At 40.4% G+C, this 144,179-nt stretch overlaps 1 protein-coding gene, 1 long non-coding RNA gene and 1 pseudogene across 12 annotated transcripts; 2 read left to right on the top strand and 1 right to left on the bottom strand.

The window, feature by feature from the left end:
• Positions 1 to 38,124: 38,124 nt before the first annotated feature.
• On the bottom strand, positions 38,125 to 120,640 carry LOC105499583 (defective in cullin neddylation 1 domain containing 4). Of its 11 annotated transcripts, XR_011621172.1 has the most exons (12): positions 111,426 to 111,599; positions 91,438 to 91,508; positions 91,239 to 91,278; positions 80,751 to 80,865; positions 77,653 to 77,744; positions 68,650 to 68,720; positions 63,402 to 63,493; positions 55,860 to 55,968; positions 43,748 to 43,852; positions 41,545 to 41,647; positions 40,857 to 41,405; positions 38,125 to 40,064 (listed from the first exon to the last, which is right to left on the bottom strand). XR_011621172.1 is itself a non-coding variant. In XM_011772214.2 (11 exons), exons 1-11 carry the CDS (start codon positions 120,594 to 120,596, stop codon positions 41,350 to 41,352), a joined length of 894 nt encoding a protein of 297 aa, XP_011770516.1. In that variant the 5' UTR covers positions 120,597 to 120,640; the 3' UTR covers positions 38,125 to 41,349. The 11 variants fall into 11 exon arrangements, 9 of the variants coding, with proteins under 9 accessions (XP_011770516.1, XP_011770523.1, XP_011770518.1 ...); XM_011772214.2 differs by lacking the exon at positions 111,426 to 111,599 and adding an exon at positions 120,557 to 120,640 and having other exon boundaries at positions 38,125 to 41,405; XM_011772221.3 differs by lacking the exon at positions 111,426 to 111,599 and adding an exon at positions 113,263 to 113,383 and having other exon boundaries at positions 38,125 to 41,405.
• On the top strand, positions 54,322 to 60,968 carry LOC139362374 (uncharacterized). Its single transcript, XR_011621174.1, has 3 exons — positions 54,322 to 54,421; positions 57,158 to 57,290; positions 60,834 to 60,968. It is a non-coding gene; the product is annotated as an uncharacterized lncRNA (long non-coding RNA).
• Positions 89,387 to 89,871, top strand: LOC112423224 (deoxyuridine 5'-triphosphate nucleotidohydrolase, mitochondrial-like; annotated as a pseudogene).
• Positions 120,641 to 144,179: the final 23,539 nt, after the last annotated feature.

Here is a 144,179-nt window from a genome sequence, read left to right as displayed (position 1 = left end):
TCATCTCACTGGGGCTTGTCGGACAGTCGGTGCAGGACATTGGATGCAGACCACCAAGCATAAGCCAAAGCAGGGCGAGGCATCACCTCACCTGGGAAGTGGAAGGGGTCAGGGAATTTCCTTTCCTAGTCAAGGGAAGCTGTGACAGATGGCACCTGGAAAATCAGATCACTCCCACCCTAATACCGCATTTTCCAACCGTCTTGGCAAACGGCATACCAGGAGATTATATCCTGCTCCCGGCTGAGAGGGTCCCACACCCACGGAGCCTCCCTCATTGCTAGCACAGCAGTCTGAGATCGAACTGCAAGGTGGCAGTGAGGCTGGGGGAGGGGCACCTGCCATTGCTGAGGTTTGAGTAGGTAAACAAAGCAGCTGGGAAGCCCCAACTGGGAGGAGCCCATGGCAACTCAAGGAGGCCTGCCTGCCTCTGTAGACTCTACCTCTGGGGGTAGTGCAGAGCCAAACAAAAGGCAGCAGAAACCTCTGCAGACTTAAATATCCCTGTCTGACAGCTTTGAAGAGAGTAGTGGTTCTCCCAATACAGAGTTTGAGATCTGAGAACAGACAGACTGCCTCCTCAGGTGCACCCCTGACTCCTGAGTAGCTTAAATGGGAGGCATCCCCCAGTGGGGCAGACTGACAACCTACATGGCCAGGTATCCCTCTGAGATGAAGCTTCCAGAGGAACGATCAGGCAGCAACATTTGCTGCGCAGCAATATTCGCTCTTCTATAGCCTCTGCTGCTGATATCCAGGGAAACAGCATCTGGAGTGGACCTCCAGCAAACTCCAAGAGACCTGCAGCTGAGAGTCCTTACTGCTGGAAGGAAAACTAACAAACAGAAAGGACATTCACACCAAAACCCCATCTGTACATCACCATCATCAAAGACCAAAGGTGGATAAAACCACAAAGATGGGGAAAAAACAGAGCAGAAAAGCTGAAAATTCTAAAAATATCCCTCCAAAGGAACGCAGCTCCTCACCAGCAATGGAACAAAGCTGGACAGAGAATGACTTTGATGAATTGAGAGAAGAAGGCTTCAGATGATCAAACTTCTCTGAGCTAAAGGAGGAAGTTCGAACCCATCACAAAGAAGCTAAAAACCTTGAAAAAAGATTAGATGAATGGCTAACTAGAATAATCAGTGTAGAGAAGTCCTTAAATGACCTGATGGAGCTGAAAACCATGGCACAAGAACTACGTGACAAATGCACAAGCTTCAGTAGCCGATTCGATCAACTGGAAGAAAAGGTATCAGTGATTGAAGATCAAATGAATGAAAAGAAGAGAGGAGAGAAGTTTAGAGAAAAAAGAGTAAAAAGAAATGAACAACGCCTCCAAGAAATATGGGACTATGTGAAAAGACCAAATCTACATCTGATTGGTGTACTCGAAAGTGACGGGGAGAATGGAACCAAGTTGGAAAACACTCTGCAGGATATTATCCAGGAGAACTTTCCCAACCTTGCAAGGCAGGACAACATTCAAATTCAGGAAATACAGACAATGCCACAAAGATACTCCTCGAGAAGAGCAACTCCAAGACACATAATAGTCAGATTCCCCAAAGTTGAAATGAAGGAAAAAATGTTAAGGGCAGCCAGAGAGAAAGATCGGGTCACCCACAAAGGGGAGCCCACCAGACTAACAGTGGATCTCTTGGCAGAAACTCTACAAGCCAGAAGACAGTGGGAGCCAATATTCAACATTCTTAAAGGAAAGAATTTTCAACCCAGAATTTCATATCCAGGTAAACTAAGCTTCATAAGTGAAGGAGAAATAAAATCCTTTACAGACAAGCAAATGCTGAGAGATTTTGTCACCACCAGGCCTGCCCTACAAGAGCTCTGGAAGGAAGCACTAAACATAGAAAGGAACAACCGGTAGCAGCCACTGCAAAAACATGCCAAATTGTAAAGACCATCGATGCTAGGAAGAAACTGCATCAACTAACGAGCAAAGTAACCATCTAACATCATAATGACAGGATAAAGTTCACACATAACAATATTAACCTTAAATGTAAATGGGCTAAGTGCTCCAGTTGAAAGACACAGACTGGCAAATTGGATAGAGTCAAGACCCATCAGTGTGCTGTATTCACAAGACCCATCTCACATGCAGAGAAACACATAGGCTCAAAATAAAGAGATGGAGGAAGATCCACCAAGCAAATGGAAAATAAAAAAGGGCTGGGGTTGCAATACTAGTCTCTGATAAAACAGACTTTAAACCAAGAAAGATAGAAAGAGACAAAGAAGGCCATTACTTAAGGGTAAAGGGATCAATTCAACAAGAAGAGCTAACTATCCTAAATACATACGCACCCAATGCAGAAGCACCCAGATTCATAAACCAAGTCCTTAGAGACTTACAAAGAGACTTAGACTCCCACACAATAATAATGGGAGACTTTAACATCCCACTGTCAACATTAGACAGATCAACGAGAAAGAAAGTTAAAAAGGATATCCAGGAATTGAACTCAGCTCTGTACCAAGCACCTAATAGACATCTACAGAACTATCCACCCCAGATCAACAGAATATACATTCTTCTTAGCACCACATCACACTTAGTCCAAAATTGACCACATAGTTGGAAGTAAAGCACTCCTCAGCAAATGCAAAAGAACAGAAATTATAACAAACTGCCTCTCAGACCACAGTGCAATCAAACTAGAACTCAGGATTAAGAAACTCACTCAAAACCACTCAACTACATGGAAACTAAACAACCTGCTCCTGAATGACTACTGGGTACATAATGAAATGAAGACAGAAATAAAGATGTTCTTTGAAACCAATGAGAACAAAGATACAACATACCAGAACCTCCGGGACACATTTAAAGCAGTGTGTAGAGGGAAATTTATAGCACTAAATGCCCACAAGAGAAAGCTGGAAAGATCTAAAATTGACACCCTAACATCACAGTTAAAAGAACTAGAGAAGCAAGAGCAAACACATTCAAAAGCTAGCAGAAGGCAAGAAATAACTAAGATCAAAGCAGAACTGAAGGAGATAGAGACACATAAAACCCTTCAAAAGATCGATGAATCCAGGCACTGGTTTTTTAAAAAGATCAACAAAATTGATAGACCACTAGCAAGACTAATAAAGAAGAAAAGAGAGAAGAACCAAATAGTAGCAATAAAAAATGATAAAGGGGATATCACCATCGACACCACAGAAATACAAACTACCATCAGATAATACTATAAACACCTCTATGCAAATAAACTAGAAAATCTAGAAGATATAGATAAAGAAGACATTTATGCAGCCAACAGACACACGAAAAAATGCTCATCATCACTAGCCATCAGAGAAATGCAAATCAAAACCATAATGAGATACTATCTCACACCAGTTAGAATGGCAATCATTAAAAAGTCAGGAAACAGCAGGTGCTGGAGAGGATGTGGAGAAATAGGAACACTTTTACACTGTTGGTGGGACTGTAAACTAGTTAATCCATTTTGGAAGACAGTGTGGCGATTCCTCAAGGATCTAGTACTAGATAGAAATACCATTTGACCCAGCCATTCCATTACTGGGTATATATCCAAAGGATTATAAATCATGCTGCTATAAAGACACATGCACCCGTATGTTTATTGAGGCACCATAGCAAAGACTTAGAACCAACCCAAATGTCCACCAATGATAGACTGGATTAAGAAAATGTGGCACATACACACCTTGGAATACTATGCAGCCATAAAAAAGGATGAGTTCATGTCCTTTGTAGGGACATGGATGAAGCTGGAAACCATCCTTCTCAGCAAACTATAGCAAGGACAGCAAACCAAACACTGCATGTTCTCACTGATAGGTGGGAATTGAACAATGAGAACACTTGGACACAGGGTGGGGAGCATCACACACCAGGGCCTGTCGTGGGGTGGGGGAGGGGCAGATAGAACTAGGAGGTATACCTAATGTAAATGGTGAGCTAATGGGTGCAGCACACCAACATGGCACATGTATATATATGTAACAAACCTGCACGTTGTGCACATGTACCCTAGAACTTAAAGTATATATATAAAAAAAAATATGTGAAAATGGTTAATGTATAAAGAAAAGAGATTTAACTGGCTCATGGTTCTGCAGGCTGTACAGGAAGCAAGGTATCAGCATCTGTTGAACTTCTGGGGAAGCCTCAAGGAGCTTTTACTTGTGGTAGAAAGCAAAGCAGGAGCAGTCATCTCATATGGCAGAGCAGGACTAAGAGAGTGAGGGGGGAGGTGCCACACACTTAGAATACCAGACGTCACAAGAACCCACTATCTCTAAGACTACACCAAACCATGAGGGATCTGCCCCCATAACCCAAACAACTCCCCCCAGGTCCCACCTCCAACACAGGGAATTACAATTCAACATGAGATATAGAGGAGATGTAGATACAAACTATATTATTCTGCTCCTGACCCCTCAAATCTCATATCCTTCTTACACTGCAAAACACAATCATCCTTCTCAATAGTTCCCCCAAAGTCTTGACTCATTCCAGCATTAACTCAAAAGTTCCAAGTCCAAAGTCCAAAGTGTCATGTGGAAACAAATGGAGATAGCACTGTAAAATCAAAACAAGTTTTTTACTTCCAAGAGACAATGGAAGTGCAGGCATTGGGTAAACATTCCTGTTCCAAGAGGAAGACACTGGCCAAAAGAAAAGGGCTACAGGCCCCATGCAAGTTCAAAACCCAGAAGGGCATTCATCACATCTCAAGGTTCCAAAATAATCTCTTTTGACTCTCTGTCCCACCTCCAGGGCACACTGGTGTGGGCATCTCCACTCCCCTGTGGCTTTACAGGGGTCAGCCCCCGTGGCTGCTTTCATGGGTTCAGGTTGATTGTGGCTTTTCCAGGCACAGGATGCAAGCTGCCAGTGGATCTGCCATTCTGAGTTTGAAGCATGGTAGTCCCCTTCTCACAGTTCTACTAGGTTGTGCCCCAGTGGGGAATTTGTGTGGAGTCTCCAACCCAGCATTTCTCCTCTGCACTGCCCTAGTAGAGGTTCTATGTGAGGGCTGTGTCCCTGTGGCAAGCTTCTGCCTGGGCTTCTAGGCTTTCACATACATCTTCTTATATCTAAGCAGAGGCTGCCAAGCCGCCTTCATTCTTGCACTCTGAGCATTTGCAGGCTTAACCCTACATAGAAGCCACCAAGGGTTATGGCTATATCTGGAGTTCTTTGAGCTGAGACTGGGGCTGGAGCTGCTGGGATGCAGGGAGCAGTGTTCCAAGGCCACACAGGGCAGCAGGGACCCTGGGCTTGACCCATGGAAATTTTTCCATTCTTGGCCTCTGGGTCTGTGGTGGGAGGGGCTGTCAAAAAAGTCTCTGACATGCCTTTGAGATCTTTTCCCCACTGTCTTGGCTAGCAGCACCTTGCCCCTTTTTAGTTATGTAAATTTCTCTAGCAAGTGGTTGCTCCACAGTCTGCTTGGATTATTCCCCTGAAAATGGGCTTTTCTTTCTACCACATGGCCAGGCTATAATTTTTCAAATATTTATGCTCTGTTGTCCTTTTAAATATGTTACAACTTTAAGTCATTTATTGGTTCCTGCATCTGAGCCTAGGCTGTTAGAAAGCAGCCAGGCAATACCTTGCTTGCTTTGCTGCTTAGAAATTTCTTCCACCAGGTACTCTAAATTATCACTCTCAAGTTCAAACTTCCACAGATCCCTCAGTCATAAACACAATGCAGCCAAACTCTTTGCTAAGGCATAACAGACATGACCTTCGCTCCAGTTTACAATAAATTTCTCATTTCCATCTGAGACCTCAGCAGCCTGGACTTCACTGCCTATATCACTATCAACATTTTGGTCACAACCACTTGACCAGGCCCTAGGATGTTCCAAATTTTCCCTCATCTTCCTGTTCTCTTCTGAACCTTTCAAACTCTTCCAACCTCTGCCTGCTACCCAATTCCTAAAACACTTCCATGTTCTTGATACCAATTTTCTGCATTAGGCCATTTTTTGCATTGCTATAAACAAATACCTGAGACTGAGCAATTTATAAAAGAAGAGGTTTAATTGGCTCATGGTTCTGCAGGCTGTACAAGAAGCATGGCACCAGCATCTGCTCAGCTTCTGGTAAGGACTCAAGGAGCTTTTATTTGTGGTGGAAGGCAAAGCAGGAACAGGCATCTCGAATGGCAGAGTGGGAGCAAGCGAGTGAGGGGGGAAGTGCCACACACTTAAACAACCAGATCTCATGAGAACTCACTATCTCAAGGACAGCACCAAACCATGAAGGATCTGCCTCCATGAAACAAACACCTCCCAGCAGGTCCCAACTCTTGACACTAGGGATAACAATTGAACATGAGACTTAGAAAGAACACATATCCAAACCATATCAATCCAAATTTGATTAAGACTTTAATCTTTTGAGTTGATCCTCGAAGAGTTAAGATTTTTGGAGCTATTGAGATGGAATGAATCTATTTTGCCTGTGAAAAGGACATACATTTAGTGGGGGAAAGAGGTGGAATGCTGTGGTCTGAATGTTTGTGTTCCCTCAACAATTGCCATGTTGCCATGGCATTTATAAGCTGTCATGGCACTGGTGGGAGTGTCTTTTAGCATGCTAATACATTTGAATTAGCTTGTAATGAGCAGTGAGGATGACAGAGGTCACTTTTATGGCCATCTTAGTTTTGATGGGTTTTGGCCAGCCTCTTTACCACATCTCATTTGATCAGCGAGGTCTTTGTGGCCTGAACCTTGCAAAACTAGTCCTGTTGATTCCTCTCACACCTATTCAAGATGGAGTCACTCTGGTTAAAACACCTCTGAAACCTCCACTAATTCTTTGTTGTTCTGGAAATGTGGTATTCTCTACATGCCTCTGTGTATCCATCAGCAAAACATGAGCAGCCACACTGTGTGTGTGTGTGTGTGTGCACACGCACACACGCGCATAAGCACAGGTGTGTATGCACATGCACACACACTCTCAGCCATATCTCACCAAATGAGATCTGACCACAAAATAATATAACTGATATGTGAAGATTTCTGAAGGCAATTCCAAATGTGGAATTTCGAAAATATTTTGAGCCATAGAAGCATTATCTGAAACAGTGCATAGGTGCCTGACTTGACTACTCTGAAGGAAAATCTACAAGTTTAAACTCTGGTATGAATATTTGGGGAAAACAACCCCACAAAATCATTGCTTTCCAAGGATATATCATGACTCATTGCCTTGGAATGCCAAATACAAGCTGGCAACCCACAGACCTTCTGAAGCTGGCTGAGTTTTCACTTTGGTCTTCTGCAGCTCACTGAGTTTTTGGTTTTTTTTAACTTTTCATTTTTTAATTGCAAGATTTTAAGTTTTTAAAAATCTCAATGTCTCACTAATCATGAACAATCAGGAAAACTGTGCAGTCATGATCAAGCATGCTCTGCAGCTGGACTGCCTGGGTCTGAATCCTAGTTCTGCCACTTTCTACTTCTTTGACCTTCATCAAGTTATTTAACCTCTCTGTGCCTCAGGATTGGAAGGAACTCCAGCTATTTTCCTCATCTGAAAAATGGAGATAATAATAGGACCTCCTGAATAGGGTTATTGTGAGCTTAAAATGAGATAATTGATTTGTTTAGCACATACTAAACCCTTAGTAAACATAATCTATTATCTCCAAACACCAAACTTTATTCCTGAAGGAGTCAAGCAGCATCTGCCCTGTGTACATGGCGGGAAAGGGGCTCCAGTTCCCCCATTTCCCATCTGTTCCACTTCTTCCCTTTACCTTATCTGCCTGCCCCCTGTGGGCATTTGCAGTTTGCAACCCCGACTTTAGAATCACAGATCTGGTCAAATGGCCAGGTTTAAAGAGAAAGAAACCATTCACTCCCAGTTACAAAGTTGGTAAAAGCCATGTTCACATCTCCTGCCTGCCCATCTAGTTCCATTCTGGGTGCTCCTCATGTCTATAATCCTGGCCAACAACAAAGGCTCTCCTCTACAACTCCAGTGAATTATAGCAGGGTCATGACATTACTCACAAGGCACGCAGATTTGCAGAGGAAATGGAATTTCTTTCTTTCATCTATAACTGATCATCTTCCTGGGGCCCCCACCACCCTGAATAGCAGAAACAACTGAGACTTGTCAATGAAAAATATTTCTATCACTTCCAATCTAAATGGTTTCATCTCTATTTCCAATTTTAATCTTAAAAATTCACTGAACTCTCTCTTTTAGGACTGGTCAAAGCAGCCTCCCTGGAATGACTCACCTCTCTGACTTGTTTCTGCTTCATTTTTTTTCCTGGGCTTGGCATCTGGATATATGAGGGCACACTTTGTTTTTGAGGCTTTGAAGCATAGGGCTTCTCAGAGGTGGCTTTGCAGGAGGTGTCACTGGACTGCTCAGTGACTGCTCATCTTATTGTCAGTCTCTGGCTAAAAGCAACTGTCACTTGTTCTGGCTTTGTCAAGGCCTGGTGGCCTCCCCTGACTGACCTGCCCCCACCCAGACTCTCCCACAAGCACTGTGACCTGTGAAGTCTGACTCTCACTTTCTTCTACTCCCATCCCTACAGCCATCTGACACTCATTGTGGAGATCCTCTTTGACAAGGTCCCCAGGCCAACCCCTAACTAACTTCAACACACATGCCACTTGAGGCTGGGCTGCCTGGAAAAAGAGTCTGCAGTAAAACTTAAAAGCCAGTGTATCACTGGGGTGGGGTGGGGGTCAATCCTGAGGAAGCCAGAATGAAAAAAAAAGGTAACTAAAGTAGGGACCAAGGGAATGCAGATACAAAGTAATGCACAAAACTTTTCTGCACATCTGTGCTCCCAGCCTCTCTAGGCAGCACTAAGGGAAGTCGAACCATGTTGCATCTGACTTTGAACATGGTGGAGCTCTGGCTTCAGCAACAACAGCTCCCATAGGGCACACAGCAGGCCATTAAGAGGTAAGGTCAATAGCATCACCTGGGGCAAGTCATGCTCCTCCAGGTCAAGCTGGCCAAACTACAGCCTTACTAGCCCAAGGTACCTAAAATTAGAAATGAGGGGAAGAAATGGAAAGGATTTCCCATGGCTGGCCACAGCCTCATGAGTGGGTCCAGGAGCACGTGGCCAGGTGAACCTAGGGAGGCACAGAAATGAGGCCCAGTTCACTCTCATCCTGGGTCTGGGTCAAAGCCACACCACAATGGAGCAGAGAGCATCTCTGGACAGCTGGCTTCCAGCCCCCTTCTCCTTCACTGCACTGCACCACTGGGCTTTCTTGGCTGGGGTGGCCCCAGGTTGGTGTCTGAGGTGGTTGCCTTCCCAGAGTCCTGATGCTGTCAGCATTTTCCTGGTCTGCTCTAATCCATATGTCTACTTCTGTATTGAGAAAGGCCATCTCACTTCCTCTCTTATCACCTCCCACAATCCCTCAAGGCAGGAAGGGGTAGGTTCCAATCTTTCCCTCCCATTATTTCATATCCTCCTATTCTCAGCAGCAAGCCTGTGGCCCAGGCATCACAGGCAGAAAAGGGATCATCCCTATTTAAAGATAACTTCCTTATTTAATGGAAGAAACTACCAATGCAGGGTCCTCTGAGTCTGGTTCTGGACATGCTGGGAGGGGAGATGGTTATGTGGGTCCCCACCAGTTCTTGCTGGGTATGCTAAGAGTGTGAGGCTCTCATGCCTGTCTCGGCCACTCCTAGGGGTTATGTTTGCAGAGAGGAGCCTAAGGGATAAGGAAACATATTCCCCCAGACAGAGAGCAGGCTTGCTGTGAAAGAGGTCAACTCCCTAAGCTCAGTGTTCCTTGGCCATGATATAAACCATCCTCAACCTGCCCTAACTTTTCTTGTGAGTGTTTGGTCAGGTTTAGTGAAGAACTTGCAAGTGGGTTCAAATCCTGTACCTTCTGAAGTTTTTATATTATTATGCTAGCTCACACTCTGCTGTTGCGGGAAGTCAGGGATCCCGAACGGAGGGACCAGCTGAAACCGTGGCAGAAGAACATAAATTGTGAAGATTTCATGGACACTTATCACTTCCCCAATCAATATCCTTGTGATTTCCTATGCCTGTCTTTACTTTAATCTCTTAATCCCGTCATCTTCTTCCTAAACTGAGGAGGATGAATGTCACCTTAGGACCCTATGATGATTGTGTCAACTGCACAAATTGTTTGTAGAGCATGTGTGTTTGAACAATATGAAATCTGGGCATCTTAAAAAAGAACAGGATAACAGCGATGTTCAGGGAACAAGAGAGGTAACTTTGAACTGGCCGCTGGTGAGCCGGACAGAACAGAGCTATATTTCTCCTCTTTCGAAAGCAAATAGGAGAAATATCGCTGAATTATTTTTCTCAGCAAGGAATATCCCTGAGAAAGAGAATGTGCCCTGAGGGTAGGCCTATAAATGGCCCCTTTAGAAGCATGCCATCTTTTATGGTCAAAGGGATGAAATAAGCCCCAGTCTCCTGTAGTGCTCCCAAGCTTATTAGGAGGAGGAAAATTCCCACCTAATAAATTTTGGTCAGACAGGTTGTCTGCTCTCAAACCCTGTTTCCTGATAAGATATTATCAATGACAATGCGTGCCCGAAACTTCATTAGCAATTTTAATTTCACCTCATCTGGTGGTCCTGTGATCTCACCCTGCCTCCATTTGCTTTGTGATATTTTATGACCTTGTAAAGTATGTGATCTCTGTGACCCACACCCTATTCATGCACTCCCTCCCCCTTTGAAAATCTCTAATAAAAACATACTGGTTTTACAGCTCGGGGAACATCATGGATACTGCTGACATGTGATGGCTCCCCCGGACACACAGCTTTAAATTTCTCTCTCTCGTGCCCTTTCCCTTTATTTCCCAACCCAGCCAAGACGCTTAGGAAATAGAAAAGAACTCACGTTAAACATTGGGAGTGGGTTCTCCCGATACTCTGCCTTTAACAATTAATTAAATATCTTAGTTGAATTCTTCTTGCCAACTTGTATGGCATCTAGGAGCATCTAGAAGCATCTGCCCTGGGCAAGGAAGTGCTCATGGCCCACTGCTCCTTGGATGTGCCTGTTGATTTTTAAATTTCAAGTTAGTTGCTTGCCCTGCAACCACTGCTCCCTGAGAGGCTCAAGAAAAGTAGTGAATTTGCAGTTTCTCTGACAGCTCATTCTTCATTTGAATAAAGTCCAAAATGTTCAAGAACAAGACCACAGTAAACCAAATGAATAAAATGTTTCAGTAGTAAACAGAGATAATTGGAGAATAAGCCATCAACTAACATGAGAAAGTGATTGAATATTAAAAATATGCTAAGGAGTGGATTGGGCTGGGAATGAGTGGTACAGATGACTTGGCTTTTGTTAGAAGACTTTCTGAATTATACAATTCATATCACTGTGTTCATCTATTATTTTGATGAATATATAGTCTGTTTTGTTTTTTAATGGAGACAGGGTCTCACTCTGCTGTTCAGGCTGGAGTGCAGTGGCAGGATCTCAGCTTACTGCAGCCACCACATCCTGGGTTCAAGTAATTCTCATGCCTCAGCCTCCCGAGTAGTTGGTGTTACAGGCACCTGCCACCACATCTGGATGTGTGTGTGTATATGTGTGTATATATATATGTATATATATGTGTGTGTGTATATATATATGTGTATATATATGTGTGTGTGTATATATATGTGTGTGTCTGTATATATACATATGTATATTAGTAGAGATGGGGTTTCATCCTGTTGGCCAGACTGGTCTCGAATTCCTAGTCTCAAGTGATCTGCCTGCCTTAGCCTCCCAATGTGCTGGGATTACAGGTTTGAGCCACTGTGCCCAGTCAATATTTTAGATAGATAGATGATAGATAGATAGATAGATAGATAGATAGATAGATAGATAGATAGATTGATTGATAGATAGATAGATAGATTTAGAGACAAGGTCTCACTCCATTACCCAGGCTGAAGTACAGTGGCATGATCATAGCTCACTGCAGCCTCAAACTACTGGGCTCAAGGGATCCTCCTGCCTCAGTCTCCCGAGCAGCTAGGACTACAGGCACATGCCACCATGCCCAGCTATTTTGTTAAATTAATTTGGTTTTGTAGAGATGAGGTATCACTATGTTGCCAGGCTGGTCTCAAACTCCTAGGTTCAAGTGATCCTCCCATGTCAGCCTCCCAAAGTGCTGGAATTAATAGGTGTGAGCCACCATGCCCAGCATGAAACATATTTTAAAGTTATGTAAGGAACACAGAATCTTATTGATCGCTAAGTCATGAACAATAGGCAAAGCATCTCAGTCATATGTTGTTGGTTGTTGCTGCATTTGGGGGACATAGCATCAAAACAACAGAAACTAAATCTGTCCCATTGAGAGAATCTGCAACAGCTCTCCTCTAAGAAACAGAAATTAAGTCAAGAAGTGATGACTTACTATAAAAAGAGTTATTTTTATGAATCTTCTTTATTTGATGACTGAAAATTTTTGAGTTGTTTGTGGCACCAAGTCAACATCTATGAGTATCCTTAAAATTAGTCTGCATATAATTAAGTTGCATGAGATGAGCCATAATTATCAGGTCTCACATGTTGAGATCACTGCCCAGGCAAGCAGAAATACTGCACGGGTTACAAAAATTCATGATGGCTTCATTCAAGCATCATTCTAGCAAATACTTTGCCATCTGCTAACACCTAACTGTTACCTGGGCTGGAACCATAGAGTCCCCAGACAGCCTGGCACCTGTGGACAATCTGAGCAAGGTCAGGGTTCTATTTGTCTTCTCTTAGTTTCTTTAAACCATCATTTCCAGAAACACATATTTACAGAAAGAAATGGGTCCAATGGTAGGAAATGCTAATATCTTAACTGTTAGTACATTCCTTAGACACTTTCTATTTAGTTGCTTAGAACTTACAGGGTCCCAATGAGAAAACTCTGATGTTGCAAAATGACATTCAATCTATAACCTCCCTTCTTCCCAGGGACTTAGGGTTTGACACTGGGCCAGCCTTGAGCAGAAAAGGGCTTTGCCAAGAAAGGGATCCTTCCACTGCTGTGATCAGGAGAATTACTTACTGTCACACCCAAGCTCCTCTTAAGTCAGAAGCTTCTAGTTGGTCAGCAGCTTTGCATGATTCCACATTTCTCCTGTGACTAGGCTGCAGGAAGGGTTTTCTATTACAAAGTTGCCAAAGTGAAGGCTTTCCACACAGATGAGTTTCTAACCACAGCCAACGGAGGGAAAAAAAACACAATATTTTCTTTGGGTAGAAAGAACATTCTTCCACTGCATTTTAAAAAATGGTATTTGATACCCTTACTGAGTGTATATGCAAAAGCAGTTTGTGATGGTGCTCATTAGCCTAGAAGAGCTAGCTATGTGGATAAAAGTTAAGAGTATGGGCTCTGTAGCCAGATTGCCTGGGTTCAAATCTTGCTGCCTCTTATTATTGAATGTGTGATCCTGGGGAAATAGCTTAACCACTCTGTGCCTCTGATGCTTTCATCTGTGTAATGAGATTAATAACGTCTACATTTTTGTGTAAGAATAATAATATCCTAACACTTACCTCATAGTGTAGCGAGAACTAAGAAGTTATTGCCTTCAAAGAGCTTAGAACAGGGCCTGGCTCACAGAAAGCACTCAGAAGATGTTACTTATGATTATTTTGGTGTCAAACTTTTCCTCTCAATTGCTTGTGATCCAGGAGGTGCCCTCTATGAGGGAGAGGAACATTAGGGAGTTCTGTAGGGTATTTGTTAACCAAGCCTTCATCAAAGCCCCTACCCCATAATGGATTTTCCAAAATTGCTCTCCCCTGTTCTTTGAGATCCCTGACAGCTCTGTGATTCCATTGTGACAGTTCAGGGATCTATCTGGATGCTTCCCATACCACATCTAAAGCTCTATGTTGTACTCATTGGCCCCATTCTTGAGTTACATTAGGGTTTATACAGTTGCAGGATAAATTGTTGCTGCTTTACATGTAGAACAAGAAACATGACCAGTACTTATATAGTGATTCAAAGGTTTTAGAACTTCAGTAAAATGGGTAACTTTGTATGCTATCATGTTAATATAAACTCTTTTATGGAAGTAGAATGCATATACCAGAAAATGGCACAAATAATAAATATACAGGTTGAGGAACTGCCACAAAATGAAGAAACCTATATAACCATCACCCTAAGACAAATCACTACCAGTACCTTAGAATTCCACCTTCCATCCATTACTCTCTCCTCACCCCGTCTCAGAGGTTACCAGTGTACTGACTTCCAACACCTTAAGTTAGTTTTCCTGTTTTTGAACCTTAAATAAACAGAATCACAGGGAATGAATTGTGTCTGGTTTCTTTTATTTGATTTTGAAATTGTGATAATCATCTATGCTGTTGAGGGGTAGTTTTCTCTGAACATTCATTTCAATGTCATTAGATGCACTCATACGAGCATTTCTGATGAGTACTATATATACCTAGCGGGGAATGAGTCATAGGATATATGTATGTTCAACTTTAGTATATAATGCCAAACAATTCTGCATAGAATTTCTACCAAAGTACACTCTACTAGCTACGTAGTGGCTCCACAGCCTCACCAAAACTGGGTATTGTCAGTCATTTTAATTTTAGCCATTCTACGGTTAGAAGTGTTTCTCTGGTGGGTGGGGGGGTTACTCATTTGCATTTCTCAGATGACTGAATGCTTAATCATATGAAATCTTTTTTACTGTGTCTAATGAGATTATTATATGATTTTTCTCTTTATTTTGTAAATACAGTAGATAGCATTGATTGATTTTCAAAGGTTAACCAACTTTTCATTCCTAGAATAAACTCAACTTGATGATGTTTATATTTTTGCTCAGCTGAATTTGATCATATTTTGCCTAAGACTTTTGCACCTAAGTTTACAAAAGAAATTGACTTACAACATTTTTTTGTGAAGTTCTTAGGGTACACTGATGTTATAAAATAAGTTTCCAAAGGTACTGTTATATCTTCCTTAAATGTTTGGAAGAATTCACTGGGCTTGAAGTTTTGTTGTGGTTTTGTTTTGTTTTGTTTTGTATTGTTTGTAGGAAGGTGTTGCTGCTATTAACTGCTTATTAAGTAGAACATACAGAAAAGTGCACATAAATTTATACACCTAAAATTTATACACATAAAAGTGCACGTAAACTAACTCACATAGTGCAATACATTTTCACAAACAGAATTCAGTCATGCGACCAGTACCCAGTACAAGAAACAGAACATTATTACCATCCTAAATACCCATTTCCTGTCCTCTTCCAATCATTGCATTCCTTCCCAAAGGTCATCACTGTCCCGACATCTAAGGCCATGATTTAGATTTGCTGTCTTGGTACTTTATTGGAAGTCTGTTGGGACTTGCTTTTTGTTCCAGCATGTGGTTGGTATTGTTACTGTTTTGTGTTCAGTTTAACAAATTGTCTAATCTGAAATTGTTGAAAGTAGTGTGTTGTATAAGTCAATTAGGTCAAGTTTTGTGGTGTGTCATTTAAATGTTGAATATCCATGTTGTCTCTTTGTCTACCTGTTCTATCAGATATTGAGAAAGATGTGTTAATATCTTCAACTGTGATTGCAGACTTGTCTATTTGTTCTTTGCTTCTATAACTTTTTGCTTCTTATATTTTGAAGCCATATCATTAGGTGCATAAAACAGAATTGTTCTATTTTCCATGGATTGAACATTTTACCGTTATGAAATGTCCCCCCTTGTCTTTAATAATGTGAGTTATGTTTAGAAATGTCAGTTGCCCAAAGAATCACTTGAACCTGGGAGGCAGAGGTTACAGTGAGTGGAGACCGCGCCACTTTAGTCCAGCCTGGGCGACTGAGTGAGCCTCCGTCTCAAAAAAACAAACAAAGCAAAACAAACAAACAAAACAGGGACAGTGAGCTCCTCTAATGGGGAAGACACGAAGATTCAGATGAAACAATACCGGTCAAGTGTTGGTAATTGCACGTTTGCAAATGTTCTTAAGAAGATTTAAAAAGTGCTAGCATAGACTTTTTGAAATGCCATTTCTTTGATACTCTAAGTGCTTGTGGGATTTTTTTTTCACACAAAAGCAAAAATTTTTAATGCTGTAAAATACAAATTGTCCAAATTAAAGAAAATAAGAAAAAAAAAAAGAGAAATGTCAGTTGCCTTAAAACCTACTTTGATATTAGAATTGTTTTACCAGCCTTCTCTTTGTTAATGTTTGCAATGATCTATCTTTATCTACCCTTTTATTTCGTTATTTTGATATTTAAAATTTGTGTCTTGAAGGCAGCACATAGGATGTTGTTTTTGTTGTTCTGAGTGTCTTTGTCTTTTAAATAGAGTAATTCATCCATTTGTAATTAATGTAATTACTGATATATTTGAGTTTAAATCTACCATCTTTCTACTTTATCATACGTGCACATTCATTTTTATCTCCTTTTATTATCCTCATTTTGATTACTTTTTATTACTAAATTACTTCCCTTCTATCAACATGTATTCTTACCATTTATATCTGATAAGATTTTACTTCAGCCTGAAGAAATTCTTTTGGCATTTCTTGTACTGTAAGACTGCTAGGAACATATTGTCATGATTTTCAGTTGTTTGAAATTGTCTTAATTTCACCTTTATTCTTGAAGTATATTTTCACTGGATATAGAAATTCTGAGTTGAAAAGCTTATTTTTAATTTTGCCACATTATGGGTATTGGTTCCGTACTGACCTTCATTATGTTTGATGAGAAGGCAGTAGTACTGAAATTGTCTTTCCCCTGTATATATGTATGGGTTTTAAAATCCTGGTTGCTTTTGATTTTTATCTTTGATTCTCAACAGTTTGACTATGATATGCCTAGGCATGGTTTTATTCATATTTACCCTCAGTTTGACTATGATATGCCTAGGCATGGTTTTATTCATATTTACCCTTTTTTGGGTTTTCTGAGCTTCTTAAATATGTACATATATGTATTTCACCAACTTTGGGGAAGTCCCTTTAATTCTATTTTTTTCTCACCCCTCCCCTTGTTTCCTTCTGAAACTCCAATTATATATATGTTAAATCTTTGATATTATCACATAGATCCCTAAGTGATGTTCATTTTTTTGTTCTTCATATTGTATTCATTCATTGATGTATCTTCATTCACATGAAATATTTCCCCTGTAAGTTTTTTTTTTAAGGTATCATATCTCTTGAGCACCAGAATTTCCACTCATAGTTGTATTTTCTTGTTACTATTTATTTGCTGAGATTTCCTATCATTTCACTTATTATGATCACATTTTTCTTTATATTATTGAGGAGCAAGTAATGATACTGCTTTAAAATTCTTGTCTACAAATTCTAACATCTGGATCACCTTAGGACCAGTCTTCGCTGATAGTCTTCTCTTTGGAGATTGGGTTATATTTTTGGGTTCTTCAAAAATTAAATAATTCTGAATATTATCTTACATAGTGTGTTTTTTTTGTGTCTGTGTGGAAACTCTGGATTATGTCAAATTCCTCCAAAGAATGTTGATTAATTTGCTTCAATTCAAATCACAAACTCTGTTGAGTGGCAACTAAAAATTCATTTTAGTAGTTTTGTCTTTAGCTGGGCTGCTTGCAACTCACTCTGCAAATGTGTGGTGGTCAGGAACCACCTGAAGATTTGGGTAGAGTTTATACTCAGAATTCGGGAATTCTCTCTAGCTGTTTCTGGGATTCTCTCCTTCACTTTCTACAAGCTTGTCTTGAAATTGTCTAGAGTTGTCTTGAAATTCGTCCTTTGGTTCTTGGAAATACTGTGAAATTTCTATAAAAGTTTTAGTCATGCATGAGGTGATGACTGTGGCATGACCTAGGCTATAAACTGTAAAAAATGGGGAATTCACCTGTGCCATTCTCTTGACCCACGTGTCAACTTTCCGCTTGAATCTGGCTGTCTTTGTTTATGCTCCAGTGCCTTCAGGTAATAAAAAATAATCAGCCTTCCTAAAAAAGGATAACTTATTTTAAAAGGGGAAAAACAATAGAAAAATGACGCATAAGAAATTGCTTTTAATTTATCCATATAGTTTCTATCTATGTGTGGCAGCTTATAAGGATTTTTGTCTTTGTTTTTCAGAAGTTTTACTTCTATGTGTTTTACTTCTAGGTTTGATTTCTTTATATTTGTCCTGGTTGGAGCTTTGTAGCAATTTTGAATTGGAGTTTGTTGTCTTTAATGGGTTTTGGAAAATTCTTGAACATTATCTCTTTAAATATTGCTTCACCACTTTCTCTCTCCTCTTTTTGCAGGACTTTAATTTCACATACTTTAGACCTTTACACTGTGTCATAAATCTCTTGGCTCTGCTCTGTATTTTCTACTTTTTTGGTTTTTCTGTGCTTTAGCCTAATTTCTTTCTGGCCTATTTTCTTTTCAATAATTCTATCTATATTTTATCTAATCTTCTGTTAAATATAATCTACTGAGTTATGAATTATATATTTTGAATATTCAGTTCCAGAATTTTCATTTGATTCTTTTTCATAGTTTCCAGTTCTCTGCTAAAATTCTCTGACTTATAAATTCTTATCCAAATTAATTTATAGTAATTTAAACTCCGTAACAAATAACCCTAACATCTGAATCTCCTATGAGTCATTTTAATATTGATTTTCCCCCTTTTAAAAAGTTGTTATCTATTTTAGGAAGGTCTGTTTATTTTTTATTAATTGCTAACATTGTGTATAAGGAAATGTAGACATGGGTTGGGGGTGGTGGCTCATGCTTGTAATTCCAGCATTTTGGGAGGGTGAGAAAGGCAGATTACTTGAGCCCAGGAGTTTGAGACCATTGGAAATCCCACGTCTACAAAAACTACAAATATCAGCTGGGTGTGACGTTACATACTTGTGGGCCCAGCCACTTGGGAGGCTGACGTGGGAGGATTGCCTGAGCCAGGGAGGTGGAGATTGCAGTGGGCTGTGATCATGCCACGGCACTCCAGTGTGGGGAACAGAGCAAGACCCTGCCACAAAAAAAAAAAAAAAAAAAAAAAAGACATAATGTGTGGTTCTGGAAGACACATATTTAATAAAAGAAGTTTTATTTTAAGACTTCAATTGTCCATCTTATAGATATCCAAACACTGATATCAAAAAGCAGAACAAAAACAGCTGGGAAAACAGGTTCTGGACCTGGAACTGTGGCCCCTAAAGCTGTCCCATTCATCTCTCAGGGAACTGTGCAACATCTCATACTGCTGTTCTTTGCTAATCAGCTTTTGCTTCTGACTTACTGGCATATAAACAAGGTAAAATGTCAATCTACCCCAAATCTTCATGACCTCTCATGCCCACCATCTATCTTGGGACTGGTGTGTGCTCCTGGTCCAATCATCCTTAGCTGAGAAGGTATGAGGTCACGTGTCCCAAAAAGGCAGCAAGATCAAGCTTAGAAGTCACTCTTGGCAGAACCCAAAGGTAATCATATAGTATGAGAAAATTCACATCAGCATCACTAGATTTTGTTATTTTCCTCATCTGTTAGCTTTGCTGAAGATAAATTGAATCTCATTGTTTTAAATTTGAATTCATTTTTCACAAGTGAGGCAGAATTTTACCTCATATATGTGTCACTCATGGGTGATGTATTTTTCCAGAAAGAAGTCACTTCTTGTTCTGGCAGATAGTTGGACTACAGGCAATCACCCCAATCTCATCAGGGACTGAGTTGGTTTAGAACTGAGATTTTGCCCTGTGAGTATTGGAGTACTTCTACTTCATCCTTACATAGACCCTGCTAGCTTTTCAGGGCCCTGATCATATGTCTGGGGGTTTACCAGATCCCATCCTTTTTCGAAGACCCTGAACTCTGGGTTTTGTCCCTCTGTCCCAGTGCAACTTTCTAAAGTTCTTCCGAGCTCCTCAGCCTCTGCTTTCACTTTCAGAATTGACAACTGCATGAAGCAGGGAAAGTGGCCTTAAAAGCTAGGCTCATCTCTCTTGGCTTCTTTCTTCTTCCAGATGTTTGCCCCACAAATCTTCCCTTCCTTAGTAGATTTTCAAGTCTTTCTATTTTGCAGTGGGCAGGACTATGCAAACCTACTCCCAAAAGTCTGAGCGAACTGAGAGAATAAAAAGACTGACAAATCCAGTTTCTTAGAAGCATTTAATAGGGACTTATAAACAGAAGTCTTGCCTGTGTCTTGGGTGGCAGCAAGATAAGATGGTGGATCCCTGCACCATTAATCCCCAGCCCCAGGGCTTATATACCATAGTGTGGAGGTGACTCAGAAGGCGTGTGTAGAACAATCAAGGTGCAATAACGTCAAAGTTGTTTTGGCCTCAGGGCAAGATTTACAGTGCATGTGCTCTTACACAAAGTAAAATAGATAAACTGGCAATCTTAGAGGACTTGCCAGAAAAAAGTTAATCAGATGTCAGCATGGCGGATTAGCATCCAAGATCGAGTTGCTTTGGCCTCCGCACCTTCAAACAGATGTTTGAAATATTTTGCTTAACTTTTTTGTTTATCTTATCAGAGGCTGTCCAAGAAAAGGTAGCCACTTTTGGAAGCAAAACCCCAGAAGTTATCCATATACTTCCTAAGAATGTCACCATTTTAGAATAATAATTAGTCTTCTTTCCCAGGTCATTTGGTCCTCCATATTATGGAGGATCTTATAACTAACTTTTACATTAACCATTGCACCTGATGGTTTTTCTCAAGAGCTTTCTGAAAACATAGGTCAATGTGGCACATTATCTGCTCTTGCCATAAATCAGGTTCAGCCTGAGCAACTCATGAATGTGACAACGGGTTGTGTAGTGTGATATACAGATCTTCCCCCACCACAACCACTAATTTTATCTTTAATAAGAGCTGTGACTTCATCCACTCTGCCTGAGGTAAGGTAATAACAAATGTTAAACTAACGGGATAGTTGGCACAAACTGAGAAATTGGGTGGACTCTATCCATCAACATGGTGTGGGTCTCTATGTAAGAAACTGTCAACTAGTGCAATGGCTCATACCTGTAATACCAGTACTTTGGGAGGCTGAGGTGGGAGGATCACATGAGGCCAGGAGTTAGAGACCAGCCTGGGCAACATAGTGAGATCCCATCTCTATAGGAAAAATATTAGCTGGGTGCGGTTGTGTGCACCTGTAGTCCTAGCTATTTTAGAGGCAGAGGCTAAAGGATACCTTAGTCTGTGAGTTGGAAGCTGCAGTGAGTTACGATTATGCCACTGCACTCCAGCTTGGGCAACAAAGTAAAAAGAAAAGAAAAAAGAGGAAAAAAGAAAAGAAAAAGACTCTTGCCCTTCCTGCTGTTTCCTTATATGCCCAACCCCACAGTGCATTCTGTCTGGTGTGTCTCCCACAGTCATAATCAATAGACAGTGGCTGTGCTTCTCATAGACTCTCTGGGCCTTCTGTGATGTGCCCTTCGAGATTTCTTACCAAACAGGAGATCATTTTGTAAAGTAACAGGGTGGGCCAGGCATGGCCTATAATCCCAGTACTTTGGGAGGCTGAGGTAGGTTGGTCAGCTGAGGTCAGGAGTCCATGACCAGCCTGACCAACATTGTGAAACCCCATCTCTACTAAAAATACAAAATTAGCCAGGTGTGGTGGTGCATGCCTGTAATCCCAGCTACTTGGGAGGCTGAGGCAGGAGAATCGCTTGAACCCAGGAGGTGGAAGTTGCAGTGAGCCAAGATCATACCATTGCACTCTAGCCTGGGCAACGAGAGCAAAACTCTGCCTCAAAAAAAAAAAAAAAAAAAAAAAAAAAAAAAAAAAAAAAAAAAAGAAAAAGAAAAGAAAAAGAAAGCAACAAGGGTCACTAGCTTTCATTTGACTTTTCATATTGAGGAAGCCCTTAGAACATGTTTTCCCACCCACCCCGTTTATTAATATAATACCTTGACGTACAACCTCCCATCTTCTGATGGACCTGATATTAGGATAACCTGGGTCTGTGGAGTCCATCCAGGTAGTCTCCAAGGTCTGGAGGAGTATGGGGTTGGATGATGACAGGAGAGGTCAACCACTACTACTTTCTGTTTCTTAAATACATTGCCATGGCTATTCTGATGTCACAGTCCTGGGATAAAGTCAACAGACCCATCCTTCAGTTTCCTCCAACTCTCTACCAGTTCCATTTCTAGATGGCTCCCCATAGTGTGTCGGAAACTGGTGGGTTCTTGGTCTCACTGACTTCAAGAATGAAGCTGCAGACCCTCGCGGTAAGTGTTACAGTTCTTAAAGATGGTGTGTCCGGAGTTTGTTCCTTCAGACGTTCAGATGTGTCTGGAGTTTCTTCCTTCTGGTGGGTTCGTGGTCTCGCTGTCAGGAGTGAAGCTGCAGACCTTCCTGGTGAGTGTTTCAGCTCTTAATGGCCACGTGCACCCAGTGAGCTGCAACAAGATTTATTGCAAACAGCAAAAGAACAAACCTTCCACAGTGCAGAAAGGGTCCCCAACAGGTTGCCACTGCTGGCTCAGGCAGCCTGCTTTTATTCCCTTATCTGGCCCCACCCACATCCTGCTGATTGGTCCATTTTACAGAGAGCTGATTGGTCCACTTTACAGAGAGCCAATTGGTCCATTTTGACAGAGTGCTGATTGGTGCGTTTACAATCCTTGAGCTAGACACAGTCACAGACTGCTAGTTAGCTAGATACAGAGTACCAATTGGTGTATTCACAAACCCTGAGCTAGACACAGAGTGCTGATTGGTGCACACACCATCCTCTGGCTAGATATAAAAGTTCTCCAAGTCCCCATCCAGTTCAGGAGCCCAGTTGGCTTCACCCAGTGGATCCTGCAGGAGGGCTGCAGGCGGAGCTGCCCGCCAGCTGTGCCTGCACTCCTCAGCCCTTGGGCTGTCCACGGGGACCGGGTGCCACTGAGCAGGCCGGGGCGCCCGTCGGGGAGGCTCAGGCTGCAGTGGGGGAGCCCACTGCAGAGGGAGGAGCTCAGACATGGCGGGTGCAAGTCCCCAGCCCTGCCCTGCAGGGAGGCAGCTAAGGCCCAGGGAGAATTTGAGTGCGGCCCCGGAGGGCCAGCACTGCTGGGGTACTGGGCGCAACCTCCACAGCTGCTGGCCCAAGTGCTAAGCCCCTCACTGCCCTGGGCTGGTGGTGCCAGCCGGCCCGCTCCGTGTGCTGGGCCCCCCGAGCCAGTGCCCGCACCCGCCGGAACTCACACTGGCCCGTCAGCACAGCCCCGGGTTCCCGCCCGTGCCTCTCCCTCCACACCTCCCTGCAAGCAGAGGGAGGAGGCTCCGGCCTCAGCCCGCCCAGAGAGGGGCTCCCACGGTGCCGTGGTGGGCTGAAGGGCTCCTCAAGCGCTACCAGAGTGGATGCCCAGGCCGAGGAGGCACTGAGAGTGAGGGCTGCTAGCACATTGTCACCTCTCAATAGGAGTGGTTGTCTTCTACCTGTTTAGACTCTTGGTTTCCCTCACTTTCTATCCTCCAGAACACCCTTCAGGATCCCCTAATTGCCAAATGAGAATCCAGCCCTGGAGATGATCCAAGGGAGGAAACTGGTGGTACCACTAGGTGAGTCCTCCTTACCTAAGTGGTCATACAGTGTCTTTCTACCTTAGCATCTCGTTTCCTAAGGCTTACTGTATCCTTGGGAGAATTTGACCTCTTTTGATGTTTATTCCAAATTAGTGAGAAGTTTTATATTCCTGGTATTGCAGTGCTAAGATTCAGCATGAACCTTGTCCCACTCTTCTGTTTTAACCCACCAGGTCATCCCCTCCAGTGCCCCAGAATAATCCCACAGATGCCCAACTTTCACTGGGCCTGCAGCTCAAAAACTATGGAGAGTTACCAACTAGACTACACAACTCCAAAAACTTAGAAAGTTTCTCATGCTGGCCTCAGCCTTTCCATGCTCTTTCTTACAAATGAGGTCATTCTGCCCAAGCCTACTGACCATTCCGCAAGGACTGTGCTGGACATAGGGCTGGTATGAGTTTGAAGACTGGTGGGAAGAGGAGCTCAATTCAACTCAGGAAATTTCCACTTTGTTTACCATCCCTTCACCTAGTAAACAATGCAAAGTATATGCAGTATTCAAGCATACATACATGATAGCTCGAACTAGTGAACATTGTTTCATTGTGACTTCCTTATTTCCTCAGAAGGCATGTTCAAAGTTGGGTGGTCTCAGCAGTTTGTACAGAGGGGGACATTTTCTAAACCAGAGGAGTTCAAAGCCCAAATCCTCCTGCCTTTAATGCCAATTTAGGTTTTGGACTGGAGCATATCAGCTCATGTCACCTTCACCTAATGTCCAGGTTCTGAATTCATAAGTTCATTCTGTACCATAGTTACATACCTAGTCTCAATTCTCCATTTTATTTCTGTCTGGGCAATTAGATTTATTCCTTATCTTTTCTTACTCTTTTCAGGGGCATTTCCAAACTTTCACCTCTCTCCTTGGACTTTCTACCGTCTTCTCCATTCTCCCTCCATTATATACTAAAATATGTCCATTGAAATCTATATGTTGAAGCCAAAACTCACAATGTGACTATATTTGGAGACAGGGCCTTTAGGGAGGTTTAAAGTTAAATGAAGTCATAAAGATGATAGGGACCTGTGATGGTAAATTCTGGGTCAAGTTGACTGAGCTACAGGATGGCCAAGTGGCTGGTAAAACATTATTTCTGGAAGTATCTGTGGTTATTCTAAAATATATTAGCATTTGAATGGGTAGACTGAGTAAACCAAATTTCCTTCTCCAATGTGGGAAGGCATGATGCAATCCATTGAGAGCTTGAGTAGATGAAAAAAGTGGAGGAAAGAAGGATTTGCTGTCTCTGCCTGACAACTTGAACTGGGATGTGGATCTTCTCCTACCTTCAGCACTCCTGGATCTCAGGCCTTCAGACCTAGACCAAAATCTACACCATTGGCTCTTCAGCACTCAGGCTTTCAAACTATACCACCAGCTTTCCTGGGTCTCCAGCTTACAGATAGCAGATGGTGAGACTTCTCAGTCTCAAGGATCATGGAAGTCAATACCTTAAAATAAATCTCTTTATATATACATATATAAAAAAAATATAAAATAACTCTCTCTATATAAAATATATGTATTTATATATGGGAGATTGGAATATTAGACTATATATATATACACACATATATATGTGTACATATATATGGTCTAACATTGTAACTATAAAGTATATATATATATAGTCTCCTATTGGTTCTGTTTCTCTAGAGAATCCTGAGTAGTACAGATTTTGGCACCAGGAGTGGGTCTAGAGGAACAGAATTTTTTAAAGAGTGTTTTCTGAATTGGTTCTGTAGTTTCTAGAATCAGCTCTCTATTGTGATTAGATTTAAATATGCTAATGAATATATTTCTAGTAGTAAAGAAAGCTCTGATTGTCCATGTTGTAATCTGGCAATAGAAATATGCAAGATACTTGCATTGGACACTCCTAATCCACTGCTTATGAGAAGCAAGAAGCTGGGTGATTGTGTATATGATACTTTCCAACATTTTTCAAAAATTAATGAATATGCTAAGGTTGGCTGGTTGCTCTTAATGACACTGGAAAACGTGGTTAAAAAAAAAAAAAAAAAAAAAAAAGCTCAGGGATTTGTATTCCAGCTCAAGTGCCATATAAATGATCTGAAGGCTCTGTGTGTTTCCTGAAAGAGACCCTTATTTTCTGTAGCCGCAAGGCTGAGATGATTGAAATATCAAATCACATGCAGAATCTCATCCTGCAACTGGCTGAATTATAATACAAGTTGAACTCCCAGCCTTGCAGAGTGTCTACCATTAAAGTAGATTGGGATTAGGAAACAATGAGATCCTACAAATTGGAATAGTGACATGTGGGATAACCTTGATGAATGAAGCTGGGAACACTGAGTTTCATCAGTGAGTTTGAAGACTCATCAAAATTCTGATGAGTCTTCTCTGGAGTGTAAGATTTCTCCTCATCCCCAGTAGAGGCAGTCTCCCCATCCCCAGTGACACTGGCGTTTTCACCTCTGACTGAGGAAATAAACCCTGCAGTGACTGAAGAAACTACCATGTTCTCTCCTGAGGCAGTTGCCATGCAACACAATGCTGAGTCTCCTCAAGACCCATCCCTACCAATCCTCTTTGCTTCTAGACCTATAACTAGACTCAAGTCCCAGTGGGCCCATAAAGGAGACTTAAAAATGTGACCCATGAGGATGTGAGCTACACTCCAAAAAACCGACTCCAGTTTTCTAATTTATACAGCTAGACATATGGGGAATGTGTGGGAATGGATATTAAGGGTGTGGGGGCCAGGCACCTTGGCTCACACCTGTAATCCCAGCACTCTGGGAGGCTGAGGCAGGTGGATAACCTGAGGTCAGGAGTTTCAGACCAGCCTGGTCAACATGGTGAAACTCCATCTCTACTAAAAATACAAAAACTGGCTGGGGCTGGTGGTGCATGCCTGTAGTCCCAGCTGCTTGGGAGGCTGAGGCAGGAGAAAATCGCTTGAACCTGGGAGGCGGAAGTTGCGGTGAGCCGAGTTTGGGCCACTGCACTCCAGCCTCAGCAACAGAGGGAGACTCTGTCTCAAAACAGCAACAGAGGGAGACTCTGTCTCAAAAAAAAAAAAAAAAAAAAAAAAAGGTGTGGGTTAATGGTGGAAGGAACAGAAGGAAGTGGAAGGCACAGAAGGATCAGGTTAAATTTACTGAGATAGCTTCACTAAGCAGAGATTCTGCATTTAATGCTGCAGTTCTGGGAGTTAGAAGGAGCTCTAAAAATTGGTTTGGTTGGGTATCTGAAACATGGACCAAAAGATGGCCCACAGTGAGCAATCTGGAAGTGTCCTACCTGCCCTGGTTTCATGCAGAGGAAGGGAATCAAAGGTTTAGGGAGGTTGGTATGTTAGAATGGATTTGTTACTTAAGACATAGTCATTCACCCTGGGAGGATTCAGAAATCATACCTTTCATCAATAACATGAGAAATGAATTCGTGTGGGGAGCCTAACATTCTTGAAAAAGTTTGTGATTGCTCTTCTCTGTAGATGGGACCTCACCATGGGAACTACAGCCACTGAGTTGGGAAACCTAAATGCAATGGGAATAATTGGATCCCAGGGAGGCAGGGGCCAAGTGGTGGGGCAGGGACTAAAGGTAGGTGGGCCTGGTAACCATAATGAACAACAGAGTCAGAGAAGCAATCAGAATAGTCTGACTCTCACTAACTTCTGCTATTGACTAGTTGATCACAGTGTGCCTAGAAGTGAAATAGATAGGAACCTACTAAATTCTTACCTCATCTGTATAAGCAGAAAACTTCCAGGTCAGGTAAACAAAAATCTAACCTGAATCATAAAAACAGAGAATGACAGCTACTCAATCAACCCCCAGATTTCAGCTAACTAGGATTCATGGGTCCAGGAGTCAAAGAGTAGAAAAGGGAGTGAAACAATTCAATATTAACCCTAGTGACAGACCCAGAACACCTTGAATAAAGGTGACACTAAATCCCTTTGAGGAAGGACTCCAGTACACTGTCAAAAATTTACACTATTAAGGCCGGGCGCAGTGGCTCACACATGTACATGTAATCCCAGCACTTTGGGAGGCCGAGGTGGGTGGATCATGAGGTCCAGAGTTTGAGACCAGCCTGGCCAATATGGTGAAACCCCATCTTTACTAAAAAATTAGCCAGGCATGGTGGTGCATGCCTGTAGTCCCAGCTACTCAGGAGGCTTAGGCAGGAGAATTGCTGGAATCCCAGAGGTGGAGGTTGCAGTGAGCCGAGATCACGCCCCGCACTCCAGCCTGGGTGATAGAGACTCCATCTCAAAAAACAAAAACCAAAAAACAAAACAAAACAAAAAATTACGCTATTAACCTCCTAGTCTTCCCCAAAAGAGCTATGGTCTTTTACCAGGATAACTGCATTGAAAAAAAGGAAATAATCAAACATCTGTGGGACTACTGGACTCTGACTCTGAACTGACACTAATTCCAGAAGACCCGAAATATCTATATATACTGTGGCTCACCGGTCACAGTAGGGGATTATGGAGGTCAAGTAATCAATAGATATTGGAGAATAACAATGGATTATCATAAGTTTAACCAGGTGGTGATTGCAATTGCAGCTGCTGTACCAGATGTGATTTCATTGCTTGAGTAAATTAACACAAATGATTTTGAAGGTTGGTGGGAATGGGGACTTAACTATGGAAACTTCCATTTTATTTACCATCCCTTCACCTAATAAACAATGCAAAGTATATGCAAATATTCAAGGATACATGATGATTCGAGCCAGTAGACATGGTTTTGCTGGGACTCCCTTTTTTCTCAGAAGGCATGCCCAAAGTGGAGTTGTGTCAGCAGCTTGTGCAGAGGAAGAAATCCTCAAGGTCAGAGGAATCCAAAGTCCAAAGCCTTTTAGATTTGTCAATTTAAGTTTGGGGCTGGAGCCTGTGAGCCCATTTTGTGGGGTGACATAAAACACATTCTCTGGTGTCTGATTGACAGCCCTACTAGGCAGAGATTCTGCATTTAATGTTGCAGTTCTGGGAGTTAGGTCTTGTGATGGTTAATGTTGAGTGTCAAATTGATTGGACTGAAGGATGCAAAGTATTGTTCCTGGGTGTATCTGTGAGGGTGTTGCCAAAGGAGATTAACATTTGAGTCAGTGGACTGGGAGAGGCAAACTCATCCTAAATCTGGGTAGGCACCATCTAATCAGCTGCCAGAATAAAGCAGGCAAAAGTTGGAAAGAGCAGACTTGCTGAGACTTCCAGCCTTCTTCTTTCTCCTGTGCTGGATACTTCCTGCCCTCAAACATCAGACCCCAAGTTCCTCAGCTTTTGGACTCTTGGACTTAACACCAGTGATTTGCCAGGGACTCTTGGGCCTTCAGCCACAGACTGAAGACTGCACTATCGGCTTCCCTATTTTTGAGGTTTTGGAACTTGGGCTCACTTCTTTGCTCCCCAGCTTGCAGACAGCCTATTGTGGGACTTAACTTTTGTGATAGTATGAGTCAATACTGCTTAATAAACTTGCCTTTTTATATACATCTATCCTATTAATTCTGTCCCTCTAGAGAACCCTGACTAATGCAGGTCTCTAACAGTTTGTTTGGTTGGCTGTCTGAAACATGGACCTGGTATCTGATATGCAGCTATTGATCTGATAAATTCCTTTCTCCATCCCTGCCAATAATCTCCATCAGAAGTTGTTTGTTTTCAGTGGGCAAAGTCAGCAATGCACCTTCACTGTCCTACTTCAAGGTATGTAAACTCTCCAGCTCTATGTCATAATTTAGTTTGCAGGGCTCTTCATCACTTTTCCCTTCTATAGCATATCACATTGGTCCATTACATCGAGGACATTATGTTGATTGGACCTAGTGAGCAAGAAGTAGCAATTACTCTAGACTTACTGGCAAGACATCTGTGTGCCAAAGATCAGAAAACAATTCAACAAAATTTTAGGAGACTTCTATCTTGGTGAAATGTTTCAAGGTCTCGTGGTGTGAGGCTTGTTGAGATGTCTTCCTAAAGTGGAAGATAAGTTTTTGCATCTAGTATCTCCTGCAACCGAAAGAGGTACACCACCACCTACTTCCTTTGTAAGAAACACTATTGGCCTGCTAGTGGGCCTTAGGAAACCTAGAATGGTTAACACATTACCATGAAACCTGGACTGTCCATCATGAACTTGGTGTTCTGTCCCACCAAGCCATAAAGTTAAGTGTACACAGAGGTACTCCATCTTCAAATGGAAGTGGTGTATATGGGAGACTGGCTTTGAGCAGGCCCTGATAGCGCGAGTAAGTTACGTGAAGTGACAAATGCCCATGCTTCACACTCCTGCTACACTGCCTTCTCTCTTCCAGCCTCTACCTAAGGCCTCGTGGGGGGGTACCCTATGATCAGTTGACAGAGGAAGATTCAGGACTGGTGTACAGGTGATCCCACACAATATGCAGACACCACATGAAAGTGGACAGCTGCAGCACTATGGCCTCTCTCTGGGACATCCCTGAAGGACAGTGGTGGACAGAAGTCCTCCCAGTGGGCAGAACACCAACCAGTGTACCTGATTATTCACTTTGCTTGGAAGGAGCAATAGCCAGTGATATACCGATTCATAGACTGTGGCCAATGGCTTTGCTGGTCAGGGACTTGGAAGGAACATGATTGGAAAACTGGCAACCAACTTATTTCCCCTGGAAATATGGGGAAGAGGGATGTGGTTAGATGTCTCTGAATGGGGAAAAAACATGGGAGTTGTGTGCTATTACCAAAAGGTGACCTCGGTAGAGGAGGACATGAATAAGTGGATAGATGACTGTTCTGAGACTAGTCGGCCTGTTTCCTCAGTCACCCCTGTCATTGCCAATGGGCTCATGAATGAAGTAGCCATGGTGGCATGGATGGAGGCTGTGCATGGGCTCTGCAACATGGACTTTCACTCACCAAAGCTGACCTGGCTATGGTCACTTCTGAGTGTCCACTCTGCCAGCAGCAAAGACCAACATTGAGAGTCCCTGATATGGCACCATTCCCAGGGTGATCAGCCAGCTACCTGCCCATGAGTTGATTACATTGGACGACTTCCCATCAAGAAAAGAACACCATTTCGTTCTTAGTGGAATAGACACTCTAGATATGGATTGGCCTTCCCTGCATACTTCTAACAAAACTACCATCCATGGACTTACAGATTGCCTCATCCACTGTTATGGTATTCCACACAGCATTGCTTCTGATCAAGGAACTCATTTCACAGGCAAAGATGTGCAGCAGTGAACTCGTGCTCATGGAATTCACTCCCTGAAGCAGCTGTCTTGATAGAATCATGGAGTGGCCTTTTGAAGACACAAAGTGGGCACAGTACCTTGCAGGACTGGGGCAAGCTTCTTCAGAAGGGTTATATCTTCTGAATCAGCATCCTATATATATGGTGTTGTTTCTTCCATAACATGGATTCACTGGCCTAGGAATCAAGGGGTGGAAATGGGAGTGGCACAAATCACTACCACACTAGTGATCCACTAGCAAAATTTTTGCTTCCTGTCCCTGTGCCCTTTGCTCTGCTGTACTAGAGATCTTTGTGCCAAAGGGAGGAATGCTTCCATCAGGAGACAGAACAACGATTCCATTGAACTGACAGTTAAGACTGCCACTGAGCCACTTTGGATTCCCCATGACTCTGAATCGACAGGCAAAGAAGGGAGTTACAATGTCAGCTAGGGTGACTGATCCTGCCTACCAAGGAGGAATTATACTTCTGTTCCAGAATGGAGGCAAGGAAGAGTATGTCTGAAACATGGGAGATCCCCTAAAGCATCTTAGTATTACCAAGTCCTGTGATTAAGATCAATGGAAAAGTACAACTCAATCCAGGCAAGATGACTTAGCCAAATAGTGGCTAAGACCCTTCAGAAATAGACTGGGTCACCCTGACAGGTAAAGAACCATGACCAGCTAAGGTGCTTGCTTAAGGCAAAGGGAATAAAGCATGGGTAGTGGAAAAAAGTAGTCAGTCACAAGTACTACCTACGACCACATGACTAGTAAGAGGAATGAAGACTAATTCTCATGAGTATTTCTTCCCTATCTTGTCATGGATCAGTTTTAGTCTTACTTCAGGCTGCTGTAACAGGGTACCATAGACTGGGTGCCTCATAAACAACAGAAATGTATTTCTCACAGATCTGGAGGCTGAAAGTTTGAGATGGTACCAGTTTGACTGGATTCTGGTGAGGGCCCTCTTCCAGGTTGTAGACTACTGACTTGTCCTTATATCCTCACATAGCAGAAAGAGGTTGAGGAGCTCTCTGGGGTCTCTTTCTGTAAGGGCACTAATCACATTCCTGCAGACCCCACCCTCATGACATAGTGCCTTCCAAACGGCCTTATATTATCACATTGGGGATTGATTCCAACACATGAATTTTGGGGAGTCATAAACATTCAGTCTCTAACACACTCTATATGTTTGTTTTCTTCCTTCTCTTATTCTCTTACCTTGTGATAGATGTATTGATATAATAACATTTAAGTATTAATTTTATATCATATTATTTAAGTAATGGGATATTATGGAGAAGAGTAAATATCACTCAAATACCTCATCTTCTCTTCTGGGAAAGGAGTTGGTGTGTTTTCAGTTGTATGCAAGGTAGTTGTTATCGTGAGGTGAAATTACGACATTGTTATTGTCTTTATTTGGAGTTTATGGCTTAAGGAGATGTGTATGGGTTCCAAACTGACAAAGGGTGGACTTGTGATAGTTAATTTTGTGTTTCAACATGACTGGGCCATGGAGTGCCCAGACATTTGCCCAAACATTTTTCTGGGTTTATCTGTGAGGATGTTTCTGAATGACATTAACATTTGAATCTGCAGACTTGAGTAGATGGCACTCAATAATATGGATGGGTCTCATCCACTCAATTTAAGACTTGAAAAGAAAAGAGTAGAGGAAGAGGGAACCCTTCCTGCCTGACTGCTTGAGCTGGAACATGAATCTTTTTCTGCAACCAAACTTGGTCTGAAACATTGGCTCTTCTTGGGTTTTAAGTCTGCTGGCTTTTCAACTGGAACTACATCCAGTTCTCCTGGTTCTCAGGTTTTCAGATTCAAACTGGAACTTATGGGTGCTTGCAGATTTTGGGACTTCTCGGCCTCCATGACTGCATAAGCTAATTCCTTAATAACCCCACTCTCTACCTACATATGGTACAAACACACGCAAGCACTATTGGTTCTATTACTCTCCAGAATACTAATAAACCCCACCCAACCTCCCACCTTGCCTCACAGCACCCTTTGAATCCCCTGTCTAAGCTTGACTTAACAGGGTACAACCATTCAGAGCTCCTCCATGGGTCTAAGCTTGGCTAACACGGTGAAACCCCGTCTCTACTAAAATACAAAAAAAATTAGCCGGGCGAGGTGGCGGGCGCCTGTACTCCCAGCTACTCGGGAGGCTGAGGCAGGAGAATGGCGTGAACCCGGGAGGCGGGGCTTGCAGTGAGCTGAGATCCGGCCACTGCACTCCAGGCTGGGCAACAGAGCTAGACTCCGTCTCAAAAAAAAAAAAAAAAAAAAAAAAAAAAAAAAAAAAAAAAAAAAAAAAAAGAGCGGGGACCAGGTATTATCCCTAGTCCTTAACCCTCTGCCTGACACACAGTCAGTTCCTCCAGGGCTCACCTTCTGCTTTCCTGCCTGCTGAGTACTTGGCTGTCAAGATTTCTGTGCTGGCTCCCAGATGGCTTCGGCCTTGTGCATTTCCCCACTATACTGGGGGCTGCCTTGTGCATTTCCTCTACTCCTTTGAGTGATGTTGCCCTTCGTCTCCTCAGAGCAGCAATGAGATCCTCCAAAGCTCTTTCAAAGTAGGGCCTAGTGGAGCCAAAGGCAGCTTCCAGGATGTCAGGGCTAGACCTGGCCATCCTTAATTGGCCTTCAACATTTCACTTGGCCTATGGCTTTTAGCACTAATCACAGAGGAAAGTTGCAAAAGCACAGGGCATGGGGTTGGGGTGGCATGGAAGAAAGCACATAGGATTCAGAACTAGAAGATGCAGGCTCCAGGCATACTTCTTTCAGTTACTAAGTGTGAATTTGAATAAGTCACTGGAACTCTGCAACCCCTTTGTTTTTTGTTTTCATTTGTTAAATGAAAATAATAAAATCTACCTCATCGGGTGGTTGTGTGACTAAAACGAGACTACGTAAAAAGCACTTTGTCAACTGTGAAATATAATTATAAGCCTCTCGAAATGGATCTATCCTTAGAAGTTTTCCAAAACTAAAGAGGGAAGAATTTTAGTGACAGCCTTTGAATTCCAAATATGTATGAGTGAGCCAATGAGGAAGAGGAGGCTAGAAGGACACAGTGAACAAAGTGGACCAGAGAGGTGAATATAAAATCTTATTTACATTGAAATCTATGTGGACAATCTCTAGTTATCAAATTATAGCTCTTCTTCACAAGAGCTGAAAAGGAGCAAGAAACATTCCAAAATACTCAACTACTATACTCTGAAGTAGCAGACTGTCTGTAACCATTAGCTGGGAAACATGTTACTACAGACCTTGTAAAACATGTCACAGGATACTGTGTTTATTCGGTTAATCTGCAGAGTATGTTTTTTATAGAAAACTGAATTTGCTCAAACCATAAATGAGCTTACCAACCCTGGGTTAATTTGCTCATCACTATGTATTTGATGTATTTTGCAAGTGAGAAAGCATTCAGTACATACCTATGAGAATGGCTAAAATTTTAAAAACTGAAAATACTAAATGCTGATGAGGGTATAGGGAGCCACTGGAACTCTCATACATTGTTGATAGAAATGCCAAATGGTTATGACTTTGGAAAATGGCTTGGCAATTTCTTACAAAATTAAACATACACTTATCCTTTGACCCAGCAATCCTATTTGATCCCAAAATGGTCTAGAGAAATAATAGCGTATGTCCACAAAAATATTAATAATTGCCCTGAACTGGAAATAATCCAAATGTCCACCAACATTTCATAGCACATCCATTCAATGGAACACTGCTCAGCAATAAAAAGCAATTAATCAATGGTGCATGGCTAAATCTGAAAAGCATTACAAGTGAAAGAAGCAAAAACAAAAGGCTACATAACATAGGATTCCATTTATATGACATCCCAGCAAACGAGAAAAAATTAGAACTCACTGGATGCCAGGGCCTTGGGTTGGAGAGAGGGGATTTCCTGTAAAGGGCACTAGGAGACCTTGAATGAGCCAGACAGCATACAGACCTACAGAACTCAATCTTCTTAGCTCTTGTCAGACTTTTGTTTATTTCTTGGGGCTCCCCAAGGCGCTGGGGTGGAGACGGACTTTAGCTTCAACCTCAGCTTTCCAACTTTCCAGCTATGTTGACTTTAGACCAGTTACTTAAATTCTACTTCAGGTTCCTCTACATACTTCACCTAAGTGTTGAAAGGTGTTCAAGGAGGTCAGTATAAAGCACACTGGCTGGACACTTTTTCTCAAAGGAGCTAAATGATGTCAATAAGCAACCAACTGGTCTTCTTGACTACATCTCTAAAATCCATTAGAGCTCGCTGACCCATCCAGGTGTTGGAGCACCAACAAAACCAGATCCATGAGTATGCAATGTGGCATCACACCAATTCCTGATCTCTCCCTATTATACTATACTCTCCAAAAGGAACTCTCAGCTCTAACCCAGTTGGTGTTTCTGGTCTACCATTTCTAAGTGTCTAAAGGCACTGACACTCAGTGGGCATAAGGCCTCCCATTCATAGGTCTTTCCTAATTCTTCAGTCTCTTCATTTTTTACTCCAGTTTCCTCTATGCACTCTTGTAAACTTTAATGCTTGTGTTACCAATTTCACATAGGAATTCTGCCTAACACACAATTAAAGTTTGTTGATACAATGATTATATTGAGAATCTGAAAACCTGATGTAGGCAAAATAAGGACTTGGAGGATTTATGAGCACTTTGAGACACACAGAACACACGCACACAGAACAGGTTGCTAGAAGGCATCTATTACTTTATTCAATAATTTTGGAAATGTGATAGGATTACAAACCTTGTCCAGGCCCTACTCTTACAATGGGATACATAGAAGTCACTACAGATAATGAAGCTAAAATGAACAATAAGCAAGTAGAGACAAAGAAAATGCAATGACTTTCAACATGCTATTGAAAATTGGCCCAAAACTTTTTCATGAGTTATTTCACTGGTAATGAGTACAGCTGTAGCTTTCTATACCATCACACATGTATCCTAAGATTTCTAGAGAACACTAGTTTGTAATTTTAGATATTCACACTTAGGCAATTCTGAGATGTCTCTGCTGCAAAGTGTCAGAGGGAAAAACAAACCCTTTTCAGCTTCCTTTCTCACAGCCAGGATTCTTTACAATCTATATTCTTCAGAGAGTGATTGCAAAGGAATTTCTTTCAAAGGACCGAATACACTTATTGGAGAAGAGATTCACATTTTAAATGATGGTTTTTAAAGTTTCCATTTAATTACTATAGTCAATCTTTGTTTTTCAGTTTCCAATTATTATTCTCAGCATAGCCTACGTACTAATTCACCATGATTTCTAAGCAAGTACTTATATACATGGGATGATTTTATTTTTTGTTAAGGCAACTGGAAATAAATGCTAGGAACAAATTCTGGCAGAGAAAAAGCTAAACATTTTTCTGCTGAACGTGCCAAAAGTGGTGAACATGCCGATTTTGAATTACCTTCTGCCTTACCGGGCCAGAAAGCTTGATGTGTTACTTCCTCGCGTGATAGGTTTTTTTTTTTTTTTTCTAGCTATAGTAAAGTCCCAAAAGCAATTATTTTGTAAAGGAATCAAAAGCTTTCATCTTTTGCTTACTCTTCATGTAAGGATTTGGAGGTAACATTCCAATAACTCATTTCTATTTGATGCAACCAGCGACCATAGAAAAAGCATGTCCTGCGAAGGACATGTATGCTCAACAAATTAAGAAAGTCACTGTCTGGAAACAGCCAACTTTCTTCCTCACTTCGGTAGCCTGGGGTTGACCCAATCGTCTTCGATTTCTTCCTGTGGGTGTTTTTCATTTTTTCAGTTCACTTTCCTCTCCACCCCATCATTTCAAAGGGCTTAACAATGTCTTTCCTTTAGAGTGATCTTGTGTAAGTTTTTCCGTCATGGGTATGTCTGCAATTCATCTCTGCTGGGTTTTTTGTCTTGAGCCAGCATTCGTGGTTTACTCTCTCCTGTCTATCTTGTTCCAATTACACCGGAGAACTTTATTTCAATTCCCATGAATATACATGTAGAATCCTAGTACTGTCCAGTGGAATAAATCTCATGTTCTTATTTTCTATTACTGGATAACATGTCTCATGAGTTTCTGTTTGCTCTGCCACAAGTTAAGAATTCTCTGTCCTAAGGTTTGTTGCCTCTCACTGCTATCAATTTGGCGTTAAGCTTTTTCCTTTATCTCCACCTCTCTTGATGTCTAGAAGCAGAGGTATTTTCTTGGCGTGATGCTCAGCTTTTGGCCCAAATTATGGTTTAAAGAATCATCCACATTGACAATTTTAACAGTGTGCACCTGGATTCTAAGGAATCTTATTTTCTACTTCCTCTCTCTTGCTTTCAAGCTTATAAAAATAAAAATCATCCTCGATTTATTCTTGGATTTTCTAATCTTTACATGTTTCTTAGGTCCTGACAATTCTTTGCCCAGAGAGGAAATTCTGTTATCTGCTTCTTTCCATTTTCTGGCCATCCACTACATGGCCAGAGGTCCTCTCTCAGAAAGCTTACATTCTAGTATAGTGTAAGACAATTTTAGAAAGGGGTAGCCAGGGCTAATACACACATACAGATCAATTGGGTGGCAGCCTTGAGGGCAGTAAAAGTGGTCATTCCTGCCTGGCTTGTGGCCCACAGTATGTGCTTAATTCTTCTTAGCTCAATGTGTAAAAATATACAAAACACGGTGGGTTTTTAAAAAATCACGATTTGGCTGAGGAGTGACTGCACTATCTTTAATCAAAACATTTAAAATACTGTTTCTAGATTGGAAGAGACTAAAGAGGTGTAACAACTAAATACAATGCTTATCCCTGGATTAAAAAGATAACAGCTATCAAGACCGTGACTGGTACAAATGGGGATATTTAAATCTGCACAGTTTATTATAGTATTGTACCACCATTAAAATTCTTGAGCGTGATCATTGTACCATTGTATCATGCATCATAGGAGAATGCCCTTATTCCAAAATATCAGGTGTGAAGTGCCATAATGTAATTTATTCTCAGAATCTATTTACAGAAAGTGAGAAGTACACACACATGTATAGCACAAGAGTAAGGCAGGAAATACGGTAAAATGTTAACAACTGAAAAATCTAAGTCACAGGTACACAGATGTTCATTATATTATTGTAGCTTTGGAAATTTTCAATAGAAAATTGGAAAAAACAAACAAAAAAGGATGAAAAATGCTTTAAAGACTACCTTAAATGGTTTTTGAAGAGAAAGCCAGAAGAGAAGAAAAAATTTACACATCTGTTCTGAAACCAAACACAAATACTTTTTATTTATGGGATATCATTTTACATCAATTTCATTGAAACCTAAAACCAGTTTGCTTTACTCAAGTTAGGTGGCATAAGCTGGGAGTCACAGGACTTGCACACTTTTATGAATGTAATGCAAATACTGACGACATGAAGCATTCACAGTTATAGGTTACCTGCTGCCATTGAACAGTAACCCCCAATAGAAATTATTTTATGAAAAAAGCAACCCACGTTTTGGTCTCATTTACAGACACCCAACATTTTAGTTGGTCAACGAAATGTATACATTTATTATACAACATATGAAGGAATAAAGGATAAGGCTTACAGAGGTATTTTAGCAGTTGTAATAATAAAAACTAAGGACACAAACTAACTTTTAAAGCTTTCTGTATAAACTTCAAAAGCACTGTTAAAATGGAGAGTGAGAGACAAAATAAATCTATTGTGAAACCAGAATCTAGGTTTGTCTAGTCAGATTTATAAAAACGTAATTCAGAGTTCATGCTTCAAAAAAGGTGCATGTAACATTACAGTGGATGTTTGGGGCAAATCAAGTAATAAAATTTCTGACCTACTTCAGCAGCAAACATCTAAAGGTTGTATTCCATGACAACAGAGTATTGCAATGTGGAGTTCAAAACACAATAGAAAAAGAGAAAGGTTTGTAGACTTAGGTACTAAAGAAAACCCAGATGAAGGCACCCTAATTTATTCAACAGTAGCCAGTAAATAAGTTATTGATGATTGTTCAATTTTGTGCAACTTAAGAGAGGTTTTTAAGAAAATGTATTACTCTGACCCCCTTTTCTCCCCTTAGAAATAACTATATAAAATCAAGAAAACCAAGGGTAAGCACTCTGCCACTCAGCGGTCACAGAGGTTTATTTTTCAAGGCAATTTAAAGATTATTTGGAGCTTTCTTAATATGCAAGATTATCCCTTTGGAATACTTACTTTCTTATCATACATAATGCAATAGTTTTTACACAGTTTTTTCCCTACCATCAACATGTTGATTGTGGAGTAACTGTAACATCTCCCTCCTGTAACAATCCTCTCATTTTAGAATTAACTGTGCTTATTAGCATTTAAAAAAAATCTATATTCTAGCATAATGTTTAAAATAACTCCATCTATGATTTACATTTGCTTTAAATAAAGCTACAGCTGATCAAATTTAAAGAACTGTATGACCTGTTGCCTTTAAAGTGTATTTTTTAACTTTATGGAATGATTTTGAAAATGAATCAATTCACAGATCCAAATCTGCCTACGCCAGCCACCACTGCAAAACAAATGCATCCATCACATCAGTTTTAATAGCTGTTGCTTGCCATCAACATGTTCTATTCTTTTCAGATATTGGTTTATGCAAACTGGTATTAATTTTTAAGGTTGAAAGTGAATCTGCAAACAAGGAGTGGTTACGTATGCTTAATCACTACAGGGTTTTTTAAACTTCTGGTTTATTTCACAGCAAATAAAACCTTTCGTTTGGTAGAAAAAGAAAGTCGTTGCATTCTACTATATCATGATTTTGTATACACACACGCACTGTATATACATACAAAATTTCTTTCTTTGGTGGGTTAGTTAGGGAAAAAATATGAAAATGTGAACACTGTTTGCAAATAGATGGTAAAATAGTGGTCAAGAGTAGCATTGTCTGTGTGCTTTATTCACTTAATGCCATTTAAAGGATCACATGTCACCCAAAAGAATTTTTAGCCAGACTTCCAAATAACCCAAACCTTTTCCAATCATCACATGCTTAAATCACGGATCTTGCTGACGACAGCATTTACTTCTTCAAATGCACCACTCACTCAAATCATTAGACTTTTGTGTTTTCACAGAACTTCAGGGACTGAATTAGTCATTCAATAGCACCAGATAGTTGGGGTGAAAACGTCATCTCTATATTTCCTCAAGAATGGCAAAAAAAAAAAAAAAAAAAAAGACATAAAATACAAACCTAAAAATACCATTCTGTTTATTCTTGTTTCCTCATCCACAAAAATAATGGCCATCACCCTTCTGTACAAATAACTCAGGTAATGAAAAGTGGCCCCTCTAGCACAGGTCCTAGCATGTACTGGGTTAGCTCAATGCTGGTGGTTTCTTGTCCACTGCCTGCAATGGACATGCTGCCAGGAAAAGCCTAGCATGAAACAAACAAACAAGGAAAACAAAACAGAAAACAAAACAGCTCTCACTTATAGTATGCTTGTTTTCTCAAAAGGCTGGAAAATTACACACCATGAAAGCTTAATTGAAAATTCAAGCCACAACTAGAAGTGTGATGCAGTTATAAATAGCCAGCAAAACCATGAGGTTTTCATTGAGGAGGCAAAATAAATTTTACTTAGAGTGGCAAAGAAAGCATTAGCAGATCAATCACTGGCTAGAAGAATGCAAAAGGAAAAAAAGAAAACAAACGAACAAAAAAGTTAAAGAATGTTTACAAGAGTTTAAATCCCATTCTTTTAAGAAAAGAGGTGCAATTTGAGTTTGTTCATTGGTACCTACATTCAAGCTACTATAGTTTTAACACTAAAAAATAAACAACTTATATACCTCGTGTGGTGGAAATAATTTGTGGCATGTTACATATCTATATGTTCAAATAATTATAACTTTCGTCATTTTAGAACACTAATATTGTTAAATATACCAAATGATATTTGGCATATGCCTCTGAAAAGTTATGACTCTTACCTCCTTCCAGAAGTTGGCCTCTTAAATAGTAAGGTTAATTCTGGCAATGTTTGTTCATGGTAACAGTTTTGTCGTGTTTTCTGATATGCTACATAGGAGACCAAATAAAGTATAATTGGTTCATTCAAAAAAGGGACTAGAAATGCCACAAAATTATTTTTACAATACATTTTTCAGAAATAATCTCTAGGTGAAGGTTTTTCCTTTTATACACATATACAAAATTTAAACAGCAATATACACATAATCACAGTGAAGACATTGGCAAATTCACCAATCTGTAGTGTAAATACAAACTGCAAAGCAGCCTTCGAAGAGAACAATGCCACACAGCAAGCAGAGCTGGCCAATTCAATAGCAAACACCAACATGTTCCTGCGAAAGGGAAACAGTGCAAGAAAAGCAGCATGCGCTTTAATACAAACAGCAATTTATGGCTAATGGGTGACATAACTGTGGTAACAGTGACTCTCTCGCTGCTATGCATAAAGTCCTAGGACATCTGTTTGTCTTTATACCATTCCACAAACTCGTCCAACAAAACTGGCCCTGGAGTGAAAGAGAGAAACAGTAGTAGTAGTAGTAATAATAATAATAATAATAATAATAATAATGTAGCCGAGGCTTTTCCCAATGAAGATGATATAGAAAGGTACATGAATGGCAGAAGGGTAGCGGCAGTACTTACATGCTCCATCTTCATCATAGTTGCTGAGGTCAAGATTAATCGTTCTGCTAAACTCTAGGACATTGCACCACTGGTCTTTATTAATAACTTTGTATTTTGATTGCTGATGGAGGGAAAAGTAATATGAATTACTGACACTTGAACAAATGGGACGGTTTCAATTGCTCTATGAATCAACATTTAAGTTCATGTAAGGTTAACTCTTTGCATTTGAGGTTTGTTAAGCACCAATCTAGGAGGATGGTGAGGGAGAGTAAGAGTTGAATTTAAGATGACAATTGTCATTACAAAAATATTATAGGGTCTCAATACAAAATGGAAAGCACATCAAAATAACATGATTATACATCCCCAGAAGTGAAAATTCTAAACTGCAAAAGCTGTTTTATATAAAATGGGGATAATATCTACTTCATAAAGATATTGTAAGAATTAAAAGAGATGATTTACTAATTCATGTGAAACACTTCATTCAGTGCTTGGCACAAAGTAAGTGCTAAATAAAGAGTAGGTCCCATTAATATAACCCCTGACATAACCAGCACTGCCCATGGCCAAGCCTTTGGCTTAAAGCACATGCAGCAGCAGGTTACTTGATGAGATCCAGTAAGTGCTGCAAGTGGTCTCAAAACTAGGTATTCTTGTCACAGAAAAAAATTACTGTTCTAATAATTCAAAACTGGAATCTGATCATAAAAGAAACTAGAATAGCTGTGAAATAGTTTTTCTATTCCTCTTAGACAAGAACTTTGCCATGTATCTATTTAAAAATACAGTATCCCTGTACAAAGATTCATAAATAAAATCCAGAACCAATGATTTTTAAATCCTCCCCACTAAAATCAGAAACATAGTAAAACAATACAAGTACATAAAAAGCAAAGAGATTTGGGCCAATGGTTTTGAGGATGCAAACACAAGAAAAGCTGAAATGAGAGGAATACTGTCTTTTTTAAAGAAAAATGCAGACTAATATAAGAGAACAAAGCACAGACTATAAGTTTAACTTTCTAAGCAAGTAAAAGCAAAAACCAGTTCTGAAACAGTTGATGATGCACCTGGAATTATGCAAAGTCAGATTTCCTCCAGGCCAGGTCTTCCAGCTTAAGACTCTTTACACGCAGGTGCAAATCCAGCTAAACTCTCTGAGAACAGGAAACTATTTCTATTTATTTTTCCAAATAATGATAACTCATCTCAACGGATTGCCAGAGAAATCAGAACAGATTATATGTCGACATGGACTACTGGGTAAACAGATACTTACGTAAAACTAGTTTTTAAATTTTTGAGGAGTCCCAGTTAGTAATGTTAAAAGAAATTTTTAATAACAGTTCTCAAAGAATCCTATTAGATATTAAAATTTTCTGGACTATTACATAAAGTAAGTTGTGAGAAAGATTATTCAAGAGTGAAGCCAGAGTCATCATACAGCCCAGCATTTTCTCAAAGACCCAACACCCTCATCCTTGCAAACAAAGGACCATTTTTAGAAGGGCTTGGGGTGGGAGGGAAAGGAGGATGCCATATACGACAACCCAAGTAACTCAAACTTGTATCCCATATACTTCCAGGTCCCACAGAATGACACTTCAACAAAACCAGTAGCTCAGAATTTCTGATCATCAATACTTAAAGCCCACAAACAATGATGGAATAAAGTGCTGGACTGTTTTGATACTGATCTGAAGACAATTTAAACTGAAGGAGATATTGTCAGTTTGCCTAATACTTAGATTGATCTAAGGTCCTCAAGTTAATTGGTGATAAGAGTAGATAAGAACAGATTACAAACTAATTTTGGTAAGAAGGCAGATGACTGTCTTTTAAACCTCTGCTTAATAAAAGTGGAAGTTCATCTAAAGTCAAAAGAAAGTAAATCTTCTTTTTCTATTGTTACAAAGAACAGAAAATATAAACAAAAGTGAAGCTTTAAAATGGGGATGAGAAAAGAGAGAAAAGGACAGAGCTGTGGCTGTTTTGGATGCATTTTTAATGTGGAATGAAGCAACACAACATTAAACGCATACACAGATGCACTCCAAGAAGATAGGTAGTTGCTGACTGACAGCAATTATGTCACCATAATTCCTACATAGACAGAAAAGTACAACAAACAAAAAATTACATACAATGGGTAAATAAAATTATTTGGTAGTTCTAAGCAAGCAAACATACATTTCATAAAACAACAATTTGGTACCTCTAAGAATTGGTGAAAAACTGGAAAAAGGGGCCAGATTTTTCCTAATAACAGTCCCAACATGCACTTGGCAGTGTTTATGTCTAGGCTGCGCTGGTCCTTTTCCTGTTTAACAAACAAAAACAAGGATGAGCCAGATGCCCCCAAATAATAAATTCCAATAATTGCAAATGTGTATTCACTTCAACAGGAAATTAGTAAACAGCTCATTTATCATACACCTTAAAGACCCTGCATCCACACTAAGGGTGGGGAGGGGAGGTAGTCAAACACAATGGAAGGCTTCTGCATTGCGATATTATATAAATTTACTGTGAGAAAGATTTATGTCAACTGAATGATCACCCTAACGCAAAATCAATTAGTTATGTTGTAGCAGTTTCTACAGTCTTTTCATGGGATTAATAAAAACTTGTAACTCAATCACTTGCATGTTTGACATTTATGATAATTATCAAAATCCTAATTGTTGACCATAAAGCCTTTAACATAACTTAACGGAGCTTAAAGGTTTTGATGCCTATGATTAGGAATCAGGTTTCCTTAATAAAAATATTTTTTTCAACAATTTGATTTCATTGATAAATATTTTTCTTGAACCTAAACATGCTGGAATTAACTTCAGCTCATACCAAATGCTGGGGCTCTGAAGTGTCTCTCTAAATCAAAGGATATATTCATCTACCCACTCTGGTGGAAGGCAGGAAGTCTATCAATACAGTCCTTCAATAGACAGATGGATAGATAGAGTTCTAAGATGTAAATTTCCTAGTAGAATACACCTAACTAGTAACCAAGTGAAAGACAACATTCCGTGAGGACACCAGAAAAAAGATAAGAACATAAACCTAAATATGGGCAGGGTAAGCTCATTCCACTTACATTTGCAATTAAGGATCCTAATTTCTCATTCCCGTCCTTCTTATATGCTTCCATTCCAGAACTACAAGTGGTCAGTTTCCATGGAAAGGAATAGAGGGCCTGGGACCATAAGCGTACCTTACATATCCAAAGCTAGTTTTCATATGGTATCTTAACTACAGTGGAAATTTGTAAAAGTATTTTTCTACAAAGGGAGAAAGTGCCTGGCTAGTCCAGTGGAGTGGAATCTAAATGTTCAAATTAAGGGATGATGCTGTGACCACCACCTTAAGCCACATATGCAGCCATATATACCTCCGGATAAAATAAATCATCACTGCAAGGACTCTTTAACAGTGAGGTACTCTTTAGCACACCATTTCTAGCCATGACCCTGAATTGGGACTTTATACAGCAAATGTAAGGGCCTCACTTAACAACAACAATCAAGGTAGATGAAGATAAGGAAACTTGTTGCCTAAGGAAGATGTGCAATAGATCTGGCCTTTTGGTCTAGGTTGTGAAATGTAACGACTGTCCATGAATAGACCAGGTCAGATGGCTCCGCATCAATCTTCTTTCAGAGGTCACATAACTTAATTCTGATGAGGGCAGGTGTATCTCAGTTCCACAGTTCTATGCAAACAGGTGGGACCTCCTTTCCACAGGGTTCTCTGCCTGCCCCTTGGCCATATGTATTGTCCTGCTCAGGGCTGCAGTACGCACTCCCAATGGAAAAGAGGACAGGAGAAGAGGTCATCTAGAGACTGCCTGCCTTTTGCCAGCCAAACTGCATTGATTTGTTGTGTTTCAAGGGCTTACACTTCTGTGATGCACCGTGCAAGCAAATGCAAAACTTCCTCTTACCCTGTAACACAGGTGTGGCAGATGGCAACAGCACACCATACTATGAAGCAATCCACAAGATAAACGAGTAAACTGTTGAGAAACACACGCGGCACCACAGGACTGGGCCAAAGTCCATTTGTTGAACAACAGCTCATGCAGCACTGGGCTGACGACACTGGCGCTCTGGAAAAGTTTTCCCTTTGCCGAGTTTGTAATCATTCACTAAACCCCAAATCTCTAGTCTTGTTGTGATATATATTGTGCCTTCTTCCATCATCATCATCAATGCCTACGTCCCCGTCACAATGGACATACACTAAGGTGACAAAAAAGAAAAAAAAGATACAAAAGACCTGGACAGACTCTTTGCAACAATATAATCATCTGACAAACTGATGATCATGAAGGATTTCAATGCATATGTTTGGCAGTGATGCCAAAACATGGAGGAAAGGCATCAGACTCACAGGACTGGAAAGCTGAACAGCACTCACTTACTCCTGCTCTGCAAGGGTGCCAGCCAGCAGCTCTCAATCACTAACACCATCTTCGGCCTAGCAAATAAGAGAAAGATATTATGGATGCACTCACAATCTGAACAGTGGCATCTCACTGATAACCAACATTGCCTGTGAGTGGACTTGTGGCTATGTGCAAATGACCATGACTGGAAACACTCAAAATTCCCGGGAACAAGAGTCGAGAGCTCCCACAGCAAACATCTAATAAACATCAAAATTGGAGAAACTCGCAGGGGGTTCTCTACAACAATGATCCTAATGACATTCTCTGCGAAAGAGTTCCCAATTAAAAGTGAAATGAATCTCCCAGGATGCTATCAGGCAGCCATCGACTTTATAGGCATTTAAAAAAAAAATCACCATAACAAATTCAAGGAGTACAGTGAAGACATCCAAAAGCTCTTTGTAAGAAATTAAAATTGTACGCTGTCAGCACCAATCCTGTGACCCTCTGCTCATGGAGCACCAAGGAGCAAGGGGCAGACCAATAGATTCCTGCATCCCAAGGTCAGAATCAGACAGAAGGTACCTTGAGAGCCTGCCAAGAGCCAACCAGCATCCCCAGAAGGCCCATCAAGGTTAAAGGAGAAGGAAATGAAAACATCTCTCCCTACCCACCTCTTGACCCAAAATGTGTATGTATTTCATAAACTTTAATTTACTAAGATAAAAAGAATTTTGTGTCATTTTTCAAATAGTAATACGAACTGAACAGGCTCTATACATGAAAGACATATCAATCCCCCACAATATACAACTAGATTCTACTTTGTGGTCTTCCTTAATGTAGATTAAAAATAGAAGTTATAGAATGATATAGTACAGCTGCAAAACCAAAGGATCCTACTCTAAATAGTCTACGTTATGTTTTATAAATGGAATAAATATACTCCGTAAGCTAAAGACTAATAACAGCTAGTGTAAAGAACAGTGAAATTTTATTAAAATCTGATTTAGAGTTCTAGTATGAAATAAAAAACCAGTGCCTTTGTTTACATAATACTGTTTCTGTACAGGTCCTCCTGGTAAGAGGTGACAGTTAAGCATTTTTTTCTTAGATGACACAAATGACCTAACAACTGAAACAAAATAGTTAACTGTAAACATGTAAATATAAATATATTACAAAAATGACCTTTAAACATCTGAGTATCCAGATCTGTTAAATCAAAGGCCTCTAACTATTTCAAAAGATGTATTTCCAATTTATACCAAACTTTACAGCTTAAGACTTACATATGAAAAAGAGGAACCCTGAATTATTAAAATTACAAAGAAAAAAATTCAACAGGAAAAATAAAAACCCAGAAGATTTTCAAGAGAGACTAGCTGGAATCAAGAAATAATATACAGGCAATCACAATTCCAAACATAAATGGTGAAGTCAGAAATTGGTACATGAAATCAAAAGGCCTTAAAAGCGAAGACCTATTACATGTGTCATGGTGTTCCAATTGAGGCCACAGGAAAAACAGACATAGAGAAAATGCAGTCCTCCTTAACCCAGCTACCTAAGTAAACAAAAGATAAAAATAGAGGGCTGTAAAGAGCTCATATCTTAAATATTGTGGCTCAGTTTGTGAAACCAAAAATATAGCAAAACAATTTTTTGAATGGGAGTTTATGCTCTTAGAACTTAGCTAACATTAGTTTAGAGATAACAATGTTTGCAAGGCAATCGATTAAGCTCAATTCTTGACACTTTCTTTAAAACAAAAGGAAAACATCTGCCAACTGGCACAGGAGTTCATTATTATTTTATTTGGTACAATCTGATTCTACTACTGTAAGCACTACTCTCAAAAAATGTCATTATTTGAAATGACATCTGCAAACACCTAAGTAATATCAGTGAAGAATTCAACAATTATTTCTAATTCTATGGTTAACTTTTCCTGAGAACTTACTTCAAGTTAGAAACTGTTCTAAGTGCCTTACACTTAAACTTATTTCACCTCTATTAGTAAACAGGGATTACTATAATCCCCAATTTATAAATAAGGAAACTGAGGCACAAGGAGTTAAATATAGTCAACAAACGGTAGAGCTGGAACTTGAGCTAGGAAGTTGATTCCAAGCTGGAGCTCTTCACTGCCTACCAGGCTGCTTCCCTCAGAAGTAAGGAGGGAAGAGAGATTTCGATATGAAGAAACACACAGGCTAGCGGGCTCTACCAATAACTACTGAGCAAATTTGCCTCGCTCTGCAACAACTAAAGAGGAATCTTAAGGATAAAACTAAGATTTTCAGTGTAATAGATGTGGGCTTAGATGACTCCATGATATTCTTATTCTTACTATGACCCAGGTCTACCTTCTGTTTTCTTTGTAATTGACAATGAAGTATGAGGGAAAGTGTGAGGGGAGTGCGTGAGTGTGCACGTGGACACACGTTTGGGCAGTGGCATTGTGTGGAGAAGGAAATTGGATGAATACATCAACTAACAAATGAAAGGCTGACTCAAATCAGAAGAGGAAGTGAATCCAAATGATTGCAGGAGATTTAGGTTAAGCTTCAAGAGAAAATTTCTCTGATAACAGGGGTTGTTGAACACAAGACCTAGCAAAATTTTCCTTGGTGAATTCTATGAGTAATATCCATAATCATTTCTGGTTTGGCCATTGTGGTACTGAGAGGAGGACAGTGTACCAGCTTGAACCTGTGTGGTTGCTTACAGTTTCCTGAAACATGGCCTCAGAAACACTGGAGAAGAGCAGTTGGCACGTTCTGCTGGGAAAGAGAGTACATGGAGGGGCTGACAGACTTGCTCTCTAACCTGCCACAAGATTACCTCTCAGTAAAAGCCATTCCCACTGGAGCATTCTGCCTCTACAAGACTCTTCATGCAACTTCTTTAAGGTTTTATTTCAAGAAGTGAAAAGGTGACCTCTCCAGTGCCCTCCTCCCATCTTCCCTTTCACTCGTTCCCCTTTTCCTGAAAGGCCTCCCTTTCTCTTCCTCTCTAGCAGCTTCTCCTAACTTTGCTTCCTTCTTGATCCTGTCTGGTTCACCTCAATCACTCCACCAGGGCTCCTCTCAAACTTCTCACTCTAAATCTGTCCCTTCCTGCATCAAGGCAGGACTGTAATGCTGGAAACACATCCTGCTCTGTGGAGAACAACAGCACTGCAAATCCACGGTCTCTGCTCTCACCTGACCCTCAGTGCTGCTGATCAGCACCCCACTCAACCCCACACACACCCTCCTCCAAATGCCACGCGCCAGCCTCTGCACAACCTTTGAACCAGCAAGCTTGTCTCCATCACAGAGAAGGTAAAATATCCAATGGACTGACACTTATAACTAGTCTCAGATCAGTGAAAAATTATATAGTATTTTAGTCTATTCTCTTCACCTAATCTTGTTCTCACTAGGTCCTTTTTTAAAAAGGAAGCAAGGCAAAGTGGCTGCTTTATTTAAAAGAATCCATACAACAATACTTGTTTATATAATGAAATTTACATTGAGGGCAAAAAACCCTATGCATAAAAATACTGAGGCAAAATTCCAACTGTAGAAGAGAAATGATCATGTTGGCCCTTGTGTATATCCCACCGTCTTTTTCTAGCAAGATTCTACAGGGGGAGGAGAGCTTTGTGGAGGGAAAGGCAATGTGGCTCTGTGAAGGACACTGGCCTGGACGTCAAGGGCAGATGCGGGCCCTGCTGCTGCCCCTCCTCACTGGCTCTCAATCTCATCACCCTACATTGATAGGCCTGGACCAGATGACTTCTGAGGATCCTTTTCAACTATAAGTAAGTTCAAGTCAAAGATAAATTAGGAGAAAAATAACACAACTTTATAGCCAAGTACTATTTTAAATTGGCTACAAGTTTCAAAGGGAAAGAAAGAAATGATCGGCTGATCATTTCTTGGGGCTGCAATTTTGGTAGAGAGCTGTTAAAGGGGCTATTTTATCATTTTCTGGTGTTGTACTGTAGTTTCTTTCCAGGCATATTAACGCAGAATTCAGAATAATTAATATATACCACCATTGTTAGTTGCAATATAATATTCAGGATATTAAAATTATATCATAAAGCTCAATTTTCATTAAAGTGTGATTTTTATTTTTTTATTTATTTTTATTTTTTTATTTTTTTATTTTTTTGAGACGGAGTCTCGCTCTGTCGCCCAGGCTGGAGTGCAGTGGCCTGATCTCAGCTCACTGCAAGCTCCGCCTCCCGGGTTCACGCCATTCTCTTGCCTCAGCCTCCCGAGTAGCTGGGACTACAGGCGCCCGCCACCTCGCCCGGCTAGTTTTTTTTGTAGTTTTAGTAGAGACGGGGTTTCACTGTGTTCACCAGGATGGTCTCGATCTCCTGACCTCGTGATCCACCCGTCTCGGCCTCCCAAAGTGCTGGGATTACAGGCTTGAGCCACCGCGCCCGGCTAAAGTGTGATTTTTAAAAGGTTCACTGCTGGTTGAGTTTTTACCTTCAGGAGTTCACTTTTCTAATAGGAAAAAAAAAGATTTGAGGGGGAAAGAAATGAGGTTTGAGTTCTTCTTCCAACCAAGATAGGCTAACAGGCAAGATTTCCCTTTCCACTTAAAAACAACCAGCAAACTGGACAAAAAGATGAAATGATGGCTTTAGACGATGAAAAACAGGCAACACAAGACTGTGATCCCCAAGAAAAAGAAAATAAATAAGGTAAGCCCTAGGTTGATACCAGCTTACTCTGTGGAGGTGGTTTCTAGGCCATAGCAAGGGAGGGGGAACCCAAAACTGAGCCCAGCAATCTTGCTGAGTTGGACAAGACACAGCTTGGAGATCGAGGTGGCAAAGATAACTATAATTTATGCAGCCAAATACTAGTGAGGTGGGAACTACACAAAGAGATGTGAAGGTCTCCAGAGTGGTCTCCTTGAGTCTTTGGCCATATAAACCTGTGAGAGGAAACAACCTGAGTCTGAAAAGAAACATTGCAAATGAGTGAGCCAAAGTCCCCAGGGTTTTTTCAGGACTGGGGACAGTTTGTAGTCCCACCAGTCAGCATGGAAAGATCTCATAGTACACAAGGCATTGGGTAGAATCCTCAAAAAAAAATATTGCCTTAGTAGTGGGGCCAAATCATCCCTATCAAGACTGCTTTGGACCAGCCCTTCCAAAGGGTCAAGCTGATTCCAAGTAATTTATGCACTTAAAAAACAAACTCAACACTATCTAAAGGAATACAACAAAACCCACAGCAACCAAATACATAAAATTCACAATACCCAGCTCCAATTAAAAAAAAAAAAAAATACAAGCAATGCAAAGAAGCTGGGCAAGTGACTCACATAACCAAGAGAAAAATAAACCAACAGAAAGACACACAGAAATGACAGATGATGGAACTAGAAGATAAGGTTATAAAAATACCTACTATAACAAGTTCTAGAAGTTCAAGGAAGCAGAAGAAAATATTATCATGATGGGGAGATAAACTGGAGACATAAACAAGACCCAAATGGAACTTTTGAAGATGAAAAATATAGTATCTGAAATGAAAAATATATTGGGTGAGATTAACAGATTAAACACTGCAAAAGAAAAGATTAATACTGGAAGACATAGTAATAAAAATTATTAAAAATGAGACAGGGAAAAAACTGAAAAAATAAAAAGGAACACAGCATCAGTAGCTAGTGGGACACATTCAAGCAACCAAACATAGTTATAACTGTAGTCCCAGAAGAGCAGAGAGAGAACAGAAAAAATATTTGGAGAAATAACAGCAGAAAAAGTTCCCAACTTCATAAAAACTATAAATCCACAGATCCAAAAAGCTCAACAATCCCTAACCAAAATAAACATAAAGAAAATTATTCCAGGGAGTATTATAATAAACTTGCTAAAAAGCAATGGAAAGAGAATAAAAAGTCAGAAAACAAAAGACATGTTTAGAGGAATAAAGATAAGAATGGCACCAGATTTATAATTACACATGATGAAAGATAATGCAGAGACATTACTGCAGTACTGAAAGAATAAAGTGTCAATCTAGAATTTTTTACCCAGAGAAGTCTCTTTCTAAGTTGAAGGCAAAATAAAAGCTTACAGAATTCATCACCAGCAGATCTATCCTATGAGAAATGTTAAAGAAAGTTTTTTAGGCAGAAGGAAAATGATACCAGATAGAAATCTGGATCTACACAAAAGAAATGAAGAGCATAGAAATGATATATTTGGTATATCTGAGTAACAATAAAAGACATTTTTGCCAATTTAAAGCAAAAGTTATAGCAGCATATTGTGAGATTTACAGCCTAAATAAAATATATGACAAAAACAGCATGAGGTATGAGAGGGCAAAATGAAAGTATACTGTTGTAAAAGATTCTTGCATTATACATGAAGTGGCATATTATATGAAGGTAGGCAGTGAAATGTAAAGATGTATACTGGAACGCCCAGAGCAACTACTAGGACAAAAAAGTTAATAAGGCAATAGTGAAAATAAAATGGAATGATTTAAAAAATTAATCTAAAAAGAAGGCATGAAAAGAGGAAAAAATGAACAAAAAATAGGTGGGATACATAGAGAAAAAATAGCAAGATAGGAGATATAAATTTTGACCATACCAATAATTACATTAAATGTAACAGTTTCAGCATCCCAGTTAAAACACATATTGTCAGACCCAACCATATGCTATCTATAAGAAACCCACTTTAAACGTAAAGAAACAAACAGGTTAAAAGTAAAAGATTTAAAAAAGATATAGCATGCAGACTTTAATCAAAAGAAAGTTGGAGTGAACACATTTGTATTGGACAAAGTAGACTTCAGTATAAGGAATATTACTAGAGATAAAGAGAGATGTTTCATAATGGTAAAAAGTCTCAATTCATCAAGAGGATATAACAATACTAAGTATGTCTAAACCTAATATCAGCGCTTCAAAACATGCAGCAAAAAAGTGATAGTGGTGACAGAAGAAATACAGGTGGAGAGTTCAACATTCCTCTCTCAGTAGTTGATAGAACAAGTAGACAGAAATCAGGAAGAATACAGAAGACCTGAACAACACTATCAACCAACTTGACCTAAGTGACATTTATAGAACACTCCACTGACAACAGTAGAACATTTCATTCTTCTAAAGTACGCATAAAACATTCACTGCAGCAGACCATATTCTGGACCATAAATCAAATAGATTAAAATTATACAGGGTATGTTCTCTGACCACAACAGAATTAAACTGAGTATCAACAATACAAAGAATATCTGGAAAATCCTAAATACCTGGAAAATAACATACTTCTAAATAATCAATGGGCCAAAAAAGAATTAACAAGGGGAACTAGAAAATATTTTTAACTGAATGAAAATGAAAATACAACATCTCAAAATTGGTGAAAATACAGCTCAACAAAACAAAGCAAAAAAGAACAGGATCCATTAAAAAATTTATCTTAGAGCATATTTTAGCTAAACTGAATCTATCTGGTAATTAGGCAATGATTAAATATGGTTGTTTTTATTTATTGTTATGTGAAAGGGCTTAATCCACCAATATTAATTGAGACTCTCCTTTAAAACAAAGGACGTACAAAGAAAGAAAGTACCAGGAAAAATTAAGTTCTGTACTCAAACTTCAAAGTCAAGCAGAGGAGACACCAGGAGTATGTAACTGAAACCAACACCACCCTGACAGGATGATCCCTGACAGGCTGACGGGCAGGCTATGTGGAAGCAGAAGCACGTGGCTCAGACCCAGGGCCTGGATGGATACAACTATGCTAGTGCAAATGGGGTGCTAGGCAAGGGCCCAGCATGACCAAAGGCAGAATGCAGAGATGCCAGGAAGCAGGGCCAGTGAGCAACCGTTAATGCAATTTCATCACAATGCAGGCATTGCATGGGGAAGCTTGGGACTTAGTTGTGAGGGTCTGGAGTAACCCACACACTAGACCTGGAGACAGAAGGCCTCGGTTTGAGTCATGGATCTACTATGAACAACGTGGCCATTTCTCCCCTTTGCTGAAGCGCACTTTCTTACTCTGTGGACTGAAACCACCCCTGGCTGTCCCTTAGAGCTGCCGTGGGAACAACTGTGTCATACACACAGGGAAGTGTTGGGTCGATATAAAGACAGTGGGGAGGTACTAGGGGCTGTGGGGAGCAGGAAGGTGGCTGAGTGACCCAGGGGCTGAAGGAAGAGGAATGACACCCTAGTGATGTGAGCGCTGGGTAAGAAGTGAAAGAATGTGGACATGAGGCTACCAGAAGAGTGTTGGTAAGGAGAAGCACGGCCTCCACCGGTGAGGCTGCAGTGGAGGCACCAAGAAAAAGGTGGCCAAAGGAGCACTCATGAGATGGGCCAGGGTGACTGCCCCAGAATGGGACGGAAGTAAAGCAGAACCTGGATCTAAAGCACATTGAATATCTGGGAGAACTGTGACCCCCCAATCAAGGAAGTTAGAAAATAGAGGTGATTTGAGTAGAGAAGGTATGATGTTTCCAAATGAATTTCTGCCCATACTATAAGAAACAGCTGACTTCGGGAGGAAAAAAAAACCTCATGAAATAAACTATTTAATCCTAGAAACCAGTTAACTATTTTAAAAGCATTTAGCAAAAAAAGCATATGACAAATAACTTCCCTTTTCTTTTTTTAACCTCGAACTCCTGTTCTTAAGCAATCCTCTCACCTCAGCCTCCTGAGTAGCCAGAACTACAGGCATCATATCTGGCTAATTTTTAAATTTATTTTTTATAGAGACAGGGTCTCAGTATGTTACCCAGTCTGGTCTCAAACTTCTGGCTTTAAGTGATCTTCCTGCCTCAGCTTCCTAAAGTGTTGGGGTTACAGGTATGAGCCACTATGTCTGGCCTGGCATGTAACTTTTATATACTATTATGTAAATGCCATTTTATCATACACTGTATCTGAATTTTACCTCATTTTTAACATCAATACATTGCTATGCATGGTGTGATTTTACTAGAAGGTTGTAATAATGGGAAAACGCATGAATGAAGGCACCACAGAGAACGTTATTGCAAGATGTATCAAAATTCACTATCTCCTTTGGTGCTGAACTGGCAGAGCCAAAGAGAGTAAAAAGTGAAAAAAATCAATATGGTGGCAAGGAAAAAAGAATCATTTGTCACTGAGTTCTCTGCCTTAAAAAAAAAAAAAATCATTAAAAAAATGCAATCAAACAAGAAAGCCTAGTCACCTGAATCCACTAAACAAACAGACTTAACAGAAAACATCATTTCAGAATAAACTATAATTGTATGGGATATAGATTTTGTTTGAATTGAGTATGATGCCAGCTGGTGCTTCAAAATTCACTATGTGTGGTGACTAGGCTGAAAAGTAAGACTTTTATTTCACTCCAAGGGAACCACTTTCACATACTTCGACTTGACTCACTACGTGAGAAACAGGGTAATTGCTTTTCAAAACGATGATTAGAAAAATACATTTGAGTAATGTTCACTGAAAGTAGCTTAGGTCTAAAATTCACATGATTTCTAAATACAATAATAGCACCCAGGGTGAATCTGAATTAGATATGATTAGCTTATTCTAGTAAAGTCAACAGGAGAAGGTTTGTTGTTCTGTGAGAAGGAAAGCTTTTCCAAGCTTATCCAAGAGACATTTAAGACAGTGTGTGTTGCATGCCCATGTTACTTCTAAACCAATTGCAAGAGCCAGTAAACGTCTGCCACTAGAGCTTTTTGCTGACTTACAAAACGTTTGCCCAGAATCAAACTTCGTTTTCAAAAGCATACATGTAGAAAGAAATGCTAACTAGCATCCTGGGAGTAACTTATTCAAGATTTTTTGCTGTGGCATGTAAAAACGAACCTCAAAAGGCAATTTTAAAAGGGGAGGGAAAAGAGGGAAACATCTGGATAGGCTCCAGAGAACTCACCCGTGCAAAGTCAAACGCATATCTGTAAATAAGTTTAAAGTTTGTAGAATCATTTAAGAATGATCTTAAGTAATCCAAAGTATTTCTGAGTTTTTCTGTTGTGTCACATCTAGAAAAACAAAATAAAAGCAAATTATGAACTGAGTTCATTTATTAATTTCTTTGAGGCAGTAATATAAACCCAATACCAAAGGAAAGAACATACCCTGAAGTTGAAACTCATCCATAATCTATTTTCTCTACACTTAAAAAATTTTTAAATGTACAGAAAAGTTGAAAGAATAGTAAATAACCACTCATATACTATCCCCTTGATCCAGCAATTAACTTTTTTTCTATTTATGCACTCTCTCTCATATACGTATACATTTTCTATACCATTTAAAAGTTGCAAACACAATGAAACTTCATCCCTAAACACTTCAAAACCATCATCAGTCTTACTACTGTATCAATGTTAACTTTCTTAGCTGATATACAATCCACATGCAAATTTCCCAGTTATTCCCCAATTTCTTTTATAGCTGTTTTCAACCAGGAACCAATCAAGGACCATGCACTGCTTTTAGCTGTCATATTTCCTTAGTCTCTAGAAGAGTGCCCTGCCTTTTTCTTTCTTGACAATGTCATTTTTGGAGACCAGACCACTTGCTTTTGCAGAATGTCCATCTGTCAAATAATTTCCCTATGATTATATTAGATCCAACACTTCCAACACTATATATGATCATAGGGAAATCATAATTTCCCTATGATTATATTAGATACAACAACATTATTCATCATGTCTGTCTATCCCTGTCCCATTACTGGATTCCTATTGTTACGGTGGTGTCTACCATTTTCCATTGAAAAGCAATTCTTCCTCTTTGAAACAGTAAGTATCTACAGGATGACCCCTTGAGACTATAAATGTCCAGTCCTAACAACCTTTCACTCAATGTGTATTGTACACTACACTTAAACTTCCTATTTTCCTCCTGTCTCAATATCCCCACAAATAAGCAATGAACATCCTATCCAGGAGACCAGGTCCACTAGTGATAAGTCTGCCCCCTGCCACAAGGTCCCCTTCTTGCCCTCCCCTGACTATGACTGAGTGACATCCACACCCACCAATCTGACATCCAGGGAAGGAACTTGCCCATGGGTCCTCACTCTCTCTAGGTTCCCCACCTGCTTAGCAGAGCCCACTCCCTGGGAGCTTCTCCCATATAGCTCCCTGTGTGGCATGCCATGCTTCCCTCTCTAGAACCTGAGAATAAAATAAATCCTTTAATCTCCTATGCCTCTCCCAGTGGAAGTTCTGTGGCCATGCTGGAATGATCTTTAAAGACCTCACAAGGAGGACATACTCGGGACAACACACAACGCTTATAGCATCCATTGGTGATACCTGCCTGAATCAGTAACATCTGAAGATCCAAGATGGTGATTTTCTAATCCTATCATTCCTTTTACATTTATTGGCTATAATTCTTCTATAAAGAAGAGCTCCACACATGACCTTCTTATTTTCTGGACTTAGGATTTTTTGCGTTTAATTCAGTGTGTTATAATCTGTTACTGTCATTATTCTTTTTGACTGTACAAACTTTCCCCATTTGGGCAGTAGCCCCCTAAAGCTGGTTCTAGTTTCCTTCTGACATGTCCCCGCCAAGTCTCCGAGCATTACCTTACTTTCTGGAACAAGATGTTCCAGCTCACCCTGTTCTTACCCTATTCCAGACTTGAAATTAGCCATTTCTCCAGGGAGCCTTGGTGGTGATAATCTGTTTTTACCAGTAAGTGATACAGTGTTTACTTTTCATAAGCAAGCAGACTTACTGGCTCTTTTTACAAACTAATTTTCTGTTTGCAATATCTAGCCCTTAAAAATGAGAATCAAGAGCCACCATTTTCACCAGCAATATTAAAGATTTTCAATGCTGAATATGTATTGTGTTTCTCTATTATAGATCTTTAACCTACTAAGTACAGATAATACATATACCAAGTATTATCAATATGTTTTATATATTGTACAAACTAAAATGGTTCATAATAGAGCACACTAATCTATTTTTAAAAACAAATCTGTTTTTAAAATCTGCTGCTTCTTTGTACCTAACTACAAATAAATCCTTATGATCTCTTTGTTGAGATGATAAACTAAGAGCCTGCAATTAGGCTAAATGTTTAATTTCTATGAAACAGAACAATTTAGAAAGTCCTTTATTTCTTCCTAATGTGAAAAGTAAAAAAGATTAAAATTGGGTTATTTTAGAGTCGGAAAACACTTCTTCAAGAGAATGACACATAAGCTAAGAGTTGAGAGATAAGCAGGAACTAGATATTTTGGAGAGGTGGGAAAAGCTCTCTGTCTATTAGGAACAGCATATGCAAAGGCCTAGAAGCAGATGGGAGTATGGTTTAAGTCCAACAGACTAAAAGACAGCCACTGTGGCTGGAGGATATAGACGAAGATGGAAAGAGGTATAAGATGATGCTGAGACGAACACGGGGTCGGGCTCATAAAGGGCTTTTGTAGTCCAGAGTGAGGGTTTTTAAAATTACATCCTAGGAACAAAGGAGGGCACCTGCCACTATGAGAAAGACCATGATCAGGGCTGCATCTTGACAAGCTCACTCTTGATCTCCATGGAGAAGGACTGGGGGGAAGGAAAAGAGATATGGAGAGCCAGTTAGAGATCTAGCGCCAGAATCCCAATGAGGGGGTCACAGGGACTAGAAAGATACACAAGAAAGCAGTAAACAGGAGTTAAGTCTGGAAGGCAGGGCTGGATTTACACTGGGTGCTTCTACTATAGGGTTAGTGTTTTTAATGGTGTGCATATAATAATATAATATTAATAATAATGGTGGAGGGTCACAGAGGAGGGAAACTGGGTAACCCAAAACCATAAAGTCCAGGTCCCTGTTCTTCACTGGAAAGAGGGTCAAGGACCAAAGCCACAGATTTGGCTGGCAGTTTAGTTTAGTCCTGTCTAAGAAGAAGAAGAAGAAGAAGAGGAGCAGTTGTTTGTTTTAACAGATTCAAGAGCAGGAAGCACTAATTTAGATAACTACCCCATAGTTAAAAGAAAATAAAGTTAGCTATAAATCTCCAGGCAGAGCTACTATGAGAAGAAATGTGAAGTTCTGCAGCATGCCTGGGAGCAAGTCCAACACCTTGGCAAAAAGATGTCCCTATGTTTGAAAGATGCTCAGAGATCCTGTCTGAAATGCAGGAGATGAACAGTTCTTGTGCTTTTCACATAAAATACACAAGTAATATTACTAACTCATGTACCCATTAAAAACCTGGGGTTGGAGCTAATATTGCCAATACAGAGTTTAATCTGCTTTAAAGGGGGTCTTGAACACACAAAGCCCCTGGACTGGCCCCCAATAGTGAAACAGGCCACTGAGTCACCCTGTCCAGAACCACAGGCTGCCATCTAGTGGCCAGTAAATATGCACATCTTCAGACTCGGTTCCAACAGAGCCTGGCTTGGGACATGTAAGGCACCAACGTGACTTTAGAAAGCAGCCACATCTTTAACTCAAGTCTTCCAACATGTTTCTATGTACCATGTATAAAAAAAACTTGTAGAAGTCACAGTGACAGTGCCACGCTTCTAAGGAACACCATTTCCCAACACAAAAAATGCACACAATGTTTTCTTTTTGAGTTTGCTGCTGTAACAGATTTGTAAGGACAGAAATCAACACAGTAATCTTCAAAGTTTATAAAATCAGAGGTAGCTTTCCCCTATTACCCAGGAAAAGGCCTCTGCCCCTTCACTTAGTCATCCCAAAGGTATTTTTCCAGGCCATCATCAGTTTCTTGTAGTTACAATTCTCACTTTTTCTTTTAAGTTTAAGCACCACAATTAGCTTAATTCATCAGACCAAAACAGGAGCTGTGTCTTCTCTGGCAGAGGAATGATCTCGGGAGTGCAAGGATAGATGTTCCCTACCAGCTGCCAGCCTAAGACCAAACTCTCACACCATTCACCTCCTGTTCCAGGTTCACAGGCCCTAGGGAAGCCAAGCACACAATTCCTCTGGACAGCATCAAGGAGATTAATTTTTGAGAGCCCAGGCATAAGCCATAGCTGTACTTCAACACCCTAGTTTAATGATGCTACCAGAGACACCCAGGAAATGACAGAAATGATTGAAAACTCTGGTTTCACAGCCCATGGGCTTTCTGTTTCTACCACACTCCCACCATACAGTAACGTTTTTTTAAAATCTTTTTTGCAGCATTTTAACTAAATATAATGAATGGTCTGAATGTATGCATCCTCCCTAAATTTGTAGGTTGAAATCCTCACCCCCAAGACGATGGTATCAAAAAGTGGTGCCTTTGTGAGATTATTAGGTTCTGGGGGCAGAAACTTCATGAATGAGATTAGTTAAGAGACCCAAGGGAGCTTGTTTGCCCCTTCCAACATGGGAGGATCCAGTTAGAAAGCACCATCTCTGAACCAAAAAGCAGGCTCTCACCAGACACCAAATCTATGGCATCTTGGTCTTGAGCTTCTGGGCCTCCAGAGAAATAAAATTCTGTTGTTTATAAGCCACCCAGTCTAAAGCATTCTGTTATAGCTGCCTAAATGGCCTAAGACATGAATATATATAAATAAAGATTTTGTTCTATACTTGTTAATTCCAGTTTGAGATCAAAATATTTCATTAGATAGGTTTAATAAAATCAAAATGAGCAAAAATAGAAAAGAAATCCAAAACAGAAGACAAAGTAGTTTAAAAGATAGATTACTTTCTGCCTTTAGAGCATGTAAATGATTACTCTCTGGGTTTTCTTGAGTACTAGGTGCACATACCTCACAAATACAATGCTTATTTAGTTACTTTACTGGCATAAAGATAAGTGACCGTGTTACTTTTAGATCTTTTGCCTGAATATTGTTTATAAGCCCCTCCTCTTAATGGACTTTATCTTACTCATGGTTTTTGTTTCCCTAGGGTCTGGAATACTATACTTGGCATATCACTGCCATTCAAACATTTGCTGAACAAATGACTAATCTAGAAAGGCTGGAAAGTAGGGGTGGGAGGGTAGGCAGAGGTTCTTCAAACTTGAAGTTGGACTATTTTTGAACTACAAAGAAACTTAAAAGTTATTCTGAATAATTATCTCCACCTCATTGATGAGGACACCAACCTCAGAGTTTCACATCACAAAAAGCAAGCAGTTCCTCCATGTCTTTATAGTGGATCAGGCTTGTCACTAAACTCCAAATTGCGAGGATCAAGTGGCAATCACCCTGAGAACCCACCTGCCACCACCTGCATCATACAAAGTGGCAAGCAAGGTTCCCAACAAACAGCCTGAAGGAGTACCCTGCACTCAGAACGCGGACACAGACCTCTTCCAGGAAATTGCTTCTCACTTCCCAGGAGACATGGCCCTCAAAACACATGGGCAAGGTCTGGTATCAGGTAATATTCTTTTGCAGAGGGACATTCTTTTGTAAAGAACTTAGTACTATACAAACTGGGTATCACACCTTCTTAAGACAAATAAAAATGGGCCTGAAAATGTTGATGGTGCCTCGTCTGAAGGCTGGAAATAAAATCCTGATACGCCCATGCATTCATCATCACAAGGACACTTTAAAATGGAGCCATCGGCTGCTCTACTCAGCAATGATGGCCAGGCACGGTGACTTACGCCTGTAATCCCAACACTTTGGGAGGCTGAGGTGGGCAGATCACTTGAGGTCAGGAATTCGAGCCTAGCCAACATGGCGAAACCCCATCTCTACTAAAAATACAAAAGTCAGCCGGGTGTGGTGGTGCCCTCTTGTAATCCCAGCTACTCGGGAGGCTGGGGCACAAGAATCACTTGAACCCAGGAGGCGGAGGTTGCTGTGAGCCAAGAGCACGCCACTGCACTCCAGCCTGGGTGACAGAGGGACATTCCGTCTCAAAAGAAAAAAAAAAGAAAAGAAAAGAAAAAGGAAGCAATGAAGAAAAGTGAGAAAAATAATGAAAGAGAGTGAAAAGGATTAAAATCATCAGGAGCTGTTCCCCCAAAAGGACAAACAAGTTTTAAAACATTTCAGAGAATTTAACTCTAAAATTCTAGAACACACTCTGATAGGAAAGTATATTTGTAAAAGGGTGAAAAGGGTGGTTTGGCTTTTACCTAAAACTCATTTGTCATCAGATAATATTGTTAGAAGGAAGAATATGATTTAAGAATGAGAAGCCTTAAGTGTTCTTCCCATCTCTGCCACATTCACACATCACCGATCACCTCTTTGCCTCAGTTTCCTCATTTGTAAAATGTTCAGGATAAAATCTGATCTGTCTTCTTCACAAAGTAGCTATGAGGCATTCAAATGTGAGAACAGTGAAAAGTCTTCATAAACTACTAAAGCACGATGTGAAAGCATTCTTAACAATAACAAATGAACAGTGACATTAAAAGTGGACAAATTCCAAAATTATTTAAATAAAACCATTTCGACTCCAATTCTAATCCAGTAAAAATCAAGACCTATTATTCTTAAAGTGAAAAGAAAAAGATAAGTCATCCCAACTACTTTAGATTAAAATTACTATGTTAAGAATTAGCACTTCATCTTCAATGCTATTTGAAACATTTAGTCATCCACTTTAACTGCATCTTTCAAGGCCTAATATAGAATGACAATTTGTTTTCTTGAATGAAACTGAGCAAACACACAACACGCAGGCGCATGCACACACGCACATACTGTATGCACAAGGCAAATACATAAAACCACTGATTTTTCTTATCCTGGGTCAGGTTACACAAACCAAATCTTTATTAATTTTTTAAATCACTGGAGTAATGAAGTTTTAATTTTACCCAAAGCTAAAATCAGAATATATAAAGAGATATCAAATATTTTAACTTACAAGTTATATGTTACTCAACTTTTTCTCACTAACTATAAACCAGATGCCAGTAAGTCTTTGCCTTTTAATCTCTAAAACTGCACCGTCCAACTCAATAGCCACTGGGCACATGTGACTACCGAGCACTTGAAATGTGGCTAATACAAATGGAGATGGACCATAAAATACACCCCAGATTTTGAAGACTAACCATGAGAAAAAATAACATAAAAATATCTCATTGACTTCTTAAAAACACTGATTATATGTTGGAATGAAAATATGCTGGATTGTTTGGGGTTAATAAAATAGATTAAAACTGATTTTACCTGTTCCTACTTTTACATGTGGCTATCAAAAAATCTTAAATTACATAGGTGGCTTTGTCATATGAGAAAATGTTGGTCTATTTCTCTTGGAGAGAGCTGCTCTACAAGAATACCAACACATTCTGTCTCTCCACATACACGTATAGACAGTTTATAAATTCGCCCAGAATAGTCCTCAAAATGGGTCTTAGTCTTTACATCCTTGGCCACTGAGGAAGCTTGGCCAGACCACCTGACTTCCTTCCACTCACTCAATCACCTGAAACCTGAAGTCCCAGGAAGAGGCAACCACCTGGGAAGGACAGGGACCCCATGAGTGCAGCCTAGGACTTACTGGAGAGAAGTCATTCCTTTCAACCACTCCTGCAGAGTAAAATAACCCATGTTTTGTGCATCCAATTTCCAAGCTAGGACAAGCATAACTACCTGTTAAAAAAATACACAATTAAAAAAATGTATTAGACAAATTAAAAAAGAATAAACAAACAGATCTGTCATTAATACATTAACGTTTTGCCAAATGCGTCTGTTTACAGTAGTTCAGTCACTGAAATATGAGCAGAGTTAACTTCAAAAATGAGTTCTAGTTTGGCAAATATCCAAAAAATTTGACAATATCGTCTGCTGACAAGAGTTTGGAGAAGCATGTATTCTCCTGATGTACAATAGTGGAGGTATAGGGTGATCACTCTCTCCAGAGGGCAGTATCAAATGTAAAACCAGTTATTGACAATTCCACCTATGGAAAGTTATCTTATAGGTCTACCTGTAAACAGACACAAAGATGAATAGTCAACAGTATTTACTGCAGTACAATTTGTAGCAGTTAAAGAATGAAAACAACCAAATGTCCATTAATAAGGGACTGGTTAAATACTTCTTTGCTGAATACATTCCATATAAAGGAATACTATGACACCACTAAGATGAACGAAGTAGAACTAGCTGGACAAATACGGAATAATCTCCAAGATGTATTAAGTGAAACAGCAAGGTGTAGAACAGTGGATTAAAACATAACAAGGTGGACAGGAGGAGACACGCAGTGGAGTTGTAGCACATATACTTTAATGTTTGTGAATTCACTATATACACTGATTGGAAATTATTTTAAAGTAGTCCCACATTCCACTTAAGACAGCACTATGCCTGGAATGGGCCCAGGGTCTGTGGCATGGTCCCATCACTTGTAAAGGAGGGTCAGGCCCCCAGGTGCCACCTGTGCTTTTGTGACTCTTCTGAAACCATGCAGGTTTCAGAAACGGTGACAACTCTGGTTTATGCCACTGCTTGCTACTGTTTCACTTAGCTATTTTAGAGAAAAGATAGCACAGAGAACTGATGGTGAGTTTTAATAAATACCTGAAGGTGTAAAGACAAAATGACATTTCAAAGGTGCACCCAGTTTTAAGCTATCTGGAATGCTACATAGGGACAGGGCTGAGGCCATGTGTGATTGGGACAAGAGGAGGAAGCCTTCCTTCTCATCTACCTCAAAGATGCTAGAAGAGGTGAGAAGTAACTAAAAAAGAATGTCAGTCCTAAAAAGGTAAAGAGGAGGGACAGGGCCTTCTTAGGACCATTCTGCCAGCCACTCTGTAGAACTGGTTATCTCTGGACGGTCATTCATATATAAGGAACATCCAAGTCCTACAATGGGAATCAGGTACACACTGTTAACAGGCTCTCTCTCTGTATTGAAACAGAAAAAGGCAATGGGTAGAGATATATGTTTCTCCAAGGACTAGGATGCCCCACATTGGCAGTTAATTCGATCTCTTTACTTTTAAACCTAAGGCTTCATTTCAGCTACTGAAAGAATCATTCAAAACCATTAAAACACCATCCCTGTGCCCAACTGGGTCAGATGATGGCTGTGGTAAAAGGAACTAGGATGATATAAAAACATGAAACATGAGGCAAGAAATCATTTTTAATGATTTCTGAGCCTCCGAGAGCCAACATGTCCATTAAAAACTCTAGAACAAGAGTAGTTAGGAGATTCAGAAGCTCTTCTTAAATTGTCTGCCAATAAGCTAGGTTGTAGGCTAAAAAATCTCTAGCTCTGTCTAATTTACATCTAGAGTAGTAAGGAGAAGCTTTCTCTTGATGCTTTATGGTTTTCCTCACTGGAAATTAGTATCAGTGAGAACCTACGAAATTTTTAGGATCTTTCATCAAATAAATCAGTACATATGAATTTTTGAAAGTCATTAGGTTGTTTTAGATTAAAAAATTTAGATTACTAGGTAAATCACTAGGACTGATTAGTAATGATTGCTTACAAGGCTAAAACATGATTGTTAAATAGGTTAGAAAGTGGTGACTTAAGAGACCGAGGGGCTACTAAGAATTTCCCAAAACGATGGGGTTACAGTTCTTCAAATTATTCACACATTAGTGGATTTTTTCCTCATCCCTCAGATGTCTAGGAATTCTGACTCTTGCATATCAATTTACCTAGGACAACTAACCAGCTCATATTTTCTAATGCAAACTAGGTATTCTCAAACCATCTCTATTCTACTCTCTACCAAAAAGATTTAAAAATTCTACATAAACACTTGTTAAGTTAAAAAAAAAAATGGTGAGGTGCAAGAACACACACACACAAGTATGAATGAAACATGGCCAAGCAGCCAAAACAGATACTCATAATGGGCAAGTTCCTAAAAAAGACTTTCATAAGTTAACTAACAAGAAAGCTAAGTACTTAAATAAAGAATTTTGCTGTTATCTTGGTAAATGAACGTACACTTGAATTTTACAAGCCTGCTTAATTTCATAAGCTACAAATATCAGGCAAGGTGAGGGTTTTAAATACTTTAAACGTGCTTGCCTATCAATGCAGACAAGGCTTGAAAACACCATATTTCACCACTTATTTTACAAACGTTAATGTCTCTGAAATGGGAATGCATCCACAATTGATATAGCATGTTAGAATTTATTTAGCAACACTTTTTCTTTCTTAGTGATATAAAATAATATAACTTCTATTGGTGACAGCTTGGAATTGAAGTACATACAGTGTAAATATTTGGATAATATTCTTTTTTTTTTCTTTTTTGAGACAGAGTCTTACTCTGTTGCCCAGGATGGAGTATAGTGGTACGATCTCAGCTCACTGCAACATCCGCCTCCTGGACTCAAGCGATTCTCGTGCCTCAGCCTCCTGAGTAGCTGGGATTACTGGCACACGTCACCACACCCGGCTAATTTTGGTATTTTATTAAAGATGGGGTTTCACCATGTTCTCCAGGCTGGTCTGAACTCCTGACCTCACGTGATCCACCCACCCACCTTGGCCTCTGAAAGTACTAGGATTACAGGCATGAGCCACCACGCCCGGCCTACATACTTGGATAATATGGCCTTTTAGTCTTTAATTTGATTCTAAATTTTAAGGCTATTTCTATTCCTACAGAAATGGAGTTCTTTTTGTTTGTTTGGAGACGGAGTCCTGCTCTGTCACCCAGGCTGTAGTGCAGTGGCATGATCTTGGCTCTGCTCACTGCAACCTCCACCTCCTGGGTTCAAGTGATTCTCCTGCCTCAGCCACCCAAGTAGCCACACCCAGCTAATTTTTGTATTTTTAGTAGAGATGGGGTTTCGCCTTATTGGCCAGGTCAGTCTCGAACTCCTGATCTCAGGTGATCCACCTGCCTTGGTCTCCCAAAGTGCTGGGATTACAGGCATGAGCGCCACCACGCCAGGCCAGAAACAGAGTTCTAAAGGACTCATAACTACCAAAAAAGAATGACAATAACTATCTTTTATTGAGTACTGGTATTTGGGGGTGAAGTAACTTGAAGAGCTGGGCCTCCCTTTCTTTTTCAGTTAGAATCAACATCAGTGCTCTCCCATCCTGACAGGCTTTTCTGCCTCTGAGACTAAATGCTCAGCTAATCCCTCACATACCAGTGAGCCCTTTGTCTCCCAATCTTCTCAGCCTTTAACTTCAAGCCCAGGCCCTGCTGCCACTCCTCTGTCATATACTTATTACGGTACCCTATGTGGAACCTCCAGAGCCCCTCTCAAGCCCAACTCACTCTCAGCCCTCTGACTACACTGTTTAGAAAACACTCTGCCAAGCTTGGCCCAGCTCTCATAGAAAACTTCCTTCTTAAATTCAATGTAATGGCCTTTTCTTGTGACTATGGCCCAGTCTATGGTAAAATACTATTGACCCAGGTGTCCCGAAACCTTCATGCCAAGTTGGGTAATTTATTGAAATACCTGAACTGGAATACATTAAAAACACACACACACACACACACACACACACACACACACACACACACACACACACACACACAAAGATAAAAATCTACGTAATAAGTGAAAGACATTCCAAAGGCTCTTTAGAAAATTTAAAGCATTGCTGGGGGCCGAGGTAGATGACAGAAGCACAGAAATGGTAAGGGTAAAATAAAAAGTTTAAAGAAAAAAATGTGAATTTTGCTAGTTTCTTTAAAAGCATGATATACATGCCTGGGCAGATGTCTTCGAAACAGCCTGAATAAAGGGAATGATCTCTTGAGATCTCTTCCAGATCATAAATTCATTTAGGGTCTTGTACATATTTGTTACACTGGAGCTAATGTAATATTAAACTGCATAGTTAATGAGGCAGTGCATGTGTATAAGCATAGTTTTTCATTTTAGTATAAGAGAGGTGATGTGGGAACAGAAAAAAAATATTCAACAATAACATGCTAAGAATTAGGCAAAAATAATTAAGCCTATAAAAATCACTCTAAAAATAAATATCTAGGGCTTTTTACATTATAAAAAGCAATCATGGCTGGGTGCTGTGGCTCACACCTGTAATCCCAGCACTTTGGGAGGCTGAGCCAGGTGGATCACAAGGTCAGGAGATAGAGACCATCTGGCCAATATGGTGAAATCCCATCTCTACTAAAATATAAAAAAAATTAACCAAGTGTGGTGGCATACACCTGTCGTCCCAGCTACTCAGGAGGCTGAGGCAGAGGAATTGCTTGAACCCGGGAGGCGGAGGTTGCAGTGAGCCGGGATCATACCATTGTACTCCAGCCTGGTGACAGTGTGAGACTCTGTCTCAAAAAAAAAAAAAAAAAAAAAAAAAAATCACTTTCTGAACTAAATTCAATTGGAAGTAAAAGATCTGTGAAAAAGTCTTGATAATTACAATCTACTCAAAATCATGGTGAATAATTTTAAGTCCTACATTGACTCTACATTAGGCTGAAACAACTACTGAGGGGCACGAAGGTACACAGTGTACAATGTGGCCTCCAGTTGATCCGTCATTGTAGGCAAATGTGGCCACACCATTTTGTAAGCATCTGGCTTACTGTACCTTTTACATACAAGAAATTAAATGAGAGAAAAAATAACTGTAGTTACACCATATCACTTACAAGAATGGAAAATGTGCTTATAAGTCAAACTAGAATTGGAACTTATTTCTTAGATTGCTTCATAAAAACTAACATACCATTAGTTTTTATTTATTTATTTATTTATTTGCTAAAGAACAAAGATTTAAGTAAGAAAAATAACCAACGGATTCACCCAACTCAGTAAGTTAGACTCACGTTTTCTGGTTCAACACCAATGTCTTCACAAAATTTCTCCATGCCTTCAGGGCCTACAACATCATCAGTTCCTGTGAAATACAATCTTATGTAAATTAAATCTGACCATTCACACTACTCTATTACCACTGTAGTAGTAATATACTGTCAACAAGTAAGACTTAAAGGCCATTAACTCCTTTTGGAAAAAAAAAATCAAGTATAAGTTGAAAAGTATTCTGGAATTCCAGTATCTTTGAAGGACTCTACTTTGTACAATCATTTAAATCAACTTATCACCATGTCCTTCAATCGTTGGAATATGGTATATACCATTTGTCTAAAGTTAAGGCTGAATTCAATTCCTCCTCTTTAAAACAGCTTAATCTTCAACTCTTACTTGGGTAACAATTTCAATACATAAAATAATTTTTGGAAACACAGCAAAGAACCACATAATAGTCTCTATAAAACTAAATAAGAAAAAACATAAATGTTTCTTTTACATAGAAAAAAATCAAGTTATCACTCTGTTCTTGATAAAGTCAGTAAGGTCCCCTTTTTCCGTTGTAGCATTAGCCCTGATTCTTCCTGAAGGAAGCGTCCACACATTCCATCTCTAATTTATCTCCGTTTCACTTTGCAGCCATTGGAATTTGGTTTCTTCTTTTCCTAGCTCTCCACTGAAATTCTTTTTGCCAAGGTCTCTGATAACCCCCTAAATGTCGAATCTAATAGACAAATTCGGTCTTTGTTTTAACTGACCATTGTGTGATATCTGAAAATCTGAAGCAGTTCTTTCTTCACAAAACTGTCTCTTCCCATGGCTTCTGGAAGCACCCTCTCTCATCTGGTTCTCCTTCCTCTCTTCTTTTGGCTTCTTTATGGGTTCTTCTGCTTCTCCCAGATGGTTAAATTTGATGTGCAAAGATTCATCCTTAAACCTCTTCTAGTGCTTGCTATATACATTATTCTCAGGAAATTTCAACCATACTCAAGGTCCCAGGTCCTACCCAAATGTCTTTCTAGACCACATTTTCCCCTTACTTTTGAACTACTTGCCACTTTATTCACTAGCTGCTCTACCTCCTGTTTAACTGCCATAACTACACTCTTCTTCTGCTTCACACCTACTCCTCCTGAATTTCACATTTTCAAACACTGCCTCACTAAAATGGAGCCCAATGTCTCTCCGTATCAGGCCTGCTTATCCTCTGGTATGCTGTCCCAGCTGGTGGCACACCCAGAAATAGAAACCTGGGAGTCATCTTGTATTCCTCCTTTCTCCCACACCCAATCAATTATCAAGTGTACTACCAATTTTACCTTCGAATTATTTCTTAATTGTGCCTCTCCTGCACCATGCTCTTTCAAAGCTTTATTCTTGACAACTACAGCAGTCTCCTCATGATTTCCTAATTCCAGAGTCTTTCCCCCTTGACCCATCCTGCAAACAGCCACTGAAGGGATCCACTTCAAACGCAATCCCATGCTGGCTTAAAATCCTTCAATGGCTCCCTAGAGCCTAAAGATAAAATCCAAAGCGTTTGGCTTATCACATAAGGTTCTCTATGATCTAGTGCCTTTCTTCCCTCCTCAGTCTTATATCTTTCTAACTGTAAAACAAGTTTCTCAGAAATAAATGAATCAATAAATATTGCCGGATGAGTAAAAATCAAGGTCCAGAAACACCTACTTAAATGTGGCTTCACTCTGCACCACCACCGAACACACACCCAGCATGGTATTACTCTTTGTGTCTCTGCCTATCTTCCTCTAGTCCCCTTCCTGTCCCCTCCTCTCCCTTCCCCCAACTCCCCTGGCTAACTTATTCAACCTTTAAGACTGAGAGCAAAGGGGCAGTCCTCTCAATCTCCCCACCTGCAGAGGCTGGGTCAGGCGGTCCTGTGACCCCTCGCAACGCTAGGAATGGTTCTCACACATTTAGCACACTGCATTCAAAGTCCCAGCTCATCTGTCTTTCCCTCTAAGCTCAAGAGCAGTTCTTTTATTCTTACAAGTTCAGCATACCATCTGGTATATAGTAGTTGGTCCAATAAAAACTGAATGAAGGAATAAATGAATGGCTGAATACCAGAATATATAGGAATCGCTCTACAATCCTCCCATACCCTCTAGATCTAGCAAGTCACCAAGTCCAGCAGAATCCACCATCTTAGAATGTATCCATTTCACCGTGTTAGCCAGGATGGTCTCCATCTCCTGACCTCGTGATCCGCCCGTCTCAGCCTCCCAAAGTGCTGGGATTACAGGCTTCAGCCACCGCGCCCGTCTCTACTAAAAAAATACAAAAAAACTAGCCGGGCGAGGTGGCGGGCGCCTGTAGTCCCAGCTACTCGGGAGGCTGAGGCAGGAGAATGGCGTGAACCCAGGAGGCGGAGCTTGCGGTGAGCCGAGATGGCGCCACTGCACTCCAGCCTGGGCGACAGAGCGAGACTCCGTCTCAAAAAAAAAAAAAATAAAATAAATAAAAGAATGTATCCATTTCATTACCATAACATTTACTAGACACATTCTGGAGCTATGCACTGCAGTAGCTGCCTAGGGTGCAAATGGTCCCTGCCCTCCATGAAGGGAGACAAGGCCCAGGAGTAACTTCAATACAAAGTAACAAGACTTTCACTAACACAAAGTATACGGTGACTGGCTGTTCTTAACAGAGGAACATTAAAGTCACAAGAAGCTCCTGCTGGGAAGTCTTATGTCATTTTTCTGCTTCAAATCCTTGGCTCTCCCTAAAGTTCAAACTCAGGCCCTTCCTCATAATCTGGCCAAAGCAAATACTTTTCTCTCCTTGCCATTATTTTCCTTTTAATCACAAATGTTCTACTTTGTTACACAATGTTTTGCTTCATATATTCAAATCTGTTACTTTTTCTGGGATTTTGTACCCTTTTATCCCCTTTTTATATAAATGTATAAACATAAATATAAAAATATAAATTTTTATATAAATATATATTTTGTATTCCTAGTTTTCTTATCAGAAGAAAACCAAGTAATATTTTAGTTTTGTACATTAATACATAAACATGATAAACAGTTTCATTTGAAAATAAAAAATAAAGATGTTCCAAAAGTGAAGTTATCCCCCTCTAACTCCTCCCTACTCTGCAGAGACAACTATTTATTAAAGAGCTTCTTTAACAACACTTCCCAAAATAAGCCATCTCATAGAATTGTATAGGCATGGAATGTATACATATTTATTTAGTGTTTTCTAAGTTTGCCCAGGCATTCTCTCTGGCCTTCCAAGTGTAAAGTAATTTAATCATTTCATCTGCAATGATCATTTCTGTCTCCTCCTTTCAAATATTTACACTCCTCCTTTCTCTTGTCTAACAGCAGTGGCTAGTAGCTTCCAAAACAATGGCAAATAAGAGTAGTGAGAGTGGACATTCTTATCTCATTCTTGACTCATATAGGACATTTAGCATTTTATCATACAATATATTGCCTGCTTTCTTTGGTTTGAGAGTGCATATAACCACATGTGCACATTCATGTATGTATTAGACACACGACACATCAATTCATTCACATGATAAAATATCCAAATAGAGAAGATACAGAGTAAAATAAACAGTTAAATAAGAAAGTTGCCTTCTCCCTTTCTTTACCAGATAGACATGTATCCTCCTGGACCTTTTTGCTATATATGGGCAAATATATACTAAAATGCAGTTTTCAAATTTGTACATAGGTTTGTGAGGTACCTGTAATTCTACACCTTGCCTTTTTCACTGACTGTGTCTGGTAATCTTCCTGTGACAGGACCCATATATCTACTTCATTCTTCTTAGCTAATATTAATACATTTTATGTTATCCCATTGTAAGTGTATATGTGTGTATTTATTTATATGAATCAAAGTTCTTTTCATCATTCTACTACTGTAAAGTATTTAGGCTGTGAGATTAAAGAATAATTATTCTGATAAGGAAATATTAATCTATTCCTATTTTGTGTTGTTTCTAGCAATAGATACTTTTTGGTATCTACTGATATGGCTTATTGAGAAGTAGTTGCATAGAGAGCTGGGGGCAAGTTACTTTGTAATTCTTTTAAAAATCTCTTTGGTTTCTATTCTTCCTGATTTAAAAAAGCTCTTTCTGTACAACTTAATTTTTTTTTTTTTTTTTGAGACGGAGTCTGGCTCGGTCACCAAGGCTGGAGGGCAGTGGCGCAATCTCGGCTCACTGCAAGCTCTGCCTCCTGGGTTCATGCCATTCTCCTGCCTCAGCCTCCCGAGTAGCTGGGACTACAGGCGCTCACCACCACGTCCGGCTAATTTTTTGTATTTTTTAGTAGTAGAGACAGGGTTTCACCGTATTAGCCAGAATGGTCTCGATCTCCTGACCTCGTGATCCGGCCACCTTGGCTTCCCAAAGTGCTGGGATTACAGGTGTGAGCCACCGTGCCCAGCCTGTGCAACTTATTCTTGAGCCTAGCAAGCCGCCTGCATTTGCCATGCCTCTGCACAGGGCTTGGGTGTTACCCGGCTTCCCCTCCCCCTCGTGCATCCTCCAACTTGGCTGCCGCCGTCTCTTTCTGTCAATGTTCACTATAAAGATAATGTTTCTCACTTTATTTGCCTGTTTGCCACATGGGAAAATGAACTCTGAGCAGAGTGCTTCTGCTGACTGCACCCCAGACCTCAACAAAAGTCTGCTGAGGTATACTTTGCAGGGGTTATGTAAGTTATTCATGCTTTTTCTTTTTTCCCAATTTTATACAGTGTTGTTGTACTACTTATATATACACATGTCTGTGTTTTAGAAGAGCAAGATTTTAGAGTATAATTTGCAATGGCATGACTGTCAAAAGTAATATCTTATCCAAAATAGTTAAAATACAGTTTGCCAATCAACATTATTTAAATGCTACCAATAACCCTGCCATCTTAACACTTTTTTCAAGAGATGGGGTCTCACTATATTGCCCAGGCTGGTCACAAACTCCTTAGCTCAAATGATCCTCCTACCTCAGCCTCCCAAAGTGTTGGAATTACAGGCGTGACCAACTGCGCCCAGCCCTAACACCTTTCTTCTCATCTTTCCCATGCACACATTTAAATCTAGTTGTAATCACATGATTTGTTGGGATTCTAGTTGCATTTTACACTAAATTTACCTGTAGAATTAAGGTAATTACCTCTGTCAAGCAAGCTAACAAATATGCCACTGGCTAACACAAAGTAGGTTAGAAGTGAAGTTTGAGTTTTTTTTTTAACTTATATCTAAAATAATAAGCTATAAAATGCCCTAGGTGACAAGATACTGGAGGTACATCTGGTAAGGCGGATATATTGACAATAATCCAGAAAGAAGTGGTCCTTCCACTTTCCCTGCCATCTTAAGCAGGGGCCCCTAACTAAAGGTATTTGACCTTTTCATGATGGCCCCATAATTACAGCATGCCACATCACGGAGGCAAATGGGGCCCACATGGTCTCTAGGGTAGTTTTTAACATCTCTTCCTTCGCTATCAGACCAGTTTATTATTTGTTACAACTGTCCATGACTGACTTTATTTCTGGTAAACCAAACAATTCTGCTATAGAACTTAATCCAAAATAGACTAAGGGCCTACAGTCAGAACTTGTAGAACTATTATGACCTATGTATGTGAGCTTTGGTATAACTGTAAAACCAATGTTGGCACCTGTGTATTTGGTTTAATTCATTATTCTTAGATACATTTCAAAAAGTGGAAGTTATTAGATAAATGATGTAAACTGGTTGCCTTCATTCTTTTTTTTTTTTTTTGAGACAGAGTCTCGTTCTGTTGCCCAGGCTGGAGTGCAGTGATGCAATTTTGGCTCACTGCAACCTCTGCCTCCTGGGTTCAAGTGATTTTCCTGCCTCAGCTTCCCGAATAGCTGGCACCTCAGGCGCATGCCACCATGCCCGGCTAATTTTTTGTAATTTTAGCAGAGACGGGATTTCGCCATGTTAGCCAGGATAGTCTCAATCTCCTGACCTCATGATCCACCCGCCTTGACCTCCCAGTGTTAGGATTACAGGCGTGAGCCACCATGCCCGGCCTGGTTGTCTTCGCTCTAATGAAACAAAATGGGAGTCCAGGTTCAGATCAAGGTCTAAAAAAACACTTCCCCTGAACCTCCCAGCTAATCCTTTCTAAAGTCACAGAGAGCTAAAGTACCAAAGTGCAAAAGGGAGTAAACCTACAATCAGAGAACAGGAGGAAAAGCCCCCAGCGAAGGACGGTTTATTTATTACATTTCTGGAGATCAGAAATTGAGCTGGTGGAGATTTTAGAAAGTGAGAAGCTGCATTCTAGAATATGCAGTGGACGACTGGGGTTAACTGGCCAGACATAAGCTTGGAGGAGCTGGGCTCAGGCCTCAGGAGCCATGTAAAGCAGAGGGCAAGGTACAAAGTGGAACTGAGAATGCTGGAAAGAGCTGAAGGTCCATCCATGTGAAATAATCACACACCAGGACCCTGCTGCCCCTCCACTCCAGTGTCCTCCAGATTAAAAGGCAAGGAGTCAGCATTTATCCTCAGCCCAAACCAGCCTGCTCTCTTCTACGGAAAATGAACATGGCTCAAGTTCACTTATAAGCCCTCTTTGTGCTGGTATCTAGGGGGCCTGTGGTCTCACAGCCTGCTCCCACAGACTCATCCTACAGCACAACCTGTTAGTCACACTGGTTCTTCTCCCGATTCATTTTTCTTGACTAATACTGACCTACAGTTTCAGTTCATGTGGTTGAGAATACACAAAATGAAAACATATGTCAATGGGGCTTTCAGTTATTCCCAATGCCAGATTTTCCCCATGGACAAGCTATAGCAAAAGGGGGAAAAAGAAAGGGATGGCTAAGGGATGAGTTAAAATGAACGACTTAGCAGGGATTTCAAGGAACCTAAATAATGTAGCTTAATCTTTATGTCCAAAATGTCACCTTTCTGCAGTCAGAGAAAGACAAACAAGAAGAAAATCATCCCTTGCTATTTTCTTAGCTTCTATTATGAAAAAATCTGTTTGCTTATAAAGGAAGGTACACCAAAAGATCAGAATAACTATGCTATGGTGATGGGATTAAGTGTACTTTTTCTTTGTTTAAAATTTCCTTCTTATGAAACATTTTCATAACAATAAATGTGAATCAATATAAGAAAGCAAGAGATCTTCATAATCAATGTGATAAGAATATGAGAATGCTCTTCATTCATTCAGAACCTATTTACAGAATACCTGGCAAAGTGTCAAATTACTTTTGGTTTTTGGAGACAAAGTCTTGCTCTGTCACCCAGGTTGGAGTGCAGTGGTACAATCTCGGCTCACTGCAACCTCTGCCTCCCAGGTTCACGTGATTCTCCTGCCTCAGCCTCCTGAGTAGCAGGGATTACAGGTGCATGTCATCACGCCCAACAAGTTTTTTTGTATTTTAGTAGAGACGGGGTTTCACCGTGTTGCCCAGGCTGGTCTTGAACTCCTGAACTCAGGCAATCCTTTTGCCTTCGCCTCCCAAAGTGCTGGGATTTCAGACATGAGCCACCGCACCCAGCTGTCAATCACTTTTACTAGAAATTCTAAAGGTTTCCAAGAGATTCGGGTTCAATGAATCAAACAAATTCATGTTTAATTTGTCTGTAAACATGAAAACAGACAAATGCTAAAACCATCTATGTGTTTGCACTAGTGTCCATGCCTCGCGAACAAAATCCAGATCAAAGTTGTTAAAGGAATGACGGAGAATTCATTAGAAAGATGTTGGGGTAGCTCACAAAAGTCCAAAGAAGAACTACAGGAATCGGAACTGTAGCCTCTCAAGTCCTCCACCAGAAGAGAAAGACATGCTCCTCCCAGCTTCAGTCTGAAAACCCCTGGGAAGATTTGTCTGACTGTCCTGGCCTGGGTTATGTGCCAGTCACCTAGACCAATCTCTGCGGACAACAGGGGCAAGGCTCTTATCACAAAAAGGGTTGGGTGGGAAGAGGAGAAAAATAGCCAGATCAGGCTACAGGGGGAATTCCTCATTTTGATACCAATAAAAGGGAACCAAAAAAAGTTATAAACACTATCCTGTGAAGTGCAGAAAAGGCTACTAAGTTAATTAAGGGTTTAAAAGATGTATAGAGCATGTCAGATAGAAAAGTGGAGAAAATCACTTCAGGCAAAAGCACAGGGAGTTCACTGTCTTTTATCCTGCAGATAGCAAGGATTTTTTTGGCCAGGAGATAGGGTTGGGGTTGAAGGGGAGCAGTTGGGGTTGTTAAGGAATGCATGTATGATCTGCTCAGCTTAGTTTTAAAAAAATAAGACAACAGTGGCACATGGCAGGCTGTCTGGAGAAGAGATTGATGACAGGAAAATTGGTCTGAAGGTTGCTGGAATAGCCAGTTGGTAAGTTATAAAAGAACCTGAAGTAAGGTGAAAAAGAAGAAAGGTGAAAGAGTCTTCAGCTTGAGCTTGTTTGAAAATTTTTTCTTTTTCTTTTTTACACCACACAAAGCCACAATAACAAATAAGCCCCAGGTTGCAACATTATATTACCCAACCAATTATAGTAAGTTGTAAAAAGAAAGACTAAATTTAAGACATTTTAAGTGACAAAACAAATGTTTTCTGCCAAATGATCTTTCCAAATAGAAACACTTAATATAAAGAAATTTCACTGCTCTAGGGGTTCAAAGCAGCAAAGCTTATTTTAACACAGGTGCTTTGACCAATAATCACCCATTATCAGCATTCTAAATAGTTTTCCTAGCAATCTAAAGTACTTCTCCCAAGTCATTTCATGTTTTCAGTTCTTTTCTAGTGTTCTGAATTATTTGGCTTAGCTGCTGGCTATAAAAATAGGCCATCTGGTGATTTGTTAAAGCTATGTCCCTCTCTCCCTCTAACAGGGACACACACACACACATACACACACAAATTTGAAATGTACACATTTTTAAATTCTTTAATTACTTCTAAGGTACTCCTTATTGTCATAAGGATCAGTCTTAGATGATACAAATGATTACCTACCTGCATATTCATAGAACCATTCTAAGCACCTTTTACTTGAAAAGGCTTCTTCTTCAGTCTTTATTCTAGTTGAATCATATTTTCTATACATGCTAGAAATTGAAAAAGCAGTTTTAAGTTATTTAAAGATACTGAGTTCTTTTAAGTAGCAGATAATTTATATTCTTTTACCCAAACCAGACATCTATTCAGTCAGTATTTTAAGTATACTTTAAACATTTTATTTCCTGCATTTGCAGGCTTCAGCTTTTAACTACAGTGTTTAAACACATTCACTCCTAATATAGAAGTGGTAAGCACTTAATGTCAGTTTTTCTCTGATTAAGAAATAATCAGTAAGAACTGAGCAGAACAGGTATTTGATATACTCCCTTCTACCTCACCAGCCAGAACTAACTACAAAATAATGGTGAGATACGGCAAGAAATGTCTAAGGTGTTTTCCGCAATTAATAAGCCTACAACTCATGTCTGACTTCTGTGTCTTACAAGTTAGGCTGGGCACAGAACACAGTCTAAGGAAGAATCTCTCAATATTAGACAACTCAAGAGAACACTAAGCAAATAAAAAGAAACATCAAATCATGTCCAAGCTTCCAGGAAAAAAATAAACTTTGATGTAAGGCTGACAAAGACAACGTCCCTTAGGTGGTTTCTTGATTAGTATAACCTTAGAAACCTCAGGAGACAGAAGAATAGAGAATCCAGCTTCTGCCTTTTTCTTCAGATTCTAGCCTTGTGGACAGCCCAGCATAAACTGGAGAACTGAATCAGGAAGCACAGCAGCCTCCTGTTGCAAGTGTGACCTTCCACAAAAATGACATACTCATAATAACCAGGGGCTGAGGAAGGTAGGAAGGTGATACTCCCTACATGGAGAGGGAAAAGGAGGCAATAGCTTTAAAATGATGATCTGGATATAAAAATTGTAAGTATATACATTTTTGTATCCCTTATTTATAAATTACCTAGTTGTGTATATAAGCATTTATAAATACAGTTTTTATTTATACAGTATGTAAGAATATGAAAATAATATTCGTTAATTCCCCAGTCTATGCAGGGGACTGGTTCCAGGACCCCCACCTATACCCAAATCTGCACATACTCAAGTCCCCCAGTCAGCCCTGCAAGACCTGTGTATACCAAAAGTTAGTGCTCCATACAGGTGGGGTTTCACATCCCTCAATGGTATATTTTCTATCTCTGTTCGGCTGAAAAAAATCCACATAAGTAGACCCGTGCAGTTTAAACTTGTATTGTGCAACAGTCAACTGTATAATTCTTTTTCATTGAACACTGATTCATGATCTAGACACTCACCTGATTATCAGTATATACTTCTGATTAGTTTCTGGGTTTTAACACCAAAAAAAGAACATAGTTATAATAAGGTGTTAAGTTACTGAAACTGCAAACCAGCAGTTCTGTATTTCTTCTATAAAAGGTAGCCATACCACCTGGAAACAAAAGTGGATACCGGCCAAGTGTTCAAATAGGTATGTTCTAATTCTGGGCCCAGGCATTCTTATTTCAGCTTGAAGCCTGTAACTGGTCAATAACTTGGAGACACTATATTAATTATTGAAAAATACATAAAAAAGAACCAAGAGTATACAATGGAATATCATTCAGCAAATAAAAGGAATGAAATACTGATATATGCTATTTCAAGCAAGAATCTCAAAAACATCCTGCTTAGTGAAAGAAGCGAGACACAAAGACCATATCCATAAAAAGGAAATCTGTCGAGACAAAGTAAATTAGTGGTTGTCTAGGGCTGGGAGTGACTGAATGGGGATTAGGGATCTTACTGGGATAATGGAAATGTTCTATAACTGGTTTGTAGTGATGGTGTGCACAACTCAGTTAACTTAATAAAAATCACTAAACTGTGCACTTAAAATGGATGAACTTTATGGTATGTAAATAAAGTTGTTTATAAAAATAAAGTTGTTTATAAAAGAAAGGGCAAGAATGAAATTCAGAAACTGCAACTATACTGCCAGTTTCAAATCTGGCTTTATCATACTATATTTTATTAGACTATGGTGAGAAAATACTAAGTGCTATAAAGTCACAAAATGTTGTGTGATTGTCAGAATTTAACAATTCTGACAGTAACATCCATACCACCAAAAAAGTATCAAAGTAGCCTGCCTTTGTAAAGTTGAAAAATCACTGGCCTAAAGATTGCTGGTGATTATTTTCTAAATCACTACTAGCTTCTTTTAGATAATATTTTCTATTCATTTGAGATATAAACAGTGACATTATTTTTACATTTTCAGAGTCTTTCTTATTCCTCTGAGTTGTAGTATACAAAGAATCACAGCTCGAAAGAAACAGAAAAATCCCACTTAAATTCCCTGGATTAACAGATGTGGAAATTCAGGTCCATTAGTGATGTGACCCACAAAGCCAGAATGGGGAAAGATGGAGAAAGGCAGAAAAGACTAGACAATGATGTTCCTTCATTGTTTCTAAAACAAGGAAGAAAAAACTACTTACTAGACTCAGGGTGAAACAATAAAGATGTTTGAAATAAATGAATCTAACATGCCCTTGGAGTTATCAAAATTAGCAAGTTCACTTATCTGAAAGAGAAGCAATTTAAAGAGTCTTGTTTTTCACAGTTCTATCAAATTCTCATCCATGTGAGAATAAACCTCAGCTTGGCTGATATTCTGGGCAGGCACAGACCATTAAGTACAGGCAGATCTCTCCAGCTCTGTGGTTGAAGTGAATGAGTGAGACCCGCTTAAAGAACAAGAGACCAATTCTGTGGTCCTCAGCAGGTACAGACAGTAAGGCTTTAAAAGGAAAGAAATCAACTCTGCACCAGTTTTGGGCAATCAATGGATTAAGATAAAACTTTAACGTCTAAGAATTCAAATTACCGAATTTGTTTTTTTGTTTTTAAACTAAAACACAAAATAAATGTGATCAAATAATTACATTTTGAAAAATTGACTGGCAAAGCCAAAACAATATTCCACTTGACATTTGCACACTTAGAAGACCCATACTAAATTAGGTAGAAATGTGCATCTTCGACATATGTATCACTGATTCTGATCTACTGTCTCTACATCATACCTATCATGTCTACTTTTCTTGGCAGATAAATCATCTCCAGAGGCAGGTCTTCTCTTTTTCCTTGGTGGCATCACTTTATTAAAGCAGTCTGAAGAACTGCAAGACCGCAGACTTCCTACAAAACAAATTCGAAGAGCACAAAATTAAGGTATGCTACATCCTAACTTCATACTTCCAAAGAACAGTATTGCTAAATTAAACACTTCCACAGCTTGTATTGTAAAGAATTTAGATGTTAAAGAAAAGATGGGCTTTCAGTTCCTTTTTGAAAAAAATGTTATGGTCAAGAAATAAACCTAGTGATGACACAAATAAGTTAATACGTCCACCAACCCAAATCACACTAGAAATAGAAGTTATTATAATTTCAATTTACTCTCCAAAAATACTAATCTAAGTCATTTAACCTTTCTGTTTCCCCTATGTCAATGTTCTCTCAAAACGAACTACAGAGGTAACAGGTCAGCTCAACGAGTAACCCTGACTCTAAAATACATGTAGGCACAACAGTGCCAGTACTCTTAACCTTCAAGAGATACCTGATTTAAAAAAAAACAGGATCTGGGATTTTTTAAGCAGAAGTCTGACATGACCTTCAGCAAAATGTCCACAACAATTTTGTTTATTTCTGCCACTTGAAGATTTTGCCATGTTCAGTCAGGGTTTTCAGTAAGGAAACATAACTTGCATTTGGTAATTGTCTGATATTAAAATGTAATAACAGATAATAATAGCCACTGAACACTTATGGAGGTGGAGGGGGGTTAAGTAAATGGCAAAGCTCTTGCTTCAGACCGTCTTAAATTATAAATTACAAGACAACTATAAGATGATTAAAATACCCCATCTTGGTACAAGTGCCCTCAAATATATTATGTCATTTGGTTTCTACAATAATCATGAATGACAGGCAGGGCAAAGATAATTATTTCTACATAACAGACAGGGAAAACTAAGTTTTCCTGTCTTAGGCATTCGAGTGACCTCCTGAGGTCTCAGGAGTGAAAAGTGGTGAATTCTGAATCCCATGCCTTTCTTCCTTGCACAAGCCCTTGGCTAAAGACCCACAGCTCTCAGGGAGTGATGAGGACAGGAGACCGTGAAGGGTGCTGGGGACTGAATGATCTGCAGTCAATGAGTGAGTTTCAGTTCTTTACCTATGGGGTTCTATCAGTCACTAACCTACCTGGGGTCTCTCATTCACCATTTGAAGAATAAGAATTGTTATATAGCTACCTCTCAGGATTTTTATGAAGGAAAAAAATATCCATTCAATAAGTGTTTAGGCACCAAGTGCTGTGTTCAGGTGTTGCTGAAATAAAGACATTGGTTCCGAGCAGCACCGTGGAAGGAGGCATGCGCACTGACCTTATGGCGGCCTTCAGCATTCACTGAACTCTCAGGACATGATTCACCAGCATGTAACATATTTTAACAAACCGGGAAATCAACGCAGAGATAGATTAAGTGACAGCTGGAAAGCAGCACGTAAAGCCAAGGTATGAACCCAAGCAGCCCAGCAGCAAAGCCCAAGCTCTCAGCCACCATTTGCTGCCACTTCTATGAGGCCATAAAAGCGGAAACCGGGAAGCAGAGAACTAAGGACAGAGCCCTGGGAAAAGAAGGTAAAACCTAGGCAGGGAGGAAATCCAGGAGAGTGTCATGTCCTGGAAGCCAAAGGAGGAGAGCATGCTTTGAGAAGGGAGTGTCCAATTGTAGCACAGAGGTCAACTCAACTAAGGAGTGAAGGCACACATGAGATTTAGCAATCAAGTACAGTGTCCATGGATCGGTGGGAGTGCAGGCCAGATTGCAACGGGCTGTGGAGAGAAGTGAGGTGAGGAAGTGGACACAGTGAATGTGAACAGCTCTTTCCAGATACCTGCTCTGAAGGCAGAGAGAGCTGTCAACAGCCAACAGTCACAACCCTGCTAAGAGCAATGATCAGAGCTGAAACCCAAATCCCAGTTCATATCTGGGTTTCTATCACTGTGCTAAGTTCCTGGGGTGACATGCTTCAGCAACATAACAGTCCAAAGCACCTTTTCCATTATAAATTGTGACTCTGGCCCAGATGAGGGTCCTTCCCAGACCCCAGTCTTGGACAGTGCCCAGGCTCAAGGATCCTGCCTGCTCCTTCAGCACACCACCAGTTCAGGTCTAAACAGATGACCCTCAGTCAACATTCCTGGGGACCCAACCAGGCTCTTTCCTTCCAAGGAGAGGAGTAGAGGGCTCTTCAGAGACACTAGGCACCCCCATATCTCTCTTCCCACACCTGCAATGAGAACTGGAAAAGAAAGAATCAGGGAGAGTGCTGCCTACCACCCCACACACCCCATTCATCTTCCCTGTAAAATGTTGCCCCGTTCACAAACACCACTAAAGCATACTAAAAGGTCCAAAGAATTGCAGTGATCCAAGCTTCTGCAGATTGCCAACATACAAAAACAAAGATTTATTCATATCTATTAATGCCCTAGGGCAGGGCTTTCAGAATGAAAAACATGCCCTGCTCAGCTGTAAAGCGTGTTATATTGCCCAGAAATGAAGAGTCTGTCCTGATCCTCAAGGCTGGCGTCTCCCTCCTTAGTGGTATATGTGGGAATAAATGACATTTTCTTCCAATAGCAAAATCATGGTTTGGTTCTTAGCTTCTGGTCTAGCAGTAACCCCTCCCCTTCCACATGTGCAGAACACAGAAGAAAATGCATTTGTCTCCTCAATCCATAAGAAGAGAAACACTGTTTAAAATAATGTCTACACCAATATTCACCAATAAAAGTTCATTCATTAGCTCCTCTACCACCTGCTTCTTCCTAGACACACACTGGTACAACATTTGGTTTCCACTGAATCCTACTTGTCAAGATTAGCATGTTTTTGGTAAATACACAAACATCATAACTAACATTTTCAGCTTTCTCTTATGTTTCTTTCTTATTGATAAATGCTTTCTATTAAAAGTTTCACAAATACTTTTTTCTTGTATCTGTGGAAAACTTACTCATCTTTGAGACCCAAATCATCCCAGATTAGCAAGTGATCTGTCATTTATTAAATTTTTTATCTCCTAAGAGGCATGACTTTTTTTTGTGTGTGTGTAAATCTCTCCACTCTAATCATCAGCATAAGCAAGTGACAGTTAAGGGGTCATTTTTTCACAAAGAAACTGTGTCTATCCACCTGCCCCAACAGTCATCTAAGTTCAGGCACTGACTCGCTGACTCTCACACAGCTGGCTGACAAGGAAGATGAAGCAAACTCAGACCCAGGAAAGGGAAGGGAATTGACTGAGGACCACACAGCACAGCTGGTCAAGGTGGAGTCTCCCTGGAACCCATTCAGGCTACAAAAAAAGCAACTTTTTAATGCTTGGGAAAACAACTTTACTTAAAAGAGTAATTTGCCAAAGTGAACTAAATCAACAAAATACACAGAAAACACCCAATTCAAGTCTGTTTGCCTCAAACCTGCTCCCCCAATAGTTGCAGGGATCCCAACTAAGCAAGAGCAACAACTAGGATTTCTCGAGTGTACGTAAAATGGCACATACTGCTTTATGGGGTCCTGCTTGGTTCATTTGTGCACACTCATCATCTAATACAGTATCTTATTACAGTAATAATAAGATACATCATTACTGAGTCATACGGTAGACTCTCAATAAATATTTGTTGAATAAATGCTCCTAAAACATATATAAATCAGATTCTGCTAAAGAAAAAAAAAAAAGTACATTTCCAGAGACTTAAAACACCTATGAGTAAATAAAACACCATCATTTCATATTTATTCCCCATGTGTCACTAAAACAGTTAACTTTAAATTTCTTACCAGATAGGATTTTTTAAAAGACATATTCAATGAATGTTTGCTTCTTAAAATAACTCTGTGATGTTTTTATGATAAAAATACTTAAATAGAAATAATTTCTACAAATTTATATTTATTTGTATCATTAAATTTAGACTTCACTGACTCAGAACTTGTATCTTTGCATTACTTGACTTCACAAGTTTATCTTTAAGCTACAAAAAATATACAAATAACATAAACAAGAATGTTATGGAATATTTATCTGCTTCAGAAAATGAGCTATTTTAACCATTTTAAAGTACCTACTTAGGTACAAACATCTGGCATTAGAGGTAGAAGCAAGACATTAAGGCTGATGTTTTAGTGAATCTGAAATCAATCCTCCTATCATTAGAAGCTCTTTCTTAATGTTTTGGTGTTTACATGACACTTAGGAAAGCAATCAAAATTGTGTGCAATTTTTGCCCAAAGATTACTGTTTAAGTTCAGGTTCATTTCTTTTGGGTTCAGTGTTTCAAGAGAACAAATTAAATATTTTTTAACGGACCCCATCTGATTTCAAATAAATCAGTCAACGAATATAGCTTTTCTTCCCACATTAACCAGAAATACTGCCAACATTTTTTTCAACAGGTCTATCCTAGTATTTATGACAGAAAGTCCATTTTAAAGGGCAACTTGAGTTCATCTGGTTCAGACTAAAGGCCTTTTATCATCTATCCAGCTTGCTATTTTCATAATAATTTAATTACATAGCACATTTTTCTTAACGAATAGTGCCTAAATATGTGATTCACTTCTTTTTTTTTTTTTTTTTTTTTGATCTTTCTGCTCCGTGGTACTCAAGTAAAAAAGAATACAAGAGGTCTACAAAATTAGAGAATATTTTTTACTTCTCCAAACTTAATACAAATAGATGTGCCAATACAAAAATCTCACTGTCTCATGTTTCATTTTAGTGAGCTGATTGTATCATAGCCTTGTTTCATTTACTAACATTTTACAGAGTTCATTCTGCCACTTTAGTACTTTTTATATAGCTATTTCACCTCACTTTTCATTGAACAATGTCACAAAGATAGTTATTTAAGTTGATAAATAGATTGCCTCTTAAGATCTTACCAGTAGCTAATATTTTTATTTCATTTTCTTGAACAGATCATTGAACTGCTAAAGACAAAAGAATTTTTTCCTCTCTCTAAATACTTCTGACATCTATCATCTTCATCCTTACTCATTTATTTATTTATTATTTTTTATTTTTTATTTGAGATGGAGTCTCTCTCTACAGCCTAGGCTGGCGTGCAGGGGCGTGAGCTCAGCTCACTGCAACCTCGGCCCCCCGGATCCGGGTTCAAGCAATTCTCCTGCCTCAGCCTCCCGAGTAGCTGAGATTACAGGCATGCACCACCATGTCCAGCTAATTTCTGTATTTTTAGTAGAGACGAGATTTCACCATGTTGACCAGGCTGGTCTTGAACTCCCGACCTCGTGATCCACCAGCCTCAGCCTCCCAAGGTGCTGGGATAACAGGCGTGAGCCACCGTACCCAGCCTGATTGGCTTTTTAAAATTCACTACTATTTTGTGTTCTTTCTCCAAGAGTAGCCACTAATTCATTCTGTCTTTTTCCTTTTGGTGGGATGAAGACTGGGACACACAAAAGAAAGGCGTGAGAGGAGGCAGAGCAGGAAGATACCCAACCTCTGTGACTTAGGTTTGGCTCTTCTGCACACAGTAGCATTGCCCAGACTACTGTTAGGTTGAGAGACTCAAAGAAGTACTACAATGACTCAGCTTTCTCAGATTTCTAAACATCATAGATTTTATGTTGCTCAGTTTTTAAAGTATACTCTGTTGGGTACAGGAATCACAAGCGATGCTATAACCAGATGGGAAATGTTAATGAAGTTGACTACTCCAAGAAATTACTAACACTAACTGACATTGACTGGGCACTTACAAGGTACCAGGCAATAAACCAGCACGTCATACTGATGGCGGCAGCAGCCGCCTGGAGCAATCACTGTCATGAGGTGGGCTGCAAAGGAGGAGGAGCAGCAGGTGCTGCACACTCCACGGAGCTGGGAACAGGCAGGAGCCCCACCCCGTTCTGAGCTGTGGGGGCAAGAGTCTCACCCTCCTGGCACAGCTGCAACCGCCCAACCATGGCTGCAGACCCAGGCATCCCTGCACTCTCAGGGACTGGGAAAGCTCCCTGCCCCCACAGCCTCAGAAGTGACTGCTTCTACTTCCTGGCATCTCCCCACTCCAGGTGCCTTGTCCAATATCAGAATAAAGTTGAGGCTGAGCCCAGGCACTGCTGTGACCTAACCACGTGTGCACATGCTTGGGGCAGCACTAACACACCAGCCCCCTGCCGCCTCAGCCCCCTTCAAACTTTGGGCACCAACAAGCATGAAGGGGAGGCTGGGGGGTGCTGAGAGCAGCTTGGTGCAGACCTGCAGGTGCCGCTTGGCACAAACAGCCTGAGTGCCATGGGCACCATGGATGGCAAGCTGATGGCAGCAGGAAGCAGACAAGTTTCTGGGCAGAAAGGGATGGGTCCCTGGTAAATCCCCACCTTCAAGCCTGGAATGGCCTGAAGCCTGGAGGCTGGGCTGCCAGTTCCAGGGACTAGAGTGAGAACTTATTGTGCTTTTTCCAGGCCAGCTCATGGCCACCCATGGACCAATCAGCATGTGCTTTCTCCCCTCTGAAGCCCATTAAAAACCTCAGACTCTGCCAGACTCGGGCAGAGGACAGGACAACCTGCCTGCAGATAGGAGCTACTCACTCCAGGTCTCCTCTCCGCTGAGGGCTGCATAGATGTCGGGATGACCTGCCTGCAGAAAGGAGCTACCCACTTTGGGTCTGCTGAGAACTGTTCTGCCACTCGATGAAGCTCCTCTATACCTTGCTAACCCTCTAGTTGTCTGCATACCTCATTCTTCCTGGATGTGGGACAGGAACTCAGGTTCCGCCAAATGGCAGGACTAAAAGAACTGTAACATGAACAGGGCTGAAACACACCCCTTGCCACTTGCCACATTGTGGGCGGTGAAGAGAGAAGAGCTGCAGCCCTTTGGGGAGCCCAGACCTAGGGGATCCTTGAGTCAGGGCTGTGACACCCTTTTTGGGGTTCTGTGGTTCCTAGAATCTCCAAGCTTCTGGGCGCCACCTTGTTCCCCTCGTCCAGGTGCAGGTGCCCACAGAGGAAGCCACATGCAGTACATCTGGTCCAGCTGCAGCCTCGCACAGAGCTGGCGCCTGTACTAGCGCCCGTGCTGGCACCTGGCGCTACTTGCTCCACTGCAGCAGCCAGTGTGCCTGGCTGTGTGCAGTGATTGGACCGGGTGCTCGCTCGCTCACACACTGCTCGCCACTCTGTGCCTAACTCGCACTTGGCAGGTGTGGGATCCAGGCCAGTAGTGCGAGCTGAGTGCAGCCTGCCTGGCCAAGTGGGTGGAAGGAGCCCAGCAGATACAGGCAATACTCAGGTAGAAGGTGCCACCAGCCACAGAATTTTCCGGCTGGTGAAGCAACACCCAAGAATCCCATGAAAAGTACTCCCAGTATTAGACATATCCACTGTAACCAAAGCAAAAGTGGAGGCATGAGTCCAAGTATACTTTCATTTAACTGAATTTCAACTGCCACACTTTGGGTTAAATATTTACATGCAAAATTACTATACTAACAATAATTATCTAATTTAAAAGTTCAAAAGTAACTATTAAAACTGGTCCAAAAGTTATATTCCTGCATTACTGGCGGTGGCTAAAAGTTAAACACATACGTGTACATAAATCAACAGAAGGAAGGAACATATTATAAAATATCCATTGATTGGAAAATTACACAGCCATTAAAAAAGAAAGCAGATACTTTATAAATGTGTTAATATGAAAAGATCTCGAAGGCATACCGAGTGAAAAAGCAGTAAATATAAATATACACTTGTATTTAAGGAAAAAAATACATCATCATCATCATAATTTGGTTAACAAACAGAAGAAACTTAAGTTACCTCTGGAAAGTCAAACGTGGACTACTAGTGGGGGATGGAAGCTAGGGGTGATAAACTGGGACAGAAATCTTCACTTTTTGTTTTATATTTTTTCAATACTTCTTTCAAAACCACAGGGACATACTGCTTTTAAAATTATTAAATAAATTGATTTTGACTGTCCTTGAGTTGATCTATATTTGCCAATACGGAAGGATCAGGTGAAGGGACCCTTAGTACCCCTGAACTCCTAGAACACTCCTAGCGCAGTCTCTGCCCCTCTGTCTCACTCCTTTCACCCGGAAGAAAGAGTACCTGATCTAAGTGCTGAGAGACTGAATGAGCAGAGAGCCTAACCCCTCGAACTTCCTTTCAGATCCGCCTGCCAGTGGAGCAAGCTGAAAGTCATAATGTAGGGTGTGAAGGGTCAGCAGGTGTGCTGGCTTGTGCTTATGTAGTTGTGACAGTGATTCAGGTGAAATGCTGAAAGTCCTGTGCATTCTTGCTGCACATCTAAGTTGTGTTTTCAAAAAACACTGTTACTTCAGTCTCCATCTTACACCTAATTTTCAATTGATTTTGAATCAATTTAGAGGAGAAGGTGGGGACAGTCCTAAATCTCAACAGCCCCCAAAATGCACCATTAAATGAAAAAGAAAAACACACTATAACATGTACAGTATGATATCATGGGATGCTCAATTAAAAACCACTACTATAAACATATATGCATGCATAAATATGTGAGAAAGGATCCTGCACCCTCTCATTCCCTCCGCTCTCTCCTTCGCTCACCTTCTTGTACTGCCATGCCCTTCTCTAAAGAGATACCTGCCATTTCCCCCGGCAAGCTCTCTGGCCTGTGGAGGAGGTCAGCATGCAGCTCTGTCTTGCCCAACTCTCCAAGCATACCACAGCCTGACCTGAAGGCCTGCACAGGCTGCAGGCTATGACCTGTACAGTGCCTATGATGATATAATACCACCTATGGAGAAAGTTCTTGCAAACAGACATTTAGATAGCTCCTCCTTCCACGTGTTGTGGAAGAGTAGCTCCAGACTGGCTTGGCTGCAAAACACTTTATAGATGTAGGAGGTGGTGTCATAGAGGAAGATTACAGAGGAAATGTTGGTGCTGTACTGTTTAATTTTGGCAAAGAAAAGTCTGAAGTCAAAAAAGGTGATTGAACTGCACGTCATCTGTGAACAAATTATTTACCCAGAAATAGAAGTTCAAAGCTTTGGATGATACTGAAAGAGGTTCAGAAGGTTTGGGTTCCACTGGAAAGAATTAAAACTTATGCTAAGAATAGAAAATAAGAAATCATACCTTTTTCTTAAAAAATAAAGAGTTTTTGCTTTGAAAAAAATGTCTGAAAGAACCAATGTTAAACCGTGCGCTGGCAGATAGTGATAGGATTAGGAGACATAAAAGATAACTGTCACTTTTCACTCTATTTACTTTTGTGCTATTCAAAATTCCCCAACAAGCAATGCTATGGCCTCAATGTTTTTGTCCCTCCAAAATTCACATGCTGAAATCTAATCCCCAGTCTCTTGGTATTAAGAGGTAGAGTTGGGAGGCAATTAGGTCAGGAAAGTAGAGCCCTCATAAATGGAATTAGTGGCCTTACAAAAGAGGTCTGAGGAAGGTGCTAAACTTCCAGCAAAATTATTAAAACACATTTTAAAGTGTTTGAAAATGGCCTGCCCCTTCGGCCATGTTAAGATGCAGTGAGCAAGAGGCACTATCAGTGAGGAACAGACCCTCCCCAGACACAGGATCTGCTGGTGCCTTCACCTTAAACTTCCCAGTCTCCAGAACCATGAACAATCAGGTTCTATTGTTTATAAACTACCCAGTTTAAGGGATTTTGTTACAGCAGCCCAGACTAAGACAAATTTCAATTCATCTATTACTATGGCCATTTTCAAACACTTTAAAATGTGTTTTAATAATTTTTGCTGGGAGTTTAGTAACTATAGATCAGATGTAAGTTTCTGAACTTATGATTACTAACAGTTGAGAGAAGTGGTTCTCAAATTGTGGTCTCCAGACCAGCTCCATCAGCACCACATAGGAGCAAACTCTGGGGCCCCACCCCAAGTCTACAGAACCAGAAACTCTGGGGTGGAACCTAACATCTGTACTTTAAACAAGGCCTCCCCGCAGGTGATTATAATGCCAGTTAAACTCTGAGAACCACAGACTTAGAGGACACCTTACACTAATCAAGCTTCAATTTTCCGATTCCTAAATCCTCAGTAACTATAAACACATACATACACACACATTAAATCATTTTTCAGCTCAATTTCTCAAATATTTGTGGAATACCTTCCAAACTGCATTACTGTAGCACCTTTTTAGTATAAATGAAAATACTGCAGTAGAGAAAAAATGGTATCTTGAAACAATTATTCAAGAGAATCTCGAGCCTCTTTAAAGGCATTAAAAAGTGCTTCTACAAGAGATTTCCTACTGGGAAGAAGCTATAACATGGCTGCCTTCATTACTCCCTGAAAAACAACCTCAGCCAAGGAACAACTTGTTAATGGAGTACATTATGACAATACAGCACATTCATAGCTAGTATTTCTCTTTCTTAATTTTACATTAAGAAGTTATTTAAAATTAAGTAGTGTTAGCATTTACAGATACCTGTTTGGTGATCGTCTTGGCCAATGTCTTCTGTTAGGTTCTGAAAGAAATATGTTCGTTATTACCAAGAAATCACACACCGTTAGCATTCTCATAAACTGATATCCTAGTATCTAGAATCTAAATTTTTATCAAATACTCTTACACAAAATGACTACTTCAAACAGTTGGTAATTTTGTCTTTAAAAGAATGACTTACCAGCTTATTAAGGGTGTGGTAGATCTTATGAATATTTGCCAGTGTTGAGAGATGAGAGTTCAGCTGAAAATCTTGAAAAGAAAAAGGAAAAATGTCAGCCTCATTTATTTCCAATATCATAAAAAAAAACAAACTCAGAAAATAAGCAAATGTTTTGATATAATTAAATACTATCTCAATTAACCTGACACTAAATTGTTTTAAAAACATGCAATTAGTGACCTACCTCCTAGAAATAGTCTGACAACAAAGTTAAATTCCCAACCAAATGTTAAAGTTCATGAAATTTTCATGTGAATTCTAAGGTAAAACAAAAAATACTTCAGTAGTTGTAAAATCCTGTCAGCAGTGAACTTGAACTTAATAGAAAGACATCAATGTTAGCATATTAAACAAATCATAAAAACAGATTAGTCTCAAATGAAATGTTCACTTTCCCCTCTCTTCTCTAGAAATACTGGTATAATTAAGTAAGCTCATGGCAAGAAAATGATAGAAAAGCATCTCAACATTAGTATTTCTTTTTTCTTTTTCTTTTTTTTTTTCGAGACAGGATCTCACTATGTTGCCCAGGCTGAAGTGCAGTGGCGCAAAAACAGCCTCAACCTCCCAGGCTCAAGTGATCTGCCTGAGCCTGCAGGGTAGCTGGGACTACTAGTGTGCACCATCATGCACGGCTAATTTTTCTTTTCTTTTTTTTCTTGTAGAGACAGGGTCTTTCTATGTTTCCCAGGCTGGTCTTGAACTCCTGGGTTCAGGTGATCCTCCCACCTCAGCCTCCCAAAATGTTGGGATTAAAGGTGTGGGCCACCACACGCATCCTCAACTTCAAGTAAAGTATGTTTGCATACATATTAGGCAACAAAAATGTAAGCTGAAAGTTTATTAATAATTTCATATGTAAGCACCATTGGAAGTATTTTCATAAAATATCAGGATTTACATTAGTTCCTTCTTTCCTATTAGTAAAGGTTAGTATGAAAATGACCATGTAAAGATATTGTAACTCTCCAAGTTATACCATTCTGATAAAAAGAAAGAAAGAAAAAAGCACCCTTTACTGAAACATTTTATTGAGGACACGTATCAGATCCAAAGAACAGACCCAAAGAGCAGGTGCTACATCAGGTGTCTGTGCTTGGGCTGGATCCTCTGGGCTGTTACTCTGAACCCTGAAAGCAAGCTGGCTTCCCTGTTCACAGTTAGAACGCTTTACTTTCTCTTCTAAAGCTTGTTGGGCATCCAGTTCTGAGTATGTCTGCAGGGCAGAGGGGTTGGCAGAAGCAGAGCCCCTAACATTCACATGCGGTGTCAGGAACAGCAGGCCATACCTGTATACATACACGTGCATGTGCACTGTTCACAGTCATAGCCATCTAGAATGGTCCCAAAAACCAGCGTTTTGTGCTGAGAGACAGCCAGAGCAGGGCCTCAAGCTCTAAATGGCCCTCCAATACAGATATGCATGAATTTCTTAGCATCCGAATAGCCTAGCCATGCTTAAGGTAAATGATGACATAATGTGGCTCAGAATCTGGATTTTTCATCTAAATACAACTGCACAGAGGTTTAGAAAAGTATGTGCATTGTATACTTATTTATTGACATTTATATTTACTAAACAAGAACGGGGTAGAAGCTAGAAGCAACAACCCTCTCACCAGCAAGAGGCATCTCAGGACCAGCAAGAGGTGCTGAGGAGCTTGAACATCCAACTCTTGCACCTCCACCTGATCTACTACCAAGCCATAGCCCCTTTTTTGTACTCTCTCAGATTAAATATAGGAAGACAAATGATACATTCCATTATCACCTTAATATATGAAGTTAAACTCTTGGGCTACCAAAAAGACAAAAAGCAAAAACAGAAAACTTTAGGCTCTGCATTCTGTTTTCACTGAGGACAAGGGAGGGGAGAGAAAAAGGGGCTTGCTAAAAGCTATTCCAGCAATGAGGTCTCTTCTAACTCTCCAGGCTATGCTTTTGTCATTTCACCACCCTGCTGTTAATTCAACTCCCAAAATTTCCATAAGAGAATCTAAATAAACCAAAACTGTTGTATGTTTCTCCCTCCTTTATATAAATATGGAAGAAGTAGACAAGACAAGAAACAAGTTATCCTCAATCTGGAATTCCAGGACTTTCGTGGGTTGGGCCCAACTCATACTCCAAATATCTTCACCACCCCACTCCACAAAACCCTTCCTTCCAACCCCACATTCTGCCCACTGCCCTTCCTACACATAACAGAATTCAAATGTGTGCCCACACATGCGCGCGCACACACACACACACAACCACTCTATTCCTGTCAAAAATCCACTTTGCTTCACAACCTGAGTCTGGAGTCTTAACAGCTGGTTCAAATCTCAGGTCTACCAGTTATTTAACCTAATTCCCAATTTTCTCATCTGTAAAATGAGGATAAAAAATTCTCCTTCATAACGTTGTTGTATGGTTGAAAATATTTATCAGACACCTATTACAACGCCTAGGTATATCAGGTACCCATTACAATACCTGGAACATAGTAAGTGCTCAATAAAAGACATCAATTCCCACTATATTTACTTATACCATTCTCCATACCACACAGCTGTCTAAAATAGTCTCTAACTTTTCCTCAGTCCAATTCTCGCCTCACATTAATGATCCCAAGGTCAGAGCTTCCTCTGTAATTGAGGCAGGTGGCCTGGTACATCTTTATAGCCTATGATGGTGATAGAGTTTGGATATATCTCCATCCAAGTCTTATGTTGAATTGTAATTCTCAATGCTGGAGGTGGGGCCTGGTGAGAGATGTTTGGATCATGCGGGCGGATCCCTCCTGGCTTAGTGCTGTCTTTGAGACAGTCAGTGAGTTCTCATGGGGTTCAGTCATTTAAAAGTGTGTGAGACCTCCTCTCACCCTCTCTCTCTCTCCTGCTTTCACCATGTGATGTGCCTGCTCCCCATTCACCTTCCTCCATGATTATAAGCCTCTCTAGAAGCCAAGCAGATGCCAGCACCATACTTCCTGTAAAGCCTGCAAAACTGTGAGTCAATTAAATCTCTTTTCTTTTATAAACTACCCAGTCTCAGGTATTTCTTTATAGTAATGCAAGAATGGCACTGCTACTCGTATACCAGCAACTGATGTTCATAATGTTGACTGCAGATAATCACAACACACAGGAACAAAAATACAGATATTATGTTTAAAATCAGGTTCCACACATGAAGTTTTACTTTACTAAAGGCAACAGGAGTAAACAGGTTCATTTCACAAATACATAATATATGTCAGCAATTCTCCATTTCTATATCCAATCCCTATTGCTACCACACCATCATCACTTCAACCAAAAAAACAAAAAGGAAAAGGAAAAAATGAAACCAGTAACATGGATAATTTTTCTTTCGTCTCATCAACATAAGGAAAAGTTAAGAAGACACAAATTCAGGAGGAAAAAAAGACAAAAATGGCATTAAAAGATAGATTCACAAAGGTTAACACACATTGGATTTACAGTTCATCTGTTCAATGCTCATGGCAAGTAATAGACCTTGAAATCTAAAGTAGATTTCACCTCCTTAAGGCATAGATGTTAAGGATAAAGATCAAATGCTTTACCGAGAATGTATTCTGGAAAGCACTAACTGATTCATAAAAATCTCCTGCTCATATTTCAATTCCAAAGGATAAATGCTAGGTTTTGACTGCCTTCCATGATCAAATGGCTCTCCAAAGTAAAGCAGTGCTGAGTCTGACTCTCCTGGGTGACATGGCAACTCTATAGTCTGTATTAAAAGCAGCAATCAGCTCTGCAAAGGCAGACAGAGCCTGTTTGATAAATAGCTTGCCTACGTTATCTTCTGGATTTTCTTAAAACTACCAACAACTGCAGATTGGGCATAAACTTGTCTAGGTTATCTGGTGGTTTTTTTTTTTTTTTTTGGCTTGTTTTAACTACCATTTGCTGTGACCTACACAAAAGAAAAAAAACGAATGCCACTGAGGGTGTCCAAGTCCATTCCCCCAAACTACTTTAGGTAAGAGAACTCCACAATATAGGCAGAGACATAAACATTAATAAAACAATTATTGATAAGTTCAGACAATGACTGTCAATTGAAAGAAACAAAAATTAACAGTCCTAATAGTTTACTCTCATAAGAGGGTTAGAAACAGAATTTAAATCGATAAAAAGCAAAAACTTCCCTTTATATCACAGTCACTTGTAAAATATAACTGGGACAAGATCTCAATTATAATGGCAACAAAAAGCAATAATACATATAGGAATAAACTCCAATATGTACGATTTTATTGTTCAAAATGAACAATAAAAGTTTACTGAAAGATATACACATAGAGAGATATTTCTGGAATAGAAAGACCCAACATAAAGCAATCACTTCTCACTTCACTAAACCACAAATTAATGCGATCAAAATTCCTATTCTGCTGGCTCCCCAGTTCTCCACCCCAAAAAAGAGGTGGGGAAAAGAAGGAAGTCAGGCAAGCTTGGCAAATTGATTCTAAAGTTCATCTGGAGAAATAAACATGTTAGCCCTGCCAAGAAATTGTTGAAAAAGAAGAATGAGGATGAACTTGCCCTATCAGATATCGATACACAGTATAAAGCAGAGCCTGGTAAACTCTGTGTGAAGGGCCAGATCGTAAGTATTTCCGGATTTCTGGCCCATACAGGCTCTGTTGCAACTACACTGCCATAGTAACTCAAAAGCAGCCATAAACAATACATAAATATGGCTGCTTTCCAATAAAGCTTTATTTATAAAAACCAGGTGGTAGGCTGGATTTGGCCCATGGGTCATTGTTTGCCAAGACCTGGTATAAAGGTACAGTAATTAAAATGTTATACTATGTGTGCAAGAAGAAAAATCAATGACAGAGAGCTGACAAACATATACGTATAAATATGCATATACAACATATAATTAAATGGCATTTCAAATTCAATGGAGAAGAGATAATAATTCAGTGAACAGAGGGGCAACTGGTTAGCATGTAGAACAAATTAAAATTAATTCCACTTCACCCAACAGTTACAGATGGAAGGGGAAGCTGTTCAAAGCAAAAGAAAACTTATTATGGGCTCAGGGCCTTGCACACTCTGCATCTACTAATCTCTCCAATCTCATCTTCTACCCATCTTCCCCTTGTTCATTCCACTCAGCCACAGTGAGCTTCCTACTGTTTCATTAACACTCCAAGAACACTCACACCACAGGGCCTTTGCACATGCTGTTCTCTTTACCTTGAGCCCTCTTCCCCCTAATAATAATATGGTTGCTCTCATACTTCATCAGGTTTCCATTTAAATATCACCTTTGATGGATATGTTAATTAGCCTGATTTGATCACTCCACAATTATGCACATATCAAAACATCACATTGTACTCCATAAATATATACAATTATTTGTCAATTAAGATAAAATTCTTAAAAATCACCTCCTCACATAACCTTGCCAGATCAACAGAGCCCCCTCTTCACTCTATCATCTTACCATGCTTTGCTTTTCTTTACAGCATTAATGCCATCTGACATTATATATTTGTCATCATCCTCTCCCATTAGAATGTAAGCTCCACAAGGGCCTGTGAATCCTGCTTGAGCGTTTAGATTTAATCTCCTAAGGATCTGTACTTCGAACAGGGGCACCAGAGACCATGCAAACGTAATGACAGGCATGGCACATTCCAGCAGCATCAATTCTAATCAACAATAATATGACAGTCTTACATGAGAACAAACATAATCCCCACATCAAGCTGTGCTCCCGGAACCCTGAGACAACTTAATTCACCAAACTCTGCACAAGAAAACATTGGAGGGAAGTCTGAGAAGCACTCCTGTGAGTCTTGGTGCCATGGAAGTGTTCTGATCAGGAGAGTTATTTAAAAAGATCACTCTAGGACAAGTGTGCAGCAAAGATGATGGGTGATCTGAATTTAGAGTGGCCATTTATGGAGATGACTAGAAGTGACTGAGGTGGGAAAGGATTAGGGCCCTTAGACAGTGGCTGTAAAAGTGGAGAGGAGAGATTCTGAGTACACTGGAGTTACAGAAAATAGACATTTAGCTCACACAAATTCAACTCTTCTCATTTGGTCAAAAAAAAAAAAAAAAAAAAAGGAAGAAGCAAGATGAAAAGAAATTTCAGTTGTCTCAGTAACTGCCCACCCCCCATCTACTTAATGAGCATGAGATGTGACACGTGAATAGTCACTCCATTGGTCTGTTTCCACATGCCAATCAGATTTTGTGCATCTCACAATACGGTATGAGTCGAGTATTTAAAATGATGTATTTTCATAAAACATGGTCCCTAAACTGAAGTTGAAGCCAAGGCCAGATGCTCAACTGGTGCTCAAATAAACAGCCAGCGATCTATTCCAATGCTGGAGGAAGGAATGGGCTGTGCTGGATTCTTCTGAGGCAGCTTCCAAAGGGGAATCTTCTGCAAGTGTTTCCAATGGTATTTTTAACACCAATGATCTTCACCTTATATAGGGACTTTAGAACCAACCTCTATATAAAATGTGATTGCAGTGTAAGGAAAAACTAACAGGACTGCACATGAGAGATGAGAGCGAGTGAGGCACTCAATGGTTCATGTTCTTTTGTCCATTCTCATTTTATTAGCTTGAGCAGAGTCAGAGAGCTAGCTATGGCCAAGCTGGGCAAAACTCCTATCTTCTAACTCCTAATCCAAGGCTACTTCTTCCATTCTAAATTATTTCCAATCAAAGCAAAAATATCAATCTCTCTTCACACTCTGTAATACGAAAAAAGCAGCAGCATTTCCTACCCAAAGCTGTCAATAAGCAAGCACATACTTAAAATAATTTAATATTAAAGAAAAAAATTTTAAACTGGCTGAATCTAAAACAATTCACCATTTTCCCCCCAGGGAAATAATAGTACAGAAAAGATTTAACACTAATGTTAAATTTCTATTTTTAAGCACAATTCACTCTTCTGGTCACTAAAGTGTCATCGAAGTGTTTTATTATTAAACTCCAGCTGAGCAATTCTCTCAGGTATAAAAGTTTTAAATGGTATTATGGTCTTAATAAATGCTTTTTGATGATGATGAAAATGACGAAATAAACCTGTAAAGGTGGCAGAAGGAAAGGGCAAAATAATGACCATGTTATTGCCAAAAAAGCAAAATATTACTGGACAAAATTAAAGGTTACCATCTAACCTCGGCACTCATCTAAATGTCTCTGGAACAGAACAAGAACACAACTGAGGTACAGGGATCTGCCTCTCTAACTGGAATTCACCAGATAATGCTTAAGGGTATTTCAAGCCATGGGTCACATGGCTCAGGCTCCTGAAAAGTCAATTTTATAACGTGATATGGGAAAAGAAAACAAAAATTGTTAAAGCCAAGGGTGCACTGTGGTTGGGAGCCACTGTTTAGATTTGCCTTGTTTCCTTCCTTCTAGAAATACATGCCCTCTTTTCCCATAGGTTTCACATAGACTAGGGATGAAAATGTCAACGATGTGGAGCAGACACCCATTCCAACCCACAAAGGATGCGTAACAACCACTTACTTGAATCACTGAGATGTTGTATTTGCTATTGCAGCATAAAAGAAAAAAAAAATTCTAGTCCTCACAAGGCTCTACGCGATCTGACCTAAGTCATCCCAATACATTATCCTTGCCTACTCCATTCTAGCCACACAATTCGTGAATATTCAAGTGAATTCCTACCTCAGGGCCTTTGCATTTACTGTGCCCCTCAGCCTCCATGACCCTTGATAGCTGTCCTCAACAGCTATCTTTCCTGAAATATTTATTTAAATGTCACCTCATCAGAGACATCTCATCTAATTTCTTTATGCAAAATAGTATCTCCATCTCCCAGTGGATTTAGATTTTTTTCATAGCACTTATCACCTTCCTGATATTAATAGCTTTGTTGAAATATAATTCACATAGCATGCAATTCACTCATTATAGTGTAAAATTCAATTGTTTCAGTATATTCGGAGTTGTGCAAACGTCACCACAATCTAATTATAAAATATTTTTTATTAGCAGTCATTCCTCATTTCTCCCTTCACCCCTCTTCAGCCCCTAGGCAACCACTAATCTACTTTCTGTCTCTCTAGATTTGCCTACTCTAGACATTTTATATTAGTAGAGTCATACAACAGGAAGTCTTCCATGATCCTAACATTATATTATATGTTTATTTATGTCTTTGTCACTCTTCCTCAAGCCCAAACTCCATGAGGATAGGGTCTTCCTTTTGCTTTATTCACTACTCTATCTCAATATATTTTGGAGTATCCCTTATCAGAAATGCTTGGGACCAGAGCATTTTGGATTTCAGATTTCTTCAGGTTTTGTTGTTTGTATTATACTTACCAGTTGAGCATTCCTAATCCAAAAATCTGAAAAGCTACAATGAATATTTCCCGTAAGTGTAATGTCAGCACTCAAAAGTTTCAGATTTTGGAGCATTTTGGGTTTCATATTTTCACATAAAGGGTATTCAACCTGTACCTACAACAGCGCAAACCTAGTACAAGGCAGGTACCAATAAATGGGGGAATAAATGCTTTAAAAATAGTTACTAAATTTAGCAACATGAAGGTTACTCCATGACCTCAGAGAAGACTGCAATGACAGAACTGAGACCAGAACAAAGTGGGCCGAGGATAGTATGAATGATGAAGAAATACAGACTATTTCAAGCAAAGACAACTTGTTCAGTAAGTTGGTTATAAAGGGGAGACTAGAAATGCATGTGGGTTTGAAGAAGTGCTGAGTTTGGGTTTTACCACGGCCAGATTTGAGCATGCTTAAAATGCTGCTATTAGTTTTGTTTAGTATCCTGGAGAGTTACAGTAGCCAGACTGTGAAGAGGCAGGTCAGATCACAAGTCAGTGAAGATCTAATACACACTCAAAGATCATAGTACATATATTTTCAAAAAGTACAAAATGCAATTTTAAGTAAAAAAGATCACATTAAAAATGAGTTACATCTCAAATAACCTGAAATATAAAATGTACCATAAAGTAAAATCTATGTCAAAACCATAAAAAAGTAGTGTTTTAAATGATTTACAATACCAATTTACAACTCTGTATATTAACTGATAGTCACTAGCTATATGACATGGCACAGGTCTCAGTTTCATTTGTAAAAACAAATACATTCACATTTGAGACTAAATTATTAAAATACAAAGATCTGAAATGTTTTCTATACTGTAAACCTAGGAAAAACCAAAACCTAGGTTTATGGGTCAGTTTCATACTACATGTCCTTCATGGCTACAAGCAAGAATTTCTTGTTCTACAAAATGGATCATCACAGTGCCTGCCTCATAAGGATATCATAAGGATTAAATGAGTTAATGCCGCACTGTGCTTCAAACAGTGCACGGCACAGGGGAAGCACTACCAAGTATTGGCTTTTATGTCATAGGCGAGCAGGAAGGGTCTGTGTAATCTGCCCAGTGCAGTGCCCATGGGGGAGCTGCTGCATCTTTTGAGCCCCATCCCCACAGCCCAAAATAAACTCAGCTTCCTAATTAAGCTATTAATGTTTAAATGAAACAATTGGCTACACAGTGGAATCACTTAAGAAGATTGAAAAACACCAAATACCAGGGTCCCAATCCAGATCAATTAAATAAAAATGGGAGTGGGGCACCACGTGCTTCTCAAGCAGCCCAGGTGATTCTAACATGTAACCAGAGAAGTAGTTTCTATCCCCGACTCTCAACTCAATCCCTGGCCTGCCAGTAGCCAATCCACTCCTGGAACAACCTCAGCACCGCTAGACAGGAATCTAACTCATTCACCATACCCTATCAGCACATGATGAAAAGGCCAAGGTCCAGGAAAAAGATTGCAGAGCTGAAAAGCAGGGTAAAAATCGAAAGAACTGAAAGTAGCAGGTGAGGAAGGTGTTAACTAACTTCATTCTCCTCATCAATAAATGCTATGTACAAGGCACAAAAGCCAAAAGCCAAGGGAGAAAACTGATAAGGGAGCGGGTCATTCAAAGTGACTCAGCATTTTCACTGAACACAGATCCAAAATTAAAGCCATCCAAGCATAATGCTGCTGGCTTTTTCTTCCTCTTGCAGGACTCAAAAAAGGGGCTGGGAGAAGGAACCATCCGCCCAAGGGAGGCAGCATCCATCCATCGCCCACCACACTGCCTGTGCCTACTGGTGCTATCCCAAGGGACTCAGTCACTTTAGGACACCCAGTCTGGCTGCACTCCCAATGTGACACGGTACAAAGGGCCCTAGCTTCATTCTCCTCACCCCACCTACCCACTGAAGGTGAGCACAAATAATCTGTGCTACTCACTGAAGAACACAGAATCACTGGATAGTTCAGAGTAAAAATCCTTTCATTTCACTAATGTTAAATGAGCCCAGATTTTGGTTAAAGAATGTCAATCAGCTCTGATAACAGAAAGCCCTGGGTTGGAGTCAGAGCTCCAACTGAGTCCTAACTCAGTGACCCTGTACATGCTTCCAAACTTCACTGTGCCCGTGTCCTCACCCATAAAGCCGAAATAACACAACCCTCTTTGCGAGGCTACTGTGAGGATTATTAAATGAGATGGTGCATGTCAAGCACTTAGCACAGTGCTGGTCCATATTATGTGCCAATCAAGGTTAATTGTTTTCATCCCTATTATTACTAGAACGTAGAAGACACTGAGACAGACTGAACCTAGAACTGCAAAAAGACAGGGCAGAAGAGATTACAAGGTGACGGTGTTTAAAACTACTAATTCACTAGCTATTGGACTTAAATGTACAACTATCCCGTTTCCTGTTTAATTAATAATTAAGAAGTGATCTGTGGTTTAATTTTGGGAATTGCATATGTAGGACAAGACATTAAACTTACCCTAACCTATAGGAAAAAAAAAGAGAAAAATAATTTCAAAAATGTTAAGCAAAAATGATATTAGTAGTTGTTTTCTAGTTTTGCTGCAATGTCATTGAGATGTCCTATATTTAAAAATAACAAGTCTATTTAAATAAAATCTAAGAAAACTAAAAATGACTATTTCATTAGAGTATGCAAATACTTTGCCACAATTCTTCAGTTTCCCACTTAAAATCAGTTTTTAAATGCCTACTTTCATTGTAAGCAAACCGGCAAAAATGAGAGGAGATGAAGAAGAATGGGAAAGAAGAGACTCAGAAATCCCAGATCCTGATCCTGCTGAGACTCATTCCAAGAAGAAAAGAACCAAGACATAATCACATCAACTGGCTCTGTCATCATCATTCATAGGCCAGTGACAAAAGGAAAAAAAAAAGAATTCCAATATACATGCAGTGAGTGTTCCAATCAGGGTTCAATGAAAAGCACAAACAAAATGTTAAGAATGATTTCAGTGGCAGTAGAGGGTTACCAAGACCACAGAGTCAGAATGCTTGGGTTAGAATCTCAATTCACCACTTATAAGCTGTGCGACCTTGAAGAGGTGAGTGATCCTTTCTACACCTCAGCTTCCTCATCTGTGAAATGGAGATAATAACAGTCCCTAACTTATTGAGGGCTGCTGGGAGGATTAAATGAGTTAATGGAGGCAAAGCAGATGAGGCAAATCCAAGATTATCACTGAATTTGTGTTAGTCCCTCCCCGTTCCCCTTTGCTCCTCTCCTCCCTCCCTGTGCCCCACCTCGGAGCTTTCTTCTCTCAGTTCCTTTCCACTCATACACTCTCTCCCTGGTGCCTCTTTTGAGTCCTTCCCACCGCCCACCACCCCACCCCTGCCACCAGCTCTTGCCTAGCCCTGCACCTCACCTTCCCCTCCACTCTAGCCTACCAAACACCCACCCTCTCCTGCTACAGTTCTCTGTCCCCACCATGTTGTCACTGGCCTTGGAAAGCTCCCACCTGACCCCATGTGCCACCTGCACATGCACACAGATCCTGTTCTTCACATAATAAAACGTCAAAAGCTACACAACTCACATGACAACTGCTAACCATTCCCCACATGTTCTCAAAGCCCCCCCTGGGTATCCATCTAACCTAGCAGGCATCACCAATCCATGCATCCATTCCTTCTCTGTCTCCACACTGAACTCACTGAAGGAAGCTCCTGAAGCCCCGGTCGGTCTCCCCAACGCAGTCCTGCCTGTGACAGCAGCACCTGGCAGCAAAAAAACCCTTGAATGTCTGCTGAATGGCTGAGTGAGGGAATGCCTCATTTGGTTCTGTTCTTTCTTATAACCTCTTTTCTTCTCAAGAGTTATTTTTTAAAGTCTACCTAGGAGACTATCATCACACAGTAATTATAAGCAACAAAAACATGTTATGTGTTTCATCTCATTTAGACTACTTATAATCTTGCCTCCTACTTTCTTCCCCCTGCCTGCCCCCACACCTTTACTCTTAAGCACCCCAGCCTCTACTGTTCCTCAAATACAGGCCTGCTCTCCACTCTGAGCTTCTGCATTTATGTTCTCTCTGCCTGGAATGGCCCCTCACCTCCATCAGGGCTTAGCTTAAAACCTCCTTAGTGAAGCCTTTCCTGGCTCCGATATTTAAAATTACAACACCCTCCACCCCACCCGACGCCCGCACACAGGGGTGCCTGCATGCACTCCTTCCCTGCTGTTTTTCTCTACAGAACCTATCACCATCTGACATACTACACAATTTACTTGTTATTATCTGCCCCCTCCCTTACACCAGAATGAAAACTTCATGAAAGATGAAGAGCAGGTACGTAGTAGGTACCCAATAAACACTTGTCGACTGAACAACTCCACAGCCTTCAACAGGTAATTTTTAGGTGTGAGGGCTCTGAAGCCCACACAGAGCAGCTGGGTAACTCTCCTCCAGTCCCTCAGCTAGGAGATGACAGAGCAAGGATTTGAATCCAGCCATTTTGGCTTTCCTGCCTCCCAACATGACCTAAATAACAATTAAAAGACATCATCCCATCCATGGAGAAAACCCGAGCCCTGCATGTCTACAGGCCACAGAGAAGCCAGAAAAGCCATCCACTGGAAAGCCGCTCACCAGAACAAGTCATCTAACTCAAGACACTTCCATGCGGCAAAGTATTATTTATCAGATTGATAATTTATACAGCACTGATAGTTTTCCTTTGGATTTCATAGTTCAGTAAAAATGAGAGATTTATCATGCCTTTATTATACTGTAATATCCTCAAGAACAGCAAAGTGACAATTCATCAACTAATATAGAGGAGGCCTAAGATGACTAAAAGCCAACAATTATGGTAGTGGGGCAGGGAGAGAAGCACTGACTACAAGGGGGCCCAAGGGAACTTTTGGGGTAATGAAATGTTCTATATCGTTAGTAAATTCACCAAACACTTAAAATGAGTACAATTTTATAATACATAAAATTATACCTAAATAACGTTGACTAAAAAGGTATTTGGTACATCAGATGTAATTTTTGGCTAAACAAAATAAACATTCCACTAAAACACACACACACACACGCACACATATTTCTGTAGCTAATATTCCCATAGAGCCAAAAAAAAAAAAAAAATGGCACGAGGAGTTACGTATTAGCTCCTAGGCATCCCAACTTTTGGGGGACAAAGAATTAGGAAAAAGCAGCAGTAGAGTGGCACATGATGAGACCCAGTGTGTGGTTCGGAGTCCTGCCTGACCACCAGCAAACACAGTTCCCACACCCACAGCTGGTATCGACTGTGTCCTCCTCCGGTCCTCTGGGTCACCTCTAACCAGAATGTACAGGCAGCCAGGATGAAAAAAATACATCACTGCTCTTCACAAGGGCTTCAACCACATATCTGACCAGCAACAGTGACAAGTCTGGATGCTGAAGTATCAGAATTCTTAGTGGAGGGCATCAGAAACTAATTCTAGCTAATTTAAACAAAAAAGGATTTATAAAAAAGGGGGAGTGCTATTACACAGTTTGCAGAATCTCCCCCTGGTCATAAGGGCACACAGCAGACTGCATCATGATTACAGCCACAACTAGACCTTGCCTCTAGAAGCAGCACGGCAGCCACCACTGTGCATCCCTCCAGAAAATGGTCACATGGGCTACTCTTCTTTCCTTGCCTCCAGCCTCAGGTTCACAGTCTCAGGTGAGTGTGTCTGAGAAGATCTGTCTGCTAGGGTAAGAATTCTTCAACTAGACGAAGAGTCAGGGTCCCACAAGACTGACCGTGTCCATTACAGATACAAATGGATTACTCCCCATCTCTGCAAATCTACTGATACAGGCCAGCAAAAAACTTCACAAGGAAAAAAAAATCCTCGAAGGCAGAACTAGAATAAATGATACCACAGGTAATGCTATTTGAAGAGGGCTGGGGTCTTTTTTATATCTAGTGTTTTATTCAGTACATTAGTTATAAGCGACAAGCCTATCTTCCTAGATTGAACATAACTCATTAACAGCATTTTCTGATTAAAAGCAATTCAAACCTAAAGTAGCAAATACTTTGCTACATCTAAAACTGTCATACAATGATTGTTAAAATACCTAATTCTATTTAAAATGTATTTCAGTGTTTTTCTTCTTAAAACACATTTTTAAATACATGTTCTGCTTAGAATACTTCTCAAGAAGTACTTTTCCTAATGTAAATTTCAAAAGAAAAAAAGCAAGCTATGAGAAGAATTAACACCAATTGAAGTTGACTAACTATAAAAACTTACCAGCATTTATGATTCATCAAAGAAAATTTTACTGTGTAAATCTGAACTTCAACTTACAGTCTAAATAAAGAAAGACTTTCAGCGATCTCACTATATTGTTAACTTAAGAAATAAATCCTTAGGACCAGAATATGGATATAAAATAAAAAGAAGGGAAAAGGACAAACACTCTAGGCCCCTTAACATCAGACCTGTTAATGCTGCCTTAACCTTCTGCAGGTAGGATGCTAACATGAGAGACCAGAAATGGATGTGTGCACATTCACAAACGCTCCTTCTGTTCCCTCAGCACATTACTAGCATTTTACTCTCTCCTTGAGAATTTCTCCATGCCACATTCTCTAAAACTGATACTTGCATATATTTGAAAAAGAAATATTAGTTTGCATACAACTGACTTTGTCTAAAAAATGCAAAGAATGAATAGGTGAAAGCTTGTGTTCCTTAAAGAAAAATCTAAAGATAATGAAAGACAACAGCAGCAGGAAGAATTACTTTTCCTAGATAATGCACAAGTTATTCAACAGTTGATCATTCAAGTTCAATTCAATACATATTTGGGGACCTATGCAAGGCATCATGCTAGATGCTAAAGTGGATACTAGGTAAGACATGGTCCCAGATCTCAAAAAGGTAATAATCTAATTGGGGAGGATAAATAAAAGTAAACAAGCAGCTATTGTTATGTAACACAAAACTGAGTAACAGAAGGAAGCACTGCTTCAGAGATTCCATGGAAGGAGAGAGTCTGCCAGAGAGGGAGCACAGCAAAGAAAAATTCTATAACAGCAGCACTGAGGGCAGCTGGAGCCGGGTACAGTGGTGTGCACCTACGGTCTCAGCAACTCAGAGACTGAGGTGGAAGGACCCCTGGAGCCCAGAGTTCGAGTCCAGTCCAAGACCCCACCTCTAAAAAAAAAAAAAAAAAAAAGGGAGAAAAATGTATTGCTGGTTATTGTAACACTGTAAGAAAGGCTGTCTCAGACATAAGGCCATGGCAATAGGTATGGGAAAGAGAGGCTGGGCATGGGAAGAGATGCATTCTCTCCTTGCCACTGACCAGGGAAGAAGAGGATAAGAAATGTCCAGGATTTCAGTGTGGGTTATTAAAATTACTGCAGTTTCATTTACCAAATGAATAAAATTTATTAGTTTTGTTCTCTTCTTTGTTTTGACTATTAAGAAGCTCAGTGCCAAATATTTCTAACACATGGCAAGTGTTTCTGTGTACCTTATAAGTCTATATATAAATTTTCCTTCTCTTGACAGGATTTTATCTATATTTAGCAAGTCACCCCTAATTCTTTTAGAATAAGGCAGAAATTAAATCAACATAAAGGTTGAGACCAAGCCAGAGACAGCTGGCCGAAGTAGCTGGTTCAGGGATATAACCTGCAAGCTGCCAACCCAGCGCATTCTTCTCACCCTTCTTCCACCCTATGAAAGGCCATATCTTACAAGAGATGCTGGAAAATGCCAGACATTCACTGCCTCAGCCTCCCTCACAGCTAGCAGTGGCATGAGATCAGTTCGATCCAATGACACTGAAATGAAACTCTCCAAAGTGAGTTTCTGCAAAAGACTTCTCCGTTAACAGGGAGTTATAAGGAAATATGCACCTTCCCTGCTTTCCAATCCAGGCATGATGTCTGGTGCTACAGCAACCATACAGCAAACATGAGGCAAATGAGCCTGAGGAATAAAAGCTAAAACACTTAGAAGAAGAAAAAGATGCAAAGAGCCTAGATCATTAATGACATTATTAAGCCACTGCACCAGCTTTAGAACCAACTACTTCTAGGTTTCTTGCTACGGAACGATAATAAGCCCTATTATTTAAGCCATTAATTTGAGCATTGTATTGGCAAAGGCATCCTAACTGATACAACAAGAGATCATCATGAGGTCAGTTTCTCACAGGTTGATCTTTATACTGCTGAGTTAGCAGGGTTATTAGATATTATTAGTTATAATTAGCAGATGATGATGACTGAGATAATAATGTAAACATGCAGCCAGGAAGAAGGTAGTAAGCCAAGAAGAGCTGCTGGGAGCAACTTAACATAAAAACAGAAAACGAGATAATGATAAAGTTTGAAAAAATATGATTAAGTGTCAGTAGGGGTACATAGAGGTTAAGAACAGAGGAAGAAGAGAGTAAATGAATAGAAGTCCACTAAGACAGAGAAAATGAGGCAGGCCTTCTTTTCCGGCAATGTGACAGACAAGATTACCTAAAAATTCTTCTTAATATACAACAGTAAAAAATTCTAGGTAACGTGTAAGAACCATCTGTTTAAATGAACAGCTAGGTTCACAAGAAAATAAAGGACCTCCCCAAGGGCCAAAAATCAAAAAGGAACCTAAAAACCAGAGCAGAAAGTGTACAGTGATACTGTGTAGGAGCCTAGGGCTTTGGGGAATGGATGGAGGTGGGCTGTATGTGTATAAAAAGCACCTGCTCTTTGGGATGTAACAGAACAAAAGAAAAAGAGAAAGCTATGACTAGCTTCATATTTTCTTTAAAAACACCATTTTGAAGACAATTATAGCTCTTGCATGTTTTTCAATCTCATCACTTTACCCTCTGCAAGAAAAAATTCCAGAGTTAAATGCATATTTTTGTACATATTTATATATTACCAAGAGTTTCCTGGATATTTCACCACACGATTACGTAAAATACGACAGATAGATATAAATGATCTCCACAAGAACACCACACACTGCCCAATTTTTCACTCATCATGAAAAGAACCATCAATCAAGTATCCAAGTTCAGTATATTTGTAATCACACCAAAAGGTTTACAAACTTTAGGACTTCTTGGTAATATTTTTATCATCAGAAAAATTACAATATTCTTCTAATGACCATGTTGCCAATAGTTTCATAATACCTTATATTTTACATACAAAAATCTATCATCTCTGCATTAAATCTTAGCCTTCTACATGACAGATTCTGGAGTGCCTTCCCTGTAAACAGTAAAGGGAACTGGTGAAGGATGTGATGTTTAGAGAGTCTACCTACAGAGAGGAAGGTTTCTAATATTAAGGAGAGAAGGAATTGCAGCCAGCAGCTAAAAACAAAGCAAGCAAACAAAAAAAAAGTCTTACGGTTCTCCACTTCTTACAGTTTTCTTCTATTCTCATTTGCTTTCCAAGCTTCTTCGAAAATTGAAGACATCACATATCACCTTTGCTCACCTTCATATTGCCACCCTAAATTCCATTAAGCCACCTCCATCATTCATTTCAAGTGGATTATTTTTTCAAACACCCCAAGAAATACCAACACACAGTCTACATTATCTTTACGAGGGTTACATGTACCTCCACTGTGTTCTCATATTTATGTAAGGCAATGTTTGAACCCAGTGCTTACATACACTGGATGCCATAATACACCATTCTAAAGGTTGCTTTACATTGTATTGCTTCTTGAATGTTTTCCCACAACCTGTGCGCATGATGGTTCAAGACCAAGCATTTATTCCACGAGTGAGGCCAACAAAATGCAGGGGGAAATTCACTTGGGGATCAAGAACCCAAGCCTGAGAGGGCTGCGCCTGGCTTGAGCTCTCCCTCTCGCAAGGGAGAAGGGCTGGGGAGCCGCTCCGTCTCTGGGAACTCAACCGCCTCCCGAGAGCGCGCAGGGGCTGGCCAGGTAATAAAGCACAAGTTCGCCGAGCAGGGAGGCTCCGAGGGCGCGCTGCAGGCCGGGACTCGTTTCCACAGTTACCCACGTGCACCCAACCCAACCGTGGTCCGGCGCGGCCGCGACTACAAGTCCCAGAATTCCGCGGAACCGCATTTCCCCTTCACACCCGTTGACTGGAGACAAACCCTAAAGGAAACCCCTCAAGCGCCCTCCCAGCACGCCTGGGAGAAGTCGCGCCCCCAGGGCGTGGCGCGCGGCCTAGGGCCCAGCCATCCCTCCAGGGAAGCGGGTTCCATGGTACCAACCCCCACACCTAATAGCCAGAAATTAGACAACTGCGTCACAGACTACCAAACCCACGGACTGCCAGGGACCCAGACATCTCCCCCGCGCCAAGCCCCGGACCTGGCCTTCAGGGCCCGACCCCTCCGGCTCCTGCGGCGGAAAACCCGCAGCCCGCACCCCTGCTCCGCCTCCTAGTCTCGCAGCCGGAGCCCGCGCCAGCGCCGACCTCGCTTCCCGCCGCCCCGGGGGAACCGCGGCCAGTTCCAACCTTGGGGCACTTACCTCGTCCCCTCCACCTCAGCACCGCCCCCTCCTCTCTCCGCACCCAGAAGCTTGGAATCCCCCCTCAAGGGACCCTGCCTCGACGGGGAGAGGAAGCACCTCCCCTAAGCACAGTCTGACACCCCCTTAGCCCGGCTCCGGACCGAATCTGGACATGACAATCCTCCTGGCCAACTCCGCCCCACCTCCTCTTCCTCCCCGACTAGCTCCTCACCCCCACTTTATTTCTCTACCCCTGCCCCCACTCTGCCACCCTAAATCCTCCCCACCTTTTTCTCCTCTTCCTCCCAATCGCCCTACCGTTGTACACTTGCCCCATCCCATTACCTCAATATCTTCCCCTACCACCACTCTCCGCTACCCACCGCCCTTCCAACGCCCCTCCCGCCTCGCCGGACTCCCCAACTACCATTACACCCCAGTCCCTCCCACCACCTCGCTCTCCCGTTACATCAGCCCTCATCCCCTCGCCCGCCCTCCAGCCCCGCTCTGTGGCTGCCCCCATTCCCCCAACCCATTGTTCCCCCCACCCCCGCCAACCAGCCCTTCTTCCAATTGTCCCCGCCCCCGCGCCCCCCTCTCACTCACCCGCCTTTCTCACGGAGCCGCCCGCACCGCTCAGGCCTTTGGAAATCCTTTGGAATCCCCGCTCGCTCGCTCCCTCCCTCTCCTCGCCGGTGCCACCCTCCCGGCCCTGCCCGCTAGAGCCCAACGCCGCCTCCACCTCCATTCACCCCGGACACTCGGGTCTCGGCCCTTCATCGCAAGTCCAGCCCTCCCTTCCCCCAACACTGAAACAGAGCCAGTCCCCCTCAACCTCCGCCCTCCCCGCAGGCCGGCCCCTTCCCCCTACGCCCGCCCCCGCCCCGCGCCGCCCGCCCGCCCGCAGCGTCACCGCCCGCCCCGGCCCCGGGAGGGGAAGGGGTGGCTCCCGGGCAAGGGCTCCCGGCGCGTTTCGGGACCGGAGGCATGGGGCGGGGACTGCGGGAGCCGAGTGGCTAGTTCTGGTAGCCGCCCGGCCCCGGCCCGCTGGCTGGCTCTCAGCTACTCACTGACAGCGGCGGCATCCGAGTGCATTTTCAGGCAGCTCACACCCCGCTCGCCGCCCAGGATTCCGCGCTCGCCTCGCGGTCCCCCGACCAGCTCACTGCACCTCGGCTCGGAGCTGACGACCCGCCGCCAGGCACTCCCAGCCCGCCCATCTCGCCTTCTCCATTGGCTAAACCGCGGCTGAGGGGCCGCCCCGCCGCGTCTCTCATATGACAAAAGGAGTGCGGGTAGCGCTGGTCTGGAGCTGGCAGCGAGGCCCCGCCCCCCACGGGCCAATACGATTGGTCCTGGGGCCTTGTCTTCGTAACGCCCCAGGCGGAGGCCACGCTCCGGAGCAGCGGGTTGGGCCCGGCTGCTGTCAGTCACCCCCAGGGGTCCGAGAGCGCGTGTAGGGGCGATGCTGGAAAATTGGTCCACCTTGACCCTGAAACCCCGCCCAGTGGCGGGCGTGATTGGTGGAGCTGCAGACCCACCAAGAAAGATGGGTCGGCGTCTGAAACAAAGCTCGCGAAGTGTTTCCCAAAGAATCGAGCAGGGCAGCGCAGTTGGGGCGGCTCGTACCCGCTGCTGGAAGTAGGGAAGTGCGTCCGTCCCTAGCGCCCGGCGCGACGCGGCCGGGTCTCCCGCCACTTGTCCCACGCCTCCGGGCGGCTCCTTGCAGGAGCCCACTTCGCTCCGAACTTGAACTGGGACTTCCCTTGCCCGCTGTTTCCTACTGCAGGAAACTGGATTAAGAATTGCCGCGTCTTCATTTCCAGCAAACCCTCTAGTGAGCAGCAAATTTCCATTTCTCCTACGAAGATCCATCCCCTCCCCACTTTCGAAATCCACTTCTTTTCCAGAGTCCGCACACTTGTTTCCCAGAGTTCGCACACTTCTTTCCTCTCGTCACAAACGTCTGTTAAAGAGGCTTCGAATGCCACGAGCGTTGTCCGTCACACATATCTGTATGCCCCAGACATCAGACAGAAATACAGGGCCGCGCTCTAAGCTGCGGACTCAGCCTGACACATGGACGAGTCCAGGGGGCAGGCCACCAGCCCGCGAAAGACCCCCCGCGGCATCTAAGAAAACCTGTCACTCACGCGGAGAGGCCGTCCAGAAATTGAAACTGGCTGTTATTTGGCACAGAGAGACGTTAATTTTGGTGAATTCTTCTGACCCTAAGTCAAGAATTTGCACCATTTCCATGAGATCTGCCCTGGTTTTTCAATACTTGAAACTAACTTAACACGCTGCGTTATGGCAACAGAATAATATTTCGAGATATTAACGGAGGATTCCCCCCACCCCAACCCACCCCTACCCTACCCTGCCTCCATCCCCATCCCCACCACCAACTCCAACAACAACATACCTACAAGGCATCCCCATATCCCAAGGCCCTGCCCCATCTGGGAGCCTCAAAGAGTGGTGACACCACAAATCACAGGTAACAGAACGCATGGTCTTTTTGGTTTTAGATTTCTACAGCCAAGGCTTTTGGGTTTCGAGGCTCTGAAATGTAGATTTTAAATCAGGACACAGATGTTATGCTATTTGGAAGGGGCTCAGACAAACCAGTTTCTGTGTCCCACAGCACTCCCATGCTAAAACGCTCCCTCCATCTTAATCTCTAATTTCTCTTTAATAAATTACATCCTTATAATTTTATTTATATCATATTTTTATCATTCAAACATTTATGAATCACTTTATGGAATCTCAGAACTGTACCTGAAGTTATTTATTATTTACTTCAGGTTCCTTCTCAAGACAAGAATCTCTCATAGAACATCCTTATTGATCACCTTTATCACGACAGTGCCTCAGCGGGGCCCCACAGTGATGGATAGGTACCTCTGAACTCTTGAGATAGCAGATTGCTCGCTGGGCAGATCTAGCAGTAAGAATGTCCGCCCTTACTCTGAGCAGGGACGCTGCTTCTGCATTCTTTCTTCTATTTATGTTTCAGCTTAATCTACATCTAGGAAATAGTAAATTATATGTCTTCTTATACAAGTTTCAAATCTTTTGTATGTGTAATATTTATGGGTTTTTTTTTTTTTACCGTTTACATTGTACTTCAAAGGCTGAGACACATGTTATTTTGCACAGAAAAGGGCTTCCTTCGTGACACCTCTAAATTACAATAAGCCCACAATTGATTATAGCTAGCCATTTGCTGTATTAATTTATTTGCAGCATACTTTATAATAATGTGTATAAGAGTTAAGCTAGATGAAGGATGGGTTGGCTGCTTTGCCCCAGCTCCCAACACTGGCCTGGCATGTACATGGTGTCCATAAAAATTTATGGAATGTACAACCTGTTATTTCTCAACATTGCTTTCAGTTGAGTCAGTATGATTATTTTCAAGTAAAAAACAGACTTAGAGGTAATTTACCCAGATCTTTATAATGAGTCAGCTACAGCCTAACGATTAACAGGCAAAGCTCATTTCTAGTCGTCTGAGCCTCACTGCCCCCACGTTTTATGAAGTATAGTAAAATGACTACATAATGCTCTGCAAATATTAGCTGGTCATTTAAATAATCCATAACATATAAACCTTTGAGATCAGGAAACTTGTTATAGTTATTTTTTTATTTACCTAGCACCTAGTACAATGCTTTCAAATATTGTAGTAGGCACTGGTTAACCATACCCCTTAAAATGAATGTTTACTATACATGAAATTTTAGATCTGGAAAAGAACCTTGGTGATTATCAAATCCAATGTCCTCGTTTTAAAAATATGAGACTTGAGGTCCAAAGGAGTTAAATGTCTAATCTGAGTCATTCGGCTAGTTGATAACAAAACAGTGCTTAAATTCAGGTTTCCCAACTCTTAGTCTGGGTCTATCCTCTGTACCACACTGTCTAATATCAAAGCTTCAAATTCCAAAGATAGGTAAACTACTCTCCCTCCCCATCTGAAAGTTACTATGCCAATCTAATACAAGTCTGCTTCATGGTGGAAATGTTGCCTTCTTTTTTATGAATTTCATTCAGGATTTTTCAGTATATAATTCAATACTTTACTTTTTTTTTCTCATTGGTAGTATCCCCAAAGAACATGATCCCCATGGAGAGGTTTACTGAGATAATAATGTTATACTTCTGTACATTTATATTTGAATCCCTGGAGAAAAAAATTAATAATTGAATATCTTGGGACTGTGATGGGTAGAGATATTTGGAGATGCAGTCTTTATGCCGTTTCATTTCACCCAGTTAGTGCCTTAGGGTAATATTGAAGCAAGTTACTTCATGTTAATGATACCTAATTTAATTGGAATTTTTCTACTTTATTAGTTGTACAATATTAATTTTAATCAGATATATTTTGAAATGCCCTAAGCCTAGATTAGAATGTGATATGGAGAAGTCTAGTAAGAGAAAAAAAAAAAACAGCAGAGCTCTTCTATCAAACGTTAAGCTTTCCCCTAAATTCTGCTAAGCCCACTGTAGCATGCTTTTCCTGCGTGTGTTGGGATTGGGAGTAGAAGGAAAAATAGCATAGTCCTCAAGACTGAAATTAAGTTGGGGCTGCACAGACAGATAAATGTGTCCCTGGTAAGATTTAAAAAGAATAAGAAAGAACACAGTACAGGGAGGAATTAATTTGGCCTTAGATTACAGTGAGAGAGTTGGCGGAACTCCTTTAGTAATAAAAAGTCGGGCTAGGTGGGTTTCTAGGATTTGGAAATGAAAATAAATCCCCTCAAAAAGGAGAATTTATCCATAAAGGGCAGGATAGTTTTCTTTCTCCAAATATGACCAACTGAATTTGCTGTCCCAAGTGACAACAGATTCTTTCTTAATGCTTCCTATGTGACAGGCACTACTCTGATAGTACTGTACTGGTAAACCAATCTACTTAATCTCACAACAACCCAGTGGAGTACTAATAACTAATAGTATCCCCAATCTACAGGTAAGTTAACTGAAGCTTCAAGAGCTTTGATAACTTGCTACCCAGCTAATAAGTGAACGTGCCCCTAAGTAGCCAGACTCCCTGTTTTTAATATTCCTGTGCTGTGCATTTCTTGCTTGCTTGCTTGCTTTCTTGCTTTCTTTCTTGTTGGTTTTCTTTCTTTCCTTCCTTCTTTCCTTCCTTTTTTCCTTCCTTCCTTCTTTCTCTCCTTCCCTCCTTCCCTCACTCCCTTCCTTCCTTCCTTCCTTCTCTCCTTCCTTCCCTCCTTCCTTCTTTCCTTCCTTCCTTCCTTCTTTCCTTCTCTCCTTCCTTCCTTCCTTTTCTCTCTCTCTCTCTCTCTCTTTCGAGATGGAGTCTCACTCTGTCACCCAGGCTGGAGTGCAGTGGTGGGATCTCCATTCACTGCAGCCTCTGCCTCCTGGGTTCAAGTGATTCTCCTGCCTCAGCCTCCCAAGTAGCTGGGATTACAGGTACATGCCACCACACCCGACTATTTTTGTGTTTCCAGTAGAGACGGGGTTTTGCCATGTTGGCCAGACTGGTCTCGACCTCCTGACCTCAGGTGATCTGCCTGCCTCAGCTCCCAAAGTGCTGAGATTACAGGCATGAGCCACCACGTCTGGCCAGTTCCTTCTCTTTTTAATCAGGTTAATATATGCCCCTATACACCTCAGAGATTATTTATAAGAATACAATAATATGGATGTTAACATGCTCTCAAAAGATAGTGAAACCAGGCTGGGCATGGTGGCTCATGCCTGAAATCCCAGCACTTTAGGAGGCCGAGGTGGGCAGATCGCTTGCACCCAAGAGTTTGATACCAACCTGGGCCAACACAGGGAGACCCTATCTCTACAAAAAAATGCAAATTTATCTGGGTGTGGTGGCAGCTGCCTGTAATCCTAGCCACTCAGGCAGCTGAGGTGGGAGGATCCCTTGAGCCCTACGGGTGGAGGCTGCAGTGAGCTGAGATCACACCACTGCACTCCAGCCTGGGTGACAGAATGAGACCCTGCCTCAAATAGATAAATAATAAATAAATAAATAAATAAATGAATAAATAAATAAAGTGAAACTAGGCCTCTTTCTAGGGATGAACATCAAGCCACTCAGACTCCTTTTATAGATGTATATAATGAAAACTATGGGTCAGAAGGATTACTTCCAGGTTACTAAATTCTTACCTATTTTACCCTTTGGCCTTATTCCCACAGCAAATGAGATTATTTATTCAGCGTGTTTAATGAAGCTCTGCTGAATGTTATAAATTCTCAACTTTGACATATCACTGAAAACCCAGGCTGGAGTGCAGTGGCATGATCTCGGCTCACTGTAATCTCCATCTCCTGGGTTCAAGTGATTCTCGTGGCTCATCCTGTAGCTGGGACTACATGCGTGTGCCACCATGCCCGGCTAATTTTATATTTTTAGTAGAGACAGGGTTTCACCATGTATGTCAGGCTGGTCTCTAACTCCTGACTTCGAGTGATCTGCCTGCCTTAAGCCTCTCAAAGTGCTAGGATTGCAGGTATGAGCAATAGCACCTAGCCTTATACTTTTAAATTTTCTAAAAAATTCTGATTTCTTTCTTTAGAAAGAAGCCATCTTAGAAATCTCTCAGAAAAGCTAAGAATTTTCCAATTATACTTAGATGTGACATCTGTGTTTCAATTTTAATTTCATTTAGCAATTTTTTTTTTGCCTCTCCTGGATATGGAGAAAATATCCTTTATTTGTAAATTATTTCTAACTTCTAAGATTTCTAAACACATCACTATCAGGGTAGCATTAGTAAGTCTTTTTGCTAACATTTTATTCCAGTACAGCCATAGAATTCTTAAACTGACTTTTTTTCCTTTTTACTCAGGACCTTTTATTTTATGGAAATCACACCTGTCTAGGGAATTAACAAAGTATTTGAATAAAAATATATTCATTTATTACCACATGTTCTTCTCTGAATTGAGTATTTTCACCTTATTCTGCATTGAGCTAATCAAGTCCTAATGATGCTGCATTAAATTTGATCTCAGAAGGTGCAATTTTCCAATTGAGTCTAAACAATGCATGACCTTTATGGTGTTTTCCATAAATATAGCATTGCTTCAGTTACTCCAGTTAGCAGGGGCTGGACGAAAGAATAATCATTTTATTTGGATAATGGCATCTGTGTTTGGTCGGGCTCTTCATTTCTCCTTGCCTTCTCTAGCCTGCTACCATGAATACAGTGTCTTTCTAAGATCCCTCTCAGGGCAGTACAGGAGACCCCATCCATCTCTGGTTGTTGGTGCCTGCATGGCAGCTGAGCATCTCATTATGGCAAAGTGAAGCATTCTGGGAAGTGGATGGGGAAGGCAGACAGCAATAGGAAATGGGGTAGGGAAGGGAGGATGGGAGCTGTGGAAAATATGTGCTCACTTCCTTGGTGATGATAATGTGTTATGGAAGTAAGAACTTCCTGTCCTAGGGGGGAAGAACATGCAGTACATCAAAAACCCATGAGTAAGCAGATTCCAGACCCTACAACCAAGTTACAGCCACCTCAGCCACCCCATTCTGCCCAACACTCAGATCTGAACCCCAACTGAATCTACCACAGGAGCTATGCTGGTGGGAGAAATGCAATGAATCAAAGCATTGAAGAAAAATCTGTGGTTCCAAAATTGAAAAAGAAATAAATTTGGAGACACACACATATGTTCATTTGCAGGCATGCACACAAACACATGCAAATCACTAGCTTACTCCACTGAAAAATATTTATTTCCAACTAACCCGAATGCTTACATTTTACTTTGTTATACTGCCTCAGCCAAGACAGGTTAAAGCAAATGGCCCTTAACATTTTAGGGGTCACAGACCCCTTTTAATAATCATTCACAATGATGATTATCAGAGGCCTGCAACCCTCTCATGCCTACCCCACCGGCTCCTGAGTTAAGAATTCCTAGATTAAACATTTGAGTTAACAAGTATTTCATTTTCAAAAGCCAGGGGCTTTGGGGAACAATCCATGGCTATCAGTAATTTTGTTAGTGAGAGATTAGTTCCACTTTGTTAGCTTTCCTTCCGAGTCTGGTTGACATCCGAGCCTGCACTCAAATGATGGGAATTCTGTTAGGGGGCTGGTGGGTGAAGTGAACAGTTTCAGGCTGTAGAGCAGTGGGAGGAGGAAGGCTTGGCTTTGGGGGCCAGCATTTTAAGGCAGTGGGAAGGTACTGGACATGAAGCAAGAGAGGAGAAGAGCTCTTGGAGACCAAATGCCAAGAATAGATTTCATCTCTTTCCAAATTTTACCCACTTCCAGTTCGAAACAGGGGTCTAGTCAAAACTGCTTCTTGTGCAGCCACCCACACCCGGACTTGGGTACCCCCACCCACGGTCTCCCTTTGCCATCTCTCTCATCTCATCATGGCATCCCCTCACCCTCAACCTGAGACCTCAAGCAGCTCCTCAAGCCCCAGAAATGCCCCAGACCTCCCAGCTGCCCTGTCCCCATCCCACAGGCTAATCTTAGCCTACAAGTCCAGCCTTGGGCCCCCACAACAACTTATCTCTTATTCTTTACTCTTCCATCTCACAAGCACTTTTTCTGACTTCAAAGCACCATCACCACAACCTCAGTGGTTCCTGAACCTCCATTCACATTTTATAACTTTAGCTTTGAGAAACATTTCAAATCCACAGATAACAGATTGGGGAATAGAAATATTGGCAAACATTTTATGTACCACTCACTTTGTACCAGGGTACTGTTTCAAGTACTTATGTTAAGTCATTAATCCTCCCAACAATCCCAAGAGGTAGATATTTTTGTAAAACTCACTTTATAGGTGAAAACACTGAAGCACAGAGAGGTAAAGTAACTTTCTCAAAGACACACAGCTAGTAAGTGGTGGAAGTCAGAGAATGAAATCCTAGCAGACCAGCTTCAGATCGGTATTTTTACTCACTGTGCTATGTTGCCTCTTTGATAACATTTTACAGAAGGCTGCTTGGCCACCCGCTACCCGCATCCCCAACACAGACTCCAAATTCTTTAATGTGAAAGCTGTGCTTGTTTTTCTAGCATCAGTAGATACCTAGCATAGTCTTTGGAGTCCACGGCAAATCTCCTATGTTCTCTCTGCCCCCCATTAGGGGCAACATGAAACACAGTTTCCCCAGTATCAGGGTATGGGCCTTTATTCTCTTCCTTGATAAGCAGATTAGAGGATCTGGAAACAGGACCACAAGTTGGTATATGTAAAAGTAGGTCCCTAAGTAGAAGAGTGTAGTTGCAGGCAACGCGACTTTAAAGGATTGCCATTGTGCGTGGATCAGAAGTGCGTCGTTTGCTCCCATTCTCCCACATCCTCTTTGGGAGCCTCTGCTTCCCTTTCCAGATTCCTGTACCAGGTGCCCAGGGCCTCTGACCATGGCTCCTGGTGGGTGGCCCTCCTGGACAGACTGCTCCCATTTTCGGGACAAGGCCCATTCTCAGCAAGTAAAGGCAAACCTCACTCTTTGTTCCCTAATCTTATGAATAGGCTGAAGATTAAAAAGAGCTTGAGCAACATCCTTGAAGAAAGCCACAGAGAAGAAGCCTGAAGACTCAGAAGGAGAATAGACGAGTGCCAAAATTATTCTATTTTAATGATCTAGGGAAGGGTATAGGGCCAGTTGGGTGTGTAAGAGCCTCATGTCCTTTTAGCATCATGAAATGGAGATGCTTCTTTCTTCCCTGACTCCCTGAAGCGCTCTCAGTTTGTGCTACTGGAGCACAAACTACCACCCTCCAAAACCCCCAGCACACATACAAAGTATAGACCCCAACGGAAACAGCCTAATTCAGATACCCTAGAGACGTTTGCATTTAGGACCTATTTTGATTAACTTGCCCTTATCAAAACTTGCTTTTCCAGTGTCTCATTCCCTCAGATCCTTGTGGATGATTGGCTTGCTGTTCTTGGTTAGGGGAAAAATATAGACAAGTTAAGGTATTATCCCGTACAAACAGATTTACAGCAAAGAAAGAAAAAAGAAAAAGAAAACAAGAGAGAGAGAGAGAGAGTGAGTGAGAGGGAGAGAGAGAGAGACTTCTAACAAACAAATGGCTTAACACCAAAACCTAATATACTTCCCCAAGCCAGGCTCCCACTCTCAAAATCTCCCCTCCTTCCGCTCTCGGTATACAAATCCTCCTACACCTTGATGCCACAGCTTAAAGCTCACCTCCATTAAGCCTTCCTTCACTGAGGCTCCCCACAGTCATGTCTTTTTCCACTTACTGCCTCCAGCACTAGAACAGAATTTTGCTGGAGAACCAGAACTGGAACAAAAGGGAATGGAATCTTGGGGCTAGATAATCTCAGAGGTCAGCTCAGCACATTCTCTCCTTTCACAGGTGAGGAAAGGAAGACACAGAAGTGGCCAGCCTGTGGACATAAGTGGGCTCTTTGGGGGACATCTGGAGTTGTTTCTGTTTAGCCCTCCCATCTTTGGCTGAGAAGGACTCCTTTGTCTATTGGGAAACTGTTTACTCCACCATTTATGCAACTAAGTTTTATTAGGGGTTGCCAGTCAGGGAGACTCCCACTCCCAGAGAGCATGTGATCTCAGCTGGACCAATAAATATCCTTTCCTGGAATTCTAAAAATTAGAATTAAGGAGAAGCAGCCTTCTGTGGCTGTGAGCTCATAGCTACCAACAACCATGGCTCCCACCTCATAGAAAAAGCTAGTCTAAGAGAAATAGTCAGAAACACTCATTTCCTTACATACTCATTTCATTCATGAAACAACTATTATTTATCCAGGGCCTTCAATATGTCAGACACTGTCCTGGGCTCTAGACATTGTACATTGTGCGAGAATGTACCCAGTTGCTGCCTTCATGGGGCTTGCCTTAAATAATCATGTAAGCAAAGTAAAACTACCATTTTAACAAGTAGTGAGATGAAAAAGTGCACAGTTTTTTTTGAGAGATGTGGAATCTGGCTCAGTTGCTATATACAGTTGTGCAATTTGTGCACTGCATAAAACAGCATGAGCAAAGGGGCCAAGCAGGCTGAAATGTCACTTATACTCTGCTCATCAAGCCAAGAACCCTGGTGAGAAGCTGTGTTTGCTTAGAAAAAGGGGCACTCTGTTTTTCACATACTGGCACTGTCTAGCCAAAGGGATCACCTTTTTCTAATTTGCCCAAACACTTGAGTGGAACAGCCAGGAATCTGGGTGTGATCCAGTCAGGGAGTTGAGTGGTAGGAGGGGGAGGCTTCACTGAGGAGGTGACTGGAATCACATGAACGACGAGCAAAAGATAAACTAAATTGGAGGAAAGAGCTTTCCAGACACAGAGAACAGCCCACGCAATGGCCTTGTCTTGATGATGACTTTCTAGCCTCTGGTTTCAATCACTCCCAAGGCCTGGCCAATTCTCTGTCCTTCCAGTGCATTGGTCTCACGGCAATCCTTCCCCCTCTATAGTTCAAGTTAGGTTTCTGTCCCTTGAAACCAGGAAAGTCACAGCTCATAGAGCAAAGCTTGTCCAACTGTCCTTCCTCCAAAGTCCAGGGAGCCTCCATTATCTCTACCAGACCTCATCCTTCCATGATAGAAACTTCTACTCTGTATGACTCCCTCTCCTTTAGAGCAAGAACTCTATCGTTAATGATTTAGCACTGTCTCTAGCAGATAATTGAAACTCAGTAAATATTTCGCAAATCAAGATTTGACAAATTCTTTGCCAGTAGTCATTTCATCCACCATGGCCGGATGATGTGGTGAAATATTGAGGGATAGATTGGCTTTTCTGTACTTCTCTCATCACCCTCCAAGTTCATCCACAGGTTTCTACTGGTAGTATTTCTATATGCAGTCTCGGGCTTATACTTACGTTAGTAGATGACTCCGATTTGAGTCTGATGACTCTAGAATTTGTCTATGGATAGCTAGAGGGGTTGATTTCATGAGGAAAAGAGTCTGCAGCTTTTGTTCTGTCTCAGTATGTTGAGTGCCAGTGGGGCCCCTTTAGGTTAAGATGCTTTTCAGATCTGAAAGTCTATTGCTGAATGTTAAAGATGACTTTCACTCTGTGCTTAATATCCACTAGGGCCTTGTCTAGAGGTGTCAGGCAACTCGAAATCCTCTGTGGTTTTGTCATCCGGCAACAGTCTGCGTTCCCATTGGTCTTTGTATTATTCTCATACTAAAGGTAATCACTCTTTGCGGCATATCCTTCCCCTGCAACTCCAGGGCCTGAAGAATTTCAGCTTCTTACTGCATCTCGTGCTGTTGCTGCTGGTGCCGCCACCATTGCTATTAGTTTTGTTAAAGAAGCTGGTGTTTGAGGCTTTTTGTTTAAAAGGCTGGTATTTGAGGCTGATATTTGAGCTGGTATTTGAGACTCATGTCCCTTTTTAATAAGCCAGACTCTATTGACTGAGACCCAGGCTGGCCTACAGAGGCTGCTGAATAAACCAATATTTGGGTATACGAATCATAGAATTAGGTTGCTATTCTTCCCAGCATCTTGGGATCCAAGGGTTTCGAGAGTATCTGTCATTCTTTTCACAATTCATCCCATAAGGTGATAAACATGAAGACAATGCATCCATCGGATTCTATTCACACTTTCTCCCCCAAAACTATAGAACCAGCAAATCTATTGAAGCCAGGTGGTGGGGGTTGCAAAAAGATGCTACACCTAGATTTTGCAATCAAATAGCCAAGGTTTGAACTTGGCTCTTCCACCCAACAGAGGACATTGTTATACCGCCTTTCTAGGCAAGATTTTTCTCTCTCTAAAATGGCCGAATAGCGCCACCTGCCTCACAGTCCTGTTATGGGGACTCAAGCAGACAATTCATAATGCGAAAGACAGAATAATGGCAAAAGAGACTTTGTAGATGTAATTAAGGACCCTGAGATGGGGAGATTATCCTGGATTCTCACTATGGGCCTCATGTAATCACAAGTGTCCTTAGAAGTGAAGGAGGGAATCAGAGAAGAAGATGTGATAGAGTCAGAGTAAGGCGATCTCTGGAAGGAGCCAGGAGCCAAAAGCTAATGAACGTGGTGACCTCTAGAAACTGAACAGGGCAAGGAAACAGATTTACCCTAGAGCCTCCAGAAGGAACACAGCCCTGACAACACCTGGATTTAATCCCATGAGAGCCATTTTGAAGTTCTGATTCGAGAACTGTAAGACAATAAATATGTGCCGTTTTGAGCCAGTAAAATTTGTGGTAATTTGTTATAGCAGTCATAAGAAATTAATACGGCATGTAAAACACTTATTCAGGTACCTCATAAAATTTCATAAGTTGCTGTGGCTTTCACTATTATTTTTGTTTCCTTTAGTCGGATTACTTTTGTGGTAAATGATAAGAGTTCAACCTTTATAGCTTAGGCAAAAAAAAAAAAAAAAAAAAAAAAAAAAAAAAAAAAAAAGGAGTAATCAAGACAAGGCAAAGTAGGTATACTAATAGAAGAAAATGTATTTATTGAGCACTGGCCCTGACACTGAGAAAGGGGCCTCAGTGGCTTGCCTGGGACCATGTAATAAAAAAGCAGATACTCTTGCCCAGGACTTTGCACCTTTACAACGTGTTGCAAAGGTACAAGAGTGTATTAGAGATAGTCACTTGATTCCAGCAAAGTTGAGGGTCTAACAGAAAAGCAGAGAATTCAGAGGTAGCAGAGTCCAGCATTGTGCAGGAAGTGTCTGGAGCACTGGCCTGGTGTCAGTGGCAGCATCCTAAGTGGCCCATCTCTGTGGCAAGACTTAAATTATGCTCTAAACTGCTCGGTTCTTGCATAAGCTAGGGTTTTCAAACTTTCCATACATTCTATGAACTCCCCAGTGCTTTCCCACTAAATAATCTGTATAAGTTAACCAGAGTCACTTTTGTTGTGTGCAATCAAGAATCTTGCCAAGTTCCATGGACATAATCTAGCCTCAGGGTCAACTTGATCTAGGAACTAGAACTCAATGGGACTCCTCTCATTGTCTTGTTTCCACTTCTATGTATGTTTTGACTTGTTTTGGTTGTGATGGTGGTTTTGAGTATTTTGTGTGTGTGTGGTTTCACACACTTCTCATTTTGGTAAGGATATATTATCTTGCAGTTTAGGGTCACTCTTTAAAATGTGTGATCTCAGGATCTTGATTGGCAGGGCTTAAATCATGTGCTTATATCTAAGCCTATGGCACAGCAGGCGATGGAATAGAATAGGCCAGGACTGAATCATGTAACTTATTCTGGGGCCATTGGATACTAGGATTGGGAGCCCCAAAGGAACAACATAAAGTTAGTAAAGAAAGGGCAGTACTCAAAAGAAGGCAAGAGGCTGTTTCCAGAAGAATCGAGGAAAGAAATGCTAAGCAGGAAATTTTTTTAAAGATGTCTACTTTTTAATTGTTATTTTATGACAATGCGTTCATTTGTTCTAACAATACTTGTTGAGCACTTGCTATGTACCATGCACTGTGCTAGACTCTAGGGATACAGCAATTAGCAAAACAGATAAAAAGTTGTGTATAGAAATTCAAGGAACACTGAAAAGTCAAAACAATATTGAAAAATAACAACAAAGTTGGAAGCTCACACTTTCAGATTTTAAAACTTACTACAAGTCTACAGTAATCTAGATGATGTGTTGCTAGCATAACGATAGACATGTAGATCAATAAGATAAGATTCAGAGCACAGAAATAAAAATGTAAGCATTTATAGTTAATTGATTTTTGACAAGGCTGCCAAAGCAATTCATCAGAGAAAGAATAGTCTTTTCAATAAATAGTGCTGGACAACTGGATATCCACAGGCAAAAGGATAAATTTGCCCTGCTACCTCACACCGTATACAAAACATAACTCAAAATGCATCATTGACTTCGGTGTAAGAGCTAAAACTGTAAATAAAGGCTTATAAGAAAAAGGCATACATTTTTTGTGAACTTGAAATAGGTAATGGTTTCCTAGATTTAATACCAAAAGCCCAAGTGACAAAAAATATACAAATAAACTGAACTTCATCAAAATTAAAAACTTTTGTGCTTCTAAGGACACCATGAGGAAAGTAAAAAGGCCATGCACAGAATGAGAAAAAAGATTTGCAAATAATATATCTTACAAGGTATTAGTATTATGAATATATAAAGAACTCTCACATCTCAACTTTAAAAGGACAACTAACTCAATTTCGAAATGGGCAAAGGACCTGAATAAACACTTCTCCAAAGAATATACACAAATGTCCAATAAGCACGTGAAAAGTTTCCCAGTATCTTATTAGGAAAGTGCAATTCAAAACCTCAGTGGGATACCCTTTCATACTTAACTAGGATGACTCTAATCAAAAGACAAATGATAAGAAGTCTTGGCAAAAGTGTTACAGACCAACACATCTTGGAGAAATTGGAACCCTTATACACTGCTAGTGAAAATGTAAAATGATAAAGCAGCTTTGGAAAACATTTTTTCAAAAGATGGAAAAAGACGAGGGCATTATATGACAAAGAGTTCAATTCAACAGGAAGATAAAACTATACAAAATATATATTCACCCAACTCAGGAGTACTGAGATTCATAAAGCAAGTTCTTAGAGACCTACAAAGAGACTTAGACTCACACACAACAGTAGTAGAAGACTTCAGCGTCCCACAGACAATATTAGACAGCTCATCAGTACAGAAAATTAACAAAGATATTCAGGACCTGAACTCAGCACTGGATCAAATGGACCTGAAAGACGTCGGCAGAACTCTCCACCCAAAAGCAACGGAATATGCATTCTTCTCTCAGCCACGTGGCACATACTCTAAAATTAATCACATAATTGGATACAAAACATTTCTCAGCAAATGAAAAATAACTGAAATCATAGCAACTACTCTTTCAGACCACAGTGCAATCAAATTAGAAATCAAGACTAAGAAATTCACTCAAAACCATACAATTACATGGAAACTGAATAACCTGCTCCTGAATAACTTTTGGGTAAATAATGGAATTAAGACAGAAATCAAGAAATTCTTTGAAACTATGAGAACAAAGCTACAACATACCAGAATCTCTGGGACACAGGTAAGGCAGTGTTACAAGGGAAATTTATAGCACTAAATGCCCACATCAAAAAGCTTAAAAGATCTCAAGTTAAAAACCTAACATCACAACTGAAAGAACTAGAGAGCCAAGAGCAAACAAATTCCAAAGCTAGCAAAAGAAAAAAAGATGAACCAAAATCAGAGCTGAACTGAAGGAGACTGAGAAACGGAAAACCATTCAAAAGATCAATGAATCCAGGAGCTGGTTTTTTGAAAGAAATTAATTAACTGGACCACTAGCTAGACTAATAACGAAGAAAAGAGAGAAGATTCGAATAAACACAATCAGAAACAACAAGGGGGATATTACCACTGACCCCACAGAAATACAAACAACCATTAGAGAATATTATGAACACCTCTGTGCACATAAACTAGAAAAGTCCAGAAGAAATGAATAAGTTCGTGGGCACATAGACCCTCCCAAGACTGAACCAGGAAGAAATTGAATCCCTGGACAGACCAGTAATGAGCTCTGAAATTGAGTCAGTAATAAATAGTCAACCAACCAAAAAAAAGCCCAGAACCAGACAGATTCACAGCTGAATTCTACCATATTTACAAAGAAGAGCTGGTATCATTCTTTCTAAACCTATTCCAAAAAACTGAGAAGGGAAAGCTCTTCCCCAACCCATTCTATGAGGCCAGCATCATCCTGATACCAAAACCTGGCTGAAACACAACAAAAAAGAAAACTTCCAACCAACATTCTTGATGAAGATTGATGCAAAAATCCTCAACAAAATACTGGCAGGCTGAATCCAGCAGCGCATCATAAAGCTTATCCACCACGATCAAGTAGGCTTCATCTCTAGGATGCAAGACTGGTTCAATATACATCAATCAGTAAATGTGATTCATCACATAAAGAGAACTAAAGACAAAAACCATATGATTATCTCAATAGGTGCAGAAAAGGTTTCAATAAAATTCAACACCTTTCAGCTTAAAAACTCTCAACTAGGTATTGAAGGAACATACCTCAAAATAATAAGAGCCATCTATGACAAACCCACAGCATACATCATACTGAATGGACAAAAGCTGGAAATATTCCTCTTGAAACCCAGAACAAGATGTGGATGCCCTCTCTCACCACTCCTATTCAGCACAGTATTAGAAGTCCTGGCCAGGGAAATCAGGCAAGAGAAAGAAATAAATGGCATCCAAATAGAAACAGAGGAAGTCAGACTATCCCTATTTGCAGATGACATAACTCTATATATAGAAAACCCCATGGTCTCAGCCCAAAAGCTCCTTAAGCTGATAAAGAACTTCAGGAAAGTCCCAGCTTACAAAATTATTGTGCAAATGCCTCAAACATTCCTATACATCAACAACAGTCAAGCTGAGAGCCAAACATGAAATGCAATCCCATTCGCAACTGCCACACAAAAGTAAAATACCTAGGAATACAGCTAACCAGAGAGGTGAAAGATCTGTACAATAAGAATTACAAAATACTGCTCAAAGAAATCAGAGATGACATAAACAAATGGAAAAACATTCCATGCTCATGAACAGGAAGAGTCAATATCACTAAAATGACTATACTACCCAAAGCATTTATAGATTCAATACTATTCCTATTAAATTGCCATTGACATTCTTCACAGAACTAGAAAAAAACTATAATATTTTGAAGTTCATGTGGAACCAAAAAAAGAGACTGAGTAGCCAAGGAAATTCTATGCAAAAAGAACAAAGCTGGAAGTATTACACTACCTGACTTCAAATTATGCTACAGGCCTACAGTAGCCAAAATATTATGGTAGTGGTACAAAAACAGGCACATAGACCAAGGAAACAGAATAGAGAACACAGAAATAAGGTTGCATACCTACAACTATCTGATCTTCAACAAAAATAAGCAATGAGGAGAGGATTCTCTATTCAATATATGGTGCTGGGGTAACTAGCTAGCCATACGCAGAAAGATTGAAACTTGACCCCTTCCTTACACCATATACAAAAATTAACAGAAGATGGATTGAAGACTTAAATGTAAAACCCAAGCTGTAAAAACTTTGGAACATAACCTCGGCAATACTATTCTGAACCTAGGAATGGGAAAAGATTTCTTGACAAAGACATGAAAAGCAATTGCAACAAAAGCAAATATTGACAAGTAGGATCTAATTAAACTAAATAGCTTCTGCACAGCAAAGGCAATGATCAACAGAGTGAACAGACAACCTACAGAATGGGAGAAAACATTTGCAAACTATGCGTCTGACAAAGGTCTAATATACAGCATCTATAAGGATCTTAAATTAACAATGAAAAGAAAAACAAACCCATTAAAAAGTGTGCAAAGGACATAAATGGACACTTCAAAAGAAGACATACATGTGGCCAGTAATAATATGAAAAAAACTGAACATTACCGATCATTAGAGAAAGGCAAAGCAAAACCACGGTGAGATACCATCTCACACCAGTCAGAATAGTTGCTATTAAAAGTAAAACAATAACAGATACTGGCAAGGTTGTGGAGAAAAAGGAATTCTTATACACTGTTCGTGGGATTGTGAGTTAGTTCAACCATTCTGGAAGACAGTGTGGTAATTCCTCAAATACCTAGAAACAGAAATATCATTCAACCCAGCAATCCCATTACTAGGTATATACCCAAAGGAATTTAAATTGTACTATCATAAAGACACGTGTGTGTACATTCATTGCAACACTATTCACAATAGCAAAGACATGGAATCAACCATAAATGCCCATCGATGGTAGACTGGATGAAAAAAAATTGTGGTACATATACACATGGAATACTGTGCAGCCATAAAAAAAGAATAAGATCATGTCTTTTGCAGGGACATGGATGGAGCTGTAGGCCATTATCCTTAGCGAACTAACACAGGAACAGAAAACCAAATACCACATCTTCCCACTTAGAAGTGGGAGCTAAATAATGAGAACGCATGGACGCATAGAGGGGAACAACATATATTGGGGCATATCAAAGGGTGGAGTGTAGGAGGTGGGAGAGGACTGGGAAAAATGGCTAGTGGGTACTAGGCTTAATACCAGGGTGATGAAATAATCTGCACAACAAACCCCCATGACACAAGTTTACCTACCTATATAACAAACCTGCACTTGTGCCTCTGAACTTAAATAAGAGTTAAATTTTATAAAACAGTTTTTCAAAAGTTTAAACATAGAATTATCATATGCCCCTGTAATTCCTCTCCTAGGTCTATACCCAAAAGATATGAAAACATATGTCGACATAAAAACTTTCATGAATGTTCACAGCAACATTATTCATATCTATTAATTGATGAATGGATAAATAAAATGTGATCAATCCATATAATGAAAAGTTAATGGTAAGGAATGAAGTGTTTTATACTTGCTACAATACGGACCTTGAGAAGATTATGCTAAAAGGAGCCAGTCTTAAAAAACACATATACTATAATTCAGACTTTATGAAATGCCCTTAATAGGCAAATCTACAGAGAAAGAAAGTGGATTACTCATTGCCTCTGAGGATGGAGAGAAGAAGTGATGGCTAACAGCAATAGGGTTTTTTGGCCAGACACACGTGGTTTACACCTGTAATCCCAGCACTTTTTGAGGCCAAGGCAGGTGGGTTAGTGGGAGAGATAAAATTAGATTTAAAAACTGTTATATAAAGGGCTTCTCAAAAGATACATGATAATTGAATTTTACTGATAATGATGATGAACGATGTTGCTGTTACAGTGAATGCTGTGATGCATCATCTAGATCCTCCTTCAGAGTTATAGAACTTATTTCCCCACCTGATATCAGTGCTAGTGTGGCAGATGGCCCTCAGCTGTCGGCTGTCTTTAAGGATTACCATGGCTAAGGAGAGCTGCCTTGCCCAGAGTCAATGTCCCAGGGTAGCCCACATTGAATGACTTGTCAATGGAGAGATATAAACTCCCAGTCCCTCCATCCCAATGAGGGACAATTCTGAAGGGTCATTACAATTGCAGAGCCAAGACTTTCATTCAAACTGCAAGTAGCTTAACATCTCCCTCTTCTTTGCCCTGCTTCCTCCCCACCCTTCTACTGGTGCAAATCTCAAGAGCACTCCTTTATAAACCTGTGCACACCAATCTCCCTCTCAGCGCCTGGTTCCTGGGGAACCCAACTCAGGAGAGTTGGTAACGAGGGTGGTATAAGAAAGCAAATTGAGCTTGGGCTTTGAAGCTGAAGGGCTCACTACCAGACTGGCAAAGAGGACCCCCTCACTTGTGCTAGATAAAACACAGGTAGCAGCTGGCACAAGGAAGTAGCACAAAAGTTAAAACCTATATACTGGTGAACCAGAAGACATATTGGTGGGAAGGAAAGTACTAGCTGGTGAGATACATAGCAGGCATTTGGGAAATATGGGGTGGGGAGAAGAAAGAAACTATAAAGACAGGGGGACTGGGTGGCTAACTGACATTTTGAAAAAGGATAAAGAAGGGCCAAGCGTGATTAATTGGCAATTAAAAGCCCAGTGTGAATGTCAGAGGACCTCCTTGGTAACACACAAAGAGCCTCTCATCTCCTGCAATTGGAGGTCAGAGAAAGCTGAGGAGCAGAATCAGGACTTAATTATAACAATGACAGAGCTTCACAGAAGATTAAACTCTCAACCAAGGCAAGTGTGCTCTGCCAACATCAGAACCCTGGTCAGGAAATGAGACTTTGACACATGACACGAAAAACGCAAGCAATCAAAATGAAACAGATAACAAACTTCATTGAAACTAAGATTTTTTGCACATCAAAGACACTACCAAGAAAGTGAAAAGACTGTCCATAGAATGGGAGAAAATATTTGCACATCATGTAAAAGTCTGGTTTCCAGAATATATAAAGGACTCTTGCAATTCAACAATAAAAATATGAACAACCCAATGAAAATCTGGGCAAAGCGTTTGAATATATTTCATCTCAAAGATGTACAAATGATGAACAAGCACATGAAAAGATGTTCAACGTCATTAGTTATTAGGGTTTTGCAAACCAAAACCTGAATGAACTATCACTTCACAGCTATCAGAACGACTAAAATAAAAATTAAAAAATTTAAATCTGACAATACCAAATGCTGGTGAGGATGCAGAGCTCCCATCCTCCAGGGATGGAGAATTAGACCCGGGCCTAAGTCAATGAGCTCATTGAATTTCTTTGGCCATTGTAATTGGTTCAGTGACAGGCACATGACCTAAGTTAAGTCAGTCAGAGCCAGCATGTATTTGAGGTACTGGAGTCTTCATCTCTCCTTCTGTGTTAAACCTGGGAGAGCTACCTGAGCCATCTTGCACTTAGGAAGGAAAACTTGTCTAAGAAGAGAGTCAGTACACCAGAGGGCAGAGCCAAGAGATAGAGAGAAGGAAACTGCATCCAAATGAAATAATTGAGAACTTAGTACGTTAGGTTGGGATTTAAGAGTCTTAACGCAATAAAAACAGTCTTAAACAATGCAGTTTAAGCCATTTGGTTTACAGAAGTAGTTTCCCTTAATACTTTTAACTTTTGATAGAAATGTCAGCAGGATGTGTTGAAGGCTATTCAAATCCTATCTTTTTAATTACAGGAGACTTGGAGACTTCCTATTCATGTTAGGTTAGTTGACATCCTTCATTGCTATTATTTCATAACTCTGTATAAGTTTTTAGTACCCAGGAATAAGAAAGACATAATCCTATTCTTGAATCTAGACACTTGGTCTAAAAAAAGTGGTTCTCAATCATTTTTCTCTCATAATACATGTAAAAAATTATGTTCCCATGAGCAACTTGTTCCCAAGGACTTATTAAGATTAGGAGTGTGAATATGAAAATACAAGGGAGTGAAATTGATGTTAATATAAAGATAATTTTAAATGTATCTAATTTATTTAGAAAAAATACAATTCACACAAGAGAAAATATTTACAAATCATATCCGATAAGGACCTGGTATCCAGAATACATAAATAATTCTTACAATTCATCAACAAAAAGATAACCAGATTTTATAATGCACAAAGGAATTGAATAGACATTTATCTAAGAAAGATATACAAGCAACCAGGAAGCAAGGGAAAAGATGCCCAAAATTATTGGTTATTAGGAAAAGGCAAATCAAAACCAAAAGGAGATACCACTTTATACCCTCTTGGATGGTTATAACTGAAAACAAACAAACAAACAAACAAACAAACAAAAAACCAGAAAATAACAAGTGTTGGTAAAGATGTAAAGAAATTAAAAGCCTCATCTCTTCTTGGTGAGAATGTAAAATGGTTCAGCCACTGTGGGAAATAATTTGATTTCTTTAAAAATTTAAACATAGAATTACTATTTGACCCAGCAACTTCACTCCTAGGTACATACCCCAAAGAAATTAAAACAGACACTCAATTAATTACTTTTACATGAATAGCAGCACTTTCACAATCGCCAAAAGGTAGAAACAACCCAAATGTCCATGGATGGATGAGTGAATAAGCAAATTGTAAGATAGATATATATGCAATGAAATATTATCAGCTATGAAAAGGAATGAAGTCATGCTTCAATGTGGATGAACCTTGGAAACATTTTGCTAAGTGAAAGGAGTGAGACACAAATGGTCACATATTGTATAATTCCATTTATATAATACATTCAGAATGGGTAAATCCATAGAGACAAAGAATGGATTGGTAGTTGTCAGGAGGGGTGGGGTGTAACTGCTTAACAGACACAGGGTTTTACTGTAGGGTGCTGTAAATGTTTTGGAACTAGATAGAGGAGGTGATTGTACAACATTGTGAATGTACTAAATGACACTGAATTGTTCACTTTAAAATGGTTAATTTGATGTTATGTGAATTTCACCTCAATAAAAACATAATAAAGCATTAAAACATAGGCATTTAAGATATAAATAACCTACTAGTATATATCTAACTGTGTCAAGACATTATAAAGTGTCCTCCCATGAAAATATTACTACTATTTGTCTTTTAATTCTCAGCTAAATGCCCACCACTGTGTTTCACATACTGACGAATGGATTGTTATGTAAGTGTGTGATTTTTAGATACACAATTCATTCTACTTCTTCTTCTGTCAACTGGCTTATTTTGAAGGGGATATCACTCTCAGTTTTCTTAGTTGAATTGTCAATCCTATTTCATCCACTCTCAAAAATATCGGTAAGGTCTTTCTCCCATGCCTTTAATATCTCAAGCCCATTTTATTTACCGTTGTGACTCTATGCTTCTGTTAGATTCTACAACAAGAGTGTTTTCAACATTCTGAATAAAAAGAAAGGTTTAACTCTGTGAGATGAATCAACACGTCACAAAGCATGTTCACAGATAGCTTCATTCTAGTTTTTATTGTGGGATACTGGTTTTTCACTCTAGGCCTCATTGGGTTCCCAAATGTCCCTTCACAGATTCTCCAAATAGAGTGTTTCCAACCTGCTGAATGAAAAGAAAGTTTTAACTCAGTGAGATGAATGCATACATTGCAAAGCATTTTCACAGATAGCTTTCTAGTTTTATCGCAGGATATTCAGTTTTTCACTATAAGCCTCAATGGGCTCCCAAATATCCCTGTACAGATTCTACAAGAAGAATGTTTTCAAGCTACTGAATCAAAAGAAATGTTTAACTCTGTGAGGTGAATCCACACATCGCCAAGTGTTTCCACATATAGCTTCCTTCTAGTTTTTATCATGGGATATTCAGTTTTTCACTATAGGCTTCAATAGGTTCCCGAATGTCCCTTTGCAGATTCTAGAAAAAGAGTGTTTCCAGCTAGCTGAATCAAAAGAAAAGTTTAACTCTGTGAGTTGAATCCACACACAGCAAAGCATTTTCGCAGATAGCTTCTTTCTAGTTTTTATTGCAGGATATTCAGTTTTTTACTGTAGGACTCAATAGACTCCCAGGTGTCCCTTCACAGATTCTACAAAAAGAGTGTTTCCAACCTGCTGAATCAAATGAAAGGTTTAACTCTGTATGATTTATCCACACATTGCAAAGCATTTTCACAGATAGCTTCTTTATGGTTTTTATTGCAAAATATTACATTTTTCACTGTAGGCCTCTAGGGGCTCCCAAATATCCCTTTGCAGATTCTACAAAAAGATTCCAACCTGTTGAATCAACAGAAAGGTTTAACTATGTGAGATGAATCCAGTCATTGCAAAGCATTTTCACAGATAGCTTCTTTCTAGTTTTTATCACCGGATATTTGGTTTTTCACTGTAGGCGTCAATAAGCTCCCAAATGTCCCTTCACAATTTCTACAAAAACAGTGTTTCCAACCTGCCATATCAAAAGAAAGGTTTAATTCTGTGAGATGAATTCACACATTGCAAAACGTTTTCACAGTTACTTTCTTTCTATTTTTATCACGGATATTTGATTTTCACTACAGGTTTCAATGGGTCCCCAAATTTCCCTTCGTAGATTCTACAAAAAGAGTGTTTCCAACATGCTGAATCAAAAGATAGGTTTAACTCCACGAGATAAATCCATCCATCACAAAGCGATTTTACAGATTGCTTCTTTTTAGTTTTTATCTCAGAATATTCATTTTTTCACTATAGGCCTCAGTGTACTTCCAAATGTACCTGCTCAGATTCTACAAAAAGAGCGTTTCCAACCTGCTGAATCAAAAGAAAGTTTTAACTCTGTGAGATGAATCCACACATCGTACAGCACTTTCACAGATACCTTCTTTATGGTTTTTATCACGGGATATTTGTTTTTCACTGAAGGCCTCAATGGGCTCCCAAATATTCCTTCACAGATTGTCTAAAAAGAGTGTTTCCAACCTGCTGAATCAAAATAAAGGTCTAACTCTGTTTTATTTATTCACACATTGCAAAGTGTCTTCACACTTAGCTTCTTTCAAGTTTTTATTATGGGATATTCAGTTTTTCACGATAGGCCACAAAGGGCTCCCAAATACTTTTCACAGATTCTACAAAAAGTGTTTCCAACCTGCTGAATCAAATGAAAGGTTTAACCATTTCATTTCTTCACACATTGCAAAGCATTTTCACAGATGGCTTCTTTCTAGTTTTTATCACAGGATATTCGTTTTTTCACTATCGGCCTCTATGGGCTCCCATGTGTCCCTTCACAGATTCTACAAAAAAAAAGTGTTTCCAACCTGCTGAATCAACAGAAAGATTTAGATCTGTGAGATGAGTCCACTCATTGCAAAGTGTTTTTACAGATAGTTTTTTTTCTAGATTTTATTGCTGGATATTTGATTTTTCAATATAGTGCTCAGTAAGCTCCCAAATGCACCTTCACAGTTTCTACAAAAACAGTGTTTCCAACCTGCTGAATCAAAAGAAAGGCTTAACTTTGTGAGATGAATGCACACATCACAAAGCATTTTCACAGATTGCTTCTTTTTAGTTATTGCAAGATATTCCTTTTTTCACTATAGGCCTCAATGGGCTCACAAATGGCCCCGCACAGATACTACAAAAAGATTGTTTTCCACCTGCTGAATCAAAAGAAAGTTTTAACCTGTAAGATGAATCCACACATTGAAGAGCACTTTCACAGATAGCTTCTTTATAGTTTTTATTGCGGGATATTGGTTTTTCACTACAGGCCTCATTGGGTTCCCAAGTGTTCCTTCGCAGTTTGTACAAAAATAGTTTTTCCAACCTGCTAAATCAAAAAGAAGTTTTTACTCTGTTTGATTTATTCACGCATTGCAAAGTGTTTTCATAGCTAGCTTCTTTCAAGTTTTTATTGTGGGATATTTGGTTTTTCACTATAGGCCTGTTGAATCAAAAGAATGGTTTAACTCTGTGAGATGAATCTACACACTGCAAAGCATTTTCACAGAGAGCTTTTTTCTAGTTTTTATTGCTGGATATCTGCTTTTTAACTATAAGCCTCAATGGGCTCCCAAATGTCCCTTCACTGATTCTACAAAAAGAGTGTTTCCAACCTGCTGAATCAAAAGAAAGGGTTAATTCTGTGAGATGAATCCACACATTACAAAGCAGTTTCACAGATAGCTTCTGTCTAGTTTTTATCTTGGGATATTGGACCTCCTCTTAAAAATGTCAATAAGCCTCCAGAAATCAGGAGGTGAGACACCTCTAATACAAGAGGTTGGACACCCTCTTAAAAGCCTTAGTGAGCCTATAGAAATAGGGGGTTAGACACCTCTAATAGGAGAGGTTGGAGCCCCCCACCCCCATGGCCTCTAAGGTGGGGAATGTTTCAAATAAGACAGGAAAACTAAGAAATCTAGATAGTGATGAAATTCCTTCTGATAACCCCTTGGGGCCTATGCTGAAGTATTGGAAAAATAATTAGAGAACCAGGTATAAACGAAAACAGCACATGATAAAATATTGTTTTATTTGGGTTTGAGAACCCATCCTTAAACCTTGACTTTTCTGGTCAAAAGTTGGGTCTAATGAGGAGCAGATTTGTCAGCTCTTAATCGAGCATGTTAACGATAAAAGCCCTGTCTCCTGGGAAGAAATAGATTCCGCCTTCTGTTGGTGGCAGGGGCCTGTCCTCCTTTACCCTTTAGAATCTGCAGGGAGAAAGGCAGAAACCAACCTCTCTGGAAGGGAAAGAGTCCCCGTGTCTAGACAACCCACACCCACTAACACATGGGACCCTCTAGATCATCTTCCTTCATTCAGTGCCCCACCCCACTACTCCAGTTTCCATTTCAGGTCCCTCCCCTGCTTGGGTCCCTCTTCTGGCTGTCCCCGATCCCACTCCTCCAGTTTCCGTTTCCATTTCAGGTCCCTCCCCTGCTTGCCTCCCTCTTCTGGCTGTCCCCCGTCCCCCACTCTGGTTCCTGTTTCCATTTCAGGTCTTTCCCCTGGTTGCAGATGATGCTTATGGAGTAAAAGATCAAATTGATAAATTTCTAGGGCCTCAAATATACACTTGGCTGAATTGGTGTCCATCTTGGGCATCCTCTTTTCTGGGGAAGAATAAAGTATGATTTGGAGGGCTGCTATGGTGTTTTGGGAACATGAGCACCCTCCCGGTCAAAATGTTCCTCCTGCAGACTATAAATTTCCCGCTCGAGATCCCTAGTGGGACAATAACAATGCAAATCACTGGGAAAATATACAAGACCCAAGGGAGATGATAATAAAAGGAATACAAAAATCAGTACCCCAAACTCAAAATCTTTCTAAAGCATTTGATGTTCAACAGACAAAAGATGAGGGATCCGCTAGATTCTTAAATAGATTGAGGGAGCAAATGAGACAATATGCAGGCCTTGATTTGGAAAACCTCCTTGGACAAGGAATGTTACAACTTCACTTCACTACTAAAGGTTGGCCAGACTTTCAAGAAAATTTAAAATTGGGAGGACCATCCCTGAGTGAACTGCTCAGGGAGGCTCAAAAACTATATATAAGAAGGCAAACTTAGTCATCCACCTTCCAACAGATAGCTCCAAATCCATCTATCCCTAAGCAGGGCTTTCAAGGGACCAGAGATTATAAGGGGCCTAACCCCTCCTTGAGAGGACCCAAGCCTCCATCTAGAGGGTTGAGGCCCTCATTTGATAAGCCCCCTAAGGAGTATAGGGGAACAAGGGGAGATAATGCTAAGACTGAGAAGGAAAAAGGACAAGATAGATGTTATGGAAGTGTTACAGATGAGGAAGAGCAGGTCACTTCAAGAGGGAACGTCCTGAACTAAAGAAAGAGAGAGAAACTTTCACACTCATGACTTTTGAAGAGCAATAGGGGAGTCAGGGTCTCCACCTTTTTTATTTTGAGTCCTACCAGGAGCCCTTAATAATTTTGGAAGTGGGACCTAAACGTGAATTTATGACCTTTTGAGTCGATTCAGGGGCTTCATGCTCCTCCGTTTGTTTCCCTCCACCTGGTCTTTCCTGCTCTTAAGAAGAACTTTTAGTCTCTGGGGTAAAAGAAGAAGGATTTAAGACAAAAATTTTCGAAAGCGGAGAAGTCAGATATCAAGATCGATTTACTCATATTCAATTTTTACTAATTCCTGTTGCAGAAACTACTCTATTAGGAAGGGACTTAATGTTAAGCCTAGGCATAGGCTTTCAAGTGGGCCCTAATGGATTCCTCACTTCACTATATTTACTCACTGCTGTGGATGAGAAATATTTTCATCCTGATGTCTGATCAAAGGAAGGAAATAGAGGGAAACTCCAAATCCCTTCAACACATATCAAAATAAAAACTCCTGGGGAAATAGTAAGGAGAAAGCAATACCCCATCCCTTTAGAGGGAAGAGTAGGGCTAATGCCTATAATTGAGAGTCCCATTGAAAATGGGCTTCTTGAGTCCTGTATGTTTCCTTACAATACTCCAATGCTGTTTACAATACTCCAATGGTGTTTCTGCAATACTCTGGTTTCTGTTAAGAAACCAGATGGGTTGTATCAATTAGTGCAAGGCCTTAGAGCTATTAATCAAATAGTCCAGACTACTCACCCTATTGTTCCTAACCCTTACACCATTCTTAGCAAAATTTTATACAATCATCAGTGGTTTACAATGATAGATTCATAGGATGCATTCTGGGTATGCCTCTTGGCTGAGGATAGCTGAGATATATTTGGTTTTGAGTGGGAAGACTCCCTTTCAGGGTGGAGACAACAATGTTGATGGACTGTCTTGCCTCATGGATTCAAAGACTCTCCCAATCTCTTTGGTCAGGTCCTAGAACAAGTGCTAGAGAAAATTACAGTCCCTAAGCAGATATGCCTGCTTCAGTACGTAGATAATCTTCTTATATCTGGTAAAGATATAAAGGAAATAGGCAACTTCTCTACACATATTCTCAATCACTTGCAATGTGAGAGATTGCAGGTCTCAAAATAGAAACTTTAGTATGCAGAACCTAAAGTTAAATATTTAGGTCACCTAATCAATGCAGGTAAATGAAGAATAAAATCTGAAAACGTGGAGAGAATTGTTTCCCTACCCCTGCCTCAAACTAAACAATAACTCAAGAAATTTTTAGGACTAATTGAATATTGCCATTCATGGATTGACTTATATACATTAAAAAGTAAATTTCCGGCTGGGTGCAGTGGCTCACACCTGTAATCCCAGCACTTTGGGAGGCCGAGGTGGGCAGATCATGAGATCAGGAGATTGAGACCTTCCTGGCTAACACAATAAAACCCAATCTCTAGTAAAAATACAAAAAATTAGCCAGACGTGGTGGTGGGCACCTCTAGTCCTAGCTACTTGGGAAGCTGAGGCAGCAGAATGGCATGTACCTGGGAGGCAGAGCTTGCAGTAAACTGAGATTGCGCCGCTGCACTCCAGCCTGGGCAACAGAGTGAGACTCCATCTCAAACACACAAACAAAAAGGTAAACTTCTATTTGAGAAACTTGCCCAGTAGAAGCCTGATCATCTCTTGTGGACTTCTGAGGATATCCAGCAAATTGAAGAATTAAAAGGAATGCTCATAAATGCCCCTGTTCTACCTCTACCCTCCCTAGAAAAGCCATTTCACCTTTTTGTTAACATAAAAAAGAGGGTAGCTCTAAGAATGCTGACCCAAGAGAATGGAGGCCGTCGACAACCTGTGATCTTCTTGTCGAAGGTCTTGGACCTAGTCACTCGTGGGTGTCCCCAATGTATCCAATCCATTGCCACTACAGCAGTGTCAGTTGAAGAAAGTAGGACATTAATCTTTGGAGGAAAATTAATAGTAAGCATGCCCCACCAAGTTAGATATATTTTAAATCAGAAAACAGGAAGGTGGACCAATGACTCAAGGGTTTTAAAATATGAGGCTATCCTATTGGAAAAGGATAATTTAATATTAACTACTGATAATTCACTTAATCTGGCAGGCTTTTTAATGGGGGATCCAAACTTAAAAATAGAGCACACCTGTTTAGATCTTATTATCATACAAAAGTTTGACCAGACTTAGGAGAAACTCTCTTCAAAATAGGGCGGCATTTATTCATAGATGGGTCCTCCTGGGTAATTGAAGGGAAAAGACATAATAGGTATTCAGTGATTGATGGAGAAACGCTTGAAAAAGTAGAATCAGGAAGACTGCCTAATAATATGTCTGCCCAGATGTGTGAACTGTTCACACTCAGCCAACTTTAGAACATTTGCAATCCCCAAGAAGGAACTATCTATACTGACCTTAAGTATGCCTTTTGGGTAAGTATGCCTTTGGGGTGGCACACTCATTTGGAAAAATTTGGATGGAGAGAAGTCTTCAATAGTAGAGACAGAGATTTAGTTCATGGAGAACTAATTGCCCATGTCCTTAACAATCTCCAATTGTGGGAAGAGATAGCTATTGTGCATGTCCCAGGGCATCAAAGGGACTTGTCTTTCACAAATTGGGAAAATAATCTCGCACATCAGATAGCAAAGCAAGTTGCCATTTCTTCCAAAATGCCTGTTTTTCATTTAACTCCATGCCTTCCTTCTCCTACTGTAGCTCCCATTTTCTCTTCCACTGAAAAAGATAAGTTAATAAGAATAGGAGCTAAAGAGAACGCAGAAGGGAAATGGATATTACCAGATCAAAGGGAGATGTTGTCAAAGCCTTCCATGAGGGACGTCTTGTCTCAATTACATCAGGGGACCCACTGGGGACCCCAAACAATGGGCAATTCAGTTCTCCGGGATTATGGATGTATAGGAATTTACACCGTGGCTGAACAAGTTATAGATAGTTGCTTAATATGTAAAAGGACTAATAAGCAGATTCTAAGGAAATCACCCCTTGGAAGAAGGAATCTGGGGCTGAGACTCTTTCAAAGTGTCCAGATTGATTATACTGAAATGCCCCCAATTGGTCTACTAAATACTTATTAGTAATAATAGACTACTTTACCCACTGGTTGGAGGCTATCCCATTCTCAAGTGAAACTGCCAATAATGTAGTTAAAGCGTTAATTGAAAACATCGTACCCAGATTTGGACTAGTAGAAAATACTGATTCAGATAATGAAACCCATTTCACTGCACATGTAATTAAGAAATTAGCCCAGGCATCCATCCTCCTCAGGAAGGGTAGAGCAGATGAATCAGACTCTAAAAAACCTCTTAACTAAATTAGTTTTAGAAACTCGATTGCCATGGATTAAATGTCTTACTATTGCTTTATTAAGAATCTGGACTGCCCCTTGGAGAGATATTGACTTTTCCCCTTATGAAATGCTTTATGGATTGCCCTACATACACTCCACTGATGACATCCCTACATTTGAAACAAAAGATCAATTCCTCAAAAATTATATACTTGGTCTATCCTCTACTTTCTCTTCCCTTAAGACGAAAGGTCTCCTAGCACAGGCGCCACCCCTGGAGTTTCCAACACAGCAGCATCAGCCTGGAGACCACATCCTCATCAAAGGGTGGAAGGAAGGGAAACTTGAACCAGTCTGGGAAGGTCCCTACCTAGTGCCTGTAACTACTGAGACTGCAGTCTGGACAGTGGAAAGAGGATGTACTCATCACACTGGAGTCAAAAAGGTGCCACCACCTCCAGAATCATGGACTGTCACTCCAGCGCTCACCCCCACAAAACTAACTCTATAAAGAGCTTCATAATCACTTGTTTATTTTCTTTTTCCTTTTCAACAGAAGGTCATCATGTAAGCAATGTAACTCGGTTAGCCATCCTTTAATGCTTCAGTTCAATGCCTGTTTTGTCATCCCGTGTGGAGATGAGCAAGCTCAAAAGCTCAAAGGAAGCTATCCCATGTTGTTAAATATCTATGTTCATACTGCAAAGTCAATCAAGTAGAAGTATGGAGCTTTAAAAGGTCCCTGTAGTGACTGGGCAGATGTTTGATGGACCACTAAGTACAAAGGGTGGACAGCCAAGCCTCCTGCTTCAAACAGGTTATGGGGACAAAAACAAACTCTAACTAGTCCATGGTCCCACCCCACCAATTGTAAGCCATTACACTGTAACCCCTTGTTGCTGATTATAAATAATTCCCAGACAATGGCCCAAGAACACTCTATATTTGAGTGGTATGGGTTAGGAGCAGACATTGAAGGACAGGACCCAATAGGAATCTTCTCTCTAAGGTTAGTTAAACCACTGGTTAATAATAATAAGGGAATTCAGACCCAGAGTCCAGGAGACACGTGAAACCCAATGCTCTTGCCAAGTATAATGAGTCCAACGTCTTCCTCCCATCTCCAAAATGACCCAACCAAGGCAACAGCTGTGGAGGAAGAAAACTTAAGGCCAACTATAGCTCTAGAGACAGGCTATCAAGATGCAGATGCTTGGATGGAATGGATTAAATATTCCATCTGCACTTTAAACAAAAGTGAATGTTACACTTGTGCACAAGGTAGACGAGAGGCCCAGATTTTCCTCTTTCCGTTTGGATGGTCTTCAGCTGACCAGGCATGAGCTGTATGGTAGCTCTCTTCCAAAACCCCTCAGCCTTGGGCAACAAATCATGCCAAGCTCTTTCTCTGCTGTTCCCTGAGGTTCAACACCCTTTGGGTCAGCCCCTAAGGACCATTCAGCGTCCATCTCCCAATGCCAATTTTACTTCGTGTCTCTCACTACACAGAGAAAACTTGGCGCTCCTGGGAGCCTTAACGGGATGCAGTGAGCTTAAGCCCTTCCACGAGCTTACCTATCAGTCTGCCCTTAGCCGTCCTCTAGCGGATGTGTGGTGGGCCAATACTGGACACTCTGCCAAGTAATGGAGCAAAATTTATTCTCTAATTCAATTGACCATTGCTTTCACTCTGATATTTCATCAACCAGAAAATATAGGAACCAAACATCGTGAAACAAAAGAAGCCCCCCGTGGGTCCTTTGATTCTCATGTTTATATAGATGCTGTTAGGGTCCCAAGAGGAGTGCCAAATGAATTTAGAGCCCTAAATCAAATAACAGCCAGATTTGAAAGTATGTTCTTATGGTGGTTAACTGTAAATAAAAATGTGAATTGGATAAATTACATTTACTACAGTCAACAATGATTTATTAATTATACTAGAGATGCTATTAAAGGGATAGCTAAAGAATTAGGACCCACCAGTCAAATGGCCTGGGAAAATAGGATAGCATTAGACATTATACTAACAAAGAAGAGTGGAATTTGTGTGATGATTGGGACCCAATGCTGTACTTATATCCCTAATAATACTGCTCCCGGTGGGACCATAACTGAAGCATTACAAGGTCTTACTGCCTTATCAAATAAGCTAGCCAAAAATTCTGGACTAAATGATTCCTTCCCAAATTTAATGGGAAGTTATTTCAATAGATGGAAGGGACTTATGTCCTCAATCCTCATCTCTCTGGCCATCGGAATAGGGTTGCTTATTCTTGTAGGACGCTGTATTATACCCTGTGTTTGAGGATTAATACAAAGATTTATTAAAACAGCTCTCACTAAAACCTCTTGTGATCCTCCTACCCCTCATTCAAATGACCTTTTCCTTCTAGAAGATCAAGTAGAACAACAGAACCAAATTATGCTAAAAAATATTTGAAAAGAGTTATTTTAAAAAAAAAGAAGGGAAAAGCTGTGGGATATGATGAGGTTTCTCTTCAAATAGCCTGATCAATCCTTTATTCTTTAATGTTCAGGTGTGATCCATGGCTACTGGCCAAGGAGAAGCACCCCTCTGCACAAAAGTAAAATTGCTTTGCTAAGAATATTTTGCTTGAGTTTTTAATCTCTTTAGAATTGTAAGCATTATTCCCAGCAAAATACGACACACAGTGCAGGATTTTCACAGGTAGCTGCTTTCTAGTTTTCATT

Source organism: Macaca nemestrina, chromosome 3, assembly GCF_043159975.1.
Source record: "Macaca nemestrina isolate mMacNem1 chromosome 3, mMacNem.hap1, whole genome shotgun sequence".
Classification (NCBI taxonomy): Eukaryota; Metazoa; Chordata; class Mammalia; order Primates; family Cercopithecidae; genus Macaca; species Macaca nemestrina.
The sequence above is the reverse complement of the archived record's forward strand: the minus strand, read 5'-3'. Positions and strand labels throughout refer to the sequence as shown.

Coding starts and splice junctions, on each gene's coding strand:
- LOC105499583 (XM_011772213.3), bottom strand. CDS start 111,103: ATGGAGGTGGAGGCGGCGTTGGGCTCTAGCGGGCAGGGCCGGGAGGGT. Junction 43,853..55,859: donor ATGCGTTTGACTTTGCACGG/GTGAGTTCTCTG, acceptor TTTGTTAAACAG/GAAAAGGACCAGCGCAGCCT. Junction 41,406..41,544: donor CTATGATGAAGATGGAGCAT/GTAAGTACTGCC, acceptor CTTTCACTCCAG/GGCCAGTTTTGTTGGACGAG.